The sequence below is a fragment of the Lynx canadensis genome, chromosome C2 (genome assembly GCF_007474595.2).
Source record: "Lynx canadensis isolate LIC74 chromosome C2, mLynCan4.pri.v2, whole genome shotgun sequence".
In the NCBI taxonomy this organism is placed as follows: Eukaryota; Metazoa; Chordata; class Mammalia; order Carnivora; family Felidae; genus Lynx; species Lynx canadensis.
In genome coordinates, this window is record NC_044311.2 from 154,295,361 (window position 1) to 154,436,734 (window position 141,374).

At 51.7% G+C, this 141,374-nt stretch overlaps 1 protein-coding gene and 1 long non-coding RNA gene across 3 annotated transcripts; one reads left to right on the forward strand and one right to left on the reverse strand.

The window, feature by feature from the left end:
* Window positions 1-13,526: 13,526 nt before the first annotated feature.
* On the reverse strand, window positions 13,527-16,658 carry LOC115524220. Its single transcript, XR_004344063.1, has 3 exons — window positions 16,433-16,658; window positions 14,523-14,705; window positions 13,527-14,302 (listed from the first exon to the last, which is right to left on the reverse strand). It is a non-coding gene; the product is annotated as an uncharacterized LOC115524220 (long non-coding RNA).
* A 10,098-nt stretch (window positions 16,659-26,756) lies between these two features.
* Window positions 26,757-118,584, forward strand: BACE2 (beta-secretase 2). Of its 2 annotated transcripts, XM_030329296.1 has the most exons (9): window positions 26,757-27,047; window positions 66,084-66,172; window positions 77,116-77,332; window positions 81,416-81,544; window positions 82,928-83,062; window positions 84,446-84,547; window positions 89,449-89,598; window positions 94,605-94,773; window positions 117,079-118,584. In XM_030329296.1, the coding sequence occupies exons 1-9, from the start codon at window positions 26,757-26,759 to the stop codon at window positions 117,330-117,332; spliced, it is 1,536 nt and encodes a 511-aa protein (XP_030185156.1). In that variant the 3' UTR covers window positions 117,333-118,584. The 2 variants fall into 2 exon arrangements, with proteins under 2 accessions (XP_030185156.1, XP_030185158.1); XM_030329298.1 differs by lacking the exon at window positions 94,605-94,773 and having other exon boundaries at window positions 117,079-117,229.
* Window positions 118,585-141,374: the final 22,790 nt, after the last annotated feature.

Consider the following 141,374-nt stretch of genomic DNA (forward strand, 5'->3'; position numbering starts at 1 on the left):
ACGAGGAGAGTCCCAAACAGGTCCCTGGCCCCCTGCCATGGGTTGTGGCCCGTGTTTATGGCTGCTTGCGATAGGATATCTCCTGGCCACCTCTCCCCACCCCTGCCCAAGAAGGCCGGGTCTACACAGCCACGCTTTTCTCCTGCTTTGTTTATCGCTGGATTCCCAGGGCCTCAACTCCTGTCTGGCTACTGTGGACACTCGGTAAGTACTGGAATGGGTCCATCAGTCAATCACTGGGTGGCTGACCCAGACGGGCCACGAACTGAGCTGACGAAAAACCCTGACAGTGCCTATTTACTCTCACAGAATTAATCCAAACGGGTGCTCCCTGCCGTCATTTTGAACATCCCTGCATAATATGTCTCCCACATGCACACACACACACACACACACACACACACTCTTCAGCAAAAACCCCACCCGCCCACTTCTTGAATTCTGGGCAGTGAAAAGTACAGGAAGGGTTTGGGCTTTGGGGTGAGAAACTCGTCAGTAAATACCAATTCCTTCCCATTTCTGCGTTACCACTCCCATCTTATTGGGAAGTTTAAAATTGTGTCTGCCTGTGATACCTCTCAACACTGAAAAGGTGAAACAAGGGGTGGTGGGTTTTTTTGTTTTTTTTTTTTTTTCTTCTCTGTGTGTTTTGAAATCGGCTCAGCACCGTTTGGGCAAAATCTCTGTCCGTCTGCTGCCCGGCCGGGCTTCACTCAGCTGAACACTGCTCAGTCAGGGTTACGTGAAGCTGAAGAAATAATGGAAAAGGCACAGAAAACCTCATCCCAACCCACACGGCTGATCATTTTCCAAAACAGCATTCTTGCCAAATGGGCTTTTGGCTTGATTCGCTCAAACGACTTTCTTGCTCGCTGCTTAGAAGAGGCGTTTTGGCAGGAAAAGGGATCCGCGGTGTGAGTCTGACATGACATTCTCATTCTGATCGGGAGAAGCAGGGTAGGAAAGAAAGACTGTGAAGCAGGGAAAGTTCGTCCGGCGTTCCCTTGCGGGCACCTCTCCCCAAGCGCCTGTCCCGTCGCCCAGTGGCCCCAGGCAGCCGGCCCTCTGCCCCCTGCCGCCCACAGACAGCTGCGTGCTTTGCATGTTCACCCCACAGGCATTTGTGTTTAGGACTTACAGTCAGCCTGTTCTAATTGCCGCTGTACAAACGGTGAGGTTGGTATTATTATTACACCCATTTTACAGATGAGGACACTGAGGCTCGATTCAGGAGCTTGCCTGAGACCCCACGCAGAGCCGGGCTTCCTACCAAGGCCTCTGCTCTGCTCCATCTGCTTAATCCCACCAACACTGGAGCGCTTTCAACCTTGAGCTGGGCCAGCCTGATCTCATCCCTCCAGAGCCTACAGTGGTCGAGGCGTTGGTCTGATCGCCCCTCTGCCATAGCGAGGGAGTGAAAAGATAGTCTCCAGAAGCATCTGCATCATCGGGGGCCATTTGTCCTTCATGCTGAGGGGCAGGGCTCCCAGAAGGAGATTTTTCTGACCACTTTCGACCACCACACATGCACCCCGGGGCCCCTGTGTCACGCGTAGAGTGACCACACTCGTCATTCTAGAAAATCTACAGACAAGGCTGGGGGGAGGGGGGCAGGCACTGCATGTTTGGGAGGGGGGAGGGTTACTCACGTGTACTTGAGATTCTAAAGTTTGGCAAGAGATCCTGTAGGAACCCTCAGGAAGCCACAGTTTCCAATGTCCTTGGTTTCACTGCTGTTGGTCACCATTAACGTTTGCTTTGTGGATAATTTCCGCATTTATTTGGTTATAAAGGCCTATCGGTTTCCCACATAGCTATAGCTATCCGGCCCAGAGCACTGTGACCTTAAAACCACTTGGAGCTTGATACAGAAAAGCAAGCCAGGGAAAACGGTCTTCATTTGGAGAAAAGAGGAGAGGAACAAGTAGGACAGACGCGTCCAAGGCAGAAAGGGAGGAAAGGGGCGACAACGAGAGTTCCAAATCTTGCACGTAAGAATGGACTCCTGCCTGCCAGGGCGAGGGGCTGGCCGGTACCAGCTCTGGCCCCTGGAGCACATCTCTGCGGGAACCAGCGGCCATGGGACAGGACAGAGACAGCCCTGGGGGAGGACGAAGGTGGCAGGGTGCCCAGGGCAAGTCGCAGCCCCTGGGAAGAGAGGAACGGCTTGAATCGACTGCGCGCAACTTTTCCCCACGGAACGTTTCCTTCCGGACATCTGACTCAGAAGCCAGCAGCAGGAGGGATTTTCCTGGCTGAGCTGGAAGTTTCAGGACCAGAAGCCACCCCCGGCCTCCAGCCTCTGCCATATGGGGGCTGGGGGTCTTTTCTGTCCCCACAGCTCAGGAGCCCCTGCCCCACCCTGATGCTGGGGTCAGTTGCTCAAAGGGGCAGGACCGTGTCGCACACGAGACAAGGCCAGGGTGCCCCAGCCCCAAGACAGTGGTAGTGCCTGTCCCTGGGTTGGAGACGACGGCCCAGAACCGACCCCCAGGCAGGATTCTTGTACAAAGGTCCTGGGGCTGCCTTAATAAAGCCAACCGCGAGTCGAGCGGCTTAAAACGACAGAAATTTACGGTCTCTCAGTTCAGGAGGCCAGAAGTCTGAGCTCAAGGGGTCAGCAGGGCTGGGTCCCTCTGAGGGCAGGGAGGAAGCATCTCCTCCAGCTCTCCCCCAGCCTCTGGGGCTTTGCCAGCAGTCTCGGGGGCCCCTTGACTGGAGACGCGCCACCCTGCCGTCTGCCTGAGGCGTCCCGCTGTGGAATAACCCGGGCCTCCCGCCCAGAGCCACGTAAACCTCCACGGGCCCAGGGGCCCCTGGAGGACTTCGTTTGTTGGTCAGGCTTCTCCCGTTGAAACATCTGTGGCGGATGTCACCAGCCTCTGGAGCACGGAGGCCTCGCTGGGCTCCTCCGGGGTGGGGGACGCCCCTCCCCGCTCATCCCGGGGCAGCCTTCCCCCCCAGGCCTCCACCCCCGACTCCCGCTGCAGATTCCAGCAGGCAGCAGCACCCCCCACCCCGGGGGCAGCCCCACCACAGACCTTGCCTCCCGGCCCCTGAGTAAGGGAGTCTGGTGACCTCCCTGGTACTCAGCTCAAGGGCTTTGCCTAGCTTTTGCCACGTCGGCCCCAAATCGCACACCTTCTGTGTGAGCAGTGGCTTCCATGAATAGCACAGTGTCGGGGCGTCCGGGTGGCTCAGGGGTTGAGCGTCCGGCTTCGGCTTAGGTCACGATCTCACGGTTCGTGAGTTCGAGCCCCACTTCGGGTTCTCTGCCGTCAGCGCAGAGCCCGCTTTGGGGCCTACGTCTCCCTCTCTCTTTGCCCCTCACCCGCACACTCTCTCTCTCTAAAACAGATTAAAAAACAAAAGCAGAAAATGTTAGAATAAATAGCACAGTCTGGCAGGCCGTACAAGCACACGGGTGACCGGAAGGTCCTGGCTGTGTGAGTTAGCAACGCTCGGGTGTTCGTTGACTGCCCGGGGACCCGGGGAGCCCACCGTGTGTCCTGAAATTGTTGTCAAGTCACAAAACTGGGAGTCACGCTGCGCCATCATCTGGTGAACCTGACTTCACCAGAACAGAGGGCCCCGTGTGCCCTGGGTCAGCAGAAACAGGCAGCGGCCAGTAGGCGGTGGAAAAACCTCGCCCAACGGGGCCGATTCCCCCGGGTGCCGGGACTCCAAGCCCCAGCGGCCTCCCCGCGCTGACAGCCTGGCACTTGGGAGAAGAATCCAATCAGATGTCTAAGCAAACCTCCAGACTTTTCTCCTCGCCTTTAACCATGCCCACAACCGCAGCCTCTGAGGCACCTGGGCTTTTCGTCTACAAGGGAAGGTTTTCTGAGTTTTTCTTTCTGCACACAAGCCTCACGGAGCAGACCTGCGTCCTGATTTCAGGCGTGTTCTTACGGACAATTTTGTAAATGATTCACAGAATAAATTGTGAGTTTTCCCGGCGCCCTTAGTCCCGGGGCTAACGTGGTAGGAAGAGGGCCAGGGAAGCAAGGGCACATTGGAGGAGCCCCCGTGTGCCAGGCCCCATGTGCCAGCTTTTATGGGACAGCACACCGCGTCTGCCTGTCCCGTGAAGGGGGTACGATTGTCCCAATTCACAGAGGAAGAAACCGAGGCCCAGAAAGGCTGACACCAGGATGACCTAAGTCGTGGTCGCCTTCCAAGTCCGCGCCCTTCCTAGACCCCAAACAGCCATTTATAACCTGGTGCCGAGCACATTTTCGCCTCCACACCCTTAGAGAAAGGGACACAGCAAGTCAGAGGAGCCTCCCAAAGCCAGTGTCACTACTCAAGGCCAAAGAGTCAAGAACAGGAAGCAAATGCATGTGGGGAATCGCGATGAAGGGAAGTGAATTCTCCCCTTACAAACGCGACTGTGGGGTTGTCTCATGGAAAAGGAAACGGGAGGGGTGCCTGGCCTGCTCATTGGAAAAACATGTGACTCTTGATCTCGGGGTCGTGGGTTGGAGCCCCACATTGGATGCAGAGATAATTTAAACAAATAAAACTTGAAAGAAACAAAGAAAGAAAGAAAGAAGCAAAGAAAGAAAAAGAGAAAGAAAAAAGCAAAGGAAGAAAAAGAGAAAGAAGAAAAAAGCACAGGAAGGAAGAGAAAAAGAAAGAGATAAAAGGAAAGAAAGAGAGAAAGAAAGAAAGAAAGAAAGACAGACAGAAAGAAAGAAAGAAAGAAAGAAAAGGAAACAAGAGAGGAAGGCTGAGTTAAAAGAAATCCCAGCATGTCCAGTTTGGAACAACTGGGACCATGACGAGGGGGACGCAGAGGGCCTGCGGCTTTGTGCCAGGAACTGAGGTGACAGATGTTTCCCGCAGCAAAGCATTCAGAACTCAGTTGAAAAAGTGCGACAAGAAGAAAGTAGCATATCCAGTCACAAAACTGGTTTTTCTGGCATTTTCTTACTATCTCAGAGTGTGATCGGTGGCCCTGGGGACAAAACAGGCCTCCTCACTCAGCTGGGACTGATCGTCCACAGGCTAACCCCTGGCCACCAGGCGGTCCTCTGCCAAGGCTCTTGCTAAAGCCCCGTCCTGACTGTCCATCCTTCTCCCCCTCCTTCCTGGTCCCTGGGGTGTCTCTGGTCCAGCAGCCCTGCTCCTCGCTTGCGTTCCTTTCTGCTCTAACCCTGCCGTCTCTCCGGGAGCCCACATGGGCTCCTGGGGTCCCTGGCGCCCCGTGTCTGCTGAGCACAGGGCGGGCACCCCATCCCTCCTCCAGGAGCTCCCGGGACACAGGACCGTGGCACTCAGCGTGGACCCCTGGTCACTGTCCGGTACGAGGCTCGTCATGCTGCTGACACGACCCTGCCCCCACCTCCGTGCCTCCAGTAGGGAAAAGCTGGGACAAGGATTTCCTTAAATCCCCCAATTACACAGCTGTTCTCATTTGTTCTCTATAAAGATTATCCAGAAAGCTTCCACTTCCAGCTCCTAAAGGTGAGCCCAGCCAGGCCACACTCTGCCACCTTTGGGGTCACAGCTCCGTCCTCGGGGGCCACGCCCGGGAGACTGGGGCCACCTGAGGCTGTGTGTGTATCAGCGAATTGGCTTCCGTGTGTTAGAAAGACAACCACAGGCCGAAAACGGGGGCACTTGGGCCAAGCCACCAAACCAAGGCTCCATACCTAACCTAACTGCACTTCCGGCCCCTTCCAGAAGCGTAGTCTTAACCAGCCGGTCAGGAATTTTCAGTCCCTATCGCTGAGGTAACCGGTCTCCTACGTCCTCTCCATCCCTCCCACCCAAAGGGAGCTAAGACCCCGGGGCCCTTCCCGCCGAGGCTAGTGACCTTGCCGGGAACGATCCTTTCTTTTCTTTCGCTAATAACTTCCACCCCACCCCCCCCAGAAAACCCTTCCATTTTGTAACTAATTGCTGCCGAATTCTCGAATCGCTTGATAAAGCCAATTAGCTCTTCAAATGTACTTAGTTGAATTTTGTTTTTTAACACACCGGGGGCGGTGGGGGGGGGGGTGGGTGTAGTAGGGCACGTAACTACATCCGGAATCCGTGATTTTAGACCAGAGACTGGGTCTTTGGTAGAAAGAGCCAGAAAATCTACAATCAAATTCTAGCTGTGCCATCTACTAGTTATTTGTGAGTCCAAACGGATCGCTTAGGCTTACGTAAGACTCCGTTTGCCCAGTGCGGAAACCAGAGATGATCATTTTTGCTCTCCTTCCCTCCCAAGTTTGTGAAGACAATCCAATTATTGTGAATTGAATATGGGCTCTTTTTTGACGTTGTTTAATTTAAAGCGCTGTAAGCATGCAGGGTCTCTTTTGCTCGCCCTGAGGTAAAGGGAGAATCGGAGGGATGGGTGTAACTAGAGCCACCGTCTAGTGCCAGGTTTTGTGACCGCGAAGATGTCGTGTGGATGATCGCCCAACCCCCCAGAGAGAGCTTCTCGGCTATCGATCAATGGCAACCACACATCTTTTTTCAAATACGGGATGTCTGAGAAAAGCGAAGCGTTTATTAAATAAACGCTCATAAATGTGTCTATAGACACTATCCAGAGTCTACTTATTTCTACGTGGCTCTTGTGACAAAGAATGCCATGGGGCTGGAACCTTCTGTGACCTCTGAAGACCAGTCAGGTCTGTCCTCAGGGGTGGAGGCCAGGGGGAGGCCACCGTGGCGTCCAGGAATGCCACTAGAGGCTACGGGGAGACGGGATGGGGACGGGGTAATAACCAGGAGAGGGGGTAAGGTGGACGAGCACACAGGGGACACAGCGGAGCCCCCGGGGCCCTGATGGATACCATTATCCTCCAAAGACTGGACCCCCGGACGCCCCTGAGCTGGGGACTTCCCTGGACAGAGGACAGGAGTGTCCAGAGCCCCTGGCTCGGCGAAGGTCTGGAAGCAGGACAAGTTCGAAGACACCTGTCCTACCTCAGTGAACACCTGTCACACCTTTAGGCTCAAAGTCCTAGGAGCAGCTATTTGCCTACCTTCTGCCCTGATCTGTGAGCCAGCAGCTGCCAAACCTTGTCACCCCTCACTCTTGTTTTCACGGATCCCACTCCGCTAGATGAATGCAATTATGGTGTCACCTTTGCATCCTGGAACACCTGCCAGGAGGGAATAATGAAGCAGGTGACACCTGAGAGGGTTGCAGGGCCAGACGACAGTCCCCGGGAGCTAATGACTTTTGGACACATTCCTGGGGGTGGAGGCAGGATGGGCTGCTGGGGGTCCCCTGGGGGGACGTCAGCGCACAGCGGGGAGGTCAAATCCCGCCCCAAAAGGCCGATGGATCCTTGGCCCAATTAGCATGATAAGCTGGTATTTCCATATGGCTCAGAGCCAGGCTTTATAGCCAGTGAGACCCCCCTGAGGGGTGGGGCCTGCACTGCAATGGCCCAAGTGCCCCCTTTCCCAGGGAAATTGCACCCCAGGCTGCCCAGGGCCACCAGACTCCATCCGAAGGGGGTGTCTCCAAGTTTGGCTCCTCTGGCCTCCAGCCGCTCAGGGTGGAGAACGACCCCGTGGACGCCTGCTAGTGACGAGAGCGGGAGGTCACTCTTTGGGGACGAAAGGAAATCAGCAGCTTCCTAGGAAACGTGGAACCCGGTTTCTCCAACTCAGCCCTGCTCTCCAGGATTCAAGGTCCTTGGCCACTCGCTTCTGGGAACTCACTCACTTGCCTAGAAATACCCCCTCTCTGTTGTTCCTTGAAAACAAAGCACGGAAACATTAGAAAAATCCTTTCATTACCTGGTACAGTGCTTCACATGGACACAGCCACGGGGGACAAAAACGCCCGGGCTTGTAGCCACGAACAAAGAAGGATTCATCGACCCTTCTGAAAGAGACGCACACAGACACAGACCAGTGCACGCCTCCTTTTTTTTTTTTTTTTTTTAAATATATTTTTTATCTGGAAGATAAATATATTTTATCTGGAAGAAAAAGTTTACCTCGGGGGAGGAAAAACCAGTTGGGGACTGAACTTACTCAAACCGATCTGATAGCCACATCCATATTTTAAAAAGGAACCTCATGTGGGGCGCCTGGGGGGCTCAGTCGGTTGGGCGTCCGACTTCGGCTCAGGTCAGGATGTCGCGGTCCGTGAGTTCGAGCCCCGCGTCGGGCTCTGTGCTGACGGGTCAGAGCCTGGAGCCTGTTTCGGATTCTGTGTCTCCCTCTCTCTCACCCTCCCCCGTTCATGCTCTGTCTCTAAATAAACGTTAAAAAATAAAAATAAAACGATGCTGGCAGTGGGGGCGCCTAGGGGTTCAGTCGGTTGGGTGTCTGATTTCGGCTCAGGTCATGAGTCATGATCTCGCTGCTCGTGGTTTCGGGTCCCGTGTCGGGCTCTGTGCTGACAGCTCAGAGCCGGGAGCCTGCCTCTGATTCTGTCTCCCTCTCTCTCTGCCCCTCCCCTGCTTGCTCCGTGTCTCTCTCTCTCTCTCTCAAATAAAAAACATTTTTAAAATTTTAGAAAAAAGGGGGAGCCTCATGCATAAGCACCCTGGCGGCCCCAGGAAGGACCCCTGGAGAAAGGGAACAGCCACCACTAAAGCGATTTCCGGGAATGGGCCCTCGTGTCACTGCAGCTCATTTGTGCTGTTTCTGCAGTTCCGAAGGTGGAGTGCAGACAACGCCCGGCTGGCCCCTCCAGGCGAGCAGACCCGCGGGAGAGAAAGTACCGGGGCTGGAGACCTGGCCCCCCCACGCCTGCCCATTAAGAGATCGGAAAGGGGCAGCAGCACTTGCAGACGACACGGGATCCGGCCCTGGGTAGATGCGTCTTGAGCTCACGAACGCTAAGGTTTCCTCAAATGCAGCATTTCCGGTGAGCTCAGCGCCAGGCCTGCTGATGGTGAGCTGGGGGCGTGTGGAAGGTGGGCCTGGGGGCAGCAGTGGACGGCAGGGGGGCGGCTGAGCCCTTGCACTGCGGGGCAAAGGGTGCAGCTTGTCGGGGAGGACACCACCGTGTCCCTGCGGTGTCCCCTGAGTGTTCCAGACCGTGACCCGTCCAGAGAGAGTCAGACCAACGCGCCTCTGCTGGTTCTGCTTTTGGGAGACTTGCTTTTCTGCGATCGAGAAGCATCTGCCCCGTCAGAGCCCATTGAGAGTCAGCGTCAAGGGGCCCATGGCTTACAATCACTCAGCAGATCGTCTGCTCCTGTGTCGGGTGTGTGTGTGTGTGGTGTGTATGTGACGAAGGAGGGCAGAGGTTGCTGTGGACTGGGGGGTTGAGAAGCCTTCCCGAGGGCATTGGTGTTGAGCAGAAAGAGAAAGACGAGACGTAAGAACAGTTATTTTAGGCTGTGACCACCGTGCGGTCTATCCCTGGGAGAGGCCACCGTTAGGCGACAGGCTTGAGCGCCGGAATGTGGAGAGGGCCACGGCGAATGGCCACGGCGAACACCCGGCTAAATACAACCGGGCCCATTGGGCCACCGACCCCAAAATATCCATAAGCCCTACCTGACCGATGGGCTACTTACACCCAGGCATAGTTGCCAAGAAGGGAAGATCCCTCTTGTCCCCAAAGTTCCTCATCTTCCCCCTTTAAATATGGTCCCTCCTCTGCTGTCCTGCCCCCCAATCCCCTGCCGTCCCTCCTCTGCTGTCCTGCCCCCCAATCCCTTACGGTCCCTCCTCTGCTGTCCTGCCCCCCAATCCCTTGCGGTCCCTCCTCTGCTGTCCTGCCCCCCAATCCCTTGCGGTCCCTCCTCTGCTGTCCTGCCCCCCAATCCCTTGCGGTCCCTCCTCTGCTGTCCTGCCCCCCAATCCCCTGCCGTCCCTCCTCTGCTGTCCTGCCCCCCAATCCCCTGCCGTCCCTCCTCTGCTGTCCTGCCCCCCAATCCCTTGCGGTGTGTTCAGTAAACTTCTGTCTCCTTGGTTCTACCTCAGGTGAACCTACGACCCCCTGGGCAAACCGGCTTCCACCCGACTGTCACCCCACATATGGGGACCCCCGTCCACGGAGACACACACCACATGCCTGACGGGCGCTATTTGCCCAAAGCACATTTTTGCAGAGCCTCCTGGGATATGTTGGAACTCCAGAACAGCCCCCAGCAGTTAACCATTCCCAGGGAAGAAAAGAAGGCAAGACCGAGCAGCCACCATCAGGCCAGGAGGTTGCCTTAATGGCATCAGGGACGATCCATCAGCCCCCGCGCTGGTTCCAACCTGCAGACTGGCCCCACACGTTCTTGAGTTACCAGTGCAGGATCTAAACCCCTTCGAGCGCTCAGATCCCAGACCAGCGGGAGCCAGTGGGCTGGTGGCCCCAAACCCTGGCCAGCCCGGGGCTTCCATCATGGGGACCTGGACTCTGTCACCTTACGATGGCCTTCGCCCCAATTCCCGGCTGCACGCCCTATGGCGCAAGCCCCTTCCTGCACATGCATCATCCTTGGTTGAGCACGTGCCCCCGTTTGTCGTTTGAGGAGACGCTGCTCTGGGACAGTTCCCCCGTGTTCTCCTTCGCTTGTTCCAAGAACGGCCTTCCTTGTCCTATTCTTGGGCTTGGTTGTTGTGCCTTCTGGCTTGAGGAGGCGAACCCAGCTTCGGGTAACGTCAGGACTCGGCCGTGCTTCTCAGGAGGGGAGAGAGCGAGCCGGGCTGGCGCTGCTCTCTGGGAGATGTAGACGGGGGCAGTCCTGGCCGGCAGGAGCCGAGGATGCCTCTGCAGAGGGAACCGGGGCCCAGCACGGGGTCTCCTCGCCTGTAGGGCGATGGTGCGGGGACCTTGGGCCTCTTGTGACAGTGGGGACACATAGGCAGCTCCTCTTACAGGGTAAGAGCTAGCGAAGCCCTTAACGATACTGTTCACCATGCCTCGCGATATTGTTTTTTAGATATCGTAGAATACTCATGCAGTAGAATGTTTTATTCGGGCGTTGGAGTAACTTATTCTTCCTCTCCTCTACAGACGCACAGATACCGGAGCTCCGGTGCCTTCCTTAAATGGGTGTAGGATGTTACATTGTGCAAAAGGCTCTCGGCACGAGATCACCCCGCACCAGGTGCCTCCCCAGGGGTTACCGACTTAACCCCTCTGCCCCATAATTTCCTCTTCTGGGACACCGGGTCGATGGTTTGTAAATGACGCGGTAAAGGTGAGGCCCCCCCGTAAACGCTGGCCAGCCTCCCAAGCCCGCCTCCGTCGCACGGGTTCTCGGCTTTACTTCAGATGTTTGCACGTAGGGCCGGTTGGTCTGGTTGATAGAAGATACTCGCTCGAGCCTCAGAACGTGCCAAGGAGTGGAAAGGAAAGAAGACAGCTGGGCCACGTACGGGACAGATAAACAGACTGGGAATGGGCCCATATGCAACGTAGTGCGTCTCTGTTTTCCCCTTCTGTTTCCTTCCCGGCGGGATTTCCAGGCACACGGCACTCTGGGTACACGTAGCATCTTCCTGTGTTCTCTCCCGCGGCAGGTACAGTCGAAAACCTTGTACCCGGAGAGTCCATGACCAGACCCACTCACAGAGCTTGCGTATCTTAATTCCAAAAGAACATAAGGATTTTTTATTTTTTTTAATGTTTATTTTTGAGAGCAAGAGAGAGAGAGAGAGTGCGAGCAGGGGAGGGGCAGAGAGAGAGGGAGACACAGAATCGGAAGCAGGATCCAGGCTCCGAGCCGTCAGCACAGAGCCCGACGCGGGGCTCGAACCCACGGACCTCGAAATCATGATCTGAGCTGATGTCGGACGCTCAACCAACTGAGCCACCCAGGCGTCCCAAGGACTTTTTAAAAGATATTTTAGAGTATATGAAGTATACTTAAAGTGTATAAGACAAACGTATATCATATGAGAAATCGTCAGAGTAAGAAATAAATAGACTTAAAAGAACCATGACTTAGAAAAGTGTTTCCTGGGCCACCTGGGTGGCTTGGTCAGTTAAATATATGACTTTGGTTCAGGTCATGATCTCACGGTTTGTGAGTTCGAGCCCCCCATCGGGCTCTGTGCTGACAGCCTGGAGCCTGCTTGGGATCCTCTGTCCCCCTCTATCTCTGCCCCTCCCCTGTTGGCCTGCCTCTCTCTCTCTCAAAATAAGGACACATTTAAAAAAAAAGGAAAAGTGTTTCCCATACAGAACCTGTGACTCAATCGCATTTGTAGGAACGTGTAAGAGAGGAGCTACAGAATACCCTTAATATTTAGTGAGAAAGTGGTGAGAGATTGTATCACTCTTCCACCAAAAATTAACTTTCCACGCCCACTCACTTGAAAATCACTTAAGGGCGCCTGGGTGGCTCAGTTGGCTAAGTGTCCAATTCTTGATTCCGGCTCAGGTCAGGATCTCACGGTTTGTGGGTTCGAGCCCTGAGCCTGGCTCCGTGCTGACAGTGCGGAGCCTGCTTGGGATTCTCTCTCTCCTCCTCTCTCTGCCCCTCTCCCACTCCCACTATCGCCCACTCTCTCTCAAATAAACATTTAAAATAAGCAAATAAAGAAATATTTAAAAGCAAATCACTTAAACTCCTATGGCGTTATTTGTTTATTTATTTTGAGAGAGAGAGAGAGAGACAGCACAAGAGAGTACAAGTGAGGGAGAGGGTCAGAAGGAGAGAGAGAGAATTTCAAGCCTGGTCCACGCTCAGTGCGGAGCCCCACTCGGGTGGGACTCAATCCCGTGACCCTGGGATCATGACCCCAGCCCAAATCAAGAGTCTGACGCTCAACTGGCAGAGCCCCCCAGGTGCCCTCCCCACCCCCTCCAAGACGTTATGTTTAATAAAAGTTTTATTTACCAGGATACTCTTGTTAGCATCTGCAGGAAGGAAGGGAGCAAGGCTCCGGTGTCCTCAGCTTTTGCTTCTAGCCTTTCCTTGATAGTCTTTTCTTTTGTTCTCCTTCCGGAAGATGAAGAACAGGTTCCAACCACAGGTGCTGGGCCCAAGGTTCTGCCGCGTTCTAGAGTACAGGGCCTCGCACCCCACCAGGAGGGATGCGGCCTCCCACTCCCGAGAGCAGACGGTGGTGCACCGAGCACAGCCCACAGGGGCCAAGAGGACTTCTAAGGACCACCCGGGGAACAGGATATGCTGGGACTCCAGGAAGCAGGAGAAGACCTGGGGGGATCTGGGGGCCCCCGTAATTCCTTCCTTCCTTCACTAGTTCAATAAATATGCGCTGAGCAGCTCAGCGTGCCAACCTCTGTCCTGGGCCTTTGGGATGTGTCGTACACAGAACAGGCAAAGACTGCGGCCCGCGTGGACCTTATGTGCTGCGGGAGGGAGGTGTGCCCCAGAGAGAGACAGGGGACAGTGGATTGCAAAGAGAATGAGGGACTCATCTGTATGGTTTATTATAAAGTGTAAGCGCTGTGGAGGGAAAGGAAGAGGGAAGGAAAGGAGGGAGGGACAAGGGATAATAGGAGGGGGTAGGGGAGAGTGAGGAGGGAGGGAAAGGGTTAGAGGAAGTAAAGGAAGAGGGAGGGAGAGGGAGAGTAAGTAGGAAGGGAGAGGGGTGAGGGGCAGGGGTGGGGAGGAGGAAGTAGGGGGAGTAGGGAGAGGGAGGGAGGGGGTAAATTGAGGAAGTTGGGAAGGGAGGTTGCAACACAAAATGGCAGGGGAGCCTCAGGGTCTGGGGGCTCCTGGGCAGGGTGGGGAGGGGGCTGGCTGGCTGGGACTGGAAACAGAGACAGGCACCCTCTGAGCAGGGCCTGTGGGAAGTGAGGGGGTGACGTGTGGGGGTCGTCACAGGGGCAGGTCCAGAGGGAGCGGAAGAAGTCCCCATTGTGACCGCCATGTTGAATTGGAGGTGTCCCATTGGGGGCAGAGGCCGCAGGGTCTCCGTGTTGGGAGCTGAGGCAGAGACGGCTGGGCTGAGCTGGTGACTCCTGCTCACTGATGGGATACTTCAAGGCCACCTTCTTCAAGGTTCTGGGAGAGCCCCACAGGGCGGACCAAGTACCACTTGGAGCCGGCATCTCCTGGGCTTGAGGCCCGAGGACAGAGGGAAACCGGGGCAGGGGTGGCAGACAGTCCAGAGAAAAGAGACCGGAGGCGGGATGGTCAGCCCTAGATCAAATGCTACTGAGGGCTCAGGTCAGGCGGGAGCCCCCAGACTCCATTCTGGGGCGCCGAGCCAAAAATGATTTTCATAACCTTGACTGTCCTTCCCTGGGTTGTGCAAGCCTGTCCCCAGGGTCCACACGTGGTTTCCATCAAGGGACTCCATCAGGCTCAATGTCCCATGTGGTGACAACAGGTCCTCAAGGATAGGAACTTAGTTATTTAGCCTCCACCTTCAAGTACAAAATGCCCCGGCCCAAGGTTATCACCAAGAGCTGGAAAAATAAAAACATTGCAGCCGTCACTTGCCGGAAAGGCGAGTTCACCACCCAATGGCGACATTCGGAAATAGAAAGCAGCCAGCCTCCAGCCTTCCAGAACCAGTAGGGCAAGATTGTTTCCATTTCGTGACTGGAATGCTACTGTTCCCTGCCCTTGTTAAGTACAGATGCATTAGGGGATTTTCTTTCAAAACCAGAGAAAAACTTCACTTACGTGGACATGCTCTAAAAATGTTGATGAAGGAAAAGCCCTCAAATTCTTTCTGAAGTTCCTGCAGGATCCAGGACTGGGGTGCAGCAAGCCCTTCGCTTAGTATGGGGCAAGCTCCTTGTTCTCTGAGTCTCAGTGGCCTGGGGGTGCTTGTAAACTGGGGGTGCTGATGCTCACTGCCCACAGCTGCTTAGGGAGTAGATGACAGAAAGCGTGTAAGAGCCTGGCTTATGGCCGCTGATAAATAATGGAGATTGGCCGCCTTTAAACTCGAGTCCCAAGAAGATAAACTTTTTTTTTTTAAGGAGATAAACTTCTCCCAGAGGGCTCGTCCCCCAAACCCCCAGGAAGCCCCAAAGTCCCAAAGTCCAGTCCTAATGGCAAGCAGCAGGTCTGCCTGCTGGAACCAAACCCCCACTGTCCCAAGTGACCCAAGGGAGGGATGTCCAGGTGAGAGCCCCAGGTGCCCGGGTCTCCGGGAGCGGCCACTCTGGCCCCTTTCTCCGCATCAGGCAAGAGTATGGGTGGGCCTTTGCTGGAGATTGGATGGCTGAAGGGAGCAGCTGTGTACCCCGTTGGCTTGTCATTCAAATCCTGTGACTATGGTTTAAAAACGAATACTTGCCATCCCGCTGTGTAAACAGGCCTCCGTCCTGCTCTTTGCAGGAAGCATAACTTTCCTGTGACTTTCTTGTTGGCTCTGGACTCAGCCCCCACCCACCTGAGGGGAAAGAGCCCCAACCTTCCAGAAAAACAGCAAATGAACCCCACCCACCATAACTGACCCAACCCAGCCCTGGTCAGCCAGGCTCCAACCCCACCCTCTTCTCCCAGGGCTTCCGGAAGGTGGCTCCTTCCACAGGACCAGGCCCGCACACACCCAGAAGGGTACATTGAAAGAGTTTCTGGTAACTTTTTTTTTTTTTTAAAGTAAGCTCTATGCCCAACATGGGGCCTGAACTCATGACCCCGAGGCCAAGAGTTGTATGCTCTACCGACTGAGCCAGCGGGTTCCCCAAGTTTCTGGTAATTTTTCATAATGACATCACTGAAATCCTAGGTTTTTAAATTAAAAAAATTTTTTAAAATATGGTTTGACCTATGTTTCCCTATCACCATCAATAACAATAACTGTAACGGGGCGCTTGGGTGGCTCAGTTGGGTACGCGTGTGACTTCGGCTCAGGTCGTGATCTCACTGCTTGTGAGTTCGAGCCCTGCGTCGGGCTCTGTGCTGATGGCTCAGAGCCTGGAGCCTGCTTCGGATTCTGTGTCTCCCTCTCTCTCTCTCTGCCCCTCCCCTGCTCACACTCTGTCTCTCTAAAATGAAAAAAAACGTTAAAAAATTTTTTTTAAATAAACAAAATAACAGCTAAAGCGCTTAAAATGTGCCAGCCCTGTGTGAGATGATCGGCATGTGTTGTGTCTTAATTTCCCAGTGTCCAAGGAAATAGGCTTTATCTCCCCCCTCACAGACGGGGAAGGCCGCGTCAGGAGGCAAAACAGATTCAGAATTCAGCCCCAGTGTGACCAGGGTGGTGTCCCTCCCTCTTCAGATAACCTTCCCCACCCTCCCGGCCACCAGCCCCATCCGGCCCCGCCCCACCCAGGCCAGACTTAGGCCTCTTCCTCCTCCTTCCCCCATTTTCCACCCCTGTCCCGCCCAATTAGGAGAGCTAGGTGAAACTTCCAGCAGTTTGGTTGTCCACCAGCCTCTTCTGTTTCAAGAATTCTTTCTCAACCGTCACACGACTCACGTCTTCTGGTCATATTATCCACAGCTGTCCAGATTCAACCGCAAGCTCAACGCTACCCTAGGTCACTCTCGCTTGTACACCTCCCCTCCCCGCACCTCGTGCTGTCCTCCCCTCCCTCCCGCGGGATGGACAGAATCTGGGACCGATCTCTTTTTACCTTGGGTGCGTTCTGCGCCTGTCTCCCGCCACTCAGTATTCGACAGAGGAGCCCCTGTCGTGGGGCACACAGTGCAAACAATTTCCTGTGTATCTTTGGAATTCCCAAGTGCCTTTTGAAATCACCCCACCCGGACGTTGGTGAACCCTTGTGGTCTGACGTCTCCAGCTCAAGGAACTCTCGTAGGTCTCTTCACCTCCGCCAGCTTCCTTCTCCCTGGACTTCTGCAAAGTCAAAGACAAGATCTGGTGGGTTTCCCTCGGTCGTAAATACTGTCTTTCGTGGCTCTCCCTCCCCGGCCCTTTTGCTCTGGGGTTGTAACAATTCCCCAAGTTACGAGAGTTATGTTGACCGGCTCATCTAGCACAACGGGCTTCAGCTCTCTCTGCCTGCTGCTGTCCCTGCTCAGCTTTTCATTTCTTCTCAAACATTATGCCTCTTTCTCCGAAAACTCTTCTTGGAGCTCCAAGTGCTCATTCTTTTCAAAACAGTAAAATCTCGGGGCGCCCGGGTGGCTCAGTCGGTTGAGCGTTCGACTTCGGCTCGGGTCACGATCTCGCAGTTCTTGAGCTCTTGCCCCGCGTCGGGCTCCGTGCTGACGGCTCAGGGCCTGGAGCCTGTTTCAGATTCTGTGTCTCCCTCCCTCTCTGCCCCTCCCCTGCTCAAGCTCTGGCTCTCTCTGTCTCTCAAAAATGAATAAACATTAAAAGAAATTTTTAAAAAATAACAAAAAAATAATAAACACAGTAAAATCTCTTCTTTCCTTCGTGTAATAGGTTCTGAGACTTCCCTGAGGGGGAAACAATGTTAGCTCAAAATTAGCTCAGGAAGTATTGGCTCGATGGCCCTCTTTCAGCCAGACTCTCCTCGTGAGTCTGGGAGCTTCTCATTGTCTGCGCGCATAAGCAAACGCTAAGACGGATGCAACTGGGGGGCTAGCCTGGACTCTCTCTGTAACCAGTGGGGGTCTCCAGGGGAGGGCGGAGAATGAACCTGGGGGTGGGGTGAGCTGACATGCTTCTCCTTGGAAATGGTGCAGAGGCAGCATGGAGACAGGTGGGCAACGGCTAAGAGCGGCTGCCATTTTGAGCCTAGCGGGTGGTCCTGAGCCCTTGACTCTGCAGGCAAAGGCTGCTGGCCACCCTGCGCGCAGCACTCCGATGGGACTTCTGATGTTTCTAATGAGTGCTCCCATAGCTGCTCCAGACCTGCCCACCTATCCTTCCAGCCTCCCTCTGCTGATGGGACTCCAGGCATGTCTCTAAGAGGTCACAGGGAAACAACAGAGAAGCTCTTGGCAGGGGCCAGACAAGCTTGGGCCTTTCGGGGCTGCCCCAGCCTCCCTCCCCCTCCTTTTTGTTATGGGATCCCCACGTGACCTGCAGCCCTGTCCTCTCCCCTCTGGGTCCTCGCTGTTCACTAAGGGACCTGCCAGACCAGGAGTTGTACCCCCATCCCCCAGCAGGCAGCCCACAGGGGCAAGCAGGTCAGATGTTAGGCGTGGCTACTTTAGGTACAGGGAGGGCCCTGCCTCTTTGTGGTCTAGGGGACCACCTGCCTTCTCCTCCGACCCTGCCCGGACCACCCATCGTGGGCCATCACACCCTGAGCTTGTTGGTCGGGGATGGGCTTCTGTACCCCGACCTTGAGGGGGTGGTTTCCAGGCCACGTTACTTCTCCTTCCAGCAGAGATGACCCAGATCTGACTGACGCTGGGAGCGGGGGGGAAGGGGTGCAGAGACTCACCTGCCTCTTCTCCACACCTTCTTCCTTGTTTGTCTCCTTCACTGCCTCCCTTCTGCACTCCTATTCTGTGCTCCGACAAACTCATAAATCCACACAGAGGACAGTCCCGTTCTCCAAATGGCCCCTGTCCAAACAGATGCTCGAATTTGTCTTCCTCCAGACTTTCACCGGGAAAGGGACGCAAAGAGGCTTTCAGAAGCTGACCAAAACAAATACGACACAGTAAAGAAGACGTGCTTGCAGCCGAACGAGTCGTCTGTGGCCACCAACCCGCTTCTGATTCCGCCACTCAGGGACTCCGCCTGCCTTGGTGTTAATATCAATGAATCGTGATGATGTAAAATTCCAAGTACGCAGGAGAGCTGTGAACTCCGGAAGGATGCTAACTCTGGCAAAGAGGATTCCCGCTCCCCCCCCCACTGTCCCCCCACCCAGCATCACCTGTGGGATCCCAACCAAACCCCAGTCTCCAGAATGAGGACTGGAAGCGGTTCCCAGAACAATGGGAAGGACGGAGCTGTGTGGTTACAGAGAGGGAACGAGGCCATTCTGACCAAGCCCTGGAGCTGAGGAAGGCTGACAGCTCGGGTAGGCACCCCCCAGATCCCAGAAACACACAACCCGGGGGCAAGTCTTAACATCCAAGACATGTTCAGGGAAGGTAAACGTTGGCTGATTCCTACCCAGCGAGTACGCCCACATAGGTTGTTCTGTGCCGTTGACTCTCACGATGGTCAAATACACACCTGAGCAGAAAGAACCATCATTTCGTGAACCACAAAGAGAAAGATATGTTACCATTACCCCATGACATGAGGCTTTCTTATCACTTAGGGGTTTTGTTTTGTATCTTTGAAAGAGGTTTATAGTCCTACTTGGCCATTCCTGTGTGAACATAAAACATAGGTGAAATAGACTGGAGAGTTATTCCTCCCTTTAAATTTTTAAATGTTTATTCACTTATCTTGGGAGAGAGAGAGAAAGAGCTTGAGCAGGGGAGGGGCAGAGAGAGAGAGACCAGAGAGAGACAGAGAATCCCAAGCAGGCTCCACGCTGTCAGCACAGAGCCCGATGCAGGGCTCGAACTCACGAACCGTGAGATCATCACCTGAGCTGAAACCAAGAGTCAGACACTTGACCTACCGAGCCACCCAGGCGCCCCGGGATAGTTGGTATCTAAAGGGAAGCCTGACGTGAGTCTTATTTCCTCCTGTGCTAAAATGTGCCTGATTCGTCCCTTTGAGAAGGGAACCTCGTCCAGGTAGAAGAACCCAGGCTTCGGCGGCTGGTGAAGGCTTCAGAACCAGCTCATCATTGTCTGCTGGGATCTAAGACAGATCCTCAGCGCCCCTCACTGCGGCACGGGCACAGGACGCCTGCCCTGGAGCGACAGAGGATGCAGTCAGCGCCCAGGACGCGGTGGGACCTCAGCGCCGCTGTCCTTCGCTGTCCCTCCGAAACGGGGACATGTGCCCTGCCTGCTTCTCGCTGTGCAAGAGTCACATCGCTGCGAAAACTTAGCAGCAGTGAGTGGGCACTGAGCACACGGAAGGAGCTGCTGTGCACCTGTCTGGACAGCGCTGGTGAGTCCTACCCTCTCCACGCTAAATGCTGACTGCTCCCTCTCTGTGCCCCTTGTCCCCTCCTCACGGATTCTTGCAGCAGCCTCCTAATCGGTCCCTCTGTCTCTGGGCTCACCACCACCCATCTCTCCTCCACCTGAGCTGGAGTCGTGTTTCCAAAAAGAAAATGTATTTGTGGTGTGACCTTGCTAACCTGTCATCTCTGATGGAAGGGGCTATTTGTCCCAGGTGGCTCCAGCTCTGATGTGGTCAGTGGCACAAAGGACGGCTCAGCATGTCTGTTAAACGAGCCACGGGGATGCCGTCTGCAGGACCACCTGGCCCTCCTCACCTTCTGTACGCTCCCCGGGCCAGTGTTCTGGGGTCCTCTCCAGCTAGACCATCCTGTGGTCTCTCAGAAAGGTCACATGATAAGGAGCACAGGCTGTGAGGTCTCCAGAATCTGAATCCCACTTTCACCACTCAGCAGTCAAATATCAACTCTGGGGGCGCCTGGGAGGCTCAGTTGGTTGAGCTGCTGACTCTTGATTTTGGCTCAGGTCACGATCCCAGGGGCGTGGGTGGGAGCCCTGTGTTGGGCTCTGCGCTGGGCCCGGAGCCTGCTTTAGATTCTCTCTCTCCCTCTGCCCCTCTCCCCTGCTCGCACGATCTCTCAAAGAAAAAAAAAAAAGAAAAAAAAAAAGAAAGAAAGAAAAAGAAAAAAACCCACACAAAAAACATATCAACTCTGCCTCAGTATCTCATTTGTAAAATGAGAACGATCATGGTGCCTGCTAACAGTTATTATTAGGAGTATATATTTCACTGAGAGGACTGGCATGTTTTCTACCAACCGATACTATTTTGAAATAAATCTCGTTTCATTCATAAATATTGCAGCATGTCTGATCTAAATAATATCTGTTAAACACACACACACACACTCTCAATGCCATTACTCTAAAATACTCTAAAAATATCAGTAATAGTTCCATAACATCATCCAACCGGTGTTCAAATTTCTCTAATTGTCTTACAAGTAACTTTTCCTTTTTGTTTAGTCATGAGCCAAAGAAGATCCCTGTGCTGCAAATGACTGATAAGGGTCTTGGGACTCTTTTGATCTATAACAAGACTTGGCAAACTTTCTGCAAAGGGTTAGACGGTAAACATGTGAGCCTTCGAAGCCACATGGTCTCTGTAGCAACTGCTGAAACAGACAGACATGGCTACGTTTCAATAAAGTTTTATTCACAAAAACAGGCAGCAGGGCTGAATTGGTCCCCCGGATGTCATGTGCCAACCTGTGACGTAGAGGCTTAATCAGATTCGGGTTCGATTTTCCGGCGAGAACGTTTCACTGGTAGCATTGTGGACTTCCACGAGGAAGCACGGAATGCTGGGTGGTCCCTCTGCTTTGTCTGTGAAGTTCTCAGCCAGGGATGCTCAGTGCCCAGATCCATTAACCCCTTAAGGGCTGCTCAGTGACAGTGTTCCAAGCCCATCATCTTTCTTCTTCGTGTGTCAGCTGCAAACCTTCTATGATGGGAAGTTTCCCCTCACCAATTATTTGGTTATACTGAGGTGTAGTTTGTACAGGAAAGTCAAGACAATAGATGCGTGATTCTTCTCCCTTCTCTGCCAGTTTTTTTTTTTAAGTTTATTTATTTATTTTTTGAGAGAGAGAGGAGAGAGATTGAGAGAGAGGCAGAGAGAGAGGGAGAGAAAGAATCCCAAGCAGGCTCCATGCTGTCAGCACAGAGCCCGACCCAGGGCTTGGTCCCATGAACCCTGAGGTCATGACCTGAGGTGAAATCAAGAGTCAGATGCAGGTCGCCTGGGTGGCTCAGTCAGTTAAGAGTCCAACTCTTGGCTTTGGCTCAGGTCATGACCTCGTGGTCCCTGGGTTTGAGTCCTGCATCAGGCTCCGCGTGGACAGTGCATAGCTTCCTTGGGATTATCTCTCTCTCTCTCTCTCTCTCTCTCTCTCTCTCTCTCCCTTCCCCTGCTTGTGCTTTCTCTCTCAAAATAAATAAATAAACTTAAAAAAAATCCCCCCCCCCAAAAAATAAAAGAGTTGGATGCTCAACCGACTGAGCCACCCAGGAGCCCCTCTCTGCCAGTTTTTGAAAATAACACATTGGGTTCCTTAGCATGCTTCCAAAAGAATCAATGTACTTTTTCAAAGAACATTATGATCGAATAGGTTTCAAGATAATTGAAGTGTTTTGAGCCATTGCAGTTACCACTTCGAATGCTGTTTGAATCGTCCAGGCTCTGCCTTAGCTCTGGACAGAGCCTCCAGAGCCTTTGGTTACATCCTTGCTTCCTGGTAAGACAAGACGCTCCAGGGTCACGATGCTCAGTTTCGTCCCCAGACCTGGGATCAGCCTTCTCTGGGGAGCCACCGTTTGCTTTATGGGGAAGGGGTGGGGGATGTGATATTTAGAAGCCCTAATGTAGGCACTACAGATGTTCATCGTATGTAGGTGTTTCCAGTAGACACAGCAAGCCTTCTTCTTCTTCCTTTTTTTTAAAGTTTTATCTATTTATTTTGAGAGAGAGAGAAAGTGTGAGCAAGGGAGGGGCAGAGAGAGAGAGAGAGGGAGAGAGAGAGTCCCAAGCAGGCTCCACACAGTCAGCACAGAGGCCGATGCAGGGCTCGAATTCACGAACCATGAGATCGTGACCTGAGCGGAAGTCAGATGCTTAATCACTGAGCCACCCAGGCGCCCCAAGGTTTATTTACTTTTTTAAGAACGACCTCAGGAGTACCTACTGGAATTTCCAAATCAATTCAGGACCACAAGTCTCCAGACCTCTTCAGTCGGACACCTTATTCCCTTTCTCCCACGCTCTATTCCCTGGTTCGCCTGGGGAGCTTTTAAAACCAGCCGTTCCGGAGGCCGGCCCCAAACCAACTGCCGGGTGGGATCCCGCAGGTGCCTCACGGAGCAGGCAGGCTTGGTGCGCAGGAACCAGTGCTCGGGGCCGCCGGGGGGCTGGGTAGGAATAAAGCTGGAGACCTGTCTACAAGCCCGTCCATCCAGGAGCGAAGCTCTGTTAGGGTGAGGAGTGCAAGGAGGTAGAAGTAGAGATAAGGAGGCACACAGCACCTTCCAGAAGGGTGGCTGCACGGGGAGGGAGATAAGCCAGCAGCCTTCACAAGTGGGGTCAAGATGGGTTTTACCAAAAGGGAAGTGGGGGCTGTCTGCATGTTTGTAAGTTTCTGAGAAGGAACCATGAGGCAGACAGAAAAGGAAACCACAGGATACTAAAGAGATGAGCTGATAAGATTCCCCTGGGCTGTAGGGGGTTGGCGTCTTGCTCCGTCTGGGAGGCCCTGGGAGAGACACAGGAAAGGGCCCTTTGATTCTCCGAGTATGGTCTGACCCTTTCAGAGGGCCCTTTAGCTCAACGCTATTTGCATGATGACAGTAAAGTGTTACTTGTCTTTCTCACTTTCCTTCGGTTCTGCGGGCTGGGTGGAATTTTCCAGAGGTTTCCAAATGGACGGAATGCAGAAGGGTATATGAGAATCCAGCTGCCTCCCGTTAAGCCAGATAAAGAGACTTGCAAAAATGCAAAATAATCATTCTTCTCACTTTTTGAAAAAGTTAGTTTTCGTTAAAATGGTATTTGATGGGGGCACCTTGGGTGGCTCAGTCGGTAAAAGTGTCCGACTTCGGCTCAGGTCATGATCTCAGAGTCCGTGGGTTCGAGCCCCGCGTGGGGCTCTGTGCTGACAGCTCGGAGCCTGGAGCCCGCTTTGGATTCTGTGTCTCCCTCTCTCTCTGTCCCTCCCCTGCTCACACTGTCTCTCTCTCTCTCTAAAATAAATATAAAAAAAATTAATGTTATTTTATGTTGTTGTATAATGGGTTTGTTACATTATTTTTTAAGTGCATTATTACATATTGTTAACATTTGTTTTAATTCCTAATTTGGTGACTATTGATAGGTATGATCTACATAAACAAAAGTTCCTGGGGCGCCTGCCTGGCTCAGGCCGGGGAGCATGCCACTCCTGATCTCCGGGTTGTGAGTTCGAGCCCCACAACTCGAGATGGTCCAGAGATTACTTAAAATATAAAAATAAAATCTTAAAAGATTTTATTTTTAAGCAATCTCTACACCCAGCGTGGGGCTCGAACTCACAACCCCCAGGTCAAGAGTCGTATGCTCCACTGAGCCAGCCGGGTGCCCCTAGGGTCCTTAGTTTTTAAGGGAGTAAGAGGGTCCTCAGACCCAAAAGTGTGAGAATTGTTGGTGTCGAAGGAGCTCAGAGTTAGTGCTGAGAACCAATGAACGTCAACAGACACATCGGTGACAATCTTCGTGACCAAGCAACACGTATTCCTGGAAGGAATCCTTGGTTGGCTCCTTGGGCAGGAGGGCAAGACCCTTTCTCACCCTCAGCTGGGCCAGGCATTTCTGGGTGAGGACGTTTGCTCTTTGCAAGGCGGGGTGGGCCAGTCTCACTCGTAGGCCTCGGTTTCCCCATGTGGACCCAGAAAGTGTGGCTGAAATGGTGGCTCTTACAGGGATTCTTGGGGAATGCTGGGGTGCTGCAGGGGGGTGTGAGGGGTCCACCTTCTCCCTGCCGCTCCCCAGTGCTTTGGGACACAGCTTCTTTCTCAGAGAAGGGCTTCGGGGAGTGCATAAAGAACCCCTAATTGGCTCCGGAATGACAGGCCTGCCACATAAGGTTCCAGGGAGAACACCTGGGAGGTAAAACTATTGTTTCCCGGACCCAGGCTGCACCCTCGTTGTGAGGAGGGGTCGGGCCGAGAACTGCAAGACCATTTGTAACAGAGACGGCCGTGGGGACAGTCATCAGATGCAGTCACTTCAGCCCTATTCGTTTCTGAGAAGACAGCTCCAGCGTCCATGAAAACTACATGAGGTCCCCTGTGACCAGATCTTAATGCGTCTGTTTCCCGTAAACTTAAACTGGCTTTTCAAAGCGAAAAGCTCATGAATGCTCACACTAGGCGGGGGCCGGAGTCCCACAAAGGACACACCTTCATTAGACTTGATTTTCAAAATCTTCCCTGGTGGTTTTTAATAATGAGAGCAAATGTCTCTGATGTTGAACTTCCAGTCAGGTAGCCCCTATGCCAACGTCCTTAATAAATTGCATGTGCTTTTTTTTTTTTTTTTTTTCCCCAAGGTTGTGTTCTTCCGACAACTGTCTGCACTTCTTTTTGGACCCCCTCAAGACTGGACACCAAGGAGTATAAATAATCATTCTTTAAAAATTATACTTCGTCTACAACCTTGAATTCGAAATGTGAATATATGAATATAATAGCTCTGGAATTACTATGCAGATTTATGGGGATATCAATTTGGGTTATATCACAGGCCCTACCAGGCCTTTCTTTTTTGAGGCTGGGGATTTGTTAAAGTTGGGATACAGTCTGGGGAAAATGTGATTTTTATACGCACAACCGAAGATCTCTGACATATGGGTCTCTTGCAGAGCGAGACCTGATTCTAAAATCGAGAAGACAGGAATAAAAATCAAATCTTGGATAGAAGTAGCTGGAAATTACAGCGAGGAGCGAAGCTTTGCTCCAACCTTCCCACTGTTTGAAGACGGGCTTGTTTGTTTTTTAAAACAGCCAGCATATTTCAGCTGGAGGAGGTAGAAAAGATTCGCCTGCTCCTTGTTTCAGTGGAAATCAATGGACCTTAGTTTGTGTAACTGTTCCCCCCGCCCCCCCCCCGCGTTTAGTACCTAAAATAAAATAACCCTCGTTGCTGGCACTGCTGAGCCCCTTCTTTGGTCTTGGTGTCTGCGCTAAACAAGTATTAATTAGATAATCCGCCGGGAGCTGGCGGTGGGGGAAGCGGAGGGTTGAAAGGCAACGTGCAGCCTTGGCGGCCCTGATTTTTGCATCGTGACTGCAACTCGCTTGGTGGACTGAGGGAGTCCTGGGGGAGGTGAGGGAGCAGCTCCCGCCAGCTTCCCATCTGCATTACGGACAAGCGTGGGGCGGAGAAGCCCAAGCTCAAAGCCAGAAGCGGACACCACCTCCCGGGCGGTGACGGTGGGCGCCAGGGGGAGCCGAGGCTCGGGCAGCCAGCAGAGGCATCCAAGCCCCATCCCCTCCACCCCCAAGATTTCTACGGAGAAGTCTCCAAAGCTCTCGCGTCCTCCCTGCCTCCCCCACCCCCGCCTCCACTCAGATTTCTTCCAAATCTGCCGGGGGGCCGAAGTGGGGACAAGGAAGCGGGAGTGAGCAGGCATGGGGGTGGGGATGGGGGTGGGTGTTCAGCGCACGGAAAATGCCCAGAGAGGCAGCCAGACTCCGCCGGGCTGAAGTGCGGCGGGGAGGAACTTGGCGAGGGGAGGCGCTGACTCCTGGTGACGCTCGCGGCTCTTTGACGATTCCCCACTCTCCTCTCTGACCCTCCACTCACCCCCCCACCCCTGCGGGGCCCCCTCGCGCGCGGGGTCCCGGGGCCAGTTCAGGCCCTTGCTGCCCCTTTAAGGGTTCCCGAAACTTTCCCCCTGGTATCAGATGAGCCTCGTCACATCCGTTGGCCGTAGCAGCGGGGTGCGTTCCGAGGAAATTCGGGACTCGAGTTTCCCGGGGAAGAGGCGCGGCTCGAGACGAGCGAGGGCGGGCGGGGCGCGCCCGGGGCGCTCCCGCGGACCCCGCGCTCCGCCGTGACCTTGGCCGCGGGGGAGGGGCCCGGCCCCTGCGGGGCAGCCGCCGCCCGCCAGAGGGGGCAGCGGCGACCAACTTGCTCAAGTTGGCGGCGCGGGCTGGGGCGGCTCCGGCTCCGGCGCCTCCTCCCGCTCCTGCAGTCCTCCTCCCGCGGTGCTCCTCCCAGCCTCCGCCGCCGCCGCCGCCGCCGCCGCCGCCGCCGGCCGCTGCCGCCGCCCGCCCGCCCCGTGCGCGCCCGGCCCTGCCCGCAGCCCCGCGCCGAACCTCCGAGCCGCCGCCGCCACCGCCGGACGGGACGGGCCGGGCCGCGCGCGCCCCCCGGGCCCCGCCGCGGGCATGGGCGCGCAGGCCCGGGCGCTGCTGCTGCCGCTGCTGGCCCACTGGCTCCTGCGCGCAGCCCCGGCGCCGGCCCCCGCACCCCTCACGCTGCCCCTCCGCGTGGCCGCGCCCACCCCCGGGCCCGGGACCCCCGCCGCGCCCCGCGCCGCGCCCCGAGCCGACGGCCTGGCGCTCGCCCTGGAGCCCGCCGGCGGCGCGGCCAACTTCTTGGCCATGGTGGACAACCTGCAGGGGGACTCCGGCCGCGGCTACTACCTGGAGATGCTGATCGGGACCCCCCCGCAGAAGGTAGGTTGGTGGGCGCTCGCCCGCTCCCCACCGCCCCTGCGGTCCCCCAGGCTGCAGCCGCGGGTTTCCCGGGGGGCCCGTGGGGGGGGTGGGGCGGGGGGCGCCCGGCGGTGCCCGCGCGCGGTTTAGCGTCGCCCCCGACCACACGCCGGCAGGGCAGAGCTGGGGGGCGGGGCGGGACGCCGAGGGGCCCCCGCCGGGCCGGGAGCGGGGCGCGCGCCCCGGGGACGCGGGGCGGCCGGGCGTCCTGCCCCGGGGCGCTGCCGAGGGCGTGCGCGAGTGTTTCAGAACTTGTGCGTCCTCCGCTCCGAGCCGCCGGGCGGCGAGCGCCTCTAAGGGGCAGCCCTCCTGGCGAGCGGGGAGCCGGCGCCGTGGGCCTCGGGCGCGATGCCGAGGCCGCCAAGGGGCTCACTTCGGGTTCCTCTTCTGCTCCCCACGATCCCCCCACCCCCATGCTGTCTCATGGCCACGGGAGCCCGTGGCCGGCCCCGGCGGCGCAGCGCCCGGGGAGAAGGATGTGTGCGTGCGCCCGGCGGAGGGGGCCGCGTGGCCGCGTCCCTCTCCCGGAGTTGGCTCGTCGGCGTGCTCTCGCCGGTCCGGCCGCCCAGCCTCTCTGCACCGAGCCCGGCGTCCGCACACGTGGCTGCCGAATGTATGAAAACGCAGTCGGGCGCCTGCGGAGCAAACAGGGGCTGAGCCAGGCTGCCGGGGACCGAGTGGCCTCCCGAGGACAAAATAAAAATAAAACCAAGCGGCATTCTTTTTCTCTTAATCTGATTTTCATTTATTAGCACTTTTTTTTTTTTTTTGTAACGAGAACCCAGTGAGTGGCCCCAGGCTCGGTAATCTGAAGAACAGGAAAATTTCAGGAGTCGAGTTGGCTCTCCTCCTCCTAACACATTACCTAATCCAAGTGTGATGTGAAGTCAGGTTTTTCTTATCAATTGAGTACAGTCTCAAGATACTTTATTTTTATTTTTAACGTTGTCATTTGGGTTTTAATTCAGCTATGATTCCCCCATAAATAGAACATACTCATGACTTGGGTGTAATTCTAATTAAATTATTCAAGACTTTTCTGAAGAGGAAAGATGCGCCATGCTAATTCTTTTAAAAAAAGAAACTGCAGAATAACTTCTATACTTGCTTAATTAGTTTAAAAAAAAAAAAAAACCCTTCAGAAATGTGTTCAGCTCAAAACTTTGACTCTGCTTTTTGCCTTTCATCTAAGTGGTGGCTCCCGGGGTGGATGGTGGGGAGGGAGGAGGGGGAAGGAGTCAGCTGAGGAAGCTTAACTTGACCGCGGAGGCTGGTGCTGGTCAAAGCCACCACGTGAATACTCCAGCTGGTAGTGGGAACTTTGTACTTTTCTGCCTTCCCAAGATTTCACAAGATATTGACGATCAACCTCTTTTGTGGCCTAAGGATGAGGTTTTGGGACCGGAAATGACTCTCCTCTTGGGAATGTGTGCCTTGAGGGCAAGAGCTCCTGTTAATTTTTTGAGTGGAAAGGAATTCTTTGTACTGAAGTAAAGATGAGGGCCGTTTGGGTGCTGTGATAAAAGGGGGTTTGAAGTCTGCCTCCGGCCAGAGAGAAGGGGGATGGGGGAAAAAAAAAGTCTCAAGAAAAGCTTAAAAAAAAAAAAAAAAAGCTTTCTCTGGGGCTCTCACAACAAAAACTTTCATAAATGATAGCTTTTCTTTATCAATTAATGCAGTGACCTTTCCTTTATTTTATTATTTTTTTAAGTGAGCTCTGGGTCCAACGTGAGGCTTGCGCTCACGACCCCGAGATCAAGAGTCGCGTGCTCTACAGGCTGAGCCAGCCAGGCGCCCCGGTGACCTTTACTTTAAAATGATGAAGTTTAAATAACAGGAATGTATTGAATGCCTCGTGTTTGTATCCTTACCTTGGCCAAGGGAGTAGTTCATTCAAGGTTATGTCTCAGTTAAAGATTAGCATGTTTCCAGGGAAGGCTGTTTTTAACAATCCAGATTTAATTTTTACATTTGACGGGGAATGAAATATTCTGTTCCTCCTTCTTGGCCTGATTTAGTAATAAGCTGTTTTATAGCAACATCCGTGTGTACGATCTTTCCAAATGCCTACTATAGGTGTTAGTGACAAGTGCACTGGGATTCATTTCTTCCCTGTCTCCTCCCGAAATGTCTCTGGCCACCGGCAGGGTGTTTGCAGCAGGCCCTGGGGTGACTTCTGAACTCGGAGTGAGGTTTCCTGCTCTATTAATGGCCAAGAGTTATGCATTTATTCTCTGCTGATTCTCCTAAGCCTAAAATAAAACTTGCTTAGGTGGAGAGAAAAATGAAATTGTAAATTCAAGCATTAAATAACCAAGAATTTTTGGAGAAGTAACAGTCGCACATCGTTCGGAGGGCTCCCCTCGTGGCAAGCAGCCTGCTGCGTGTCTCACGGGTGCTCTCCTTGGGGGTTCTCACAACCACCTCCCAGTTCTGATACCCATTTAGGGGATGGGACAACAAACCTGAGGAGGTTGAATGGCTGGCCCAGGGGACGGGACAAGAAAGAGAGCCAGAAATCGGGCCCAGGTGGCTGGAGTCCAGAAGCCGAGTTCCGGACCACTGGGCCCCTGCCTTCCTGCTCCCTTTCCTTCCCGCCTCCTTTATTTTACTTTTCCCTTTTTAAAGTTTGTTTATTTTTGAGAGAGAGCAGGGGAGGGGCAAAGAGGGAGGGAGAGAGAGAGAGAGAATCTGGGCTGACAGCACAGGGCCCAATTCGGGGCTCAAAACTCACAAACCGTGAGATCCTGACCTGAGCCGAAAAAGCAAGAGCCAGACGCTCAACAGACAGAGGCACCCAGGCACCCCTCCGTTTCCCTTTAAAAAGAAAAATTTGGCCTCCAAGTACCCTCCCTGTCCAGCCAGAGCTCCCTGGACCTTAAACCCCAAGGTGTCAGGGACTTAATAACGTGACCAAAGAGGGACTCCAACCCCCGCGGCCCCTTCGTCCTTTCCCTTCCTTCAGGGCGACATGATGAAGAGTTGGACCCAGGTGTGCCCGGGGGAGAGCCACAGGTCAACAGGAGCCAGAGCCACGCAGGTCCCTGCTCTCCCAAGGGAGAGCCAACTGTTGGACACGCGCACACGTGCTCGGTCCCCGCATGCCTTAATCAAGAACTGGGGGGGTCTGTCGTTCTGCCTGATACTCTCCAAGACATCACGGGCATCTGCCCCGAAGCCTGTGGGAGAGCAGGACCACGTGGGCATGGGGATGCGGGCCAGGTGTTGGATACCATCATGTGACCTCGTTCGAACAGTAGAGAACCCGCCTCTGCTTGAACCATACGGTTTGGTCGTATTAGTAATAATAATGGCGTGCTAAAATGATGATAATTATAGCAATTTCCATTATTTAAACAAACCAAAAAAAGGCTTCCATGCTGACACGATAAACCCACTGGAAATGCTAGGGGGTCTGCAGCTCTGTACCTGGTAATGGCCTCAAAAGGCCTCGGGGTTTCTGTTGAAGGATTGTTCTGTCCTCTCTCCACCAATAGGGATGAAACAGACAGAAATACGATCTTCATACTTAACCATTCGAATGTAAAGAGCTACAAAATTATTTTGGGGACTCCCATTTTAATCACCGCATGTTGGCTTATCACTTCTTAGTACACAATTGTTTGGAAGACTTTGGATTGAAAATATGTGCCAAGGATATGCAATTTAGGAGTTTGTCTTTTTTAGAACAAGCAATCCAGTGTCCCTGAATTACATTAAGCCTCACTGCAGGCAAGGCTGGAAAAAGGGATGGGCACCGAGAATAAGTGTTGTTGTTTTTTTTAATGTTTATCTATTTTTTAGAGAGACAGAGAGAGAGAGCATGTGTTCGTGCGTGCAGAGAATAGGGCAAAGAGAGAGAGAGAGACAGAAATCCAAGCAGGCTCTGAGCTGTCAGCGTAGAGCCTGACGCGGGGCTCAAACCCACAAACCGGGAGATCATGACCTGAGCCGAAATGAAGAGTCGGACGCTTAACCCACTGAGCCGCCCCGGCGTCCCCCGAGAATACATTTGCTGGAACACAGTGAGATGGTAAATATTACGGACAATGACGTGTCTGGGGTTAAAAGAACAAGAAAGTCAAGGCTAGGTTCCCACCAGCTTCTGTGAGTGGAAGGTGCCAGCTCCTGAGCTCTAGAGAAAGAATTAAGATCCAGGTCCTCCTGCGGAAGATAGAAAGGCCAGGCCGAGACATCTGCACAAAGCACCTTAGAGGGACCGTCTGAGAAGTCGCTAGCGACCGTTAATATTAATAGCTAACCTTTATTTCAGGCTCACTGGATGTTGGGCCCCACGCTAAGCATTTTGCACAGGTCACCTCCTCTAATCCTGCAAACAGCCCTGCGAAGGGCGGGTAAGTGACTTGACTTAGTAGTTTTCAGATGGAGAGAGCGAGATCCCGAGAGGCCCAGCAATCTGTCCGTGGTCCCACTGGTGAGAGGCCCAGCTGGGGTATCGATCCGTGGGGTCTGCCCAGCTCCCCGGGCCACTACCCCTCTTTTGCATCTGGACTTTCAAAAAAATACCCATTTTAATTTACCCGTGGATGACCTAGGTTTTGTGGGGAGCCTCCAGGACGCCGTGGCATCACACACTCGTGACCGAGGACAGGCGATCGGCCGCCCTGTGCTGCCCTGCTCTTATCGGTTGGCGATCTTTTGAGTTCTTAGTTTTCTGCAGCTGCTGTGACAAATGGCCGCAAACTAGGTGACTTTAAACAGCAGAAATACGTTCGCTCACTGCTCTGGAGGGCGGCCATCCGGAATCAAGGTGTCGCCAGGATCCCCTTCCCTCTCCTGCCTCCCCCAGCAGCCAGCCTCTGCCTCCGTCTTCACAGGAAATCCCCCGCCGTGTATGTCTCTGTGTCCAAATTTGCTGCTTCTTAGAATGACACCGGTCATTGCATTAGGGTTCACCCTGATCCGGTCTGACCTCATCTTAGTTTCTCCACATCTGTAAAGACAGGCGCCAGGGGTTAGGATTTCTACATAATTTTTGTGGGGGAAACCGACTGAGCCACCCAGGTGCCCCAGTGGGACGCGAGTTTTAATCCAGAAGTTCATTCTGAGTTTGTCATTCTGTGTATTTTCTTTCATTCTATCCCATGTTTCAGTTGCCAAGAATTTTTTTTTAATGTATTTATTTATTTTTAAGTGTTCATTTATTTTTGAGAGAGAGACAGAGTGTAAGCGGGGCAGGGGCAGAGAGAGAGAGGGAGACACAGAATCCGAAGCAGGCTCCAGGCTCCAGGCTCCGAGCTGTCAGCACAGAGCCCGACGCGGGGCTCGAACTCTGGAACTATGAGATCATGACCTGAGCCGAAGTCTGAGGCCCAACTGACTGAGCCACCCAGGTGCCCCGGGACTCAACATATTTTTTAAACATTTCTTGTCACGTTGCACAAATTCTCGAGTTGCCAGAATCATTGCCTAACTTGAGCAAAGTCCATTTGTGTAAGCTCGGATCACTGGTATTTTAAATACCTATGACTAAGAAATACTCATGTTGGGAACAACAAAGATGTAAAAGGCTTAAAAGCTTGTATTTCATGTTTTAAAGACTATAAGGCATCTGTCACCCGTCTTTATTGAACATATTTGATACAGAATACACACCTTTCACTTGTAGTACTCCTACCTGTCATATCTAGCCCTTTCTCAACTTCTGACTTCCTTTGTTGCAGATAGGTGGGCTTAACCTCCTTTGGGCTTCCTGCTTCTTCCTGGAATGATTGCTGGCGTCTCCTAACTAAAACTTGAAAAGGGGAGGTTTAAGGTTAGCTCGCGAGATGAGTGATTTCTCCACGGTGGTAGTCCATGCTGTGTGGAACCCGAGGACAGGAGTTTCAAGGCGGTGGCTTTTTCCCTTCCCTGTGGCGCCTGGCAGCCCTTGGGTTTATTTTATATCACAGACACGGTATGAGCAGGTCAAGCCTTTGGCCCTGGGTTTCGGGGTCCACCTAGGCTGAGGGTGGGGGTTGGTGGGCGCTGACTTTTGCCCCAGCCCCAGGCAGAGTGCAGCAGGAGTAGCTGGTGCGTCCATTGCGATGATGTTAGAAATAAGCCCACCGACCCAATCAAAGGAGGGATGCGGAGACTCAAGCACAGTGAAGCGAGGCTTTAATCAACATTCTTGCGAGAGCAGGTGTCTGACGGACAGGCACACCCAGGGCAGTTACAGCAGACAATTTATCTCCTCGCGTGCAAGTCCCTCCCCTGGTTCCTCATTGGCTGAGCACTATAGAAGTGAGTCCCTCCCCTGGTTCCTCATTGGCTGAGCACTAGGGGGGTTACAGCCTTACCGGGAACTCGCCTATGCCCACGGAAAGCCAAAAGTGGTCTGGTTGGAACAAACGTACATTCCCTGAGGTGACACAGAGACTTTCAGTCCCTCCTCCCTTTGTTCTTTGGTGCATGCTCATTGCAAAGCCCCCGAAAATAAGCCCGTGAGACAGAGAAGGGAAGAAGAACCAGGAAGTGAAATGTCTAAGGGTTTGGGACTCCATTGTGGGGGGGGGGGGGTTGTACATATTTCCAATAGGTTATAAACCTACTATTTAACTAGACAGCACGGCGTTTATTTGGTATGTCTTTAAAAAATTTTTTTAAGTTTATTTATTTAGAGAGAGAGATAAGAGAGAGACTGGGCAAGGGGCAGAGAGTGAGAGAGAGAATCCCAAGCAGGTTCTACACTGTCAGTGCTAAACCCAACGCGGGGCTTCAACTCACAAACCGTGAGATCATGACCCGAGCAGAAATCAAGAGTCAGAAGATGCTTAACCGACTGAGCCACCCAGGTGTCCCTTGGTATTTCTAACAGTGAATCCTCTCCCTTCTCACAACGATGGGCACTTCTGTCTCCAACCCAAGAGCCTCCTTGTATGACCAGCAGTGAGGCCTCTACTCAAACACTTGGCTCCATTGCCATATGCCGTGGATTCCTCCGCTCACTCTGTTCTGCCTGCCCAGCCTGGGTTCGATGTTGACAGCGGGGCTCATCGTATGCTAGTGACCGTGGATACTACCCGGAAGCAGGATGGCTGTGAGGCAGGTGGATGGCCCCGCTTAGCTTCTGTGACGTCGTGTGTGCGTAGTTGCGGGTAGAGTGCAAGGGTGTGTGCCCGTGTTCCGAGCTCCCTTCCTGAGCCGTGGAGAACTGGTGTGTGATGCGTGGCTGGGTTGGCCACCCCTTGGGGGCCCTTTGTCCTCTTCCGGCCCAAACGGAAGATTTGATTATTCATTCATTTATTTATTTATTTACCCATTGCTATTCGGTAGCTTTTTTCGCCCCTGGGATCCCCGAGGAGGACAAAATGCTCCTGGCTTGCTGGTGTAACCACATTCAAGACACTCAGCTAGGAGGTTTGTTTATGAGTTCGTGCACACCAGCCAGCACCGGTCACAGGTTGGACGTTTTGGGATCTTTATTATATGGCACGTCATATACCTGTACCTGGTAATACACAACCTCAGCACTGCCGTTTTAGGAAGATAGAGAGCACTGTCTGAAGAGTAAAGCAGTGCTGCCCTGGGCCAGCTTCATCATTCCAGGGAGCCATAAAGGGCGGTGGGAAACTTCTCTCCTTCCAGCACCACGATTTATACCTGGCCTCACTAAGGCCAGGCTCGTGCTCCCCAGTGCCAGGAGCGCCTCCAAAGCGCACGCGCACTGAATAAGTGGCCTTATTGGCGGTATGTGGGGGGACTGCTTCAGTTTGCCAGCCCTGCAACCCACCCCAGAAACAAACAAAAAGTCAGCCCACAAGCCAGGCCCTCAGAAAGTGGTGCCGTGGAGGAAAACGGGGGAAGGTACCGAATCAAAAAGTTTTCCCGGGAGCAGAGAGGTTAGGACAGCCAGGACCCTGGTAAGAAGACAAGCTCCTCGGGGAAGGTAGGTGTGGATTCCAGAAGCCTCCGTGGGCATCCAGAGCCCTTTCCGCTACATCAGGCCGCGCCCGGAAACCATAAGCTTTTTCCAGCCAGACAGGCCCCTGGGGAGCCGGCAGAGCTGTGCAGTCATTGGGAAGCAGGTGTTTGGGTGCTGACCGTAGAGGTGCTGCTTGCCAAGTGCTGGTGTGGGAGAACCTCTCAGAGCCTCAGTTTCTTCATCTGTAAATTCGACCCGGTGACTTGAGATCCCTTCAGAGGCTCTAACACGCAGCGTTTACAATCTGTTTTAGTTCTGAGCGCTCGCGAAAGCTCTAACATTCAGCTGTGTGCAGTCACCCGGGCATCTGTTAAAATGCAGAGTCTGGCTCCGCACCCTGGGGGGAGGGGAGGGCATGGGTCACAGGTCACAGCTGGCTGGGAGGGACTAAGAGTGCCTGGTAGGGCTGGGTCGAAGTAGTTTCCCAGGACCCAGCCCCCGTGTACTGGGTGAGTCCTCTGCATTTTGCCCTGGTCCCCCTTAAGCAGGCACTCGGCCCCAGCCCGGGGACGCTGTTTGCGAGCAGGACACAGGCCAGATTCTCCTCTGCGTGGTGGTTGTCTGCGTGGAACCTGGCATGAGTAGCTTTTTTCATCTTCCTAAATGTTATTTGGTCAGTGTCTCCTCTGCGGGTTCAGCAACCTCAAGCAGACTGCCTTCCCGAAGCTTCTTTGTGTTTGGCAGGTTGGAAACGAGGAGAACGTTTTCTCCAGGGACCGTGCTCTCACGGCACGTGTGCTGACGGTGTCCTTTTTAACTTTTCAGTCTGTCACGGGGCAATAATTTGTAAAGCGATAAAAATGAGTTAGTAGAAAAACAAAATGGAAATTAAAAAGTGTGTAAATACAAGCGCTCCTTTTTCAGTTCCTGGGTGCAGCAGACATCCGGTTTCCTGGTTGGGCTGATGTCTGTTTCAAGGCTTCCTCTCCCATCCTGTGGCTACCTCGTTGCCGATCAGCCCTAACTGTTGGGCTTGTGGATCGGGCAGTCTGGGGAGGCCAGACTTCTCACTGATACACGTGTCCTAGAAAGCTTGCTCTGTAAGACGCGGGGCAAGTCAGAAGTTATTAGAAATGGTTCCAGCCACTGATTTTGTTTTGCTGTCCCTCCCTTTAGTGGGACGGTGGTTATTTTTGCTAAAGTGGAAAGGGAATATGGTGGTGCTGGTTTCTGTGCTTGCCAGCCCCTCTCCAGTGGGGGTGGGAAGAGAGCTTTTACACCCGGCAGCAAATAGGTCTAACCCAGAGGTTTTCTCTCCCAGGATGTTGTGCCTTCCCCGGGACGTTGGGCACTGTCTTGAGATGTTTTTTGGTTGTTACAACTTGGGTGGTGCCGCTGGCATCCGGTGGAAGCCAGGGACGCTGTTGAACGTCCTGCAAGGAAGGCACGGCACGGCTCCCCATGGCAGATGATGGTCTGGTCTGAACCGTCACCGATGCCAAGGGTGAGAAATCCTGGTAACTCGGCCTGCCACCCGCGCCGGCCTGGGAGCAGTGAGGGGAGAATGCCCACGAGAAGCATCTGCTGTGGGCACGAGCCAGCAGACCTCCCCTGATCTTCAAAGCCCTGTCTGGTTCCAGCACTGCGGGTCTCCTCCTTGGGCACATTTATTGAGTGACTACTGTGTGCCAGGCCCTGTTCTTCGGGGGAGTACAGTTTGGCTGCGGCCAGCAGCGTGGGAAGACGTGGAGGGAACCAGGTGAGGCCAGGCAGGCGAAGGCAAGGGCTGTGCACTGGGCAGTGTCCCTCACCGCGAATGCACGTGGGCCCTGGGTGCTGCCGACGGGTGCGTCGGCCTTGGGCGTAGCTCATCTTTCCTCTATTTTCTTTTTTTAATTTTTTTAACGTTGGTTTATTTTTGAGAGAGAGACCCGGCAGAGCATGAGTGGGGGTGGGGCAGAGAGAGAGGGAGACACAGAACCCGAAGCAGACTCCGGGCTCCGAGCTGTCAGAGCCTGACGCGGGGCTCGAACCCACGAACTGTGAGATCGTGACCTGAGCCGAAGTCCGGCACTTAATCGACTGAGCCACCCAGGCACCCCCGTCTTTCCTCTATTTTAAAATTGCGCTTTGGGGTTAGATTTTATTAGAGCAGAGTCCTTACAGAGGCAGTGTGTGTGTGTGTATGCGTGCCTGTGCGTGTGTGTGCGCGTAGGGAGTGAAGAGTGGGTGGGGCGAGCTAACCATGGTTAGCCAGGAATTTCTGAATTAAAAAAGAAAATTACGGGGGCGCCTCGGTGGCTTGGTCAGTTACGCGTCCGACTCTTGATTTCAGCGCAGGTCATGATCTCACGGTTCGCGGGGAGCCCCGCGTCCGGCTCTGCGCTGACAGCACGGAGCCTGCTTGGGATCCCCCCCTCTCCTCCCTCTCTCTCTCTCTCCCTCTGCCCCTCCCCTGCTTGTATGCTCTCCCTCAAAATAAATAAATAAAACTTAGAAAAAAAATTAAAAAAAGAAAGGAAAATGACGCTCAGTGCCCAAGGGAGGTGGGACGCCAGACGACCGATGCTTGTTTTCTAACAGTGCCTTCGGTCAGGTTCCCCAGGGACAGAAGGAGCCAAGCGTGTGGATGGGTGCTGTATTTGGCAGGTGATCCCAGGATTCATGTGTAGAGGGTGGGGGAGGGGAGAAGGGAAGGGGAGCGTGCGGGGAGAGGTTGCAGGTGTGGGCAGCGGTACACGAGCCCCCTGAGGGTCTCTGAGAGGATGCCCAACGGACTAGGGGTCCCAGGTGAAGGGCAAGGGCCCTGGGCTCCCCCTCCCCCCACCCCCACCCCCGCTCCTGCAGGTGTGTGCCCGAGGCTGCTCCAGAGTGGGCGAACTAATGGCTAACCTTTGGCATTTGTGGTCCTACAGCTGGTTAGGGCAGGCCACCAGGCGGTCACAGGGGCCGCGCGCTTGGGGCTTTGAGGGTCAGATACACGGAACGGTTGGCTCAGCACGGGGTTTGCTGCGGCCGCTGCAGCCCTCCCGCTGGAGCTGTGGCTGGCACCGGTTAGGCTAATATCTGGGCAAGGAAAGAAGGAATACGTTCCGTCACTGAATGTACTTGAGGGCATCATTTCGGCCTTTCACAAAGCAGTTTGGAAATGCTGCTTTAAAATCCTAACTTCCTAAAGCGCTCTAGAATCTAACTCACGGAAGCCTCTGTGAGTCAGTCCAGAGTGTGCTTCTCATTGAGACGCGTACTTTGAACTTTTTTCCAGAAGAGGAGGATGTGATGTGTGGGCACTGAGCAAGGGAGAATGCTTGGTGGGGGGGGGGGGGGGGGCAAAGGGGGGGGATGTTTTGAGGTTAAAAACAACCACAAAACCTCCTTTGAAGGTCGAGTGCTCTGAACCCGAGACTTCCAACACTTTTGCGTGCCAGGTGCCTTGCGATGTCTGAAGGCAGTGAAGCAAGGGGTACAGGACAGGGTCAGGTCCCAGACACCCTGACACTCTCGTGAAATCCACAAGCTTACGGAAGCCTAAGGATTTATCATCCAGCTGTGTGCTTATAGTGTATATAACACCAATTAAAAACATTTTTTTAACGTTTATTCATTTTTGAAAGACAGAGACAGAGCTCGAGCAGAGAAGGGGCAGAGAGAGAGGGAGACACAGATTCCAAAGCAGGCTCCAGGCTCTGAGCTTTTCAGTACAGGGCCTGACGCGGGGCTTGAACTCACGGACTGTGAGATCATGACCTGAGCTGAAGTCAGACTCTTACCCAACTGAGCCACCCAGGTGCCCCACCACCAATTCTTTTTTTCTTTTTTTTTAAAGTTTATTTATTTATTTTGAGGGGTGGGGGAGGCGGGCAAGCAGGGGAGGGGCAGAGAGAGAATCCCAAGCAGGCTCCGCGCTGCCCGTGCAGAGCCCGACGCGGGGCTCGAACCCACAAACTGTGAGCTCAACACCCGAGCTGAAATCAAGAGTCGGGCTCCACTGAGCCACCCAGGCACCCTGTCTGACACCAGTCCTCGAATGTACGCTCATTTCAGAAATACCTAAGATATGTTCTGTCGCCCTAAAGTCTGTAGACATATGTGCATTTTGGCTCCTTACCCCTGCGCGGGACCTGGTAGTTTCTGTGACCCCATCTGCCCCACCCAGATGGGAGAGACTGGTGGTCTTTGGGTGGGTGGGGTCGCAGGCCTCCTGCTGGGCTCTTTATAGAGGGCGGAGACCATCCCCACCTTGCCCTCCACCTCTGAGCTGGTGCCTCGCTGGCTCACTCACTAGGGGACCTGTTCATCCCAGTCCTGGGTTTTCTGTGAACACCAGCCTCGCTGTCCTGGGTTTGTGAGCCATGCCGCCGGCCGGACAAGTGAAACATCCTAGTGTTCGTGTTCAGGCCTCCGGGGAGGCGGGGGCCTGCCCAGCCTCAAATCTCAGCCTCACGCTCCACCCCAGCTCTGCCAGTGCCGTGCGTGGGGCTCCCAGTCAGCGGCACACATTTCCTGTGGCTGCTGGGGGGCCGGCCCCACCTCAGGTCCCCTCTGCCCCCCCCCCGCCCCAGGAGTGAATACAGACCCAGCAGTTCTGGCCCCTCCAGCCGGACAGACAGCATCCCTCCACAACGCGCAGTGTCACCTTGCCTTCCACACGGACGCTGTTGCAGCTGTGGTTTGTGATTCTTTGTTTTTCTTTCTTTGAATGTTTGTTTATTTTTGACAGAGAGAGAGAGAGGGACAGAGCACGAGCAGGGGAGGGGCAGAGAGAGAGGGAGACACAGACTCGGAGGCAGGGCTCCAAGCTCCGAGCTGTCAGCACAGAGCCCGACGCGGAGCTCGAACCCACGGACCGTGAGATCATGACCTGAGCCGAAGTTGGACCCTCAACCGACTGAGCCCCCCCCCCAGGCACTCTGGTCTCTGATTCGTTGTAAGCGAACCATGTGTGAGATAGTGAGCTAAGGGAGATACCGGAAAAGCGGCGTTCTGCGGCCTGGTGGTCTGAAATTTCATGGCAGTGTGCCTTCGAATGGCTGTTTTTTTTGGTTGGTTGGTTCTTTAATGTTGGGCACGTGGTCTTTTCGGTCTAGAAGCTCAGGATGTTCAGTTCTGAGGGATGTTCTAGTAAAACGTCCGCTCTCTTTTCTGGGGGACCAAGAAGAGTTACCCAGGTGTTGAACTTCTGGTTCCGTCTCCTGTCCCCATCCCTCGGTCTTTGCTTCTATGGCACATTCACGGCTGCCACCTTCACTTTCACTTTCGAGAGCGCTTTCTTGTTCCTCTGAATGTTCCATTTCCTGCTTGTACTTTATTCTTGCTCCAAAACTGCATATCTGCTATTTCTCTGAGGAAATTACTGCGATATTTTTTTTTTTTTTTTTTTTTTTTTGAAATTTTCTTCCCGCTTCCTGCCTTTTCTCTGCTGCCCCTGAAACCTGCCCTTAGGGGCCTGGTCTGGTCTGTGTCACAGGCCACAGACTTTCTTTCCTCAGATGTCCGGGGATGAGTGGCTGACTGTTCATATTTAAAAGGCAAGTGTTAGGAGCGCCTGGCTCAGTCGGTAGAGCATGTGACTCACGGTCTCAGGGTTGGGAGTTCAAGCCCCACGGTGGGCGTGGAGCCTACTTTAAAAAAGTAAATCATGTAGGGGCGCCTGGGGGGCTCAGTCGGTTGAGCGTCCGAATCGGGCTCAGGTCATGATCTCCTGGTTCGTGGGTTTGAGCCCCGTGTCAGGCTCTGTGCCGACAGCTCAGGGCCTGGAGCCTGCTTCGGATTCTGTGTCTCCCTGTCTCTCTCTGCCCCTCCCCTGCTCACACTCTGTTTCCGTCTCTCTCTCTCTCTCTCTCTCTCTCTCTCTCAAAAGTAAATAAAGATTAAAAAAAATTTTTTTTAAAGTAAATCAGTTAAAGGGAAGCATTAAAAGACCAAAAGGAAGGCTGTGTGTGTGGACCGTGTATAGAGTGAGTTTTTGTTATTTGCATGCGTGCCTGGGTTTTGAAACATGGCGGTGACAGTGACCCTGTTACCTGACCAGTGAGCGATACTTTCACTTGGGTGGTCAAATCAGAACACCTTCCCAATCCTCTCCTCTCTGGCCTGCGGTGGCCTGTGTGACTCAGCCCATAGCGGTGGACAGTGGGACGTAAATTGGGGTCTCCTGGAGGATTTCTGGGAAGCTTCTCCTGATTAAAACAATGGATGTGGCTGGGATTATAATTCCTGCTCCTTCCTGCCATTGATGAAGGTGAAAGCCTGTCAACAGGTAGCCAGCGTCTGACCTTGAGAGACAGGTTTGGGGGGAGCAGCAGAGATTTTCTGTGTGTGGTTTTCTGTGAGGTGTTGATCTAATACCAATTCTCTCTAGACACTTCTGGACGTGGAGAATAATCCCCACTTGTTTGAGCCGCTTGAAATCTAGTTTTTACTTGCAGCCAAAAACGTTCCAAATGATGTGCCATCAGAAGTTTTTGGGAAAAAAATAGCTTACTAATTAAAAAAAAAAAAAAAAATACTTGACGGGCCCCTGGGTGGCTCAGCGGGTTGTGTCCCGACTCTTGGTTTCAGCTCAGGTCATGATCCCAGGGTTGTGGGATCAAGCCGTGCTTTGGGCTCCACGCCAAGCATGGAGCCTGCTTAAGATATTCTCTCTCTCTCCCTCCCTCCCTCCCTCCCTCCCTCCCTCCCTCTGCCCCTCTCGCTTGCTTGTGTGCTCTCTAAGATAAAAATTAAAAAATTACTTAATGCAATTTGTCATTCTTCTTAACCTCTCCCGAGAAGAGGAGGACAAGTCTAAAAAAGTCTTCTCCTTAATGTCTTTATTGCTGTTATTGGCAAGACGCTTAGGACCACCAGGAGGAGTGAGAGGGCCAGCAGACTAAGGCCCATGGGCCAAATCTGCCTGTTTCTGTAAAGTTTTATTGGAATGCAGCCATATGGATGGCGGATTATGTGTTGTAAGTGGTCTCACTCTAAGTGGCAGAGCTGAGATGAGGGGGCCTAGGTGGCCAGCTGGCTGGCGGCGGTTTTGCTCACACCGGCAGGTGGGAGCTCTCTCTGGTGGGCATGGGGGCGGGGGAGCTCCCGGCTCTCTGAGGATCCCACTGAATACCCCGCAGGATGAGAGTTGAAGGTGTAGACATCGGCCACCTCCAGGATGTACCAGTCGTGAAGTCAGATGAACACGGTCTTCCCTCAACCCCCCTTTCCTTTGGCTCCAGTCCTGGGGAAATCACAGGCATTATTGTGAACCAGGTGGGGAAACAGAAGTACATCCAGTCATGCCTCCCCTTCCCCAGGGTGGATTTCTGAGCCTAAGGCGGGTCTACCATACTGGACGAGCTTGAGTTTTGTCCTTAGACAGGGCTCGGCCGGTCATGCCCGAAAATGAATGAATTCCCACAAAGCTTTTGGAAGAATGCAGCCTTTGCCCAAGACTTCATTCAAGGATGGGGAAGAACAAGTTTCAGAGCGTGTTTGAAGGCAGTCGTGTGACGACAACGTTCTACCAAAATATGACGCCATCATACAAAGGCTCTGGAGGGGGGCTGGGAAATGTCTCAGAATTATGTACGCATTTGCCCTTTGACTCACAAATTTGCTTTTGCGGGTTTACACAGGTTATGGGGGGAGGGCATGAAAAGCATCCCCCAAGGCTATGGTGATGTCACCTGCAGCCGCAAACCATTGGAGACAACCCGGATGTTTGTGGAAAGGCGACTCCCGGAGGGAAGTGTTGGTCTACACTGTGGGACGCGATGCAGCTGTGAGTGAGGACTGTCGTTCAAAACTTCAAGTGAGGAGGGGCTCCTGGGTGGCTCAGTCCGTTAAGACCCTTGATTTCGGCCCAGGTCGTGATCTCCCCGGTTCGTGAGTTCGAGCCCCACATCAGGCTCCGTGCTGGCAGTGCAGAGGCCGCTTGGGATTCTCCCTCTCCCTCTGTCTCTGCTCCTCCCCTGCTTGTGCTCACTCTCTCTCTCTCTCTCTCAACATAAATAAATAAGCTAAAAAACAACAACGACAAAACACCTTCAAGTCAGGAAAGCCAGATGGAGAAAAGAGGGTAACATGCGTCTAGGAAAGCAGGTAGGCGTGTGTAGGCGCCTGTCTCCCCTCCCCCCACCCCCCCTCGATGGTGCGGGACAGAGGCCCCCAGAGCTGGGTGACTGTGCGGCTCCGTGAGCGCTGCCTTTGTTCCGTCACCTGTTCTCTGCTGACAGCCCGAAGAACATTCTCCAGGCTCCAGCACATTATCCGTCTGGTATGTTGGAAAGATCAAGACCTCTAAAGATAAGTTACGTGCTTTCACTTCCCAGAAAGCCACCGTTGCAGACTGGCTGGCTTTTATTGTGATTACAGGGTGACTGGCAATGGTTTGCTACTTAGCAGATACTGAAAAAAAAATAATAAGCAATTAAAACAGGTCCCTTTAAGGTGGTATTTTCACACCGCATTAGAAACGGCTTTTTCATAAGAAACTCCTAAGGAGAGATTGAATTTAATTGTTTAGAGAGAGTGGGAACATGAACGGGGGAGAAGGGGAGAGAAAGAGAGAAACCCAAGCAGACTCCGTGCTGTGTGTGGAGCCCGACGTGGGGCTCAGTCCCACGACCCTGGGATCATGACCTGAGCCACAAGCAAGAGTCAGACGCTTCACTGACTGAGCCACTCAGGCACACCCCCAAAGATGATATCTTTAAATGTTTCCATCATTATTTAACTTCTGCCACCAGAAAGGTATGTTTGCTATGTACATAAACACTTTTGAACCCTTGGAGACCATTTATTACCTGTGTAGAAATCTTCCAAAGAATTTTAATTACTTAAAAAAAAAAAAACCAACCACCTAGAGAAAAGTAGCACCTTCTGGTTCGTTTGCTAGAACTACTGATTGACATTAGGGAAGGTGAAAGTTTAGGATTCATCATCCCCATTTCACAGCTGAGGAACCTGAGGCATAGCTGGTGGGCGAGCAGAGCCAGGATTTCAAAACAGCTGGTCTGGGCCCCTATCTTGTGCCCTGAACCACTGCTAAACTCGCTCTTAGCATGTAAGTCCTAGATATATACATGCATGGGGCTGAGTACTCAAAACTTTTTCTTTTTTAAAAAACTGTTTTTAATGTTTATTTTTGAGAGAGACAGAGAGGGACCGAGTGCAAGCGGGGGGGGGGGGGCGGGCAGGGGGAGAGGGAGACACAGAATCCGAAGCAGGCGCCGGGATCCGAGCTGTCAGCACAGGGCCTGACGCAGGGCTCGAACTCACGAGCTGTGAGATCATGAGCTGAGCTGAAGTCGGAGGCTCAACCCACTGAGCCACCCAGGTGCCCGAAGAATATTTTTCTTGGCGGACTAGTTTCTCCACCAATTTTCAGAGTCACTAGTCCGTGAGAATTCGGGTGCCCTGTAAGGGGGGGTGGGGCTGGTTCGATTCAAGAGAAACTGCTCATCGATGAGCTGAGTTCGTGGGTGTCTTGGAATAGCATAGACAGACGCCTAGGAAAGAGACATTCATTGGTTCATCCGCCAGTCTGTTCGGACGCCCGGCCTTCTGGAAGATGTGCGGGCTGCCTTGTTTAATAAGCGCTTCTCCCGGAGCAGCCCCAGGATAGCACCGGGCGGTCGGAAGCTTTGTCTAAACCGTAAATATCAACTCCCAGCAGCGATGGCCGGGCAGAGCCTGCGTGTGGTGTCTCCCCTTTCCCATCGGCGGGTGTCACTTACGCCCCCCTGAGTTGTGGCGCTGTCCGCTTTTTTACGGGCAACCGCAGAAGTCAGGGTGCGGCTTGGATTTGCTTGACTTTTCTCACCTGCGTAGGTGGGGAGGCGTGTGGGGCCCCCCCCCCCCCAGCCTGCTGGCTCCCCTCCGTCCTCCCTCTGGTTCTCACTCCTGCCCGCCTCCCTGCCTCCTTCTGGTGGATGCTGCTGGAAAGGGGAGGAGGGGGAAGAGGCCGGCTAGGAGCAAGGTGCTAGGGACGCCTGTGCGGGTGGCATCTGATCTGGGTGACCGAGTGCACATGGCACCACACGGGGGGCCCCAAGGGGGAGCTGGTTTTCCTGGGACGCGGTCTGGGGGCCAGCTTCTATGAACTGCACTGCTCAGGCTCCCTTTTCCCTTGGCTTGGGATGAGGGGTGAGAGAAGCTGGTGTGGAAATCCCACCCCCTCTCCCCTCCGGGTTCAGGGTGGCTGGGCTTCCCTCCAGCACGGCAGCTGCTGAGCCCTGACCTCTTCCAGGACCCGGCCCACCCTGTCCCTCCTCCCTGGGCCGCGGGCCCCTGGACACCTGGCTCTGTGATCCTACCCCTTCCCACACCCCTGCCGACAGCCCCTCCTCCCCGTCCACACCCCAGCAGACAGCCTCTCCCCACCACCCCTGCAGACAGCCCCCACCCCCCTGCGCACACCCCCCCCCCACATCCCTGCAGACAGCCCCTCCCATCTCCATACCCTGTGGGCGGCCCCTCCCCCCTCCACACCCCTGCAGACAGCCCCTCCCCCCACTCCTGCAGACAGCCCCCCCCCCCTGCGCACACCCCCCCCCACATCCCTGCAGACAGCCCCTCCCATCTCCATACCCTGTGGACGGCCCCTCCCCCCTCCATACCCCTGCAGACAGCCCCTCCCCCCACTCCTGCAGACAGCCCCCACCCCCTGCGCACACCCCCCCCCCACATCCCTGCAGACGGCCCCTCCCATCTCCATACCTGTGGACGGCCCTCCCCCCTCCATACCCCTGCAGACAGCCCCTCCCCCCACTCCTGCAGACAGACCCCACCCCCTGCGCACCCCCCCCCCCCCACATCCCTGCAGACGGCCCCTCCCATCTCCATACCCTGTGGGCGGCCCCTCCCCCCTCCACCCCCCTGCGGACAGCCCCTCCCATCTCCATACCTGTGGGCGGCCCCTCCCCCCTCCACACCCCTGCGGACAGCCCCTCCCTACCCCCCCACCCCTGCAGACAGCGTCCTCTTGTGAACCCTGAGTAGAGTCCCCTCTCCTGTTACGTGTGCTCAGCTTCCTGCAGCTGGTGAGGGGGACACGTGAAGGACTTTGCTTACTGCACGAGTCTGTCCAAATCTTTGGAACTCGAGGGGCGCCTGGCTGGCTCAGTCGGTAGAGCGTGCAACCCTCGATCTCAGGGTTGTGAGTTCAAACCCCACTTTGGTCGTGGAGCCTACTTAAAAAAAAAAAAAAAAGGAAAAACAAAAGGCAAATCTTTGGAACTTTAAATGCAGGCACCGCGTGCCTCAGTTGGTCTCTGGCAAGCGTCCTGAGCTGCAGAAGCTCCGGGAAGCAGAGAAGACAAGGGTCATCCCATCTGTCCTTCCCGTCTTACTCTGGGTTTGGATGTCTGTGCATGCTTGCGCGTGGGGACTTGGACTGAAACCGTGTGATCTTCGGGCCGTGTCCCAGCGCTGCGTGGGCCCGGCCTCTGTTAGGGCTGCATTGTGTGTCTCCCCTGCGTGCCCCCCCTAAACCCAGTACCTCCGAATGTGACTGTATTTGGAGGTAGGGCCTTTGAAAGGTGCCTGCGTAAAAGAGGCTGTCAGGCCCTAGTTCTCTTTGCCCCGTGACCTTCTGAGAGGTGAGGGCGCCGGTGGCAGGGTGCACGGGCACAGAGGACCAGCCACCTGGAGAGGCAGCAGGAAGGTGGCCATCCACGCACCCAGGAGAGAGGCCGCAGAGGAAACTGGCCCCGCTGACTCCTTGACCTTGGACTTCCAGCCTCCAGAGCTATGAGGAGGTGAATTTCTGTTAAGACACTAGTCTGAGCCAACTGACGCGCCCTGCCTCCGTCCCAGCGCAGGATGGGGTCCCAGTGCACGATGGGGTCCTAGCGCACGTGGCCGTCCGGAGGTCTCCCCGCTTTTCCCACACTGCCCTTGGTCACCGGGCAAGGAAGGAGGACGGGGGGCGGGCCTTCCCTGATAGAAATGTTCTTTTGCTGTGATATCCCATCAGGCTTTATTTTCTGGACCATAAAAAACAGGTCTGGGGCACCTGGGTGGCTCCATCGGTTAAACATCGACTCTCATTCTTGGCTCAGGTCATGAGCTTGTGGTTCGAGAGTTCGAGCCCCGCATGGGGCTCTGTGCTGATGGTGCGGAGCCAGCTTGGGATTCTTTCTCTCCTTTTCTCTGCTCCTCCCCTGCTGGTGTTCTCTCTTTCTCCCTCAAAATAACAAATAAAAAACCCCAGCTCCTATTAAGTCTTTTATTCTTCAATCAGCGAATGCTAAGATAGCACGCTGCAGGTCAAATGACTGTTCTTACCGCACTAATGGCAGATTTAAGAGAAATATGTTTTTTTTAGAGAGAGGGTGCAGGTGAGCGAGGGTCAGAGAGAGAGAGAGAGAGAGAGAGAGGAAGAATCCCCCGATGGGCAGAGAGAGAGGAAAGGAACAATTTGGTCTCACCCAGGGCACGAGCTCACCGCTCGTGGGGCAAGGGCTCACCCATGCGGGCTCGAACTCACAAACTGTGAGATTACGACCCGAGCCAAAGTCAGATGCTAATGCGTGAGCCGCCCCTGGCGCCCAGGAGAAGCACATTTAATAGAGTTAAGCTTATTTATTTTTCGCAAATCAAGACACATCCACTTGGGAGAAATTGTGACATTCAGGTGCCTCAGAAAATTACGGCTTCTTTTATGGCCAGCGATCCGGGGGCCGGGGCCAGCCAGCCACCTGCCTTTCTGAGCAGTTGAAACCAGAAGGACTGGAATGTTTTGTACGAGGCCTGGCACTTAAGCGTATGAGGCTTTCAGCTTGGACTCTTAACCGTCTCGCCTGTCTCGCAGTTCATTGATCTCAAACCTGGCAGAGGCAGCCTCCGGGGAGAGGAGATTTAAGACAGAACGGCCGGTGCGAACGTCCGCTTTGTGCGGGAGCTGCGAGGTGTGCCTGGGCGCCGGGTGGGAGCTGTGGGCCACGGCCGCGGGCTCTCGTGTAAATCGGAGCAGGAGATCGGGAGGTGGAATGCTTTTCCCAAGTGTGTGTTCACACTCCTCTCTGAGGCCTAGCTATTCTGACAGCGGAGGAGAAAAAGTGTGTCAGTTTCTGCAATCGCAAGCAGTAATCCGTATTCTCGCGGCATCCTTTAGGCCTGTTGTTAGTGACTAGCACCAAAAGTTGATTGTTTTTCTTTTTTTTTTTAAGTTTATTTCTTCATTTTTGAGAGACAGGGCGTGAGCAGGGAAAAAGGGCAGAGAGAGAGGGAGAGAGTCCCAAGCAGGCCCCACACTGTCAGCACGGAGCCCGACGCGGGACTCGAACCCACGAAACAGTGACCTCACGCCCTGAGCTGAAACCAAGAGTCCGACACTTAACCGGCTGAGCCACCCAGGCGCCCCTAAAAGGTGATTGTTTTAAAACCTGCGGTGGATGCTAACAGTTCCACGCTCCGGACAGGACAGCGTGCTTGCGGGTCTTTCTCAGGCACAAATCCGGTCTTGGGCTGATGTTGGCTTTCATGCAGTTTTTAATGTTGTAAGGAATAGTGAAATCACGTAAGACGGCTTTGTGAATTGTTTGCACAGGTGTTTGTGGTAAGTGGGCGGGGGGACTGTCATCCAGCGTTGTGTGTATCGTGGCACGGATGTGCGGTGGACGCGTATCGTAGTCGAGAGTCAGGTGCTCTTTACTGAAGTATAGTTAACACAGTGTTACGTTAGGTTCCGGTGTGCTGTAGAGTGATGCAGCCATTCGGTACGTCACTCAGGGCCCATGATGATGAGTGTCCTCTGCATCCTTCCTGTATTAAAGAGAAGGAACGCTTTAGGGGCACCTGGGGGGGGGCCCAGTCGGTTAAGCGTCCGACTTCGGCTCAGGTCGTGATCTCGCGGTCCGTGAGTTCGAGCCCCGCGTCGGGCTCTGTGCTGACAGCTCGGAGCCTGGAGCCTGTTTCGGATTCCGTGTCTCCCTCTCTCTGCCCCTCCCCTGCTCATGCTCTGCCACTCTCTCTCTCTGAAAAATAAAATAAACATTTAGGGGCGCCTGGGTGGCTCAGTCGGTTAAGCGTCCGACTTCGGCTCAGGTCGTGATCTCGCGGTCCGTGAGTTCGAGCCGCGCGTCGGGCTCCGGGCTGACGGCTCGGAGCCCGCTTCGGATCCTGTGTCTCCCTCTCTCTCTGCCCCCCACCCCACTCATGCGCTGTCTCCTAAAAATAAATAAACATTCAAAGAATGGTATGGATTCCAGGTTCTGTTCTCTGGGTTGGAGATTATATCTAGTGGTTCCTGGGGTGATTCCAGTGGACAAAACAATGACCCCCTTAGATTCAGTTCTTCTGTTTTTATGTTTCTCAATAAAATGCAGCCTGGTGTCCGAGTTTGGTTAACTGGTAAGGCAGTTACTCTAACTCACTTGCGACAAAACACACTCAGCAGATACTTGATGCGCACTGACACATGTCAATGGTCATATGACCCCGCCCAGGCACGGAGGGTACAGCAGTGAGCCACAGCCACAGCACATCTGGTGTTACATTTAGGGAGAAGAGACCGATCCGGTAAATACGCTGCTACTTGGAATGTGGATTGAAACGCAGACAAAGGCATGCTGGGCGTGGGGGCGTGTTCTTGGGTGCTGCGGGGTGGTCAGGGGAGGGGTCTTCAATGAGGCAGCCCTGGAGCAGAGGCCTGAAGACAGAGGGAGTGAGGTATGTGGGGAAGGGTGTTCCAGGCGGAGGGAACAGCCAGGGCAAAGGCCCTGAGGAGGATGTGTGCTTGCGTGTTGGAGGTGCCCCCAGGAGGCCCCATGTGGAGCACGCCGGTGTGTCAGTAAGAGGAAAGGTGGCTGGCAGCTACGTGGTCAAGAAGGTAAAATTAGGAGATTAGTCTTGGAAATGCTAAATTGAGATCCCTTCGGGGCAGCTGAATATGCATGTGGGGTTCCACAAGGGGTCCCAGGCAGAGCGTCACCGTGAGAGCAGCCTTGTGAAGCCATGAGATGAGACGTGGTCTCCCGCGGCGTGAGCCAGGACACAGAGGTGAGGTCCAAGGACGGGCCCTGAGACACCCCAGAACTTGGAGGCTGGGGAGGTGAGGAGGAATGGGCTGGGGGCCCGAGGAGAAGCAGTAGGGGGATGGGAGGGGAACAGGAAAGTGGTCGTGTCCGGGGGGGCGGGTGGGGGGGGGGAAGGTGGGGACTCAGGAAAGGTCCAAATGCCCTGATGGCCAAGGGGCGGGAGGTCTAGCGGTTGGTCTTGGTGTGTGATGTGGGTAAGAGCTGTCCCCAGCGGTTCGAGAGAGAAGGAAGCAGAGGACTTTGAAGCCGTGAATAAGTACAGTCACCTCATTCTTTGAAATGTTTTAAGTTTATTTATTTATTTTTGAGAGAGACAGGAGGGGAGGGGCAGAGAGAGAGAATCCCAAGCAGGCTCCGCGCCGTCAGCACAGAGCCCCACGTGGGGCTTGAACCCACGAACCCTGAGATCGTGACCTGAGCCAAAACCAAGAGTCCTACGCTTACCCCAGGCGCCCCAAGCGCAGTCACCTCTCGCAAGGTGCGCGGGGGCCGCGGTTGTAGGAGGCTCTCAGGCGAAGACAGTTGTGGGTTGTTGTGTTTGTCCAGATGGGAAATGGAACAGCCTGTTCGTAAGCAGGTGGGAGCGCTCCTGGGGGGATGTGCTGACGATGCGGAAGAGAGTCGGGGGCGTCGGTGGTGTGCCATCCTGAGTGGGTGGTGGTGGGAGTTGGGAGGGGTGGGTGGGATCTGTCTCTACCTTTGCTGCATCAAGGGCATTTAGATGTCATACAGAAGGGTTCTCTCACACGTATGTCGGAGATCTTGCCAAGGTTAGTATGTTGCATTCTTTTTTAGCCAAGTCTTAGTTTTTCCTGCCTCTAGAATGTTCTGGAAGATTTGTGTGCGGCTGTTCTGTACCCTAATTAGGGAAATATCTGTATTTCACTGGCGTGGAGACAAAAGAGGGAGGCATCTGTCACTTCTCTTTTGGGTTCGCATTCTTTCAAAATATCTGGACACCGTAAAAATGTGGAGATCAATGGAGATTTAATGTCTTTCCTGAGAGGAATTTACTTGGAAGGGGTTTAAAAAATCTTTTTAGCGGAGAATGATCTCTTTGATCGCCATATGCCTATTAAAACACTTTTTTCCCCTCGTGGGTTTCACAAGAAAAGACCATCAAAGCCTTTTACAAATCACATAGAAGTAGCCTGTTTCTTAAATGGCTGGCCTGAAATTAGCAAAGGCCAGCAAACCCAAAACAATGGCCTTTCTGGGTGACACCTTCCCGGTTTGGGCCCATCAGACAGCAGTGCAAAGACATGATGCAAAACCGACTTAATGCTTTCGGTTTTGAGAAGGTGTCGTTGCAAAGGCTCGGTCCCGTTCCACGGTAAGCTGAGTACAAGGATTCTTACCCTTACCCTTACCCCTTACGTAGAAGCATCAGTGTTACTAGATGGCTTTCGTGCCTTTGCGACGCTTAGGGTTTAAGTCACACTGTCTGCTTCCAAAGCACTTCCATGATCGTGTTGAACGTGTATTTTCATAAAACCGTGTGAGGCTAACCTGGCAAGTCCGTTTGGCCGGTGAAGGTTTTTTGTTTTTGTTTTTTTGTGTTTTTTTTTGGATCTTTATATTTATTGCTTTTTGTTTCGATTTTATTTTTTTTATTTTTTAAAAATTTACATCCAAGTTAGTTAGCATCTAGTGCAACAATGATTTCAGGAGTAGATTCCTTAGCGCCCCTCCCCCATTTAGCCTATCCCCCCTCCCACAACCCCTCCGGTAACCCTCCTTTTGTTCTCCATATTTAGGAGTCTCTTCTGTTTTGTCCCTCTCCCTGTTTTCGTATTATTTTTGTTTACCTTCCCTTATGTTCATCTGTTTTGTCTCTTAAAGTCCTCATATGAGTGAAGTCATGTGATTTTTGTCTTTCTCTAATTTCTCTTAGCATAATACCCTCCAGTTCCATCCACGTAGTTGCCGATGGCAAGATTTTATTCTTTTTGATTGCCAAGTAATACTCCATTGAATATATATACCACACCTTCTTTATCTATTCACCCATCGATAGACATTTGGGCTCTTTCCAGACTTTGGCTATTGTTGATAGTGCTGCTATAAACGCATAAACATTGGGGTGCATGTGTCCCTTCGAAACAGCACACCGGTATCCCGTGGATAAATGCCTAGTAGTGCAATTGCTGGGTCGTAGGGTAGATCTATTTTTAGTTTTTTGAGGAACCTCCGTACTGTTTCCCAGAGTGGCTGCACCAGCTTGCATTCCCATGGCCGGTGAGTTTTAACTCGAGTTCAGTGCTGTTTATTCACAGTACAGTAACAGGTTGTGTAAGTCGGCATTTCACGTCCCTAGTCTCATTCTTTTGTGTTTCACACACTTAACATTGACTACGGTACCTTTGACAAACAGCATCGTAAAACAGAGGGAGTTATTTTTCTTAAGTGTGTTGTGTAGCAGGGAAGGGACTTAGACATTAAACTTTTAATTCAGTGGATAAACCTCAAGTAATTAATCTCTGATTGTGTGTGCTTCATTCATTTCCCGTCCTACAGTTGATTCAGCAGAGACTGAAGGCCATCATAAAAGAGAAAGCTGTTTTTAAAAGACAATTTTTTTAATGTTTATTTATTTTTGAGAGTGAGGGAGACAGAGCGTGAGTGGGGGAGGGGCAGAGAGAGAGAGGGAGACACAGAATCGGAAGCAGGCTCCAGGCTCCGAGCTGTCAGCACAGAGCCCGATGCGGGGCTCAGACTCATGAACGGCGAGGACATAACCTGAGCTGAAGTCGGACGCTTAACCGACTGAGCCACCCAGGCGTCCAGAGAAAGCTGTTTGGTTTTTTGTTGTTGTTGTTGTTGTTTTGTTTTGTTTGTTGTCTCAACGTTAGGTGGTGAAATCTGGAATGCACACCCAATCTTCTTTGGGCACATGGTAGCTGCTCACTAAATATTTATCGGAAAAAATAATCTTCCCCAAAGACTTGAAACAGAATTTCGAAGAGATATTTGCACACCCGTGTTCTCAGCAGCCTTAGTCGCCATAGCCAACAGGTGCAAGCAGAGTGGGTGTCTGTTGGCGGACGAGTGATAACCACGATGTGATATATCCATACGGTGGATTATTATTCGGCCCTAAAAAGGAAGGACATTCTGGACATTCTGACACCGGGTACAGCGTGGATGAACCTTGGGGACATGATGCTGAGCGAAATCCGACAGACACAGAGGAAAAACTGTGGGATCCCACTAGAGGGTCAGAGTCCCAGCGTCGGCAGGTAGGGTGGTGGGGGCTGGAGGAGGGAACGAGGCGTTAGTGTTTCCAGCCGACAGAGTTTCAATTTGGGGAAATGAGTAAGTTCTGGAGGTGGACGGCGGGGGGCGGCTGTTACCACAGTGTGAATGGACTTAACAGCGCTGACCTACAGACTCCAGAACGGTTAAGGTGGCAAACGTTATGTGTATTTCACCGCGATTAAGAACATGACTCTTGCTGTCTAGAATAATGGCCAAAAGCAGCCGTTTTGTAATAACAGTAACTTGACGGTCTTGCCCGTTGCTGCAGTAAAAGCGTAAACGCTTTGTCTTTCTTCCTAACGTTGACTAAAAACTGGCAGTACTTGGACGTGGGAACCTGGGCGAAGTTAATCCCGTGTCTCTTTTCGGAAAGTTTAGATCTGAAATGGCTTCTCAATTGCGGTTACCAACTCTTGAGCACAAGGGAGCATTTAGTGAAACTCCGGAAATATGTTGAGAGTTAAGACGTCATACCTTTGATGAGAGTCTGCTTAAACTCCTTCGGAAAATGTGCAGAAAGGGCTGATTTTAAGCTAAAACGATGTCTCCTAAGATCCCTGGAAACCTATAATGGATTTTGGGGACTGAGCGGTTAGTTGTCCCTTTGGGAAGGAAGAGGCTACCTTGCCTTCTGGAAATAAAAGTTTCCCTCCCTCCACAGTCACCCGAATATGGGACATACCTGCTTCTGAGCTTTTTATTTATTTTATTTTGTTTAATGATTTTCTTTAAAAAATTTTTTTTAATGTGTATTTTTGAGAGAGACAGATAGAGAGTGAGTGGGGAAGGGAGCAGAGAGACAGGGAGACACAGAATCTGAAGCAGGCTCCAGCTCTGAGCTGTCAGCACAGAGCTTGATGCGCGGCTTGAACCCACGAACCGTGAGGTCATAACCTGAGCCAAAGTCACTGAGCCAGCCACTGCTTTTGAACTTTTTAATAGTGCTTTCTTTAAAAAGTGCCATTTAGCGTGAATTTTCTTCTCCACGGCAAAGAGAATCATGATTATCATTGGCCTCAGTAAACGAGGTCTAGCCTTGTAACTCTGACACATGACTGCTTAAATACCCGCCTTCCTCTGTCAGTGTAATTGCATCCTGACAACAGGTAGCTTACATAAGCCCAGAGGCCAAGGGAGACTCCAGCCTGGGAGGTGTCCGGGGCTGTGACATCTCCATAGAAGAGAGGCCTCCACCTCCCCAGCCCCCTCCCCAGTTTACCTACACAGAGGGAGGGGCCGGGCAAGCAAATGGAATCATCCAGGCCACCTGTCACGGAATATCCCTTTGCAAACAAGCAAGCGTTGTGGCTTCCACCTTTCTTCCAGAAGCTTGGTCGATGTGAGGCTGCTTGTGGCAGTGCCCCCAGGAGTCTGTGCTTGACTTCTGTGTCCAAGGGGCAGAGAACCAGACCCCCGGACTGTTTTGATTCCCGAAGATGTAGCCAACAGCCCACCCTTCTTCGGGCGTTGGAGCTGGGTTTAGAGGGTTCTGTTGCCTCTTTCCAAGTGTGCTCTGAGGCCGTTGCTACTCACAATGAAAACCGTCCTTGGACCCGGGAGGCCGATGCCCTTTCCGGGCTGCCGGGGGCTGAGCCTTAGGCCAACTCTGCCCGGAGGAAGCCCAGCCTTGTGGGGTGCCCCTGCACACTGGGGGAGACCCAGGCTGCAAATGTCCTTCCTTGTCTGAATTCTGTGGGCAACAGCTAGACTTAGGCGCACGGATTTCGAAGGCTGAAACTATTCCCTCCCGTTTCACAGATGAGCAAACTCCGGGCCAAAGAGGACTGTTCCCGGGGCGCCTGGCTGGTTCAGCTAGAATTGCTTCCGACTCTTGATCCCAGGCTCGTGAATTGGAGCCCCACGTCGGGTGTAGAGATTACTTAACTACACAGAACTTAAAAGTGACTGTACGGCCAGCTAGTGGCCAAGTGGAGACCAGATCTCACCGCTTCACTGGGGGGGGGGGCCTCTGTCCCTGGCCTTTGACGCTTGGGGAGGCATCTGGCTGTGTCTGCTTTGGGAGACAGGCCCAGGCCTCTGCTTTGGAGACTCCCCACTTACGAACCAGGCTTAGGCACCTACTGAGGTTCTGTTCAGAGGGAAGCCCTTGGAGAAGTGCTCCTGGAGCACGTGTCCAGCCGAGAGGGCCGGTGTGGGCTGGGCTCCGGGGAGCAGGCTCTGAGCAGAGTGTAGCTGCGGGGCGTTCATGGTAGTGCTCTTAGGGTCCGCGAGGGGCCGAGGAAGCAGGAGTGGGCAGAGGGGGCCGGTGAAGCCCAAAGGTGGCCTCGACTGTCCCCCCCCCCCGGGCACTCGGGCGCTAGGAGGGCCCTGCAGAGCCCTCCCGAGTTGGGCGGATGTGGCCAGGCCTTTGTTATCCAGTGTCACTCGTCATTATCTGTGGCTGTCCCCAGGAAGGGCGTGGCCTTGGGGGAAGAGGCCAGGTGACCTCTCGCAGCCGGGCAGTGGGGAATCCGGGCTGCGCCCGCACGCTCTACCGCCATTGCGTCTTCCACGGGGGACAAAAGGGTATTTGAGACCCTAGGTGCTTAGATGGTTCTTTTGCCTTGTGGGGGCCGGCCAGGGCACGTGGACTTCCCATCAGCGGGAAAGCCCATCTCTCTGCCGCCCTCCTGCGCTCCCAGGGGCTGGCTGGGAGAAGCGTGTGCAAGAACTCAGAGCTTCAGAGTTGTACAGGCTGTTCACCAGGATCTTGTTCACCAACATCACCTTTGCTGGTTAGCCTTGAGGTGCGAAGGGCGGTCAGGCTGCTGAGGGTGGGGCGCGGGCCCCGCGGGTCCTGCCACAGCCCCTCTCCCCCGTCACCCATCACCCAAGTGTGACTTCCACTCCGCGGTGGCCCCAGAGGGTAAGGACGGCCACTAGAGGCGCCGTGGGAGAGAAACCGGGAGCCCAGTGGAACCCCCGAAGCCCTGAGGGCATCAGACCCTAGGAAAACCCATCCGGAGGGCGGCAATTAACTGGCTCCAGCTCTGAGTACAGACGGCACCACTCATTCATTGACTCAGCAAACCTCTATTGAGCTCTGTGCTCAGGGCTAGTGCATCGAAGCCGCTGGGGTGACCCAAGGAGGCAGAGGAAGCGGAACAGCTTGAGGAAAGGTCCGGCGCGTGGAACATACGGGACACAGAGACTCGTGGAAATGGAGGCAGAGGGAAGAGGAAAGGAGGTGGAGGGTCCCAGTCCCCCGGGGGACCGAGTGTGGAAGAAGGACTGGTGGAGTGCAGCGGCCTCGCTGGCCCTGGGGTTTAGAGTCTGAGCCGAGTGTGGGTGCTCCTGGCGCCCGGGCCACCACCCCGGTGTTTTGGCACATGGCCGCGTTCACGTGGGCACCGCCTGCTGCAGGGGAGTGGCCGCAGTGCCCTCCCCGGGGAGGGCTGCTGGGGACCCCGTACCAGTTCTGGCGCTGATACACCGCGATGCAAGTCAGCCCGCAGACGAGGGCGGACAGAGTCGCTGCAACCCCTTTGAGAAGTTAAAACATCCCGGTGAGCAGGGCACAATTCTGGGCGCACCACACATGAATGATCTCAGGTGCCCCTCAGAACAGCACCCTTTAGCCTTCCGCTTCACGGGTGGATGGGGACGCCAACGCCCGGAGAAGGTGTGTCATTTACCTGAGCCCCCACAGCCAGCCAGTAGGAGGCTAAGCTGGCGCCCAAATCCAGGCGTCACAGACCCTGAAGCCACTATATGGTCATGCTGCTCTGCTTTAGAGAAAGTGCAGAGCGTATCCTGGGACCGTTGGCGGAAAATGAACCTGAAGCCAGCAGCCTATGAATGGACACCATTAAGGGCCCGGGCTCTGGATGTGTGATGAAATCTCCCCCACCCTTCGCCTCTCCAGTCTTGCTACCGGGGGGGGGGGGGGGGGGGTTGTGTCTGGAAAGTTTCAAAACTCAGGGACCACTCCCTCCCTGGGGTGAAACCACCCGGGGATGGGTTTTCACTGCAGAGGGAGCCGTAACTCCTGTGTCCGGAAGGAGATCAGCCGTGTCTGATCTGGGGTTGACTTTGGTTCTTAAAACAGGGACCCCCGCATCAACCCTCCCGCACCCCAGATCCCGCGCTCCTAACCTCCACCTGAACGGCCAGAATTAACCTGCCAAGCCCTGAGCACCCTGTGGAAAACCTTCACTGCTGGTTTTGTTTTGTTTTTTTCCTCCAAAAGGAGCTGAGGAATCCATGTGGCCCTTGACGTGTGTTTTTCTAGTAGGAGCCTCGTTGCAGTAGTGAAAGCCCAAGCGTGCGTGAGCGCAGAGCCTGAATAAATCGTATAATCAAGCTCCTCTTAGCTGAGTTCGGTAACATCTGTTTGTGTTAAGTGGGGCCCTTTGAAAGTGATTCCCCCCCCCATCCCGTTCTTTATAAAACAACCTTAATTTTAGATTGTGGAGAAATGGTGCGTGGCAATTATTTTTGCTTTCTTCAACAAGATGTGTTTAAGTAAATGAGATTCATCTCCAGAACCGAAGCGGAGAAAGAACCTGGTTAACAAGATCAGCGCCTATAATCACGCGTAATAACTGCGGGCAAACAGCCCGCGTAGCTGGGCCGGAAAATGCCGCTGCTTGCGGGTTCTGCTTGCCGGCCGACTTCAGCAGATGGGCGGCTAATGTAATTAGGAATCGTTGTGTTCAATGAGCCATTATTTAAACGATCTGCTCATTTTCCTATCTGTTAACCTGCTGAAAAAGAGACAGTGATATCTTAGAGATCTCCAGCTGCTAATCGCTAACTGGATGCGTCACCCAGTTCTTTCCTTTAACGCGATGTTTTGCCCTCCTGCAGCGACGAGCAAATGACTTTCTGCAAGGTGATTGCCCCACGCATCAGCAGAAGATTAAGGAGGGACAGACAGTGGGAGACACACACAGTCTGGATGTAGGTTTCGGCTGGTGGTAGAACGGTCAGGTGGGTCGTCGTCTTGGAGGGCTCTTCGCTTTCCTGACCACGCTTGGCTTTCGTTCCGTTCAGGGTCTCTGAGTTTAAGCATATTTGGTCTCTGGGGCACATAAGGCAAGGTTTGCTGGAGTCACCCTTCTCGAGTTTCTCCCTGCCCTGAGACACTGGTGGGGGCAAGGCAGTGAGGCAGGGAGGAGCCCGTGACTGCAGGGAACAGCTGGGTCTGGGGCTGCTCGGACTTCTGGGAGGCGGCAGAGCGCGCTGTCCAGCTGTCCAGGTGGGGAGCCGGCAGGTGGAGGTCTCAGGCCATCCGATGCTGTGTTCACATCCTGGCACTTCGTGCCGCCCTGGATGCTTGAAGGGTCTTTGCTGCTGCAGCTAGAGAATGTACCGGAAGCTCCAGTAAATACCAGGGCACACGGGTGGGCACCAAAACCTCTGCTGTTGTCTTAATTCCTTTAAAAATGTTTTAATGTTTATTTATTTTTGAGAGAGACAGAGTGCGAGCAGGGGAGGGGCAGAGAGAGAGGGGGACACAGAATCCGAAGCAGGCTCCAGGCTCCGAGCTGTCAGCCCAGAGCCCGTCGCGCGGCTCGAACCCATGAACCGTGATATCTATGACCTGAGCCGAAGTCAGATGCTTAACCGACTGAGCCACCCAGGTGCCCCCATCATCTTGTTCTAACATTGGTTATCCTTGGATATTTAAGAGGTAAACATGTGGTTATTTTGTAGAGCACCTGGGACATGAAGTGAGCCCCCCCCTAGCCATTTCTAGAAAACCTAAATACTTACACACACATATCAGGAGTTTGATCTCGATCTCCCTCCAGCTTCTTGGCAGGTGCACCTTCTCCCAGGTGTGTTCTTACCCCTACAGGTCAGCTGATTAGCAGATGCCTGAGGTAGTCATTGTGGGGAATGACAAAAGGAGACAGGAAAATCTGTTTTGCCCTCAAGCAATTTTCAAGCTCTTTGAGAGGAAAGCTACTTGGAGAAAAGGAAGGCCAGTAAAGACCCAGACAGCCTGGACCCCGTCAGCGTCGCACCAACACACGATGAGGAAAATAAAACCCCACAGCAGGTGCCATTTTAAAAATGAGTGAGCTTTGTCTAGGCAGGCCAGGGCGTGAGGATAAAGTCCTGACTGTCCCCAAGGACACTCCTAAAGGGAACGTCCTGAAGAACCCGTTAGATTCAAACTGCTCTGGAACCAGCCCTTGGCCAGAGGTCCCTTGGGATGTCCTGGAGTTTGTGGTGGTGGCCACTGAGGACTGACCTCAGTCTTCCCACCTCCTGCAGAGAGTTGCATGTGTGATTGGCACAAGCAGGTATTGCTGGCTCACTGAGAGTCTGCACTAGGGAGCAGCGAGGCACAGGCAGCGAGGTGGAGTCCTGCCCAGACGCAGGCTTGTGAGAGGTGGGCCCCTGGATCCGGGGCTGTGTCACTGCTCGTGAGAGGTGGGGCCCCCTGGATCCGGGGCTCTGTCACCGCTCAGCAAAGCGGCTCAGAAGCACATTGTCGTGAAGACACTGGCCGTTCACATTTCGAAACCTGTCCAGTCCTCACCCGCCAGTGTGCCGAATGGTGTCCTTGCTTCAGGATTATTTTGTAGAATGGCATCGCGCGGGTTTAGCCGGGGCTGCTGGGCTTGGAGAGTATCGTTGAAGAAGTACACGCCACAGGGAAAAGTGTTTGCTTAGGGGTAGTAGGAGTCTCCTACGTCTTCTCTCTCGTCTTCTAGAATAGACGGTCTCAGATCTTTTGCCTTCTTGATATTTTGTGTATTATTGGTGGGTGTGCAATACAGACTTGTCTTATAAATGAATAAACAAGTTTCTTTTGCCCAGAATATGCAGCGACTTGTTCACGGCTTTCACAACTTTTATCGAGCGGCCAAGATGCCCTGGGCGCTGTCCAAGGTACTGGGGCCGAAGCGGCGAATCCCACCCAGGCCCTGCTCCGCTGCAGGGTGCCCCGTGCTGGGATGTCCCCTGGAGAAGACCGTGGGGCGCCGTCCAGTGTGGAAACGGTGCACCAGGGGCTGGGGACACAGAATTCCCAGGAGCAACGTGTACGGCGTTTCCAAGAGCACAGAGGAGGGAAGTATCTGCAGGGGGGATGAGAAAGGAGGGCTGTGGTGGGAAAACCAGGAAGGTGATGTTCCTGGAGCTTCCAGGGGGCACTGGTCAGTAGTTGCCTGTGCTGCTTACAGGCCTGTAATCGAGACGGAAGTTTAGCTCAGTGATGCCTGGCTGTGCTGGGAGGCACAGGGCAGTGGCTCCAGGGAGTGTTTGGAGTTTTTATTGTTTTTACGGAGCGACAAAAAATTTGTCCTGTCAATTCCTGCAGTTCTGGACCTTTTTTTTTTTTTTTTAAATGTTAATCTATCTGCATCTTCAACGTCCCTTGATGGGGCTGAGCGTCCTGGAGTTTAGACCATCATGGGTGTGTGGACTTGAACCCAAGGAGGCAGGAAATGCTTTTGGAAGTTCAGGATGAAGGATGCTGCAGAAGGCGGTGTGAATGCGTGGAGTGAGGCTAAGAAACCGGTACCCTGAGCCTCGGAGGTTCAGCTTGTTGCACAGCAGAGGTACGGGGTGAGTGGCACTACCTTTTTTCCCTTGTGGCTTGGATTCCTCCCAAAAGGGGAGCTATGGTGGGACGTCAGCACACACGACGTCTGTCTCCAGCATCGTCGCACAGAAAAAAGTGTCGGCTTGTTGCTGTGCAGAGACGTTACTTGAAACACAGCCCACGGTGGTTTCCCTGGACATCCGTCCCTTGCCTGACTTTGGACTGCCTCATTTATTGGGGTGATTTCTCTCCTCAGATCCTTTGCTCCAGGAACGACTGAGGTGGCCGGCTTCGCCGAGCCATGACTCGAATTGAATTTTCTTGCAAGCTGAGCCCTGCTGAACTCGCTGGGAAAGAGAGGGTCGTACCAGATGCCTGGACGGTTAGGAGTCGGCTGTGTAAAAGAATGGAGTCTGTATCCTGGTGCAGCTTTCTCTGCTTTCGTGTCCCCCTGCCTCTGCAAAGCGGGGCTTTGTTTGTTGCGGTAGACGTAAGCGCAGGGGTGTGTGAAAGTTCTGGTAAGATGCGGAGGCTGTTGGGGGGTGGATGTCTACCCAGAAATTCTCCTAGGCGATTGTGCCTCTGACCACGCTTGTTGTGAAAAAGCACTCGGTGTGGAGGTGGGATGCCCCCAGGCAGCCGGCCTTTCCTGCTGGGTGGCTGGGTGCTTGGAGACCCAGAAGCGCTCGTAAAGATGGCACGCTTTTCCTGACCGACCATGAGTGTGGGCAGGAAGGATGCTCATGTTCAGGATTCTAGAGTTTTCTCACCTGTGATTTGATGACAGATGAAGTATTCCTCACTGTTGTGAAATTGTTTTTTGTTGTTTTGTTTTATTTTATTTTTCGGGTGATTGATATGTCTTGCCACACTTTCTTCTTTTATTTATTTGAGAGGGCGCGGGAGCATGAGCACGGGAGGGGCAGAGAGAGAGGCCGAGAGAGAATCCAAGCAGGGTCCGCGCTGTCAGTGCACAGCTCCACGTGGGGCTCGAACCCGTGAGCCACGAGATCATGATCTGAGCTGAAATCAGGAGTCGGATGCTTCACTGACCGAGCCACCCAGGCGCCCCTCACTCCCTGGTTTTAAAGGTGTCGAATTCCCCGATTGGCCTCATGAAGGAGTCCTGGGGTTTTACCCTTCTCCTTTGTTTCTCTGCTGCTTTCCTCCAAGCAACTTGAGAAGCTCTTCTTGTCCTCAGGAACCATTTAAATCTGGAAGCGGGATCCCGTGTGTTGCACGGCTGAGCGTGTGTCAGCTTGGACCCAGTGTCTGCTGCTGGGACAAAAGCCTTGGTGCTTGACAGGTTGCATTTTGGCAGTTCGTTCCCAGGATGGGTAAAGGTGCCATCCTTGCTGTTGTCACATTGGCCATATGTGATACTGCGACTTACTAGAAGAAATCTGTATTTGATCTTGGTCCAGTTCCTGGCAGAGCTCCTGAAACCCAAGGAGCTCCCCCAGGGATAGGACTGCTATTCAGAGCAAGCCCCCGTCCGCCCACACCTGAGTGACGTTAATGAGCTTGCTCTCGGGATGGGGAACCAACCTGGGAGGAGAGTTGGGAGTTCAGGCTCGCCTCGGGAGGGCAGACGGGCTGGAGGTTGACTCAGTCACCAGCGGCCGACGATTTCGTCAGCCATCCTAAGTGTGAGGCCTCCATGAAAACGTAAACTACAGGATCAAAATGGAAATGGGACATGGGAAGCCATAGGATTAGGAAAAATGTATTGAGTCGGACGTATGTGGGATGGGCTCCTGTCTTAAAAGAACTGATTTTGAGGGGATTGCTTTTACGTTTATTTATTTATTATTTTTATTTTATTTTTTAAATTTTTTTTACGTTTATTTTTGAGAGAGAGAGAGAGAGAGCACGAGCACGAGTGGGGGAGGGGCAGAGAGAGAGGGAGACAGAATCGGAAGCACATGAGCCTGGAGATCATGACCTGGGCCGGAGTCGGACGCTTAACTGACTGAGCCACCCAGGTGCCCCAATGTGAAGGGACTTTTTAAAAACCTGCACAGAGATTCTGATAAGCCTGCTTTGAGGATCATGTTGTGTCGAGTCACTGACACGGAGAGTGGGAGCGGAGAGCTCTGCCCTGTAGGAATATCCGGCCCTCCCGGCTGACCTGCGCACGAACTCCTCCCCCGGGCGCACCTGCCCTGACTGCTGGAGGCACGCCAGGTCTCTGCAGCTCCTTTCCGGTCCAGCCCAAGTACACGCAGACTTGGCGACAGCCGCGGGGCTGTTGGGCATCACATGCTTGAACGGGGAACCAGATGATTTTTATTCAAACTGCAGGCTGTCTGACATCTCCTCTCTGTAGGGGAGTGAGATTTTGCACCTTTTCCAGTGACTCCGTGTTAGTAGATGCAGACGAAGGGCAGAACTCGCTTCCTAAAGTTAAGGCGTATCGAGTGATTTTTATCATCTCTTTATTCAGTACGTGTTAGAGTCACGTCAGGCCTCAGGCCCCAGATCTGTCCGCCATTCCGCCAAGTGTCATGGATGGGATCTTCAGTGCTGGGAAGGGCACCCTCTGAGGTCACAGAATTGGCTCTTGTTTGGGAAAACGTGGGCAGTGCATTCGCTGTGCCCACAGCTCCAGGGCAGGTGCTCCCAGGACGGGTCGTTACTGCCGGCCATTTCTGCAGCCTCCTGCAGGGGAAGGCCAGGGCACTTCGATCGGGGAAGCGGGAGCCAGCATTGCTGTCTGCCTGGCAGCCTAAAACAGGGCCTCCGCGGAGCCTGCCCACAGCACGTTCAGGCGCCCCAACCGTACCTTGTTTATTTTTTCCCGAATCTGTATTGTCTTTCAAAGGAAAAGTTGGTGTCTTTGATTTTTTTTTAACCTTTGAGAATCATTTAGCTGTTTGCTCAACACATATTTGAGCGTCTCCTCTGTGCCTGGCCCCGTTCCGGGCACGGGGACAGAGCAGTGAACAAAATAGCACATATCCCTGCCTCAGAGCTCACACGCTAGTGGGGTGAAGGGGAAATGGGTAGCTCCTAGAGCCAGGAAGTGGGTAGCTGGGTTAAAATAATGTGTTTGGAGTAGCACGGTGTGGGTTCAGGCCCAGCCCTGCCACGCACACACCTGTGCGTGACCAGGTTGGTCAGCCCCCCTGCACCTGCTTGCCCTATCTGTGAATAAGGGTGTCGACGCTGCCCTCAGAAGGCCCTCGTGAGGGTTCAGCACGTTAGTGTCTATGCAGCACTGTAAGGAGTTCCTGGCACATAGTAGGTGCTGAGTCCTTGGCACATAGTAGGTGCTGCTAGAGGCCTGCCATTGCTGTTGTTACCCCAGGAGGGCATGAGCGTCATGGGAGCAGAGGGAGGAAGGGAAGGGGGTGCCCAGCAGAGGCAGGGAGTTGCCATTCAGAAGGGTACATTGAGAGGTGCCCGTTGAGTAAAGCCTTGGAGGACATGGGGGGATGTGCACTGCGGGTTCCCTGGGAGGGCACGCCGCGTTCCGGGTCCCCCCGGGAGGGCAGTCCACTTCGGCACAGGCAGTGGGTCGGGGGGCAGGGACGGCCCCGGTCTGGAATGTCCGCGGAACAGCATGGTGGGGGTGGAGTGAAGTCGGGGCGCCGGAGACTTGGCAGCCGGTGTGAGGACTGAGGCTGTCGAGCTGAGGGAGGGCAGGGGGTGGTGCACTCTGACTTACACTTTTGTAGCGTCACGGTGGCCACTGGGTGGAGCGGACTGAGGCAGGAAACGGGGACCCTGGTTGGGAAAGGCGGGAGACGGTCATGCCACTGGCCACATTGGTCCCAGCAGAGGTGATGAGAGACGGGCAGGCGCGGAATACAGCCCGGAGGAGGGGGTCTGGATGTGGGGCATGGGGGAGAGAAGCGGTGAAGGTGTCGCCACGCTGTGTGGCCTGAGCTGACGCGACGGAGCCACCGTTAACAAAATGGAAACAGAGTCTATGGACGCGGCAGGCCTGGGGGTGCCGGGGGCTCGGTTCTGGACACGTCAGACGTGAGACAGTGTGTTTGTTTCCTGGGACAGCCATCGTGAAGCACAGACCGGGTGGTCTGAAACAGAAATGCCTCCTCTCACAGTCTGGAGTCCAGAAGTCTGAGGTCAGGGTGGCGGCCGGCCTGCCCTCCCTCTGGGACTCTGGGTCGAGTCCTTCCTTGCGTCTGCTGGCTGCCGGTGGTGGCCGTTAGTCTCTGGTGCCCCTTGGCTGCACCTGCCTCTGTCTAGTCTCTGCCCCTGTCCCCTGGCCTTCTTCCTGTGCGTCTGTATCTTCACATGGTGTTTTCCTCTTGTAAGGACCGCAGTCCTGTCGGATGACGGCCACCCTAATGACCTCATCTTAATGGCATCCGCAAAGACCCTATTTCCAAGTCAGGTCACAGTCACAGGTTCTGGGGGGTTAGGACCGCGGTGTGACTTTCTGGGGGACACATTTCAACCCCTAACGGATGGCTGTTGGGCATCCAAGTGGAGGTGTTGAGCGGGGAAGGCCTGGGGGTGCCCGTGTGGGAGATGTAGGGGAGTCACGGGCGTGTGGAGGGCAAAGCCGTGAGACTGATGAGGTCGCTGCCACGGGGCGAGTGTGGCTGGTGCCTGGCGGTTGCAGGGCCAACCTGTGGGGGACTCCCGCACACGGGGCAGAGGAGAGGCACCCGGCAGTGAGACTGAAGTGGGCAGGCAGGAAGTCGGAGGAAAACTGGGAGCGTAGAGTCCCGGAATCCAGAACGAAGACCGTATTTCCAGGACAGGGTGGCTGACTGGGCAAGACTGCTGAGGGAGGGGGTCAAGTGAGAGAAGCGTGGAAAACACTGGATTTGGCAAAACTGAGGGTTTTTCCCAGAGCAGCTGTGTAAGTGTTGAGAGAATTCTAGGGAAATACTTACCCACCTGGGTTATCTCATCAATAGCTTATGTTTTTTAGCAGTTTTTTTTTTTAAGGTTTGTGTATTAAAAAAAAATTTTTTAATGTTTATTTTCGAGACAGAGAGAGAGAGACAGAGCGTGAGCAGGGGAGGGTCAGAGAGAGAGGGAAACACAGAATCCAAAGCAGGCTCCGGGCTCTGAGACGTCAGCACAGAGCCCGACACGGGGCTTGAACCCGCAAACTGTGAGATCATGACCTGAGCCGAAGTCGGACGCTTAACCGACTGAGCCCCCCAGGTGCCCCTCCCTGCGGTTAGCTTCTTAATGGACTGTTCAGATTTCAATTTCATAACGACTTTTAACACAAATTTCTCATTGATACAAGTTTTTTTCCAAGCAATACCTTGTTCTTGGTGCTTAGTTTTAGAAAGAATTCTTCGAGAGCATTGCCTTCTTCCAGTAACCTGATAGTTTCTATTTTTTCCCCTTCAAAATAAAAGCTGCAGATTCTCGTGGACACTGGAAGCAGCAACTTCGCCGTGGCAGGTGCCCCGCATTCTTACATAGACTCGTACTTTGACACGGAGAGGTGAGTGACGGGCGCGTGGCTGGGCGCGGCAGGGTTTCGGGGCACCGCGTGAATACTGAGCAGACACTGGCATAAGAGAAGCCGAAAGGCTGTGTTGTTTAAAGGGGGATCTGTGTATGTATGTATTCGTGTGTCTGTGTAGACATCTGCGTGTATATTTGTATGCCTAGGTATCTGTGTATATGTAGACCTGTGTGCACGCGTCTATTTGTGTAGACATTTGTGTATATGGCTGTGTGTATATTTGTGTGTGTGTGTACATATTTCTGTGTATGTGTAGACATTTGTATGATTATGTGTATTTGTGTATATATGTATATGGTTGTATATATATCTATGTGTATGTAAATGTATATGTGTATGTGTAGATGGGTGTGTATATTTGTATGTATGTGTATATGGTTGTGTGTATATATTTGTGTAGGTGTAGATATCTGTATATGGTTCTGTATGTACTCGTCTGTGTGTGTGGTTGTGTGTATTTGTATTTGTAGACATCTGTATATGTAGATATTTGTATATAATTGTGTGCGTATTTGTGTGTATGTGTAGATATTGCATACGTGTGTATGGTTGTGTATCTATTTGTGTGTATATGTATATGGTTGCATGTCCATTTGTGTGTGTATTTGTAGATATCTGTGTATGCATATATGGTTGTGTCTATGTGTAGACATGTGTGTATATGTAGATATCGTGTGTGTATGATTGTGTGTATATTTATATGTATCTAAATATTTGTGTGTGTAGATATCTGCGTATGTGTGTATGGTTCTATATATGTGTATATGTGTATATAGTTGTGTGTATATCTGTGGGTATGTGTATGTGGTTGTGTGTATATCTGTGTGTGTATAGATGCACAGATATCTGTGTATGTGTATATGGTTGTTTGTGTGTAGATATCTGTGCATATGTGTATATTTGAGCATATAGTGTGTGTATATCTGTGTATGTATATATTTGTGTGTATAGATATCTGTGTATGTATGTGTGTATATTTATGTGTCTGTAAATATTTGTATATGTAGATAGCTGCATACGTGTGTATAGTTGTGCATATGATTGTATATTCGTGTATATGTGTATATGGTTGTGTATATATCTGTGGGTATGTAGATGTGTAGATATCTGTGTATGTGTATATGATTGTCTTTGTGTATATGTGCAGATATCTGTGCAGATGTGTAAATAGTTGTGTGTATATTCATATGTGTGTATGGTTGTATGTATTTGTATATATTTGTATACGTATAGACATCTGTGCATATGTATATATGGTTGTGTGTATATTTATGTGTCTATATGATGTGTATCATTGTGTATTTGTAGACATCTGTGTATATGTACATATCTGTATGTGTCTGTGATTATTGTATATTTATGTGTATGCATATGTTTTTGTGTTATGTGTAGATACCTGCATACGTTTGTATGGTTGTGTATGTATTTGTGTATATGGTTGTGTGTGTGTATATAGACATCTGTGTGTATGTGGATATTTGCATACGTGTATATGGTTGTGGGTCATTTGTGTGCATGTGTAGACATCTGTGTATGTAGATATTTGCATACGTGCATATGGTTGTGGGTCCTTCGTGTGCATGTGTAGACACCTGTGTGTATGTAGATATATGCATATATGTATACGGTTGTGTATGTGTCGATCTCGCTGTGAGTATATGGTTGTGTGTTTTCCTGTGAGTCGTGTACTTGTCTGGGTATGCGTGTACACACAGGTATGAACTCCTGCCAGGGGAAGCCACACGAGAATTCTCCTATCAGCTGTGGTGCCTTCTCCTAGCATCGACTTGATAAAAATCTGAGTCAGCTGGCCTTTTTGTAGTCACACCCGGTTTGCAGACAGCACACCGTCCTCTGACGGTCCTCGAGCCCCTCTAGTCCTGATGTGGGGGGGGCTCGAGCCGGGAGGGGAGCGTCAGGCGTCAGCGTGAGGCTGTTCCGGACCGCGGCCTGGGCTTGCTCGGAGAGCCACCTTTGCTGTCCCGAAGTTCAATGGTGGTCAAGGTGTGGTTCACTGGGACCACTTCTGTGACTCGCTTAGAAAGGAGCACAGAACATTCAGTCTGAGGACAGGGCTCCAAGCCTGCCGTTGCGGGGCAGGCACCTGAGAACAGTGTGGAGCCTGGATGGCATCGGGCAGCCTCCGCTGGGCTCCCGGGACGGCCCCCAGGGCCTCGTGGCAGCGTAGGGCCCCAGAGGAGCCCACGGGGTCAGAGTCGCCGTCTTCTGGGTGCCGTTGCTGCCCAAATGCCATGCACATTTCGATTTCACATCTCTTTTTGTGACCCTAAAGTTTAACCTTAAACAGAGAAAACAAATAAGGGGAATGCGGTTGGCTCCTCAGGCTGGTGAGCCGTTGCCAGACCCTGAGCTTCCACATTCAGTGCCCTGCTGCCCGTCGTCTACTTGCCTCCCTGCTCACTTTCCTCGTCCACAGTCTCTGTTCCCCCAACTTTGGTTGAGGGAAAATAACAATTGGGAAGCTTCAGAAAACTGTGGGCATCGATAGTAAGGCAGGAGACGTCGCCCCGTGTGGGAGAAGTGCCCGCCTGTCTTCTCCCGATGCCACAACTCGGTCTCCATTTTGGTGGCACAACAGATGTGGTCCTCTGTAGGCACAGCTGGAGAGCAGTGGTGGCAGGTGCTAGGCAGGCCTCGTGGGGCCACCAGATACCCCGTGGGCCCGTCCTTCGAAGAGCCTGTGGCTTAGTGTATGACCCCGTGCACCGAGAACCTGTCGTTACTGAAATTCCGGGGCGGACTTCCCAGCCAGTGACTGTTTATGACAGAAGAAGACTTGTGGGTGCCCCAGAGCTTTTGCTGTAGCCACAGATGTGCAGCAGGGGGGCGTATGTGTGTGCACGCGTGCGTGTGCACGGGGCTGGGGGCTACCCTCTGCCCTTTCCCCTTCTGATGGGCCGTCCATCCACATCCTCTGCCCCCAGCTGCTCAGTCTGGACTGCTTCGTCCTAGAGCAGGACTTGGACTTGGTCCAGACTTTGATTTTATTCACGTAGCACAGGAGGCCCAGGAGGCCAAGAGACTTGTCCAAGATCAAGCTTCTAGGTCAACAGTTCCTGAACCTTCAGCCCTGGCACACCCCCTTTTTCTAGCAAGTATTTGGGAATGCCCTGAATGAATTGGAAAGGCAGTATCGCTTACCTGTATGTATTAAGTCTAGACACCCCGGGACCTTACGGGGAGGATGGAAAGCGGTCATGTGGACAGAGGTGGTCTGTACCTTGGTCTGTGCACACTCTGGGTCGGCTGCAGTGGGAGGGCTGGGAGGTGGGGGCACACGAGGCTGTGAGCAGCCCCGGGGGCCTTGCAGCAGCCGGTGCAGACGGGGAGAAGGAGGGTTGAAGTGGACTCAGACCCCCAGAGCGGCTTGGGTTGGTGACATGATTTAACAAACAGGCGAAGTGGGGCGCCTGGGTGGCGCAGTCGGTTGAGCGTCTGACTTCAGCCAGGTCACGATCTCGCGGTCTGTGAGTTCGAGCCCCGCGTCGGGCTCTGGGCTGATGGCTCAGAGCCTGGAGCCTGTTTCCGATCCTGTGTCTCCCTCTCTCTCTGCCCCTCCCCCGTTCATGCTCTGTCTCTCTCTGTCCCAAAAATAAATAAACGTTGAAAAAAAAAAAATTAAAAAAAAAAAAAAAAACAAACAAACAAACAGGCGAAGAATCTTGGTAAAGTTGTCCCTCCCCCAAAAGTGTCACCTTCCCCGGGTCGACTCGCGTTTCTGGAAAGTGCAAATGGGTATTAAAAATACGTAAAAAAATGTATCTGGGTGGCATAGCAACCTTAGCCCTCCGTCTTCTTCACACTGCAGGCTGTAGTCGCGACACGTACCTGGTGTCCCCACACCTGCCCTGTGCTCAGAACACGCGTGTGCAGCACACTCCCTATGCTCTGAACCTCGTAGTCGAGGCTCAGCTGTGTCTTTAGTGGCTTTCCTCCCCTGGGGTAGTTCTGGTTTTCATCACGGATCTGCAGACACGAGAGACAGTAGGAGAAAGTTCAGCAGCGTAAAGCCAACATTTGAGAGATGTGTGTACTCGCATTAGATTCCAGGATGCAATTTTTAAAAAAAAAGTTTTTTTTAATGTTTATTTATTTTTGAAAGAGAGAGAGAGAGAGCACGAGCAGGGGAGGGGCAGAGAGGGAGACACAGAATCCGAAGCAGGCTCCAGGCTCCGAGCTGTCAGCACAGAGCCCGACGCGGGGCTCGAACCCACGAACCGTGAGATCATGACCCGAGCTGAAATCAAGAGTCCGACGCTCAACCCACTGAGCCACCCAGGCGCCCCTCAAGTGTGCAGATTTAACCCTGTGGATGAGTGTTCCCTTCCCAGTGGGTAGACGGTAGGGCTTGGGCAAGCGCCCACAGCCAGGGGTCAATAAAGGCCAAAAGAGCACTTTGCAAGCCAGTCCCTTCTGCCGCGCAGATGCGGTTATTGAAACCGGGGTAGGTCGCAGGCAACGTTGCAAATACGGTGTACGGTATTTACCCGACCGTAGCCTGCGGGGGTCTTTTCTCGTTTACCTTTCGCTTTGTTCACGGTTTGGCCGGACGGTGCTCCCGTCTCAGGCTTCGGGAGGACACGTCTTTGTAACCTCGCCGCTGACCTTGCCGGCCGGGCTTGTGGTCAGGCGGCAGATGTTTCTGTTTCTCATATTTAGGTGTTGAGCCTCGTGTAAGGTGAAACTCGTGAGAACGTCTGTAGCTCCCCCGATGGCTAAGCCTTCCCTCCCGCTAACTAGCCCAGGAGGGCTGAGGGCTCTCTACCAGCTTTTGGGGCCCTCAAGGGTCTCCTGGGCTGTCCACACGTGGACAAGCAGAGATAACAGAACCTACCAGCGGGCGGGGGACGCCCCTGGCTCTGTCGCCCAGACCTGAGCCCACCTTCTTGGTTCACAGGTGATGCTGAAAAGTTCTCAGTACCCAGGAGACATCACCCACAGTTCGGGCCTCTGGCCGGCCTTTTAAGAGGGCTGTTCCGTGAAGCATCACATTTCTGAGTTAGGGGCCGGTTCTGCTCAGTCAGTGGTGTCCCTACTAACAGCGGGCGTCTGCAGGTTAAGCACTCGCTCAGATTTACGCCAACGTTCTTTTCTCTCCCTTCCTCTGTGCCCCCCACCCCCCGCCCCGCCATGTTTCTCCCAGGCTTCTATTTGACGCAGATTTAATATTGCAAAGATAGGAGCATTTTCTGTGTAAATTATGTATTACTAATTTGCCTGTTGCTTTGAGCTGACTTTACAGTTGGCCTACGGTATGCTTTCCCCCATTGTATTTGATGGATGCCAAGAGAACGTTCTCCCTTCCCTTCTTAGTTTCTGACAAAGGGTTCTTTTCTGAGATGTAGCTGCCCGCTCTATGATGTTTCTGTGTTTGCCTGTCCCTCTGATCTCCCTCAGTTATAATAAGGTTCCTGGTTGGGTTTGTCAGCCTCTGATTCAAGTCCCCCAGTCTTTGGATATTCAGGTTTAATGCTTCCTGAAACATTTCCCAGCAATTGGAGCTTTGGCTTGGGGTTCTTTGACAAGAGTTCTTTGATTTATGGAATGAGCCGTCAGACTACCATTAATCATTTGTGTAGCTTTTTCCCATCAGAAGCCCTCCTTTCATGGTGGCAAACGTTCCGATGAATTTCTACATGGCAAAAAGAAGATTGTGTATTTCTTTAGATGTACTTCTTTTTTAGCCAATAAAATAGCCTCCGGCCAATTGGCTTGATTAAAGAGCCAACATACTCTTTCCCCTGACCTTCTACTAATCTCTTCTGGAAATTAAACATCTTTCCATTAAAATGTCTCCTCCTCCCATACTCCATGCGGGGTGAAGCCCCCAGGGAAGTCGTGGCAAAGGAGCAGTCGATGCCTGTCGGTAGAATTAGGATGTTAGGGGACTACCGGTGACCAACTGAAGGAGGCTGAGCTGGACCCCTGATGCCCCCAAGAAATGCCTCATGTCTCCGTGTGCGACGATGCGGACATTTGATGATTTAGATCATTTCTCAAGCCCACCCATTGTTTGCCTGTCCCAGACGGGACTGTTGGAGCCCATAAGGTTTGGCCACTGTTGAGGGTGTTGACGAGTCTCCAGGATAGACAGGCTAGCTGAGCAGCCCCAAGGGCCATCAATGGCCCCACCCACTCTGGTCTGGTCACTCCCAGAGCGAGCAGAGAAGGGAAGGGAGTATCTGGTCACTTGGGCCAGCCCAGCAACCCCAAAGGTAGGTTCCAAACCCCCAAACAGGCAGAAGAGCCCCTGGCTGCATTCTTCCGGAGGTTCCACGTTCCCGGGGTGCGGTGGTTTAAGAGAACCAGATCAGACCTCAGGACCCCACTCTTCAATTCTGCCCTTACACCTTCTCTTTTTATGTCCTCTGAAAGCAACAGGGGGTTTCTTTCAAAACACTACAATGTTCTGTGGCTCTTTTCTCCTCTGCTCGTTGATTTCACTTTCCACTCCTGTGTTCGGGCAACACTCAGAGGCAGAATGCCTCCTGAACTGGGTTCCAAGTGGGTTTTTTTTTTAATGTTTATTTTTGACAGAGAGAGGGGGGCAGAGCGTGAGTGGGGGAGGAGCAGAGAGAGAGGGAGACCCAGAATCCGAAGCAGGCTCCGGGCTCTGAGCTGTCAGCGCAGAGCCTGATGCGGGGCTCGAACTCAGGAGTTGTGAGATCACGACCTGAGCTGAAGTCGGTCGCCCAACCAGCTGAGCCACCCAGGCGCCCCCGGTTCCAAGTGGGTTTTATTGCCGTGAGCAGACGTTTTCCTGGCTGCCTGCTGCATCCTTGATCGATTGGGGTTTCTGAGCGCCCAGAATGGACGCCACGGGAGGAGCCAATGTGGGGTTCTCTCTCAGTGTCGCTAGTTAGTGAGCGGAGCCCTTGAGAGCCACAGCATTTTAGTGCCAACGAGTAGGATGTTAGAGCATGAAGGCAGAGGAAGACTTTTCTTTTTTAATTCAGTCCGGAAACTATGTGTCCATAACCCTCAGAGTTGCTTACCATTCATCCCTGAGGTGTTTGCCCTTTGAGGTTCGTTTCGGGGAGCTCAGACAGCATGCATTTACTTTTTTCTCGCGTTGTCCACAGCTGTGCTTTCTACAGGGGTGACTGCTAGCCGCATGTGGCTGTTGAAAATACGTAACGTTAGGTGAAATCAGTTTACCTCTTCAGTCACCCTGCAACCGTATTTTACCGCTCAGTGGCCCCTACGGCTACCGTGTTGGACAGCACCGATTTGTATTATTTCCATCACTGCGGCCAGTTCTGTTGGACTGCACCTCTCTAGGACACAGGAGAACTCTGCCTTTAGACACCAAGCCCCCTCCGCCGCTCCTGACCACCTTAACCAAGCCGTCCGACAGACTAACCCCCTTTCCGAGGGATGGCTGGACTTCCAAATGAGACCGTTTGGGAATTCAGTAAGAGTAACTCTGTAGGAGCGTTTTCAGGGAACAAAAATTCTTACCTCTTCTAATAGTAGTTCCTAGATTGAATAAAGATAGCAAGTGATTAGATAATTATTATAATGGCAGCTATTTTCGTTGCGTACCTGCTGTGTCCCAGGGACTTTGTTCTAAACGCTTTCCAGTATTAACTCTTGTTCCTCAAACTTAAACCACCGCACGAGGTGCGGTGCTGTGTTGTCGCCTTTCAGCCAGAGGCACAGAGAGGTTAAGCAACCTGGCCCGTATCACACAGCTAATAAGCGGTTGAACGCAGTCAGCGTGACATCGCCTGCCTCTCAGCTCTGCACGAGGGGAGTAGCGAGCTGGTCAGGATAGTGTAGAAAACACGCCAAATACATGTAAGAGGCTGGCCCAGACTCCGACGATATTAGCAAATTCTAATGAGTGTTCTATACTCTGGGCACAGTAGAAATAAAACAACTTCTCAAAAGACAGTTGTGGTACTTCAGGTGGTTTTGGGGAGATAACTGATCATTTAACATTTATTAAGGCAGACTTTTTATTTTATTTCTAAATTTTTATTTATTTATTTATTTATTTATTTATTTTAATTTTTTTTTTCAACGTTTATTTATTTTTGGGACAGAGAGAGACAGAGCATGAACGGGGGAGGGGCAGAGAGAGAGGGAGACACAGAATTGGAAACAGGCTCCAGGCTCTGAGCCATCAGCCCAGAGCCCGACGCGGGGCTCGAACTCACGGACCGTGAGATCGTGACCTGACTGAAGTCGGACGCTTAACCGACTGCGCCACCCAGGCGCCTCTTTTTATTTATTTTGAGAGAGAGAGAGCGTGAGCAGCAGAAGAGCAGAGAGAGAAGAGAGGGAGGAAGAGAATCCCAAGCAGGTTCTGCCCTGACAGTGCGGAGAGCCCGACTCGGGGCTCGATCTCATGAACCCGCGAGATCTTGACCTGAGCCGAAGTCAGACGCTTCACTGAGCCACCCAGGCGCCCGAGATAATTAATCTTTTAGATCGGAAGTTGGCAAACCAGGACCCGCAGGCTACGACCCAACCTGCTGTGTGTTTCTGTTCATAAAACGTTATTAGAATACAACAGCGTGCCTTGTTTATGTACTGTCTGTGGCCTCCGTCCTCATTAGATTTGCATAGCTGGGGAGTTGGAACAGATCACATGACCCACCAAAGGTAAAGCACTTGCTTTCTAGCCCTTTCCAGAAACGGTGTGCTGACCCTGGACTGGATCCTAGGGTAGCCGCTCTCGTTACCAGTGGTGGATTTGCGGACTCGAGGAATGACCTGAGATTGTCAGCAGGGCCCGAATAATTCAGTGGTTTTGTTGCGGGTCACCGTCACTGCGTGCAGCCCCTGCTACACATCAGGCACACCTGAATCAGCGCTGGCGGTAAACTGGGCGTTACAGCAACCCTCGGGTGCCCGCGTCTCAGCGACCTGACTGCCTTACACGTGCGACTTCTGATGGGTCCCCTAGTTCTCCGCGTGCGTGGACCCCTCCACCCTCACTCTTCCGTGTTCTCCCTTGTCAGGAGACAGGTGCACACGAGGTGGTCACGTAATGCTGCCGCCCCTTAGAGATCATGGCAGAGCGATCTAAGAGGGCAAATATCAAAAGCAGCCATTCTGTACAGTTTGTATCCCATTACGAAGTTAACGGAGATCAAATTTCCCCAAAAATCTTCTGCCCGTTTGTAAAGTTTATTATTTGAGAGAGAGAGGGCACTCCCACGCATGCCAGCAGGGGAGGGGCAGAGAGAGAGGGAGAGGGAATCCCAAGCAGGCTCCACCCTGTCAGCACGGAGCCCGACGCGGGGCTCAAACCCGCGAAGTGCGAGATCGTGACCTGAGCAGAAATCCAGAGTCAGATGCCTAACTGACTGAGCCACCCAGGTGCCCCGTGTCTGCCAGACATTTTAAAAATAACTCTTTTTTGTTTCTGATTGTGGAAGTTAAGTATGCAGAAATTGTAGATGGGCCTAAAAAACGAGGGGAGTCTCCCCTACAAACCCCACCACCCAAGGGAGCCACCGACATTTTTCTTGTCCCTTATTCCTGTGTCGTTGAAAATGACTTAGTCTGTTTCGGTTTTATGTAATGTTCCATCATAGAGATATAGTATGGTTTGCTAAACTGTTTCCTTTTTACTGGGCGCTTAGGTTGTTTCCAACCGTTTGCTATTACAGATAAAACATAATGGCTGTCTTTGTACCTGAATCTCCACCTGCATCATGGGTGTTTCCTTAGGATCAAATTCTCAGAAGCGCGATTACCGAATTAAAAACTGTCGAATATATTTAAAGCTTAAGAGATGTGCGCACCACCCCCCACCCCACCCCCCCACCCCCCCACCCAAAAGAGGTCATATCATCTCCGATTTAACTTCCTTCCTGACCTCAGGCAAGACTGCATTAGTCCATGTAATCCTACAACAAGGACTGAGTGTTCAGTGATAAATCAGCGAAATAAAAACCACAGGCAAATGGGGGCACTTTCCACTGATCTGTTTGGTGATTTGACACTTCTCTGAGGAAGTGGACAGTTTTCCTGGGGTGAGTGTGGTGTGAATGCTCAGATACTTGCCTGGAGACATTCTTTGGGTCCTTTGCTGTACATCAGCAGAGTTTTTAAACTCAGCTGGGTAAGAGAATTACCTTACAGGTTGGGACACCACAGGGCCTTGACACCTGCTGTCCTCCCTCCCGAATGTCCTTCCTATGTGGCTCATTGTCTTTGTGCATGTCTCACACACATGTGGTTGCTTTGCAGACGCCTGGGTCACCTCCAGGTCACCTCTGGAGAGTCCTTAACACTCTTTGTCACCACTTGGAATTTTGTGTATTCGTTTGTTTACTGTCGGTCTCCCCAAGGGCAGGATTCTCCTCTGCCCTGACCATCGTCTGAATCCCTTCATGTTTTGGTATCGCCCATATTTTGGTAGGAGTATAATGAGCTTTGGAGCCTTGGGGACAACCTGGAGAAGGAGTCTGTGACATCAGGAGGAAGGCCGCGGAGGTGGAGGGCATCACTGGGTATTTTCACACTGATTGTACATGTGAACCTGAACCCCGGGCCACTGCCCGCAGCCCCTCCCTGTGTCACAGAGAAGCCACTGCAGGGCCCCTGTGAAGCCAGAGGGCCAGGCGGGTGCCCAGGTTTGATTTCTGCCTTCAAAGGCTCATCCAGTTAAGTAAAGCCCCTGACCTACTGGCTTCACAGGGGCAGATGTCGACCCCGGTACCTCCCTCACACGTGGCACGGAACCACTGCCACCCAAACGTTAGCGATCGTGTCTTGTGGGAAATGCCACTTCGTCGGCAGGGCCACCGTTAGTCCTGAAGAGTTGACCGTCAGAGCCCCCCCCCGGCGCTTAGCACAGCGGTCTCCGCCACGGGGACCGGCCGCCGTGTCAGCACGCGGGTTCACAGACGAACACGATGCCTTCCCTCGTGTTCCGCCAGGTCCAGCACGTACCGCTCCAAGGGCTTTGACGTCACTGTGAAGTACACGCAAGGGAGCTGGACGGGCTTCGTGGGGGAGGACGTGGTCACCATCCCGAAAGGCTTCAATGGCTCATTTCTTGTCAACATTGCCACCATCTTCGAATCCGAGAACTTCTTTCTGCCCGGCGTCAAATGGAACGGGATTCTGGGACTCGCGTATGCTGCCCTGGCCAAGGTAAGGCCGGCGTGGACCTGGGTGAGTCAGAGGTGGGACGCGTCTGGGGCCAGTGCTCGGACGGGTGGCGGTTGGGTCCGGGCCGCGGGGCACAGGCGGTCCGTGAGACTCCCGTGGCGGAAGCAGACCGTGGTCACACAGCGCATCGTGTTTCTGGGCATCTGTGAAGCTTAAGGTAAACGGTGCAGTCCTTCGAACTTTCCTGCCAAGATACACCCAAAGCGTTACTTTCCCTCATTTGTCTTAGTTCTGCCTGTTTTACTTCTGCCGTGTAAAAATGTTAACAGAACCTGAATCACTTGAATTATGGTGGTGAGGGGTTTTTCTTCGGGTAGGGTCAAAAGAAGACACATTATTTTTTTTTTTTTTTTTTCAACGTTTATTTATTTTTGGGACAGAGAGAGACAGCATGAACGGGGGAGGGGCAGAGAGAGAGGGAGACACAGAATCAGAAACAGGCTCCAGGCTCTGAGTCATCAGCCCAGAGCCTGACGCGGGGCTCGAACTCACGGACCGCGAGATCGTGACCTGGCTGAAGTCGGACGTTTAACCGACTGCGCCACCCAGGCGCCCCTGACACATTTTTTTTTTAACGTTTATTTACTTTTGAGACAGAGAGAGACAGAGCATGAACGGGGGAGGGTCAGAGAGAAGGAGACACAGAATCTGAAACAGGCTCCAGGCTCTGAGCTGTCAGCACAGAGCCCGATGCAGGGCCTGAACTCACGGACCGCGAGATCATGACCTGAGCCGAAGTCGGATGCCCAACCGACTGAGCCACCCCGGCGCCCCGAAAAGACATTTATTAAACTCCCACCTTCGCGTGGAGACACGGAGCCTGCAGGAGGTCCTGAACCTCAGCCGGGAGGCTCCCCACCACGGAGGAGAGCGTCGTGCTTTCTTGCTGTGGCTGCAGACACCCCTGCGGAGCCCCCCCCCCCCCCGGAGCCCGAGTGGGGCCTGAACGCACGTCCTAGGGACCGCCAGCCAGTGGCCCAGGAGGCGCGGGGGGAAAGCGCGGAACCCTCGCTCTCTTCAGCATCAGAACCTGCACAAAATGGGAAGGACAGAATTGAATGTTCTCCAAACATTTGGACTCAGGCTGGCCCAAAGGAAGGGACGTTGGTGTGCAGGAGTGTGGGGGGGCGGGCTTGCTCACAGGCCCGGGGATTTCCACCAGGAAGGGAGCCAGAGGCCAGCAGATTAGGAGCCAGGGTGTGCCCGGGGCTCGGTCTGTGCACACCGGAGCAAAGCGGGAGGTCACCCCACCTAGTCTGCAGTGGGTGAGTGGGCACCGCACCTTGCTCTGCTCATTGTTCGGTGCCAGGCTTGGAGCCAGAGCAGAGTGTGAAACCACAAGGCGCACGCATGTGGGACCTACTCGCCCAGTAACGGCAGAGCCCCCCGCGGTCCGTGAGGGCCCAGGAGGGGAGGCCTGTTTTCTCTCCCCGCAAGGACGTTTATTCCAGCCCAAGCCCACTAGTAAACGGTGCAGGGGGGGCCAGGCGGGGAGGGGGCAGCAGGGAGGGGTCGGGGGAGGTTCCCAACCCTGTGGTTCTCAAGGAGAGACCGCCCGTGAGGCCCATCACAGGATGTTGGTTCCCTTGAATCTCGAGACCTCCCCATGAGGCCAACTTTGGAAGGCCGTGTTCTCCCATTTTATGGCTGTGCAGACTGAGGGTCAGAGAAGCTTACCTTCCTTGCCCAGAGCCCGTCTGCAGACCCTGGGGGGTTCTGGAGCCCCCTTTTTCTCTCAGTACTGTGTGGCGAGCTTAATGGGAAATCTGCAGACTCTTGACCTACATTCCTTTTTGTTAAGTTTATTTTTATTTATTTTGAGAGGTAGAGAGGAGGGGGAGGAGCAGCGAGAGAGAGAGAGAGGATCCCAAGCAGGCTCCCAGCTGTCAGCAGAGAGCCCCACGCGGGGCCCGATCCTATGAACCACGACGAGATCAAGAGTCCTACACACAACCGACTGAGCCACCCAGGCGCCCCAATCACCTACCTTCCTAAATACGATTTCCCTGACAGCGTGACCAAGGACAAACCATTCCCTGTTTACCTGACATTGACCGTGAAAGGTGTGTGCCCGGTTGGTGTCATGGCGGGTCATTTGGAGGTTGATAGAATGGAGCTGAATTTCCCGGAATTGATAATGTTGATAATAAACTTCCTGGGAAGTAATGACTCCGGGGTCCCTTTGGGTGTCCGGACTTCCCACGTGACCTTTTTGTGCGTGAAATTCCGAGATTACCAGCGATGGGGTCCCGTCCCAGCCTGGGGGAGACAGTCGCGGGATGGGTGGGACGAGGCGCGTGGCGGGAGACCCGTGCCAGGCGGCGCAGTCTGGATTGGGGTCTGGAAGAGACTGGCCGAGCCACTCAGCGGCCACCACAGCGTGTGGTGTCTCGGTCCCCCTACACGCCTCCTGAATCCGGTTCTCTTGGTTGATCCTGGCACCTGTGTGTTTTTAAACCTCAAGAGGGATCCTGAGGCGCCGTCCTTCTGAAAAGTGACTCGACAGAGTAACAGTGGATCCCTTGCCGGGCACCAGGCACTATTCCAAGCCCTTTGTGCGTATGGACCCATTTGAGTCCCACGACAGCTCTAGGAGGCTATTATTTTCCCATTTTCCAGATAAAGAAACAAAGGAACAAGTCACACGGCTGGCAAGGGACGGAGCCAGAATTTAGTTCCAGGCAGCGTTTATTTACTTCGCTGCCTCCCGTGCGGGTGACCGGAGGCACAGCGGCCTGGGTCAGCACCACACCCGGCCTCCTGCAGGAGGGGGCTTTGTCTCTCCGACATCGACCCAGATGCCAAGTCCTCTGCCCACCTCGCGTACAGAGATTGTGCCGACTCCTGGCAGAGAGTTGCGGAAGCAGGACTAGGAGGCCAGAGACAACAGAGTTAAATACGTGGGAAGACTTCTCTTTGCCAGCGGGCTCTTCTCCTACTCCCTCCAGAATTTCAGTTTTAATTCTTACAGGCAGCAAATAGTTCTGACGGTGACCGTCGGGGGTCAGAATGTGCCAATGGCACCTGTGCCACCACAGGCGAGTTTCCGTCAAGAACCAACAACTCCGAGGGGCGCCTGGGTGACTCGGTCAGTTGAGCGCCTGCCTCTTGGTTTCGGCTCAGGTCATGATCTCACGGTTTGTGGGTTCGAGCCCCGCGTCGGGCTCTGTGCTGACCCCCGCGGAGCCTGCTTGAGATTCTCCCTCTCTCTCTGCCCTTCCCCAGCTTGCTCTCTCTCTCTCTCTCTCTCTCTCTCTCTCAAAAGAAATAAACTTAAAAAACTAACAACTCCAAGTGATTGGTATCTCCCAGTTGTCAAAAATCTGCCCGGAGGTCCCTGACCTGCCCTGAGACCACCAGGGGGAGGCCCACCCCCAGCTCAGAGCTGCTCGCACACCGTGCCTCTTCCTCCGAGTCCTGGAGACTTGGGGGTGCCCAAGTGACTGCCAGCGCCACGGGAAGGGAGGCACGGGCCGCTTGGGCCCAGCAGGGAATAGGGGCTTTTCAACCTGAGGATCCCAGGACTGTCCCTTCCCTGCTGCTTTCCTGCTCCCCGGCGTTCAGTGGGTGCTGTGATCAGAGATGTCTCGCGGTGCGCCAGACGACCGTGACTGAAAGGAGTGAGTGACGTTTTCTGAAGCCACAAAGGCCGCACCTGGAGACCGCTCTCTTGTTACTCTGAGATGGCCATGATTAGAGTTCACCACCCATCTCGGCCACCTACTTCCACGTCTCACCCCTGCCTCCCGGAAAGTCGTGGTGACAAGTGAGACGGCGTCGTGGTTGCTCTACAAATACCCTCTTCTTTTTGCGTGCCATCCCCGCGCAGGGGCCTCGCTAATCTACCGTATCGCTCCAATTTTAGAAATACTGTCTTATTTTTACAACAGAGCCGCTCCAGCGGGGAAAATGCCGCCTGGTGGGAAGTCTGTTGTAGGTTTTTCTGAATTACTGCAGCTTGTTTGTTGTTTAGCCATGAGACAAATTAGGAAAACAGTTGGTACGTCACGCGTGGTGTCTGCTTTGGGTCACTCATCTGTGCCGTCGCCGTTTTCCCTCCTACAGCCGTCAAGTTCCCTGGAGACATTCTTTGATTCTCTGGTGGCACAAGCAAGAATCCCCAACGTCTTCTCCATGCAGATGTGTGGGGCAGGTCTGCCCGTCGCTGGATCCGGTACCAACGGAGGTAGTCTTGTGGGTATCTTTTAGTCTTAAAGGGGGGGAAAAAAATCACAAATCAATCGGGCAGTTTTTTCTGTTTCATTGACACCGTGATAGGAATAGTAGACGTGGGCGCATGCAGAAGTCCTGTGGAATTTTGATAACTTTGTTCTAGAACCTTTAGAAAATGGATACAATTGGGAATTATTTTTATCTTTCCTAATTACCTTGCCATCCAAAAGCTGATGATTGTCATTACTTCCCCCAAATCCATTAAAGCTTCTTAAAAAATTTTTTTTCTTTGAAGGGTAACAGTTTTTGGCGGGTTGGGGAGGGGCAGGTGAGGAGCCGTAGGGGGTGCGGTGAGCGGGCTTTTCTCTGCCTTGGGGAAGCAGAGGGAAATGCTGGTGATGTCATCAGTGCGGTGGGGAGACAGGCACACCTGTATATCCTTTGTCTCTCTGTGCGCACACGTTCGCACACAGCGGAAAGCTTTCTATTAGATCAAAGCCATCAGTGCTGTGGATATGCTGTGGCCTGGGCGTCCCCTCAATGAGCCCTGCACCCTGATGTCTAAAGCAGGAGGTGACAGGGACGAAGTACAAGAAGGGCACCTCGGGGCACGTGCCCACAACCCCTCTAATTGAAGCAAGCCCAGTTGCTTTCGTTTGCTAACAGTACACACAATCTTTTTTTTTTTTTAACGTTTATTCATTTTTTGATAGAGACAGAGCGTGAGTGGAGGAAGGGCAGAGAGAGAGGGAGACACAGAATCCGAAGCAGGCTCCAGGCTCCGAGCTGTCAGCACAGAGCCTGACGTGGGGCTCGAACTCATGGGCCGTGAGATCATGACCTGAGCTGAAGTCGGACACCCAACCGACTGAGTCACCCAGGCGCCCCGAGTACACACGATCTTAATACCTTATGTACCCCCTTTTCTGGACAGAGGGCAGCCTAGGATTCACGGGGCGATGTTTTATAGTTTGACAGCATGCAGTTTTGGATAGGGAAGCTCTTTTGTTCTGCTTTCCACGCACAATTGCAAGACAGTAAGTCTAAGTCCTCTGAGGAACTAAATTCTCGTCAATCAACGCAGTTAACTATTTCGCTTCATGTGTTTGGAGGAAGCGAAGTCTCGAGACCATAAGGCTAAATTGTATGTACTTCCTTTACATAATGGAAACCCCCAGAGCATCTCGATTAGACTAGGGTATGATATTGTTGGACCTTTGGATACATGGCCCCCAAACGTTCCCTGTTTAATTTTCAAGCATATCTATCTGTTTTGTAACATCACAATAACGTGAAGGTACTGATCCCAGTGAGGATTCACCTTCTGATCGCATGCTTTCTCTGTGTAACGTGTTGCTATGCCTACGTATTTTTTCTTACCCCCGTAAATATTTTTCTTCTCAGGTCCTGGGTGGAATTGAACCAAGTTTGTACAAAGGAGACATCTGGTATACCCCTATTAAGGAGGAGTGGTATTACCAGATAGAAATTCTGAAATTGGAAATTGGAGGCCAGAGCCTTAATCTGGACTGCAGAGAGGTATTTGCACCGTGATCTCTTTGTGTCTACCCTTGTGTGGCTGGGTCGCTTAAATACTACCGCTGGGACCCGAATAGAAAAATAGAAAGTCTGTTACATTACAAGATAAATCATAGATTCATTACATTAAAAGTTACAGGGCCTTTTTGTATGATCATGAACTCCTCCTTCCAGAAAATTTGTTTCCTTCCAGTCACTTGGCTTCGCAGGGGAAAATTAGCATAAAATGGTGTGTGCGGAGGACTGTCCCAAGGGCCACGTCTTTCACTGTTCGTCTGGGCCTGATGGTGACTGGACTGTGTTGAAGAGAATGGAATGAGCAGGTTTCGTCAGTGCGACGGGGAAAGGCGGCGGGGGGGCGGGGGGGGGGGGCTAGAAATAAGCAAAATGAAACTCAGATCATCAGCTTAATCCTCCATTCGCCACCCCCCCACCCTCCCCAGCGCTCAGCTGTCACTCGAGGGGGCGCACCTCGCCTGTCCTCGCGGGAGGCACACGTGTAGAGCTGGGGCACCAAGTCACGTGTGAGCCGTATTCACACCCTGTCTGCGTTTGGCTCCTTTGTGGCCACGATGGCATTATGAGGAGGACAACGTGACGAGGTCGGCCTGGTTTGTAGAATGTTCAGGATGAAAAATACAAAACCAAACAAGCTTTCAGGATGGTTTATAAAAACCACAGCATTTCATTAAATCCCCACCTGCCATCGCTTCCTTACGGTCCGTGCCTTCTGCCACCAGTTCCCAAACGCACACCCGTCAGAGCTCGATAAAGCGGTGCTCCCTTGCACTTCGATAGGCCCCAAAGCCGGGTTTGTCGTCAGAGACCCTTATCTGCCGTTAAAGAATCCGGCGGTAGAACCAAATGGGAGGGCCTACAATAAAAAACAGATTCCACGTGTGGGTGTGAGATCCTTTTCCTGAACGTGGCTGTGCTTCCGTCAAATGCAGGTAGCGGGTGTCTGTTAAATAAAGACTCTCTGTCCTTCTCTTTCTCCATTTGTGGGATAACACTTGACTTTGTATGATTTGTATACGTGGTAATTAACATGTCACGCCCGTCTGGAAAGACAAGTGGGTCTTTGCCCTCGGGGGCTCCTCCAAGGACATTTGAGCGCCCCCAAATGGGGGAATTTCTGCATGGAGAGAGCCGTGGACGGCGGTCACGTCACTTCCTTTTCCTGGCCTCAGTTTCTTATCCGGGAAGTGAGCATTTGGGCTGGTGTCCAAGTTCCAAGAATAGGAAAGGAATTTAGCCACCAGTGAGGGACCATGGCTGCCTGAATGCGTATGTAGCAATGACAGCAATAGCAGGCTGCAGCCACACATCGATTATGGAGTTTCATGTCTGTGCCTTTTCCCCGCCAACTCTCCTCTGTTCTAGTACAATGCAGACAAAGCCATCGTGGATAGCGGCACCACACTTCTGCGCCTGCCCCAGAAGGTGTTTGATGCGGTTGTTGAAGCCGTGGCCCGCACGTCTCTGGTGAGTCCTCGGGGCGCTGATAAATCTCGGGGACCGCCAGGTCATGACCACGTGCTGAGGGGTACTGCTTTATACTCCAGTAGTCGTCATCCGAGGATTTTGAGGGGTTGGGTTTTTTTTTTTTTAAACTATGACTTATTAAGTTCACAGTCTTACTCTTAACCAGCAAAGAATTTCTTCACTTTAACCTCAGAGGACTTGGATTTGAAGGTGCAGTGCTGTTTAGTGTTTCAAATAATAGTGTAGTGGGTGTAGGACTTTTTTTTTTAATCTAAGAAAAAAAAATCCACTTGGTAATACTCTATATTAAAGTACATGGTAGACCAAGGATATATTTGCAGCTTGTAAAACAAAACAAATAAACCAAAAATTGTACTCTTTTTTTTTGGCCTTCATCCAAGCTGTGCTGGAATTTTAATTCCTTACCTCTGTAAAAGAATGTGATTCACAGAAGACGAAGGTCAATCAAAATCAAGCCCGCGTAATCATGATTAAAACCACGGCCAAGGGCGGCATGCATTTTGGAGAACTGGCTGACGGGTGTTCCAGCATGGCTCCAACTTTCCAGTTGGTTCGGGGCAACGGGATGGACCAAAGGCATTGGCTGGGGAAGGGCACAGCTTCAGGGGTCTGAAGCGCTTGAACGTAGCTAGGTTCCCCGGGGTGGGATTCGGGCCCTCGGAGTCTCCATGCCCTCGTCGCCGGGCTGTCGTGAGGGCCGAGGTAGAAAGCCCCCACACGGTGATGCTCGGGGAGGGGAAGCCTCTGTTTCATGTTCAAACCACGGTGCCACTGCTGCTCCTTGTTCGGACGCGTGCCAAACGTTTTCCTCAGCTTCTTGGGTGTTTTCGTAAGCCTCTGTCTGCACAGGGCCACGCTTGCAAGGTCACCAAAAGCGCGCGTCTCCCACCCAGAGTCTTTCTCCTGGTACGAGTGCCGGCCCGACCGTCCCACTGCTCCACTGGCCAGATTCGAAGAACCAGTGACCGGAACATGCGTAGCAGCCGCTTTGTTAATTTTTTTTTTTTTTTATTTATTTTGGGACAGAGAGAGACAGAGCATGAACGGGGGAGGGGCAGAGAGAGAGGGAGACGTAGCAGCTGCTTTGTGACAGCTTCTCGCAGAAGCATGGGGAGGAGCACGGGGCTTTTGGTTGTCCTGAACCAGACTTCAAGAGTCTGAGACTATCATGGGAAGAGCGGCAGGTGATCCGAGAGGACGAAGAGGGGCCGTGAAACAGACGTAGGGCCGAGGCCCTTTTTGAGCTTGAGAGGATTTCCAGGCAGCAGCGGTCAAAAGCCAGAGTAAAGCTCCTCTCTTGTCTCGTATCTGCTGAATCAGAAAAAAAGTGGCAAGTAAAGTTTTTAGTGCCCTAAATTCAGAACGCTGGCTGAAAATCAGACCATGCTTAAAATAAGGAGCCATATGCTGATTTTCTTCAGTAGTGAAAATGTCCTCAGCAGACCTGACATGAGCCTCTTCAGACGGAGTATTCTGGGCCGTAAATGTGTTCGGGCTTATCCTGCAGAAATGCTCGATGCGTGTGTACGTGTGACCCCAGCCAGCCTGTGGCCAGCCCCGGCCTGTGCGGGGCCCACGACCCCAGCCCCTGTGTGAGCCCCGCGGGGAGAGAGCGGGCCACGCCTGCCAGGCGCTGGGACCCCAGACGGCGTCACAGCCCCCGTTCAGCGGCGACGGACTTTGTGAGAAAAGCAGGAGGTAGAAGGAATGAGATTACAGAACGTGTTTGCCTTGTCTAAAATTACCCTGTGACCTCAGAGCCTGTGTCAGGGAGGGGAGGACCCGGGCAGGCTCTCTGTCTTGGGCTGAGAAAGTCCAGGGAGGGCAGACGGGGTCCCTGGGTCAGTGCACGTGGACCACAGATGGCCAGTGTTCTCGCCTGTCGTGGCGTAGGGTTTCTTTCCAGTTAAGGGGATGGCTGACTTTTTTTTTTTTTTTAAGTTTATTCATTTTTGAGAGAGAGGGAGTGCACAACAAATGGGGGAGGGGCAGAGAGAGAGAAGCCCAAGCAGGCTCCACACCATCGGCGCGGAGCCCGACATGGGGCCTGAACCCACAAACTGCGAGATCATGACCTCAGCTGAAGTCGGACGCTTACCCGACTGAGTCACCCAAGCGCCCCGGGAAATGGCCGGCTTTGGGGAGTTAGACGCAGTGCAGATGTTGGGCTCGTGGCCTGGATTGTTGAGCTGGGATTTTAGGAATGCGTGGTTTACAGGTCTGTAATTTGAGAGGAGCCTCATGGGGAGTTCTGTGTATGGCAGAGACCTGGGCTCCCCGTCCCCCTAGGTGAAGTGCCCCTGTGTTCTGCCCAGCGCTTCCCCATCTGTAAAATCCAGAAGCGGGACGATACCTGCTTGTGGATGACTTCTGACCCCAAACTCTGTGATCTGAGGGTCAAAACTGTCCCCCGAGGACACGTAGCTTAGCCTTCCGGGAGGCCCTTGGACTCACAGACACCTCTTTGGAGGTAGATGGTCCCCCATCCGATTCAGAGCTATACCCCTTAGGTGAGTTACTGGGCACCCCCCTGGGCCTGATCCCTCCGTCTGCACATCGGTGTCGCTCCCAGCACTGATGTGGGGCCCCCTTCCCCGGGTGCAGGCCCGGCCGCCCTTGTCTTAGCGCGTCCCTGGGTCCAGCAGATGACAGCCCCACCCTTCTCAGCTCCTGTGGCAGGGGATTCTGCCCTCTGATACACAGTTCACCTCGACTTAACTTTTATAAAAGGTGAAAATATATTAACGCCAACATTAGAAATTTTACAGATCAGTCACTAAGTTTCATGCTGGATGTTCCGTGGGGGGACGAAAAACTTGGGGGCATTTTCTCCCCACTGTGTGGCCCAGGACGGGGTGGAGGGGGGCTTGCACCTGCCGGGTGTGGTCCTGTAGTACACGGCACTCAGGGTTTGTGCGGCAACACCCAGTTTTCTCAGTTCTTGCCCCGATTGGCCTGCACACCATCCCTGCTTACCTGTCTTACCTCCTCTCTGCTTCCATAACACCCTCCTCCTGGACTTCTGGTCCCTGCACCCTCTTCGTGGGGTCTCCTTTGCCAGCCTGATCCAGAGTGGGTCCTAGGCCCTTCCCTTCTCCCTGTGTTCTCTCCGAGGGATTCCATCTACGCCACATCACCACCCATCGGTGACTCTAGCCAGGCCCGCCCCCTGGAGTTGAGACTCAAGAACCAGCGGCCTGTGCAGATCCCACTTGGACACCTTACTGGCTTGCCACAAAGCTCAGATCTCTCTTAATGGTCTCTGGTGAAGATGCCAGGGCACTATCATTTCCTCTGTCTCCCCTCTGTTCCTTCCGATCCGCCCCACCAGCCTCCACTGCTGACCTCGGTTTTACCCATTGAGGCAGCTTCTCTGCCCGTCCTCCCTCAGACACATCTCGTGCTGGCCCCCCACCCCCGCCCTTAGCTCAGCTCAGCTTCTTGGAGATGCTCTCTCCCCCCTGCCTCCCCAGTGACAGTCACCTGTTACTCCAAGTGGGTGCTCTCCTAGCTGAGCCCCCTCCCATACCCTCGTGGCCCCGCCCCCTCCCGTGTCCTGGCCCCGCCCCTCCCATGCCCTCGTGGCCCCGCCCCCTCCCTTGCCCTCCTGGCCCCGCCCCCTCCCATGCCCTCCTGGCTCCGCCCCCTCCCTTGCCCTCCTGGCCCCGCCCCCTCCCATGCCCTCCTGGCTCCGCCCCCTCCCTTGCCCTCCTGGCCCCGCCCCCTCCCATGCCCTCCTGCCTTTGCTCCATCACACTCAGTCCCAGCTGTGCCCCTGTCCCAGGCTCTCCTAGATCTGTTCCTGTCACATACACTCCTAGAGCTCTTCCTGTCGCACACTTCTCTCGTTCTGACCTGAGCTGGGCCCTCGCCCTGCCGGCCGTTTTCGAAGAGGCACACCCGGCACGGTTCTTCCCTCTTTGAGCTGGCAGGTGCGGGTAGATGTCCTCCGGAACCTACACTCGCCCTGGTGAGCTGATGGGAGTTAGTTGCGTTTGACTTGCGGACTCGGCAACTGGTGGGCATGTGCCGGTGGCGTTGTCCATCCAGACCAGGGCGGGAGGCCCAGGTGGACGCTGTGTGGCCTTGGCTGTTCGCTTTTCCCGCAAATACTTCCTGAGTCTCTCCTGGGGGCCCGGTGTTAGAACTGCCAGGTGGGACAGACAGCAGGCCTCTGTCCTTAAAGGACTCAGACTGTGGTGCAGGAAACAGAAATTCGGCAGTTCCACCAACGAATGTCAAATTCTAACCACCGCAGGAAGAAAGAGCGAGGGGGAGAGCTGCATGACGGGGTAGCAGCACGGTGGGGAGGGTTTCCTGGACAGGAGGGCGTCTGAGCTGATGTCTGGAGGAGCAGAACGATATCGCCGGAGAGCAGAGAGCCCCCCACAGGGCTGCGCACCGGGATGAGTTCCGCGCTTGGAGTTCAAAGGAGAGGCGATGCCCGAAAGGCTCGGAAGGTTCTCTCTCCTAAAGGGTCGTTGGCCACTGCTGTGACCCTGGGCGCGTTACTTCACCTGTGCTCCGGTTTCCTTGCCCATAAAGTGCTGGGGGGTGGGGTGGGATGGGGTGGGGTGATACTGTGCTGGTGGGGTTTTTTGAGAATTCAAGGAATTACTGCTGCAGAGGGCTCGGAACAGCGCCTGATACTTAGGACTCCGTGTGGACTGTAAGGACTCCGTGTGCCTGGGGGATCTTAATAGCTGGGGATTCGTCATCACCGCTCGCCTTCCAGAAGACTGCTGTCTCGGCCAGGCCGTCCCGAGGAAACGTTGTTTACCGCCACGGGCATCTGGCGAGGGGATGAGGAGAGCTGGGAGCGGTTTCCTCTTGACACGCCAGACGAGTCATGGTTTCTCACGTGCTCTCTTTCTGTCCAGATTCCAGAATTCTCTGATGGTTTCTGGACCGGGTCCCAGCTGGCTTGCTGGACGAATTCTGAGACGCCTTGGTCTTACTTCCCTAAAATCTCCATCTACCTGAGAGACGAGAACTCCAGCCGATCGTTCCGCCTAACCATCCTGCCTCAGGTACGAACCGGCCCGTGTGCTTTTCTCCCGGAGCGCGTCCCGTGCGGAAGTCAGGCCCTTGGTGCGGGACGTGCCGGTACAGATAGCACGTCTGTGTGGGGTGTCGATCGCCACGGTGATGCCGTGTGACAGGTGACCGCAAAAGCCAGCAGCCCTGTCCACGAGCGTGAGTCTGGGCGGGTTGCCTGGTCTCCGCAGGCTCGCTGGTGTGCTTGGCCGGGCCTCGCTTGGGTGGTCTAGGGTGGCCTCACTCACGAGTCTAGTGGCTCCCACCGTCCAGTGGCTGACGCACGGGGGTGGCGGGCTCAGAGAGAGAGGGGAGACACGCAGGAGCCCCCGGAGCAGGTGCACAGCTGGCCATCACCTCCCCGGCACTGCTGCCCCTGGGGGCCCGGGGGTGGGGGGGAAGTGCTCCCACCTCCCAACGGGAGGGCTGCACAGTGCCATCGCAAGGGCCTGGCAACAAGGGAAGGTCGGGAATTGAGGACATTTTTGCAGTATCCACCAAAGCACCAGTACGTGTTTTGGTTTTTGGTGTTGTTGTTTTTTTTTTTTACTTTATTTTTAATTTTTGTAATGTTTATTATTGAGAGACAGAGAGAGACCGAGCATGAGCTTGGGAGGGGCAGAGAGAGAGGGAGACACAGAATCCGAAGCAGGCTCCGGGCTCCGAGCTGTCAGCACAGAGCCCGTCGCGGGGCTCAAACCCACGAACCGTGAGATCATGACCGGAGCCGAAGTCGGACGCTCAACCGACTGAGCCCCCCAGGCGCCCCCTCCTCTTCCTAAGCTTCTAATCGAACAGCATTTTGTGCCCTGCTCCATCTCGCTCTGGCTCTCGCTCTGGTCCCCCTTCGGGAACCTCCCAAGTGCCCTCCATGTACCCCAGCCCCCTTCTTTCTCTCCTAAAAACGTTGCCACGTAATCTTCTATGTGGCCGCTCTGAGCCTGCTCTGCCTGCCGTGAGCCATCAGTGGGTCCCCGCTCCGTGCGTACTGACGTCCTCATTCCCGGTGGCTTTCTGGGCCTCGCTGGGCCCTTCCTCGCCCTCCAGCCTGCGCCCTGCTACGCCCTTGACCCACCACTCACCGGTCACCGTCCTCTAGGGCTCTGTGCGCGCTCCGATCGCTTAACCTTTGCCCCTGCCTGAAATGCCCTCTCCTCCCCACTCCCTCTGCATATCCAGATTCTTCCCATCCTTCAAGATCCAACTCAGACAAACCCTCTTTTGTTGACCCTCCGCTGAGCAGAATAACCCGTTGTGAGGCTGCCCTTCAGACTCATAATGCATGTTGTTTAGTCGTCTCATCTGGCATGCAGTCGTGTCTGTAGGGTGTGTTTTACGCTGCCGCCTTTTTCATTCGACTTCTGTTTTCTTTAAAAGCACACGCACGCACCCTTACAGTTCTCCCTCAGCTACATTAATTCCTCGAAGATAAGAACCAGGAGACTGAAGACCTTGTTCCTTCCCAGGAATGACTGGGCCGGGGAGGCTAGTGGGTAGTAACTGTTTTTTGAACAGACCGGATGAGTGTGCCTTTGTTGTGACTTGGTGAATTGGGGATAAAGGATGGGATGGGGGGTGGGGGGTAAGGCAGGAGGAGTCATTTCAGAGGAAAGAAGGAAGTGATAATATTGCCTTTTTCCTTCTCGACTGTATATGGGGGGAGGGGGGACGTGCCTTCCAGGAATGGAGGGTTGCTGGGGAAGAGCCCAGAAGCCTCGGGAGAAGGCTTCCCAGAGGATGCACGCGGCCGGAGCCCGAGGCTTCGGTTACGTTCTCAGCTCTGCCCCTGACTCACACTGTACCTTTGAGCAGATCGCCTCGCCCTTTCTCCGTCTGTCCCTTTAACTATAAAAGAAGATTCACGATACTTGCCAGAGACATTCTCACTGCATACGGTGCTGTGTTTTCTGTGTCTTTAAAATAATTGCGCGCTGTGATTGCATTTTGGGCACACCTCGAGAGGTAGGCATCATTTCCCCGGCGTGGTTCGTAACTAAAGTCGAATCCTAGCTTCAGGACAAAGGTGAGCACGTAATGGTAAATTAATGGCATGGGGTTGGCTGCCAGCATCAGGGACTCCGAAGAAACCAAGAAAACAGGCATTCGGCGGAAAATCTGTTACGTCCACGGCAGGCAGTTGGATGGGCAGTTGTGAACTGTCGCCTGCTGAGAATCTCACAAGCTCCGGGCGCCACTGACACACCCCTCAGGGTCAGCGCTGGGGGTGGGGGGGGGAGCATCTCCTAATACTCCTGCCCCCCACTTCCTAACATTTAGGGCAGCCATCAGGGCTCCTTGTCCCCAAAGTTTTAGAATGGGGGGCCCCTGCCTAGGACCTCCGGTGACAGCAGTACTGGAGGGCATATGCTGGCTAGTACAGAAAAGCGTTGTGTCAGAGGCATCTCTGAAATTTTGTCCGTCTCCGGCGCTCTTTTCCAAAAGCACATGGGCTGAATCTGTTTTGGCCAGTTTTCAAAAGCGGCCCCCAACCCCAGCCCACAGGCGAATTCTGGTTTTCTTTTCCCCAGAACCCTCAAAATGTAAATAATGCCAGTCTACCCCTGATTGGTCTATGGGTGCTATTTTCGCGTGAGGCAGACAGTTTATTCTGAGATCTAGCGATACTGCAGCTCTCCCAGCGTGTTCCAGCATCTACAGTCTGGAACCTTTACTGGAAGTCGTCCGGGAGACACGCAGGAAGAGTAAAAGATCCCAGATTCAGTCTGCGTGTTTTTGTATCGGTAGCGTCTGTTACAGGACAACGTGATGATTGATTGGGTTTTATTATAGAATCATTGGGGGAGTGTGTGTGCTCGTGTTCGTGTACTTTCCTAGGGCTTGCTTACAGAACCTTAGGTGAAGGTGCTTTGACGGCAGGTAAGTGTATCTGTCCCCTGCCTTTGCCTAATTTGAGTTGATCCGGGGAAGTCGTGCTTTTCATTTGGTGCCGATGAGGCTTAGCCCCTCTCACTCAACGTAGCGCACACCTCCTGAGGTCCTCCTGTGTGCCTGTCGTACCCTAGAAGCCTAGGCACCAGGATACAGTGAGGAACAGAATGAATGGGTCCTTGTCTTGAAGGAGGGCTTGGAGACAGACAGACCAGTCGGGCAGGGTTCTAAGGGCAAGGCTGTTCCGTGGACGCAGCAGCTGCTGCAGGCGATGTCCTTGCTCGCCTCCCTGCCTTGCAGCCGCCCTCCCTCTCGCCTTCTCTGCACTGACCGCGGGGCAGTGACGTTCCTCTTCCTCAGGGGTCCGTTTGATCAGATACTCTCTCTGCAGCCTGACTTCTGGTTTCCTTTCCTGCTCTCGTGTCGTCACTCCTTGTGGCTGGTGCTCTGTCCTGCCTCCTGCTGTCGGGGTGCAGCCGGGAGGCAAACCATTCCTTCCTTGGGACAGCCCCTCCCTGCTGCACCCTCTGAAAATACCCCCCCCCCACACTCCTTCTGGCAACAAAGCCCAGGGCTCGAGACCTTTCCCTCCAAATCTTTCCTCTGCTTTTGCCCTTTAGGGCCGGTCAGTACTCACAAGAAGGTCCTTCTTCCTACTCGTGTTGTAATCTTACGCTTTATTTTCCAAATGTTTGGTATTTTGTGTTACTAAGCCACTGTATTCTCTCGGTTGCCTGCATTTGAATACTTTGCTGTTAAGAGAACAAAGGGAGCCTTCTTACTGATGCAAGGATGATTTGCTCTCTGATTGTTTTAAGTTTTGACTCATTTCCTCTGGAACTCGTGCCCCACCCCTCCGTGCCCTGCCCCCCCCCCCCAAGGACCTCAAGGGCCATGTTTGTGTTTATTGAACTTCACAGCCCCTGCAAGAAATGGCCCTCAGCTAGGACAGACCCTTCTTCCACGAGGTGTGCTATATCTTCTCTCTGACTCTGACGGCTTCTCTCTCTTTGAGGGAATAGATCCTCCTGCTTCTGCCTTGCTGCCTCCTTGGAAGCTCTCTTTGGCAGAGGATGACAAGGACAGTGTCCTAGGCCAGTGAGGAGCCTTTGCTGTTGCTCGGGAGAGAAGATGATGTCAATGGTCCAGACTGGGCGGTAGCCATGGGGATGGGAGCGATGATTGCATTCGGATTCCATTTCAGAGGAAGGCCTGCTGTGTAGGGAAAGAGATCCTGGCCCGGTGTTGTAGGGCCTGAGTAACGGGGTGAATCATGGATTTACTGAGACAGAAGACCTTAAACAAAAGGCACATTTGGGGGAAATGTTCCCAGTTCAGTTTTTTTAATATTAGATTTGAGATGCCGGTTGAGTGGCGAATGGGCAGGAAGACGTAAGAGTGTGGCTGTGGCAGCAGAGATCTGCCTGGAGGTCAAGATTCGGGGGTCAGCATAGAGCCCAGGGGTGTGCTTAGGGTCACGGGGCCACATGGGTCACCCAGGGGGACAGCCAGAAGGAGAGGCCAGAGCCCTGGAGTTCTCCGATGCTTGCAGTGAAGAAATTAGCGGCCAGTGAGTTGGGAGGAAGAGGAGAGAACCCTTTCTCAGAAGCCAAGCGAAGGAAGAGGTCTGAGGGGGAGACTTCGCTGGGCGACATTGCCGTGGAGGGGCCTGTCGGAGCGGTTCCCCCCGACTCCGCATTTACCTCCTGCCTCCTCCGTAGATGGGGAGCTTCAAGGGGGCAGGCACGGGGTGTCCTTCAGCCCTGTGGTGCTGGCCCTGAGGCAGTATCTAAGCCATGCCAAGTGCTCTGTCAATAACAGCTGGCTGGTTGGCCGGACGGACGGACATCACTGTGGCGCCCCCGTGAAGTTACAGGTGGAGCACGTGCCTTCGTCACTTTCAACGATGCTTATCACCACGCTTGTGCTCTCAGCTTCTGGATGGCAGGGTGATGTCCCCGCACCCCTCCCCACCCCACCCCACAGTGTATCTCCCCACAGCACCTGGGAGGCGGGGGCGGGCGTTCCGAACGCGGCGTGACCTCGACAGCTCCGCGACACTGCCCGATTCATGCCCCTCCTTGTCTGTTTGCTCTGTCCTCTTATGTAGCTTTACATCCAGCCCATGATGGGGGCTGGCCTGAACTACGAATGTTACCGATTCGGCATTTCACCTTCCACCAACGCGCTGGTGATCGGTGCTACCGTGATGGAGGGCTTCTACGTGGTCTTTGACAGAGCTCGGAAGAGGGTGGGCTTTGCGGCAAGCCCCTGTGCAGGTAAGCGACGCGTGCGTTGGACAGAGGACCCTAACCGGAGCGCTTTATTGGAAGCGATTCTTGGTAGCGTGTCAGTTGCTACTGAATTGTTCGGTGCGGGCCTGTCGTCACTGATCGGTCTTACCAGTAAGACGTACCGTAAGATTGTGGAGAGGAGTAAGCGAGACAATCCACGTAAGACGTTTAGTCCTGTGCTTGACACATGGGAAGTGCTTGTAAATGTTAGCGTGATAGTTGTCTCTCGGGTTAAATTTAAAATGGTATCTCAAAGGGGCGCCTGGCTGGCTCAGTCAGTTGAGATTCCAACTTCGGCTCCGGTCATGATCTCACGGTTCGTGGGTTCGAGCCCCGCGTCGGGCCCTGTGCTGACAGCTCGGAGCCTGGAGCCTGTTTCACATTCTGTGTCTCCCCCGCTCTCTGCCCCACCCCCACTCTCGCTCTGTCTTTCTCTCTCAAAAATAAATAAACATTAAAAAAAAAGGGTATCTCACACCATAGAATAAACATACGCGGCCTTGGGGATGAATTACAGGGTTTTTGACAGTGAGATCAAAATAAATAAAGCAGATTCACGGGTAAGCTGTGTGTTTTTCTTTCCCTCCAAGAAATCTTCATTGTGAAATAAGTCAATGCCTATCATTGCTATTTCTTGAAATCCTAAAATAATGAGATCAAGGAGCGTGTTTTTCTCCTAGAATTCTTTTGGAGAGCTGGTTTGAGGGTGAGTCAGCAGCGTGGCTCTGCAGAGCTGAGCTTGAGAGAGTGGGGCAGGTGTTCAGAGAAACCAGGAGAGGACAGGGAAGATGACGGGCGGGTAATCCCCCCAAACTCGAGAACGTCTGTAGATGAGCAACTTGCTAGAATGGGGTGTCCGCACAGCGCATGGTTTAGCGGGGTGGGGGCGGGGGGTCGAGTACGTCTAGCAGTAGCCCAAGCTGGTGTGGAAAAGGCCAGGGCTAGACGTGGCATGGGATGGAATCACCCGGACGCGTGGAGAACGCATGAGCGGGCAGTGGCCGGGTGCCACGGTGCTTCTGGGTAGGATTGCAGGGAACTCACAAATCCTGGCACTTTGGATTCAGAGTTGGTGGGTAACATGCCAAGGGAGAGGAAAAAAACTAAGCAGACGTGAGGCAGCCAAAGAGTGGGCAACAGGGAGGTGGAACCGAAGAAGATTAGAGGCTGGGGTGAAATACAAGACCACCATGCAGTGCAGGGGTGGAGGCGTGCGGGTTAGATGAAAGCATCCTTAGACACTAGACGTAGCGACAGGATGGGCGGGAAGGCTGACTAACTGTGCTGGTCGCTTCGACCCTGACCAGACCTTCCCTGGGATCTAAAAGCAACGGGAGAATTTGGGGGAGAGTGTCAAACGATCTCCGCTGATTTATTCCGGAGAGGGAGGTTTCAGTTATTATTTGCTACCCAAATCGTGGTCGTAACATTGGGATCCTGGTTAAGAAAGCAGGTCAGTGATGCGTCGCGGTGCCTCACAGCCTCGTTTGGACACATTGGCGTTCTCGAAGGGTAACAACAATTTGGAGAGTGGGTGAAGAGAAATAGTGAAAGGAGAACTTACATCCGGAATATTGGCCCTACTCATGTGCTGTCTAAAAAAAACCACCCTGGGGCACCTGGGTGGCTCAGTCGGTTAAGCGTCCGACCTCGACTCGGGTCATGATCTCATGCTTTGTGAGTTCGGGCCCCGAAGTGGGCTCTCTGCTCTCAGCATGGAGCCCGCTTTGGATTTTCTGTCTGCCCCCCCGCCCTCGTCTCTCCTCCCCGCTTGCTCTCTCTCTCTCTCAAAAATAAAACATAAGAAAAAAAAAGAAAATACCCAACACCACGTACATACTTGTTGCAAATACCTTCTTAAACGTTAACGCAGATTCCTCTGACTTTATTGGTGAGCAGGCTCAGAGTCCTTGAGATAATGTTTATCTTTGAGAGTGCATTAACTGTTTTTAGCCTGTGAGGTATCCCTGGGGGAGACCTTTCTCTGGGCACTACCTGGGAGTGTATAATCTGAGATGCTACTCTGTCTCCTGGATGTGAATATTTTACTTTTTTTTTTTTTTTTTACATTTATTTATTTTTGAGAGACAGAGAGATAGAGCACAAGTGGGGGGGGGGGGCGAGACAGAAAGAGACACAGAGTCCGAAGCAGGCTCCAGGCTCCGAGCCGTCAGCACAGAGCCCGACACAGGGCTCGAACTCACGAACCATGAGATCGTGACCTGAGCCGAAGTCGCACGCTTAACTGACGGAGCCACCCAGGCGCCCCTGAATGTTTTACTTCTTATAACCCAGAGAACTAAGAACGAAAGCAATTTTCCTCACAATTTCTGTTCTCTTGTTAAATACCATTAAAGTAGAGGCTGCTATGGCAACAGCCATATATCGTCCACTTAATTCCGCAGGGAGCGGAATCACCGTGTCTCCTAAGTGAATTGCTGTTGGAAATAGTTTAGTACGAAGCGTCTCCAGGCAAAGCAGCATTCGTTCCTGCATTTCAGCATGAATCCTTTGGTTAGGTGTGCTTATAGAAGTTTTTCTGTTACTATTTAAAAAATATATATTTAGGGTTTTGGTACTTAAACATTTGATTTCACCAGCCATGGGAATACACGCAGATATGTCTCCTCTCCCGTGCAAACTGTTTAGCCATTAAAGTAATTGCTTCCCTCCAAGCTGCAATTAGGAGTCAGACAGTGGTCTATGGGGCTGTAATAAATGGAAGAGAGACACCGCTTTTTTTTTCTCTTTCTAGAAGTGTTTATTTTTAATTCATAACCTGCTTTAAATAACAAAGAAAATGATTTAAGTCACAGGAAATCACGTGCTTTGTACACACTTTTGGAACACCCAGATTTAACAAATGCTAACGTTTTTGTCTTATTTTCTTCAAAAATGTGTCATAGAAACAAAGTAAGTGGAGTTAGAGCCCCACCCCACTGCCTTCCCCAGAATTACCCTTTAGCTTGAAACCCGTGTACGTTCTTATAATTACTACGCACGTAACATTTCACTACATAGGTATGAGTACCTTGCATTCATCATCTCTTGCTTGGTAACAACTTAGCCCCCAGTTTAGCAGTACTTGACCTTGTGCAGGTGCTGAAGGTCAGCAGCCGAGGAGTGGCTTAGCTGGTGGTTCTGGTCTAGGGTCTCTCGTGGTCTAGGGTCTCTCGTGAGGCTGGAGGGGACTCTTGGAAGCTCACTCCTGTGGTTGGACCTTGCCAACCGGACCTTACTTGCCGTTTGGACCTCACACCAGGCTTCCCCGAGCACACTTAGGACAGTCGTCTGGTCACCCGGGAGCAAGCGATTGCAGGGAGTAGAAGGGCAATAGAGCAACCAAGACAGAAGCCACAGTCTTTTTTCCAACCAATTTTGAAAGGGCATACTGTTGCTTCCGCCCTATTCTGTTGGTCGCACAGAACCACCCTGGTGCACTGTGGGAGGGGGATTACACAAGCGTAAACACCAGGGAGCGGGGATCGTCGGCGTCACCTTAGAAGCTGTCTCCCATATACCTGTAAATAAGTACCATATAACAACCAACATAGGTTGGTTGGTTGTGGGTTTTTGGTGTTTTAAAATGTACACGGGGGCGCCTGGGTGGCTCAGTCGGTTAAGCGTCCGACTTCGGCTCAGGTCATGATCTTGCGGTCTGTGGGTTCAAGCCCCACGTGGGGCTCTGCACTGACAGCTCGGAGCCTGGAGCCTGCTTCGGATTCTGTCTCCCTCTCAATCTGCCCCTCTCCTACTCACTCTCTCTCTCTCTCTCAAAAATAAATAAACATTAAAAAAATTTAAGGAAACAATTATTGAAAAATAATAAAATGAAATGTATGTGAATGCTACACAGTACTATAGATAATAATATATATCCTTTGTCCACCTGCTTTATCGGTCAGCATTACATTTACTAGATTTTCCGTGTTGATGGGAGATCACCCATTTTGACTGCTGTATAGTATCCTCTTGGATGAATATACCCAGATTATTTACCCAGTCCTGCCTTGATTAACATCTGGATCGTTTCTAATATTTGCAGTTATAAACACTACTGCAGCGAACATCTTTCTGCCTGTGAATGAGATCTTCTGAAAATGGAATTTCTAGATGGTTTGGTATGCCAGTCTTTGGAATTCCTGGCTGCTGTTGGATTTGTCCTCAAGGTAGCTGGACCATCAGGATTCTACAAGAGTTTTCATTTCCTCAAACTATTCTATTCTATTTGTTTTGTTTTTGTTTTTGCTTTTTGCCAATCTATATGTGTGAAATAGTGTCACAGTTTGATTACTTCTGAGATGATGCAACTTTGGATGTTTTCGGGGTGTCTGAGCTTTCTCTCTTATGGTGAATTTTTCTACTAATAGCTTATGGACATTTTTCTACCATATTTTTTATTGATGGCTACACAGTCTTAATATTTGATCCGTTAATTCTGGGGGGCTAATGTGGTGTAAATATCTGCTAGTCTCTGGATTTCTCTTACTTGTTTTTATTAGCTTTCACTTACATTTATTGACATTTAGGGAAATAAAATGTACCAATCTCTTCTTTACGGCTTTTACTCTGTACCTTATTTAAGAAATTTTTCTTTAAGAAAATAGAGATTTTTTTTTCTAGAGATACTATATACTTCTCCTCCCCCCCCCCCATTTTCTCATAATGTGAAGTAGGAATCTAATTTTTATAAGGGCATTCAATTTTCTCAGTACCATTTGTGGAATATATTTTCTCCTCTGATATTTTCAATATTTTATTATAAAAAATTTTAATATACAGAAAAGACTAAAAATAATGACATTCTAAATACACACTATCTAGATTTAATAATTTTTATATTTTGATATATATTAGTATATGTGTGTATGTAGTTTTTGTTTGAGCCATTTGCAAATAGGTTGCAGATATCATGACATTTTACTCCTAAATATTTTACTCCATAATACCTCATCCACAAATATCTCTTAAAAGTAAGGACAGACTCGTATATAACCATAATACCATTATGACTCCTAAAAAACCAACAATATTTACATTGTAATATTGTGTAGTATCTAGGCCATATTCAGATTTCCTCAGTTACCCCCCAAATGGTATTCTTAGCTGTTCTTTTTTTTTTCCCAAAAGCCCATTGTTTTGTAGGATATATTTAGATTTGTCTGGATTTTTCCTAATGGTATCATTTAACATGTTCATTTAACCTCACATTTCTATAAACTTGGCTTGGTTTAGATTCAAGTTAAATAATTAAATAATTTTAATAACATCTTTGTTGTATACCAAGACTCAGTATAAATCTGGATCTATTATTTTTTTTTTTATTTTAAGTTTATTTATTTATTTTGAGAGAGAGAGAGAGCGCAAGTGGGAGAGGGGCAGAGAGAGAGAGATTCTGTGCAGGCTCTGTGCTGTCAGTGTGGAGCTGAACTCAGGGCTCGAACCCACGAACTGTGAGATCATGACCTGAGCCGAAACCAAGAATCTTACGCTCCACCAACTGAGCTCCCCAGGTGCCCCTGGATCTCTTATTTCTGAACATTCTCTTTTATCCCACTGGTGTAGCTGCCTGCCCCTGTGATATAACATATAGTTTAATATCTATAGTTATAATAAGACCTAATATCCAGCAGGGGCTCACCTCTTCTCCTTATTCTTCTTTAGATGGTCCTGGCTACTTTTGGCCTTTTGTTCAGCTTGTCAAGATCTCTGAAGAACCTTATTGGGATTTTGAGCAAGTGCACTGGATGTACAGATTAACTTGAGAAGAAATCAAATCTTTATTTATTTACTTTTTAATGTGTATTTATTTTTGAGAGAGAGAGAGAGAGAGAGAGAGACAAGAGTGCGAGCAGGGGAGGGGCAGAATCTGAAGCAGGCTCCGGGCTCTGAGCTGTGAGCCTCGACGCGGGTCTCGAACTGAGCCACCCAGGCGCCCCCAAATCAAATCTTTATTATACAAGTCTTCTCCTCCTGAATGTGCTAAGTCTTACTTGTTTAGGTCTTCTATTATATCCTACAGAGTTTTTGCAGTTTTCTTCAAGAAGTTCTTATGCATATACCTCTTGCTTAGGTACCTATTTTGATTGGTGTACAGGCAACACAGGGTTTGTTTGTATATTAATCTTCTATCCAGTCACGTTGCTAAATTCTCCTTTTAAAATAGTTGTTAGTCACTTGGATTTTTTGTGAGAGCAGTCCTATAGTCTGGTGCATGGAGTAGGCTCTTGGAGTTCCCTTCTAATCCTCCGTTAAGGGATTCTCACTTTGCTGAAATTGTTTAGTATGAATGGAAAAACGGTTTGACATTTTCTGCTAATGTTAAACATATTCCTACTCTATGACTCAGCAACGGCACTCTTAGGTAGATGCAGTGAGGAAATGAATGTGTGTTTCCACCCAAAGACCTGACCAGAAGCAGCTTTATTCATAAAACAAACTAAAGCACATCATTCAGTAATTACATTATTACATAAAACCGCCATTTTCATCAAACTAAAAACTGTTCAAAGCCCGACAAAGGAAAATGGATAAACATTATGACACAGCAGTTTTCCTTATGCTGAAGAATGTAATTTAGGATTTCTTTTAAATTTCATGTTTCCCCCAAGTTAAAAAAAATTTCTAGGGGGCGCCTGGGTGGCTCAGTCGGTTGAGCGTCCGACTTTGGCTCAGGTCATGATCTTACAGTTTGTGGGTTCGAGCCCCATGTCGGGCTCTGTGCTGACAGCTCAGAGCCTAGAATCTGCTTCTGATTCTGTGTCTCCCTCTCTCTCTGCTCCTCCCCCGCTCATGCTCTGTTTCTCTCTCTCTCCTCCAAAAATAAATAAAAATTCAAAATTAAAAAAATTTTTTTAATATTTACTTTTGAGAGAGAGACACACAGAGAGCATGAGCAGGGCAGGTGCAGAGAGAGAGGGAGACACGGAACCCGAAGCAGGCTCCAGGCTCTGAGCTGTCAGCACAGAGCCCTATGCGGGGCTCGAACTCAAAAACCGTGAGATCACGACCTGAGCCGATGTTGGATGCTCAACCAATTGAGCCACCCAGGTGGCCCTCATTTTTCCCCAATTCTTGAATCATAATGTAACTATGGGTGGAATTCTGGGGTGACCGTTTTTCCCTTAGTGTTTTGAAGATGATGTTTCAACGTCTTCTGGCCAACGTTACTGCTGATGAAAAGTCACTTTCAGTTGTACCAAAAAGGGTCCTCCGTTTCCTCTGTTTGCTGTTCAGACTTAGGTTCAATTTTGAGTCTTCTGGAGTTTCACCATGATGTATGTAGATATAGATTGTTTTTCATCTTGCTCAAGACTCATTGTGCTCTCTGAATCTAAGGATTCGTGTTTTTTATCATCAATCCTAGAGAATTCTCGGCTGGTTTCTCCTTCACTATTACCTCATAGCCATTTTTACTTCTTTTGGATCTCCTGAGATAAATTGTGAGATTTCTCCTTATTTCCTCCATGTCCCTTGACCTTTCACTCATACTTTCTTCTCTTTACCTTTGCTGTATTCTGTGTAGTTTTCCGCAGATACATCCCATAGTGCCCTAGTTCTCTCTTCAACTGTGTTCAGTCGACCACTTAAACTATTCAGTGAGCTTTTAATTACATCGACTGTATTTTTCATTTCTGGCAATTCCACCGTGTACTTTTGCAAATAGACAAGTTTACTTTTCTGTAAGTTTTGTTCTGTAAATATTGTTGTGACTTGTATTCCCTTTATCTCCATTATTTTATTTAATTTTTGAAAACGGCCAGATCGTGTTCAAATTACAATGCATTATATAGTGCCCCGCTCTGTTAGAGGCAGTTATAAAGACTTCAAGTGTTCCCTCATTATTTTCTTAAGTTTGTTTATTTTGAGAGAGAGAGAACCAGCAGGGGAGGGGCAGTGAGAGAGGGGGACAGGGGATCCAAAGTGGGTTTTGCACTGACAGCAGAGAGCTCAGTGCAGGGCTCGAACTCTTGAACCGCGAGATCATGACCTGAGCCGAAGTCGGACACTTAACCGAGTGGGCCGTCCAGGCGCCCCCTCTCCCCATTATTTTTTGAGCCTCGTAATCTTCTGTTGCTCTTCTCTGATTCATTTAACAATTCCTTACGGATACATTGAAGTTGTTTCCAGTCTCCTGTTGTTATAGACAGTGTTGGCAGTGGATCCCATTTGTCTGTGTTTATTCTCACATACGAAAGTCGAATAGAATTGCTGGGTTAGAGGGTATAAACATATAAGAATCTTTTTTTTTAATGTTTATTTATTTTTGAGAGAGTGTGCAGGCAGGGGAGGGGGAGAGAGGGCGGGGGGGACAGAGGATCTGAAGCAGCCTTTGCCCCGTCAGCAGCAAGCCCGATACAGGTGGGGCTCGAGCTCACGAACTGTGAGATCGTGACCTGAGCCGAAGTCAGTCGCTCAGCCAACTGAGCCCCCAGGTGCCCTAACATTTTGTCATCTTGATGGGTATCGTCACAGCGCCTTCTAAGGAGGTTGTGCTCTTTTCTGCGTTGGCTGTACCATTTGCCTAGCAATGTACACTGTGGCCTGACTCTCCAGTCAGCGTCACCAGCAAGGTGTTGTCACCCCTTTGGGAATTTTGCCAACCTGATGGGTGAAGGTTATCTCAGTGTAGTTTTTAATTTGTATTACTTTGTATGCGTGAGGTGGAGTTTATTTTTATAAGTAAATGTCTAGGGCATTTGTTTCTCATTTTCTGTGAACTAGGCACTCATATCCTTTCCCCATTTTTTTTTTTTTCCTGTCGGGTTTTTAGTTGTTTTCTATTGATTTGTAGAATCTCTGTGGTGTAATGGAGTAATTAGCTATTTGGAGGGAAAAAAGCTATAATCCATATTTCAATTCTACATTATTTAGAAACTTTGCTGATAATGGATTTTGTTTAATTTTTTTTTTAACGTTTATTTATTTTTGAGACAGAGAGAGACAGAGCATGAACGGGGGAGGGGCAGAGAGAGAGGGAGACACAGAATCCGAAGCAGGCTCCAGGCTCCGAGCTGTCAGCACAGAGCCCGACGCGGGGCTCAAACTCACGGACCGCGAGATCATGACCTGAGCCGAAGTTGGCCGCTTAACCGACTGAGCCACCCAGGCGCCCCTGATAATGGATTTTATTGAAGAAATGCTTTCATGTATTTAAATATGTCAGTCTTTTCCTTTAAGGCCCTTAGGTTTAAAGCCACATTTTAAATGACCTTGTTTATTGAAATCATTTCGTGATTTGTACAAGTACTTCTATGTTTGATTTACCTTGACATAGTTTGTATGGATTAAACCTCCCCCCCATATGATTATCCCATGTTCCTATAACATTTTTCCAAATAATCCACATTTTCTTCACTGATTTGAATATTATCACATACCAAACTCCAGTAAGTATTTGGGGAGATAGGTCTGTATGTCTGGATTTTCTATTCTGTTCAATCGATATATCTTACAGTATTTTTTTTTAAATTTATTGCTCTTGAGAGAGCAGGAGAGAGTGTGTGCGCATGTGCTCACACATGCATGAGTGGGGAAGGGGCAGAGAGGGTGACCGAGAATCCCAAACAAGTTCCACGCCGATAGCTGGATGAGGGGCTTGATCTCATGAACGGTGAGATCATGACCTGAATCGAAATCAAGCATCAGACGCTTAACCGACAGAGCCACGCAGGTGCCCCTGATAATGGATTTTATTGAAGAAATGCTTTCATGTATTTAAATATATCAGTCTTTTACTTTAAGGCCCTTAGGTTTAAAGCCACATTTAAAAAAATTTTTTTTAATGTTTATTTATTTTTGAGACTGAGAGAGACAGAGCACGAATGGGGGAGGGGCAGAGAGAGAGAGGGAGACACAGAATCGGAAGCAGGCTCCAGGCTCCGAGCCATCAGCCCAGAGCCCGACGCGGGGACGCGGGGCTCGAACTCACGGACCGCGAGATCGTGACCTGAGCTGAAGTCGGACGCTTAACCGACTGAGCCACCCAGGCGCCCCCCCTGCTGTTCTTTCTCAATTTTATTTTCCTTTATGAACTTTTCAATCAGCCTGATTAAAAAGCCTTGGTAGTATTTTAGTGAGTTTTTAAACACCGCTATTGTGTAATCTCCAGCATATTCTGTTTTCCTATCGTTTACGGAGAGCTGATCTCTTTGGTTTTGTGTCTGCTGTTCTCTGGTGGCAGATTTTCTTCTCACTTGGTTTGCAACTACTTGTTGTGAGCTTATCTTTAGTGGGAAAGCTTTTTTTTTTTTTCCCTTTGGAGAGAGTTCAGTGCACCTTGGGTTGTAAAAATGTTGCCATAAACCAATTTTGCATTTGTTTCTGCTGAGTGTGAGGCGATGAGCACTTCAGGATTTCTACACCAAGCTGTGTAAATTTCGATGCCAGCCCTGCTCCAGGCGGTGGCAGGGAAGCTCTGCTTCTCACAGGAGGTTCTTCCTTGCCCTTCTGGCCCCCAGACCTCTGGCAGAGTGAGTCCGGCTTCCTGGTTGGCAGAAATTTCCCGGCTCCCTCCCCCAGCGAGCCAGCCTCTACCAGCCATCTCCGTGGTGCTGGGGTCAAGTCTTTTGCCCATCCCCCTCCACACCCCTGTCCCTGGGCTTTGGATCCCCGGTTCTAGCACCTATTTCCGGGCTCATCTACATATTTAAAAATATGAGTTTATCATCTTTTCTATGTGTGGGAGGAGGAGGACGTTCTCTCTCGGTGCCAGCTAGCACTTGGTGGAGCCCAGACCTTTGGGAGCCTCCCTTTTCTCTTGATGTCTTTTATTGGGTTTCCGTAATAATTGGTGTTTGTCACACCACACTCCGCTATGGGATTCGGCTTGTCTCTAAGGGTTGGGACAGGGTGGGAAGGAGAGCAGCGAGTGGGAGCTCCTTGAGGACTTTGCCGGGGAGCTTTTTAAAATACATGATGGCCCACACCCTCCCCTCCTTTTTCAGCCAGGGTGTATCAGAATGGTGGTGGGTGGGAGGGTGATGGTTATTTTGGAAAAAGATCCACAGATGCTTCTCTTGTGCTGCCCTGCCTCTCCTCGCCTCACCCCCCCCCCCCCCCCCCCGCAACCCCTACAAAGAATCACTATTCTGGTCTCAGATCAGAGCCGGATAAATACGGCGGCGGTCACCGCGTGTCATAGTGCTGGCCGGCCTGGGGCTTCAGCGTACAGATAGTCTCACAAGTCAGCAGCAGACAGACAGACGTTCAAGGCCGGTGCACTTTCAGATGCCTCTGTGTTGGCTGGGCCAAGTGTCCTAGAGCTAGAAGGATAACAGAGCGTTAAGATTGACAGATCTCTCTTAATGTATCCAAAGCTTCTGAAATACCACTCATGTCTTTTTATAGATTGAGACATTTAACACCCAAGAGCTGTATAGAGTTGAGCTTTTACAACTTGAGACGTACCATGGATTGTGGCAGTCGTTTCGCTGTGAATTTCCTTGTGCAGGTTGAAAGTGGATCATCTGGTACATATTCATGTTTAAAAATAGGAAAGTTAGCTGTTAAGAACAGAGTTTCAGAGCGAGGCCTCTGCCATCTACTTAGAATATAATCAAAGGATTGCAAAGCCAAGGGGCCCCAAAGACATGAATCATGCAGTCTCCGTTCCTTGTTTTATAAAAAAGAACACTGAGGCCTGGGGTAGTTAGTAAGAGGTTTTCGTGTAGTTGCAGCACAAAATGGCCCTGGGTCTAGAATGCCTGTCCTGGAACTCCAGCATGTTCTTCCAAGTGAACCACGGCTGCTCGAAAGGCATCTCGGTACCATCACTTTATTTGATGTGCCATGGCAGAAAAGACCCCAACCGTGATAATTTTTATAGTTGGTAAGTTGATGGATCTTCCTCAGGTGCTCATTATCAACTGGGTCTTCTGGAAGATAGAACCGAGAAAACACATAGTTACAATTTTAACCCAAGACATTGAAGAAAGATTTAAAATAACAAGATATTAACAAGTGACGCTTAGGAAGCACTGCCCTTACCCCAGGCACTGTACTAAGTGCCTTCTATTAGCTTGGTCCCCATTCACGAAGACCGTGATTTGTGGGTACCATTGCCATCTCCCATTTTACAGATAAGGAAACTGAGGGGCGAAGAAATTAAGGAAGTTGGCTAAGGTGACACAGCTCATACGTGGGAAGTAGGATTTGAACCCCAGAAGTCTGACCCCAGGGTCCATGCTCTTAACCAGTATGTAGGATGGCCTCATAATTTCAGTACAAAAAATTAAAATCTATTCCATGGTCATAGAATAATTAATATATATAAGAAATGTGCAGATCATCCAGTGAATGGAAAATACCCTCCAGAAGTAATTTTAAATCAACTTTCCCTTAATTTTTGTGAACTACTTTAAAGTTCATTTATTTATTTTGAATGAGAGAGCACAAGTGGGGGAGGAAGGGGGGGGGGAGAGAGAGAGAGAGAGAGAGAGAGAGAGAGAGAGAGAGAGAGAGAGTCCCAAGCAGGTTCCGAGCTGTCAGCACGGAGCCTGATGTGTGCCTTGAACTCATGAATCATGAGATCGTGACCTGAGCGGAAATCCAGAATCAGACCCTTAACCGACCGCGTCACCCAGGTGCCCCGTCCCTTCATTTAAAAAAAAAAAAATTGATTTACTTAAGTAATCTCCATACCTAGCGTGGGGCTCAACTCACAACCTCGAGATCAAGAGTTGCACTCTCTTCTAGCTGAGCCAGGCTGAGCCAAAGGGGCGCCCGACTTTTAACGTGAAGCAGCTGCTTGCAATACGTGAGGATGCATCTGTTTCCCGATGATACATTTTGACTGGCCGCCTTAAATTGGTGCTGTTTTTTCAAAAACTTAAAAAAATGTTTTTTGATTAAAAAAAGGAATACGTGTACATGGAAGAAAATATGAGTTGGTTGAGGGTTTTTATGTATTTTTATTGTATCTGTGTATATATGAAAAATGTATATGATCTTGAAGAGCAAAGAGCAAATGCTAGAATCAATTAATCACCCCCCCCCCCTCCCCATACCTAGGAGATCTGGGCTTGGTTTTGGTTTTGTTGTTTGGTTTTTCTCTTTTAACCTAAGTGAAATCATATCATGTGTGCTGTTCGTTGACATACTTTTTTGACTGCCCCGTTCTTTTGATTTTTCTTTCGTTAATTTTTTAGGCTTATTTTCAGAGAGAGAGAGAGAGTGCGTGTGCGCAAGCGGGGCAGGGGCAGAGAGAGAGAGAGAATCCCAAGCAGAGTCCCGTGTGGGGCTTGAACTCACGAACTGTGAGATCATGACTTGAGTGAGCCAAAGTCAGGAGTTGGACACTTAACTGCCGGAGCCACCCAGGCGCCCCTCTGTTTCTGACTTCTTACTTAATTCCACTGTGGTCAGAGAGCACAGTATGAACTGAATGCTTTTCTTTTTTCTTTTTTTTTTTATTAAAAAAACTTTCTTAAGTGTTTTTATTTATTTTTGAGACAGAGCATGAGTGGGGGAGGGGCAGAGAGAGAGGGAGACACAGAATCGGAAGCAGGCTCCAGACGCGGGGCTCGAACTCACCAACCGTGAGATCATGACCTGAGCTGAAGTCAGACGCTTAACCCACTGAGCCACCCAAGCGCCCCTGAACTGAATTCTTTTCAATGTCTTGAAACTTGTTTCGTGGCCCAGAATGTAGCCTGTGTTGGTTAAATGTGCTCTTGAAAGCAAGGTATTTTCGGGGCGCCTGGGTGGCTCCGTCGGTTGAGCGTCCGACCTCAGCTCGGGTCATGATCTCGCGGTTCGTGGGTTCGGGCCCGCATCGGGCTCTGTGCTGATGGCTCAGAACCTGGAGCCTGCTTCAGATTCTGTGTCTCCCTCTCTCTCTCTGTCCTTCCCCTGCTTGCTCTCTGTCTCTCTCTCAAAAATAGACGTTAAAAAAATATTAAAAAAATATTCGCCGCGTGGGCGGAGTAATTGCCAGTGACGTCAAGCTGACGGGTCGTGCTGCTGGGGTGGCCTCTACCCGCACTCACTTCCTGCCCCGCGTGCGCTCTTGCTGAGAATAAGGGCAGGTCTCCCTAAACTTCTGCAGGTTCCTTATTCTTGTTTCCTACATTTCAAAATTCTTAGGAGGCGTGTAAACCCTTAGTATGGCTGTGCCCTGTTCGTGCGTTGAACCTGAACCCTTCGGAAATGAGTGCCTTCGTCCCTGGCAGTCCTCTTTGCTCTGAGTCTGCGGCGTCTGATAACTGACACGGCCACTGCATTTCTCTTGATTACCGTTAGCCTGACCCGTCTTGCAACGTATTTGAGTATTTGTATTTAAAGTGGGCTTCTTACGGGTCGCGAGTAGTCGGGTCTTGCTTGGTATCTAATTCCACGGTGTCTGCGTTGTCGCTGGGGCGTTGAGACCCGAGGTTGGCAGATGGCAGCCTGCGGGCCGGATCTGGCGGGTGGAGGTTTTTTCTACGACCTCTGAAGATGGTTTTACGTTTTTTTATTCTCTTTTTTATTTTTTTAATGTTTTATTTATTTTTGAGACCGAGAGAGACGGAGCATGAACGGGGGAGGGTCAGAGAGAGAGACAGGGAGACACAGAATCCGAAGCAGGTTCCAGGCTCCGAGCTGTCAGCACAGAGCCCGACGCGGGGCTTGAACCCACGGACCGTGAGATCGTGACCTGAGCCGAAGTCGGACGCTTAACCGACTGAGCCACCCCGGCGCCCGGTTTTACATTTTTAAAGGGGTGTGAAAATAATCAGGACAGAAGGGGACACGGCCCCAAAATCCCTAACACATATGCTATCCGATCCTTCCCAGAAATGTTTGCCGACCCCCGGCTTAGATTATATTTAATGTGATGATTCATGTGGGAACGAATGCTGTTCCCACGTCGCTACCTGCTTTCTGTTGGCCTCTTCTCTCCCTTCCCCGCCTTTTTCTGCTGCCTTTGGATTAAATACTTTTGTTTCTCTTGATCTCGGCGAGTTTATGAGCTGTGGCTGTTGTGTGGTGGTGGTGGTACAGGGTTCGTAGCCTGTGGCTTTGATTGACACAGGGGACCGCTTCGGGTAGGAAAGGGACCTACAGTGTTCTTGCATGGTGTCTCGCCATCCTGTCCCCCGATGTTGCTGTCACACGTTTTACTTAGGCATGTGTTAGAAACCGCCCCCTACACTGGTGTTATTTTTGCTTTCAGCCAGTTATCTTCTTCAGTGTTTAAAATGAAAAGGAGAGTCGTTATAATTGCCCGTGTGGTCACCGAGTCTGGGCTCGTCTTCCCTTTGTGTGGATCCCAGTTTCCATCCGACATCACCGATTTCTGCTCGAAGGGCTGGCTTTGCCGTGGTTTTGGTGCAGTTGGCTGTGATGGTTTCCTCCTTTTGTGGTCAGCTTTATTGAGATATAATTGACAGATGAAAGCTATATGCATTTAAGGTATACAACTTGATGCTTTGATAGATGTGTATGTTGTGGAATGATCCCTGGAAGCTAACATATCCATCACCTACCTCACAAAGGTCCTGTCTCCTTCCTTTCCTTCCCTTCCCTTCCCTTTCCTTTTTCCTCCCTCCCTCCTTCTTCCTTCCCTTCCCTTCCCTTCCCTTCCCTTCCCTTCCCTTCCCTTCCCTTCCCTTCCCTTCCCTTCCCTTCCCTTCCCTTCCCTTCCCTTCCTTCTCTTCCTCCCTCCTTCCTTCTTTTCTTCTTCTCTTTTCTCTTCTCTTTTCTTCCTTTCTTTCTTTCCTTCCTTCCTTCACTTCAGATCTACCCCCACAATTCTACTCTCTGCTGCTGAGTTGAACTATTTTAGATTCCACGTGTAGGTGAGATCCAGCCAGATTCTCTGTCTGGCTTATGTCACTTAACATAATGTCCTCCAGGTTTATCCGTGTGTGTGTGTGTGTGTGTGTGTGTGTGTGTGTGTGTGTGTTAAGTTTATTTTGAGAGAGAGAGCCAGGGACCGGCAGAGAGAGAGGGAGAGGAAGAGAGAGAATCCCAAGCAGGCTCCTTTCTGCTAGTGCAGAGCCTGATGCGGGGGCTCAGTTCTCGTGACCCTGAGATCATGACCTGAGCTGAAATCAAGAGTTAGGATGCTTAACTGACTGAGCCACCCAGGTGTCCCAGAATTTCCTTCTTTCTTAAGGCTGTGCGTGTCTCTTCTTGTGATAAATTCTTGCAGCTGGTGTATGTCGGAAAACATCTTTATCTTCACTTTGAAAGACCCTGTTGCTTGGTACGGAATTCTAGATTGACAAGGTTTTCCCTTCTGGCACTTGAATGCTGTCACCGCACAGTCTTGTCGCTTGTGTTACTCCTGACATGAAAGTCGCTCTAATTCTGTTTGTTCCTTTGTACAGAATGTTTCGTTTTGCTCTCTATGCTTTTAAGATTTTCCCTTTGTCACCGGTTTTCAGCAGTTCACTGGTGTAATCTGCTTCGTGCTTCTTATGCTTGGGGATCTCTGAGCCTCTTGGATCTGTGACCTTGCTGGTTCCTTGAAGTTTGGAAAGGTTTGGGGTATCATTGTTTCAGATATGTTTTCTGCTTCCCATCCCTCCCCTCATCCGGGTCCTCCAAGTGTGGCCCTACAGTTTACCGACGTTCTCTGTTTATGTTTTCAGGATTTTGCCCTCTCTGTGTTTCATGGTTAGTTTCAAGTTGTCAAGTTGACTGGTCTTTTTCTCCTGCGGATACATATTCTATTAATATCATGCAGTGCATTTCCCCTCTTGCACATTGCAGTTTTTATCTCTAGAAATTTGACTTAGGTCTTATAGCTTCTGTCTGTCTGTTTAACACGTCTGACTTGATTATAGCTATTGTGTCTCTATTCACGCCCGATATTCCCTCCAGCGTCCTGAGTGGAATGTAGTTATAGTAGCTGTTTTAATATCTTGTCTACGAATTCCACCATGGGTGTCATTCCTTGCCAAGTTTCATAGGATTGATTCTTTCCCCCCTTGTTATGAACTGTGTTTTTCTACTTCTGTGTGAATTAACGAATTGTGTTTTCCTGCTCCTTTGCACACTTGGTGATTTTTTCTTTTTTTTTTTTATTGGAGGCCAGACATTGTGAATTTCACCTTGTTGGATGCTTGTGATGTTACAGTTTACAAGAAATATGTGTTTGGTATTTGCCTGCATTTCTGGCACAGAGCTCCTTAAAACCCTGGGAATTTCCAACAAGGAGTGTTGTCTTTTGTTATGTTAGTGAGGTGACTTTGGAAAGCATCTAAGGGTGGGGCTGGCCTGTGATTAGTGTTGGAACTTCCCGTCCCTCCCCCTGGCCTCCAGGGAGGGAGGGGCTGGTCACGGAAGCCGTCTCCACTGGCCAGTGACTTCATCCATCAGGTCTGTGCGGCGAACCCACTATGAAAATCCAAAAGGAGAGGGTTCGGGGCAGGTGGATGTGTGGAAATACGGTGAGAGCGGCACCTGCAGGCACGGAGGCTCCTCCCCCTCCCCCCAGACCGCGCCCTGGCCACATCTTCCATCTGGCTGCCCCTGAGTTTTGTCCTTTTATAGTAAACCAGTAATTCAGTAAGTAACCCAGTCTCTCGGAGTTCCGTGAGCCTCTCTAGCAAATGAATGAAGCTCAAGGTGGGGGTGGTTGGTACCTCCAGTCTGTAGTTCATCAGTCAGAAGCATAGGTAACAACCTGGGCTTTTAACTGATGTCTGAAGGTCGGGGGTTGGGGGACAGCTTTGTAGGACTTGAGCCCTTCACCGGTGGGATCTGATGCTGCTTCCGGGTAGACAGTGTCAGAATTGAGTTGAATTCGTGGACACCCAGCTGGGGTGTGAGAATTGCCTGTTGGTGACTCAAGCCCCAGCTTGTTAAAATTGGGTCCAGGTATCCAAAACGGTGCTGAATACTCCTGTATTCTTGCAAATATGCTTCAGATGGGTTCCTGGGTCACATTTAAGTTAGAGTCCTGCCTTGTCTTGCTTTTTTTTTTTCCTTAATGCTTATTTTTTTTATTTTAGAAGATAGAGCGGGAGCAGGGGAGGGGCAGAGAGAGAGGGAGAGAGAATCCCAAGCAGGCTCTGTGTTGATAGCGTGGGGCTTGATCTCAGGAACCCCGAGATTGATGAGGGAAACAAAGGCAAGAGAAATGTAGCTGAAGTTAAATCTCCTTACAGCTCGCAGCCCACTGACACTGACACGTGCCGAGTGTGACCTTGCTCAGGGACCTCCTGGCTGCCTTACTGCCTTGGTGGTTTTGTTTTATTAAAGACCAAAGGTAACCTCATCTTGGCAGCAGCGAGCCCCTCAAGGTCCTGAAAGCCTAGCTTCCAAGTTCCTTAGAGACTTACGCCGCCCCTCACCCCCACTAACTTACAAGTATATCGCCAGTCACTCCTCACAAGCCCGGTGCAGCTCTTTCTGCCCTCGGGTCCTGTCCCCGAGCTGGAAGAAAATCACCTTTTGCACCAGAGACGTCACAAGAATTCTTTCTTAGCCGTTTGCTGACGAACCCCACTCCGTAATTTCATCGTTTCGGCGCCCTTACGTGGGGCTGTGAGTCTTTCCATCCTCTGGGCTCTGCGCCTCGGTGCGAACTAGGTGAGTCCTCTCTCTTCTTCCTTTACTCTCATTTCAGGGGCTTTTCGAGAAGTTTGGTCCTAATGGAACACTTTGATGTCAGTCGCTCGGGCTGTAATCCTCTAGTCCAGGGCTGCTTCTCGGGGAGGACAAAGCCCGCCCTTTGGCTGGAAGTTAGGACCCCGGTCGATTTGGTAGTAAGACCCAGGAACTGGATGCCCTCTCTTTATCCCTGTCCTTGTACGACGTTGTCTGTCTTGGGCACGGGACAGCCACCTAAGTCACCAGGACGGCTGCCAACCTTCACGACCGCCTATGAGATTTCCTCCTCATTGGTCTGATGTGATCCCCTCCACATCCCTGGTCTGGCTGCTTCTGGCCCTGGGACCTCCACTGGGAGCCGGCCGAAACTAGGACCCGACCGACTTAAAACCCAGCCAAGGACTGTTTCCTAGGAAGTGGTCTGTAACGACTATATATGTGTCGGAATGTGGCTTGGACCATGATGGAATTCTGCCTTTACTGTTTTTCATCAGACTCCCCTACTGACTACTGAAGTCCTCTCTTCTGCAGGCAACAGAACAGGTAGACTGAGGTACCCTGCGTCCAGCTGTGAATGGCCCTAAAGCAGGCTCCCGATCTCAGGGCCTCTTGCAGAATGTGTTTGGCTACTAATCAGGCTGATAAACTGCCTCCGGATATATTGGATGTTTGTCTAAACGGGCCTCCTGCGGAGGAGCCCCTCCCGGGTAGCCAGACTCCTTTGGTGTCATTCTCGACCTCATCAACCGACCTCATCAACCGGGTGCCGGGACTGCCGTCAGCCTTGATCGTGGGTTCCACCCGCCAGAACGCGATCCCCGCGTTTTAGAAAAGCGGTTACAAGATCAGGACCCGGGCTGAAACCAAGAGTGGGACGCTCAACCCACTGAGCCACCCAGGCGCCCGTGGCCCGTGTTGCTTTGAAGCCTCTAAGATCAGACCAGAGCGCTGTGGTTCCTTTCCCCGTGATGGAGGAGAGACCCTTAGTACTCTGACTCATGCCCTGCGAGTTGGGTTTGGGTTTTTTTCCACTGGGACACGGCGTAGACAGAGAGCGGTTGGCGGTAGATACAGTAGTCAGCTCTGCACAGGAGCTCCAAGCCCTGTTCCTTCTAGGCCTTTCAAGTGGATCTTGGGCCCTCCGCTCAATTTTGTCGGCTCTCTGCTGAAGGCTCGGCGGGGGCCCTCTGGAAGTGTGTGGAATTTCTGTCTACAGCTGCCTCCTGCCCCTCACTGCCCTTGTGAACCCCAGCCGTCCCCAGCCCTGCCTTGCCCCCCACCCCCAGCCCTGCTCTGTGCCGCCCCCAGCCCCGCCCCTCTGCCCTGCTTCCCAGCCCTGCCCTGCCCCGCCCCCGCAGCCCCGCCCCTCTGCCCTGCCCGGACCTCCCAGCCCTGCCCCGCCCCCGCCCAGAAGGCTGCCCACCTCTGCCCGTGTCCCCCTCCCTGCACCACAACCCAGAAACGTTCTCAAGGCCACTTTCCTCTATCCCTCGGGACTCAGGCTCCTTGCGCAGTTTGCAATATCTTCAGATAATCTCTGTTTCATCATATATTTTGTCCGGTATTTTAGTTGCTTCAGGTGTGTAGGGGGGTAAATGTGGCCCCTCTTACTCCATCTTGAAGCAAAAGTGGTTTTAGGTGATTTTCATCGCCTCACGTTCTGCACTGGTGCTGGTTTTGGTACCTGCACTAAGCATGCTTCCCAATTTATAAAGTAAACACGCTTTTTAAAAGACAGAGGACCTGCTCTGGAAAGGCACTTGCCACTTGTTTCTACTACGTGAAGGATTCTTACAGCTCAGGAGAAAAAGGCAGAAATTATAATAGAAATATAAATGGCCCAAGAGTTTGTTGTTTAAATGGTGACCACAGCCGCGGCACCTGCCGTCTGGACGGACAGGAGGCCAGCGCCCCTGTGTTCCTGGGTACACACAGGCTCTGGTCCCTTGCTGCGCTCTTCCAGCTGACTCAGAGGACGCTGTGAGTCCACACACACACACACACACACACACACACACACAATCCCCATGAGCAGGAAAATGTTCCAATCACGTCTGTTTCTTCCCCCATTTTAAACCCTTCTTCTAAGGCCATCATTCCATTGTTTGTTCGACTTTTTCTTTCCTCACCAAAAAAAGATGTTATGTGGCAGACCTTAGGGTCTTGAGGCTTCCAGTTACAGAAAAATCAAATGCTTAGTGACAATGTTTTTTGGGGGCTCAATATTCATTTCTGCGATTAAACATGGGTGAAGTGGGTGGCAAGACCGTTTTCTTTTTCCAAGTAAAACGTAAAATGCCACATAAATTCTGTGCTTCTGAAAGGGGCAGATAAATCTGATGGTAGAGAAATGCAGTACTGATAACCCCCAGACTTGCTTTGAGAAATCCTCTCCGGGGTGCCCGAGTGGCTAGGTCCCTTAAGCATCCGACTCTTGATCTCAGCTCAGGCCTTGATCTCAGGGTCATGGGTTTAAGCCCCGTGTTGGGTTCTGCTCTGGGCATGGAGCCTACAATTTTTTTTCGTTAAAAAAAAATTTTTTTTTTTAATGTTTATTCTTGAGACAGAGACAGAGCATGAATAGGGGAGGGGCAGAGATAGAGAGGGAGACACAGAATCCGAAGCAGGCTCCAGGCTCTGAGCTGTCAGCACAGGGTCCGACGCGGGGCTCGAACTCATGAGCCATGAGATCATGACCTGAGCCGAAGTTGGTCGCTTAATTGACTGAGCCCACCTGGGTGGGCTCCCTGGGCATGGAGCCTACTTAAAAAAAAAGAAAAGAGAAAGGAAGGGAGGAGGGAGGGAGGGAGGAGGAAGAAGGAAGGAAGGAAGTAGGAGGTCTGAAGGGAAGGAATAAGGAAGGATACGAGGAAGAGGAAGAGGAAAGAAGGCAGGAAGAAAGCATGACGATCTTAGCATTTAGTCCGTCCAGAAGGAGCTCCTGCCTTCCTTCTTTCCTCTCCCTCTTCCTTTTCCTTCCGTCCTTCCTTCTTTCGTTCCTTCCTTCCTTCCATTCCTTCCTTCCTCCGCTGTCCTTCCGTCCTCCTTCAGTAAGGAAGGCTAACCCCCTCCGCCTCGTCGCGGTAGAGCTCTAGCCGGTGTCTGGAGTCGTGTTTCCTGCGAATTCAGTGTTGCACTCACATACCGTTCCTGTTCTGGGCCTCACACACTGCAGGGGGAGCGGGGGCAGATGACGGGGCAGGGGACTCTCTTGGGCAGGCCGGTCTGGCCGGCTGGTCTTGGAGCCCGGAGGGAGTGTGGGGCAGGCCGACGTGAAGGCGGCATGAAGTCAGGCGGACTGCTCCGGGGCCATCCCCGAGCTTCGGGCAGGCTCTGCCGAGCTCCTCGCCGTAGATACCACTGTCCTCCCTGCTTCCTTCCCCTCCTTCCCTCCCAGCCGCCCCGTCTCGGTCGTCCTCCCCAGGCGCTGGGCGATGCGCCCTCGCCCGCCGGGCCCCGCGGCCCTGCCAGGCCTCGCCGGGGCCCCCGAGGCTTCTGGATGTGCCCTTCTGCACATCGCTCTCCCCCACGTGGGTGCAGCACCTGCAGACCGCGGGACGTGCCGTGCTCGGGTGCGGGCGCTGAACGCCGTGACAACGTGCTGACGCAGAGGTCCCCTGCCTGAGCCACTGGCTCCTGACCCGTGAGGCCGTGGTCTCACAGAGCAGGCGTTCTCTCTCGTTACACGGCGGAGATGGGCCGCGCCCCTCACAGCTGTGGATTTTCCCCCTTTTTCTGTCTCCCCAGAAATTGCCGGTGCTCCAGTGTCTGAAATTTCTGGGCCTTTCTCAACAGACGACATAGCCAGCAACTGCGTCCCCGCCCTGCCTTTGAATGAGCCCATTTTGTGGATTGTCTCCTACACTCTCATGAGCGTGTGTGGAATCATCCTTCTTACCCTGATCGTCCTGCTGCTACTTCCTTTCCGGTGTCGGCGCCTGCCCCCGGACCCCGAGGTTGTCAACGATGAGTCCTCGCTCGTCCGGCATCGCTGGAAATGAAGAGCAGGGTCCGAGCTCGTGCGCGACCTTGAACTCTCTGTTAGGAGAATTCCGTTTCAGGTGCAGCAGCTGGGGTCATAAGGCAGGGTTCCTTCCTGTAACCGCTAGTCTTAAATCTGTTCTGCTCCCAGATGCCTTCCAGATTCACTGTATTTTGATTCTTGATTTTAAAGCTTCCTTCTTCTCCCTCACTTCCAAGAAAAATTATAATAAAAAACACCTCATTCTAAACCAAAACAGAGTGAATTGGGCTTCAGGCTTTATGTGACTGGTTATGCCAGACTGGCTAAGTGTGCGGCCAAGACCAGCTTTGGCTCATTCTCCCCTTCCTCCCGTCTCTGGAGAAGGGAGTACGTATGGTTCGTAACTCCTCCTAGCTGATGGGAAGCTTTTCATAGTAATTGCATGGAAGGGTATTTGGCACCAGGCCTCAACCTGGATCAGAGTGTACGGGAGCCTTGCAATATGGCGGCAGGAGGAGCAACCTGGGGCCTGATGATATGACCATCCTGCCCGCTTCGGAGTTGGAAACAGAACCCTTTTCTGGGTCTCTCTGTGGTCTGAATGGGAGCTCGAATCCTCCGGGAGAAGAACATCCCTCCACGGTCTTCACCAGCCTCTTCTGAAGACGGGAAGCCTGTTGTCCATCATGGTAGAGTGCAAGGGAAGCCTCCTCTTTTGTGCTCGTGCTTGTGTAGTACCGTGGGTCTGAAAATAAGAAGCTACCTCTGCTGAGACTTTGCCCGGGGCCCCGCGCCCGGGTGGGGGCCGCAGGCAGCTTGCTTGCTGCCCTTGTTGCCCTCGGCTGGAAGAATCATCATTCCGCTGGGCCCAGCTGGCCATCATCCCACAGGCGTCCTCGTACTTAAAATTAACAAGTGGGGTTTGGGTGAGAAAAACAGATCCTATTTCGCCGGCTTGGTTGTTTGTTTTTTCCAGATCTCTGAAGGTAGGTTGGGTTATTACCTTTTAGGAAGGTAGGGAAATGGCCGAATGCCCGTCCTTGTGACCAACACTCAGGGGGAAGGAAGACGCAAGATGTGCGGAGGACTTGAAGGAACTTCGGCTTTTCCCGTGCTTCCAGACCATGTGTCCGCGTCTGCAGAACCCCTAGACTCCAGTGTAGCCATCTGAACCCGCGAGAACAAATCCGTGACCTGCGCGCTGCTCTCCTTTGGCGTGTTCGGTCTCCGGCGACGAGGTGGGTGTGCAGTGCGATCTTTATTTGGGGAACCTCCCTCTTGCTATCATTTATTTGATAAACTAATTTCTTCGCAAAAAAAAAAAAAAAAAAATCCTTCACTCTGTAGTCAGCCTTCTGTGATCAGATGTAATTAGAAGCGTTCACAGTTGAAAGCCAATATCCCCTCTCTTGTTTGGGTGCCCAAGTCCATGTTCACTTTGCATCGCTATTGGGGTGAGTTGGGTGGATGCAGGAATCCTACTGGGAGGGCTAACTGGAGTTTCTGCTCTGGCTGGACCGTCACGTATATTCAGAATAGGCTACATCGCAGTGGGGGAGGGGGGGTCAGCCATTTGCTATGCTCACTGGACCAGGGCACGTCCGTCCTGAGGAATAGACAACCACAGAGATATGGGGCCACTTATACATGTCGTGGTGTCCTTGTGGACACTACAGCAACAGAAGGTTTGAGTTGATCTTCGAGTGTGAATCTTCTGTGCTCTGTTCAGGAAACAGCTGGAACATGGCGGGTTACGAGGCCCTCTAGAGATGGGATGGCAGGAGGGGGGTTCCCTTATCGGATACTCATCAGGTCCGGTCTCGGCTAGGTGACAGGTAGTAATTGCAGAGCACATTTCAGAGTTCGAAATCTCTGGAAGCCTAACTCTCCTGTCCTGTTGGCTTTTTCATGGGTTCCCGCTTTGTGGTCCACTTTGCACGGAAGTGATGGCGGTCCTCCCAGACCGGGTCTTCCCTTGGCGGTGAAAATCCAAGCTCGTGCACTAAAACGAGGGAACTGCAGAGGTGACCCGGGCGGTTTTGCCGCCTCGTCCTTCACATGGATGTCTTCTGTTCCAGTCTCTCGTGTTGGGTTTCCGGGCTCGTGTTAGACCAGCAGGCACTGTCCCCAGAATGCATGATGACAGCAAGTCAGTTTCAAGCTCTAGGGTAGCTGATGAAGTTTGCTGTAATGCTGTGGGTTTCCTATCAGATTTCGCCACCTTTTCATCCCAGATGTCATGGGATGTGACATTTTAATGGAAATGCTTAGATTACAAAAGTGTAAGTTAGCAACCAGAATGAAATAGACAGTGGAATGTGGGACATTTTTCTGTCATGCTTTGCTGTCGAAAATTGGACGTTGAGTCAAAACCCTGGTTCGTGACACCCACCTCCTCGAGTTATGTAAATTGATACGGAGCTTGGGAAACCTTCTAGCAGGCCTGCTTTGAACAGGAAGGGAAGTAGCAATGGTCTGACCGTGTCATTTTTACCTTATACCACGCTATGGAAAATGCTGGAAGACAGTCCTTTCTTGAAAGCTGCAACTTAGCATTATGCTTTTATCAAACCTTGTCAACCCTCCCATGAGAAGTGGGATGCTTCTTTGTGAACCATAGGTTTGTTGTTGTTTTTTTTTTTTTTTTACTAGGGTGATATTTTATATTCTCGGTAAGTTATTTGGAAGCCCCAAATGCAGTCCTGTCTTCAGTCTCTAGACCTCTTTGAAAACTAGCAAGAAACAAGATGAGGACTGAGTCCTCCCCCCGCCCACCCCCGGGAGTTTTTTTTTTTTTTTCAACGTTTTTTTTTTTTTTTTTTTAATTTATTTTTGGGACAGAGAGAGACAGAGCATGAACGGGGGAGGGGCAGAGAGAGAGGGAGACACAGAATCTGAGGCAGGCTCCAGGCTCTGAGCCATCAGCCCAGAGCCTGACGCGGGGCTCGAACTCACAGACCGCGAGATCGTGACCTGGCTGAAGTCAGACGCTTAACCGACTGCGCCACCCAGGCGCCCCCCCCCCCCCCCGGGAGTTTTAAAAAGCGCCACAGTGATTGGTACCACACTATTCTGTATTTTTTCTAAACCAAAAACCAGTATCTGGCATTAAAGAAACGGGTCCCTCGCATGAGACTTCTGGGAATGCTGTCCTTCGTGAATGCAGCCCACTCCTGAAAACTTGGAACCAGACTCCCTGTGAAATGCAGAGTGTTGTGGTTGGAGATCAAGGTGGGGTCAGTTACGGCTCAGAATCACGAAAGTAATCCCCAGCAGTGCCCCCACCGCTGATATCTCTGCAGAGCCGTGGGTGATAGATCTTGCAAAAGGTTCTGACTTAGCGTTGTCTTATTTAAGAAGTGAGGAAGGACTGTTTGATCGTTTAATAGGTCCCCGTGGAAATGAAAATTTGTCACGTTCTTCTCTCCAGGTCCCCCGTGTGGTGGGTTACCGTCACAGTTCAGTTCTGAGTTCTGGCCCAGGGCCTCTTGATGACACGGGAGATAAATCCCTGCCCTCCCCCCCGCCCAAAAACCTGTTCCATAAGCATCAATAGTAGAGTTTCCCCAACTTATTCTTCTTAGTGGAAACCAGATACTTGGGTGGACTCCCCAGATGTTCTTGTCTTGAACAGACTCATTAGAATTGATATCACAACCGTTCAGAGCCAATACTTTGCCACCAAGAGGGTTTTTTTTTTCTGTTTTAGGAAAAACAACTAAACATCATAAAATGTAGAATTTGGGTTTTGCCAAGAGAGGGACGAGGTTTTTAGCGCCAAGAAGACTCCATACAGCAGAAGCTCTCGCATACATTTGTAGTGGGTTTTAAGAATTTCCGATCAGAACTTCTGTCGGTTGACCAATTACGTGGCAAAGCTGGAAAAATACATTTTAAGAGTGGGGAAGGGAAATAAACACGTAATCCAAAGTATGGCGACTACATAAGCGGAATTCGCAGTTTGGGAAAAGCTGCTCGAATTAATTCCCGGAATCCTCATGTTTCTTACCCTTAGAGTTGCTGAATCAGTGGCAGGTGGGATTTACTCTCTACAGCAGCAAGCCCGAAACTTCAAGAACATTCAAGCCGGAGTCACGGGTCAGGTGTCAGCATGGGCAACATGATAACGCGGCCCCTTACACTTCGCATTGCCCAAGCCAGGTGAAGATTGGTTCATTCGAGGACCAGGGAAGGGGGTGATTGGGACTTCGAAGGTTCTAGAATCTGAGAAGGGAGGTGGGGTAGGAAGCCGGATCCTTTGTCGGCAGATGGCTGTGAAGGATCTGCTGGGCAAACTGAGGACGTCCCAGGATGTCATAGGCAACTCATTTCCACCCCCTGGAAATGATTTTTTTGCACCCATACTTTCCAAGAATTTTCCAAAGGAACCTCTAAAGGGAAACTTGCTTTACAGCCATATTAGAACACCTGTATTCTAACACAACTAGAGACACATGAACTCCCAAGCAAGACCTAGTCCTTAGGCCGTAGACTCAAGGTTGTACACTGGGATGTTCCTAGGGCAGGGTCGAGGGGCCGCAGCCAGAGCGGGTGGTCGGCAGTTACCTTAGGGGTGTGGGCATCAGACGGTTGCCTTGAAAGCCAGAGCGACTCAGACACAGTCACGTCTGCCCAACCCTGCCGGGCAGCCCCCTGACTCAGGAAGAATCCCGACAGGTCCCTGACCGCACTCCTCCTCGGGGGACGCCTGCTGTCAGAGACACTTGCAGAAAGAAGCGTCAGCCCCTGTGCCCCTGTGCACAAGCGTGGCCTTGTGGCATCTCACAGGCCACACATCTCGCAGCTCACCCTGGTTCTGTTCAGAATCAGCGCAGTTCCGTAGGCTCCCCACGTGTCTAGTGAACTCCAGCCGCCCCGTGAGCCCACGCCCTGCCTCGGGGAGAATGTCATCCTGGGGGCGGGTCGGCCGGATTGTAGTGACGCCAGCCTGTCTGCGGAACCTCTAGTCTCGTGAGTTCCCCGGGGTGAATTTCGAGTGTCATAAAGACACGTGACTTCAGCCAATCAGGACAGCGTTTCTCCCTAGTCCTGAGCTTTCTCTGGGTTTCTTAGCGTCAGTGTTACGTACACGTGTCTGGCGTTTCTAAACTACATCGTGCTGGGTGATGTGGCCGCACGTTTTTCTCTTGAAGATCTGCCCGTAGCCAAAGGCTGGGCCGGGAGGGTCCATCCGCCTTCCTAAATAACCGTGTGTGCTTTGTGGCTGGGAGTTACAATCGGGATCGTTTTTTCACTTTCCTAATTGGAGGCCATGCACCATCTAATGTGTCACGTGTAACATTCTTGTATCCGTGAGCTTGGCAGCCCTATTTAGCCCGGGAGGTACCTGGAACCCGGGAGGAGGCGGCCTGAGCGAGTGCCCGTAGGTCATCTGTACTTCGGTAATAAGCGTGTTTCAACCCCAGAGCGATGGCTGGGATCTGCTACGCGTGAATGAAAGGTGAATTTTTGCCATCCGCGATGAGGTATTTCTTACTGCTCCTTTTCATTTGCACAGTCAGGGAGACTTCAGGCTTAAAATCTCCACATCCGGTCCCTGGAGGTGGTGACTCTTCCCCCCCCCCCCCCCCCCCCCCCCGTAAGAAAGGTGACTTTGCTGCCGCCTTAGGGTGTGCCTGCTCGGGCCGGGAAGCTGCAAACCTCGGATTCCCAAGTGGTGCCGACCGTAGCACTTCGCAGACCGTATTGGCGTGCGTGCCTCAGATGAACATCTTCCGTGCACAGCTCCGTGCAACTTGCATTTCTGACAAGGCTGAAGATTGTTTTTGGTGTCCCTCTTGGGATGTCCCTCCGTTGGGGGCGTGCCACGGTGATTGAAACCGAGGGCGCGCTAGGCCAGCAGTTGGCGGGAGGAGGTACGCGCCCCGCCTCGGAAGTGGCTTCGCAGCCACGGCCACGGTCCACGTGGTTGGGCACCTCACAGTCGGGTTTTCTAAAGCCCTTGTCTTTTTACACTTATAGGCTCCTCCACTTTAAGATGTATCCCGTTGGGAAGGAAACAGAGGAGCTTGGTTTGTTTGAATAAACACCGCTTTCGACTTAACTGGGCTTGGAGTCGTTTTCATGCTTTTGTTCGAGTCACACTTCCGACGTGGCTGGCCGTGGCGCGTGTCATGTTCCGCTCGCCTCCACTGCTGCCAGATGGGTTCCTGGGAAGCGTGAAAGATAAAATTGAGGGTAGGGGGATGATGTACCTGGCAGAGAATAGAGTACTTCGGGACGTGAGGCCACGTCTAACCATCTAAACCATGTATATAGATCAGTATGTTTAAGGGGTCACAAGGACTGGACAGGATCCCCGAGCCGCCCCGCCCTGTTCACCCTGCAAGAAGATGGTGTCTGAATCCGACAGACCAACCAGCCCCAGGTCACACGCTCAGGAACACACGGCCAGAAAAGTATTTGCCTGGGAAGGGACCCTGGTCTGTCCACCTGCCGAGCAAATCTGCACCACACTGTCTCACCAGGTGCGGTGCCGAGCCATAGCTTCCAGAAGCATCGGGGGCCAGCCGAGTGGGTTCAGCTTCCAGACAGGATGTTGCCAACTTGGGGGAAGCAGAAGTAATGAACGAAGACAGACGTCACCCGCGAGCTGTGATCTAGCCGCTACGCCAAACCTTGAAAGACCCCCTTTCAATGATTAGATAGATGCGTTTGGTGATACCTAGGCAAGAGGCGGGGGGGAAAAAGGGAATTTCAAGCCATTAGTAAGTGAAGCAATAGTCACTGGAGAAAGAGAACAGGACGTTTGCTTCCTTATAATGAAAGAGATAATTTGATTTCAGTGTGGTTTTTTTTTGCTATGCTGGTTTATCATATTTTGCCCTTCCTTAAGCGGTGGGTGGTGTTGAAGATGTGGTTTTGTGTGCTCATCACTAGGTGGTGCTGTTGCAAAACTTTGTGAAATAACATTTCTGCTTTTAGTTATTTTTCATTCTGTGTACTTTTGTTGGCAAATTTCATCAAGTGTGCACATGAAATGAAACTATACCCCACAACTATCCAAGGATGTTTACTCTTCTATTCTACTCTGAAGTAGGATCTTCAAAAGATGCTAGAAAATGTAGTAAATCTTGGGGGGTGATCCCCACATGTGCATTTTCACCTCCTAGCCTATTTGGCTGCCGCACAGGGAAGGAAACTGAGTCACACGTGCCGTAAGCTCTCCGGGTTCTCGCTGTCAGTGGCAGCGTCCAGATTTGAAAAACCACCTTGTCTGATTACCAGACCTGTGATCACAACCATATTCTGCTACTGTTTTCATGAGGTTAAACATGGAGAATCAAAAAGAAAACTATTTTTAAAAATGGGAACTGATGTATGCTAAAATAAAAACGCTACCTGCGTAGATATTGGGAGAAATATTTGTGTATTTACACATTGGCATATATGTATGTATTTATAAATAGAAGGATGAAGCAAACATTTATTGGACGATGAATTCTGGCCTGGCTGATCAGAGAGATGACATTTCCTTCCTCAGATCAGGCCCTAGCAGGTACGCATCGTTACTAAAAATATCTTGTGAACTGTACGTGGAAGGCAAGGGTACGGAGAGGACAGATGACAGAAATTGAGAGGTCTGGGGAAAGGAAGCTCTCGCCCACAGGAGAAGAGTCCGTAGGCCAAGGTCTTTTTTGGGGGGGGGTGTGCAAAGGGGTGATTTTATTAAAGCACGGGGACAGGACCCGTGGGCAGAAAGAGCTGCCCATAGGCCAAGGTCTTACGCGTGTCATCATGGTAAGAAAAAAAAAATAGTAATAACAGCAAAAGACCTGCTGCCCTTCGCATACAAAATTTCATACCAGTAAGCCAAAGGTACTAACCATGTCTTTATTTTCTGTGTTCCGACGCTCGGACATGTGGTACCTTATTGGCGGTGGAGAGACTGGGCTCCCAGAGTTCGCCAGTTCCTAGAGAGAGCAAGCAGCTCACTCCAGAGTAAATGACACTGGCTCCAAATGTGACCCAAGCAAGCCAGAGCCCATACCCCACAATGGCCTCCTTTATCTGGTTCCCACACTCTGGGCCACTCTCTCCCCACCCCCTCTGCTGCCCGGATCACCCCAGGGTCAGGTACCAGACAATTAAGGACAACCTCTGTGACCCAGAGCCTGCTGAGATCAGTCAGTCTGGCCAGACAGCCCCTTTTAACCCTGCCTTGCCCATTCCTTCCTCTGGAAACCAGAGTGAAGGCTCTTGTTTCCCCCTCCTCCTCCCTCTGCCTCCCCCTGTGGCCCTGTATGACATGCCACGCCTCCTGTCTCCAGGGATCTTCCTTCATGACAGCCCCTTCTGCTTCTGCTGTCTTACCATACCTCATTAAAACAAACCTCAGCTACCCGTTAAACACCAAAGAAGAACATGAGAGCCGAGAAGAAAAACACACAAAAGCTGGCAAATGGGGGGGGGGGGGATGGTCACGAAACGTGAAATTGCTTGATCGATCTTACAATGTGTGCAGAAGTTTACATACTTAGGAATCAAGTGAACCCAGTTTTTAAAAAATTTTTTTAACCATTTATTTATTTTTGAGAGACAGAGACCGAACATGTGTGGGGAAGGGGCACAGAGAGGGAGACACAGAATCCAAAGCAGGCTTCAGGCTCTGAGCTGTCAGTGTAGAGCCCGACGCGGGCCTTGAACCCACAGACCGCGAGACCATGACCTGAGCTGAAGTTGGACGCTCAACCAACCGAGCCACTGGGGCGCCCCTAGTGAACCCAGGTTTTAATGACCAGTCGCTGCCTACAAGGTGAGCCATCTACGGTGCTGGGGCAGTGTGTAAGCTGGGGCAGGCGTTCCAGTGAGCCTGAAGAATACCCACGTCCCCTCTGAATGGATACTTCTGGAATCTATCCTCAAGAAATAGCAATGTGGACAAACCAGGAAATGATGCAGAGAGAGAGGCGGTTTGCTGAATGATACGCCAGTATCGCATCCATTTTTCAAGAGAAATAAACGAATAGGAACGCGAGTGTGTAAAATGTAAGAATCTAGTGAGTATATGACATTCACCCGAACCTGTTACCTCAAAAATTGGGAATCCTGGGTGAAAGGAATAGTTTAGGGATTTTTAATTCGTTTTTATTCAAGTCCTACATTGGCATCATTATTAAAAATTCAAATAATCTCAGGAGGCTTTTCACAAAAAGCAGTGGTCCCCGACTCACCCCTACACTTATTAATATGGTTTTAACATATAGGATGGTTAATGGAATTAATATAGAATTAATATATAATATCCCCCCCCCCCTTAGTCATCCTGCTCAACGTTGTATACTGATTCTCCTAGATATCCTTTAGAAGTATCGGGTGATGTTTCTAAAACTATGCTGTTGAGATTTGTTTTGGAACCGTGCTAAATGTATAGATAAATTTGGGGAGAGTTTACATCGTTACGAAATGAAGACTTTGAACCCAAGGGAACGGGTCGTTTTGTCTCGACTTGTCCTCTGTCCCGTCCCGAGCAGACTTTATTTCATGTAGATCCACACCTATTTCTTGATAACTTAATTCCCCAGGGTTTTGAACTTTCTGTCATCATTATGAATGGGATTTTTCTATGTTCATCCTGTAATTGACCACATCAGTAAACTTATTGTTTCTAACACGTTTTGTTCTGCTTTGACTTGTCTGGGGGGGTTTCCAGGAAGACGATGAGATCATCTGCAAATGATGGTAATCTTATCTCCTTTCTGAGATCTGTGCCTTCTGTGTTCTTTTGTGTGTGTGTGTTATGGCATAAAATACAATGTTTGAGCTGTCGTTTTCCCTACTTTTTGCATAGGTTGTATGTTCGCAGAATTCAAAAACCAAAACACAGCGTGATGAGAAGTCTCCTTCCCACTCCCGACTCCTCATCCGCCTGGGTTTTCTCTTCCGTATTGCTCTCCACCTCTCCCAAGGTAACCTGTTAGAGGAGTTTGCCGTGTAGCCTTCCAGTTTCTCTTTAGGCATTGATCAGCACACGCTTTTATTTTCTCTCTCCTTTTGATATAAAAAGGTAAGTATATACACCATTCTGCTTCTCTTTTTTTTGCCCCCCACATAGCTCACCTTGGGAGATTGCTTCCCGTGTATTTCCCAGATGCTCCATGTCTGCAGTACGCATGTACATTCTTGATGCAACTGGTCCCTCGGTGACATCATCTGGGTTGTTTGCTCTCTTTTGCTTCTACAAACGTGGCTGCAATGAATAACCTTGTACAAACATCGTTATGTGGGCAGGTCCACGTGTACGGTGAGTTTCCAGGAGGGGAAGTTGCTGGGTCAGAAGACAGCTACATGTGTAACCCTCACAAGCGCTGTCGAATTGCCCTTTTTAAGGGTTATTCCAGATTACGCTCCCACAAGTAATGCATGAGTGTGCCTATTCTCTCATCAGGAAGCTGGTAGCTTAACTTGCAGAATGTTTGCCAAGCTGATGGGTGGAGGGTGACATTTCAGTGTAGTTCTCGTTTGCATGTCTTTAATTATGAGCAACTTTGGATATCTTTTTATGCATTTAAAAGCCAACTGAGTTCTTTTGGGGCGCCTGGGTGGCTCAGTTGGTTGAGGGTCGACTTCGGCTGAGGTCATGATCTCATGGTTCATGGGTTTGAGCCCTGCATCGGGCTCTGTGCTGATGGCTCAGAGCCTGGAGGCTGCTTCGGATTCTGTGTCTCCCTCTCTTTCTGTCCCTCCTCCGCTCGTGCTCTGTCTCTCTAAAATAAACATTAAAAAAAATTTTTTTAAGCCAACTGAGTTCTTTTCCTATGAGCTGTTCACATCTTTTGGCCATTTTTCCATAGAACTCTTTGTTGGTCAATTTCTGGGGAACCATCACGTGTATATCGGTGTGCATATTACAGGATTTACATACCGAAGTCTCCTTACATGTTAACTTCATGCTGTGTGATTTTGGCAAACTAACCCTTCCTGCTTGAATTTCCCAGCTGTGAAATGGTGTTAATACTAATGCTCCCTCCCAGGGTTGGTATACAAAGTAACTGAGCTAATCTTGGTAGCATAAGAAGTCCCGCCTCCCCCGGGATGATGGTTTTTTAAAATGATGGCTTTTAACATTTTTAAGATGTTAGGGGAGGGGCTGGTGGTGTGCACCTGGTGGCTCAGTTGGTTAAGCATCCGACTCTTGATCTCAGATCAGGTCTCAGCCTCGTGAGTTCAAGCCCCACATTGGGCTCTGTGCTGGGTGTTAAGCCTACTTAAAAATAAATAAGATAAAATAAGATAAAATAATAAAGTAGACAGGTTGGCGGGGGGGTTCTTATCAGTCGCAATTTTGTTTTCCCATTCATCGCGTCTTTTGACTGAATATCATGGGTTTGGGTTGTTGTGTTTTGTTTTGTTTTTGCCTTTGAGAAAGGTGTGCACACTCACACATACTCAACTTTACACAATGTTTTCTGATAAGCCTTCTGGATTTAAGTCTGTTAGAAAAGCCTTCCCACCTGGGTGTTTATAAAGAGCCTTATACACATGTTTTCTTCTGATTATATTTGTGGATTGCTTTTTTGGTAAACATTTCACCTTCAATCCATTTGGAAGAAACTCATGCAAGGTGTGAGGTGTGGCGTTTCCATTGGAAGGTGCACCCAGTTCTCACTCTATTCAATAGCTCACCCTTTCCGTTGACTTACGATGCCTTTTTATCGCACGCATGATTGTGTGTGGTTGTGCCTCCAATGATGCGTGGGGTTGTGCCTCCTTCCGGACTCTCTGTTCCCTGTGCTGTGCGTTTTCTTTCTTTCCCCTGTGTTTCTTTTCCATCAGTCTGTTCTGTGACTTGCCAGCACCTGGTTGTTTCAGTGTTACAATTTCTTTTTCAGTCTTAGAATTAAAAAAAAAATGTTTATATATTTTGAGAGAGAGAGAGAGAGAGAGGGAGGGAGGATCTCAACCTCTGACAATGCAGAGCCCAGTGAGGAGCTCAGTCTCACGAACTGTGAGATCACGACCTGAGCCAAAACCAAGAGTTGGATGCTTAACTGACTGAGCCACCCAGGCGCCCCCTCTGTATTATAATTTTACACAAGTTTTCATAGTCCTGGCTACTGTGTTCATACTGCCCTTCTTTTTAAAAAAAAATTTTTTTTTAAGTTTATTTATTTTTGAGAGAGCCAAAGAGACAGACCGTGAGTGAGAGGGAGGGGTAGAGAGAGAGGGAGACACAGAGTCCGAAGCGGGCTCCAGGCTCTGGGCTGTCAGCACAGAGCCTGACGCGGGGCTCGAACTCAAGAACCGTGAGATCGTGACCTGAGCTGAAGTCGGATGGTTAACTGACTGAGCCACCCAGGAGCCCCTCATACTGCCCTTCTTTTTCAAATGTTTCCTATTATTTTTTCATATGAACAATTGAATCAGTTTGTATAGATGCCTCCCCCAAACATATATTGGAATTTTTATTGGGATCTCATAAACTTGCAGTGGAACTTAGGGAGACTCAACACCCTTCTGCTGTTGAGGTATCCTATCCAAGAAGAGGAAATGTGTTCCTAGTCATTAATTTCTCCCTTTTTGTTCCTTCGGGACGTTTTAAAGTTTCCTTGGTAAAAGTCTTGGCCAATTTCTTATTAAATTTATTTCTGGGTGTTTAATCTTTTGTCGTTGTTACTGCAAATGAGATCTTTCTCCAGTTACATCTCCTAACCGGTTGTCGTTTTTGAATATGAAATCTGCTCGTTTCTTTTTTCTTTTTTTTTTTTAAATTTTTTTTAACGTTCATTTATTTTTGAGACAGACAGAGACAGAGCATGAATGGGGGAGGGTCAGAGAGAGAGGGAGACAGAATCTGAAACAGGCTCCAGGCATTGAGCTGTCAGCACAGAGCCCGATGTGGGGCTTGAACCCGCAAACTGTGAGATCATGACCTGAGCCAAAGTCGGACGCCCAACCGACTGAGCCACCCAGGTGCCCCCAAATCTGCTCGTTTCTATATACCGATTTTGTATCATGCTTTCGTAGTGAATTCCTTAGTTTGGTCAACGCGGGCTCCACCCTGACAGCAGAAAGCCTGATGTGGGGTTCGAACTCAGGAGCTGTGAGATCATGGCCTGGGCTGAGGTCAGACACCTAACGCACTGAGCCACCCAGGCACCCCTCTTTCATGACTTTAAACCTGATACTACTTAAGAAAGAGATGATTTATTATGTTGAGGAAGTATCCATTTCTCATAGTTTGTGTCAGTGTGGCTATGGAGGTATTTTTTAGATGAGATTAACGTTTAGATGAGTGGACGTTGAGTAAAGCACATTACCCTCTATACTGCGGGTGGGCCTCGCCCACTCAGTTGAAGGTCTTAAGAGAGAAAAGATGGAATTCTGCCTCCAGACAGCTTTCAGCCTCAAACTGCCAATGGACCCTTTCCTGGGTCTTCAGGCTGCCTGGTCGTCCTCCAGATTTTGGACTTGGCCAAGCTCCACGATTATGTGAGCCAATTCCTTAAAATAAATCTATGTATCTATCCATCCTCTTGGTTCTGTTTTTCTGGAGAACCCCAACTGGTATACCACCAATTTTTTTTTTTTTTAAGAGAGAGAGAGGACGTACGCATGTGTGCACAAGTTGGGGAGGGGCAGAGGTAGAGAGAATCTCAATCAGTCTCCGCGTTCAGCGCAGAGCCGACACGGGGCTCCATCCTATGGCCCTGAGACCATGACCCGAGCCAAAATCAAGAGTTGGATGCTAAACTGACTGAGCCACCCACGGTGCCTCCATCTGTTTCTATCTTATTGAGAATTTTATCATAAATTTTACAATTATGTTAGGTCCTTTTTTTTTTATCATCTATGGAGGACGCCGTGATTTATCTCCTTAGATTTAATAATATTGTGAGTTATATTTCCGGATTTCCTAATAGTGAACCATTTGCCCTTCTGGAATAACCTGTATTTGGTTGTGATGTGTTTTTCTTTTTGATTCTTTTGATTCTGTTTGCTCGTGTTTTGCTTAACACCTTCTGAACCATATTCACAACTGTGTTTTGTCTATCGTTTCCTTTTTCTGCAGCCTGCCAGGTGTTATCAAAATGCTGCGCTCACTTCATAAAGATAATTTGGATGTTTACCCTTTTCCTGCGCTCTGGGAGAGCTTATATGTGGTAATGGGATTACTGGCTCTTGAAACGTTTGGTAGATTTTCCTTAGAATTCTCTGTGTCTGATGTTTTGCCAACTAGCACCTTGACTCCTTTCTCTGTGTCTTCCGTGGAAACAGTCTGTTTAGATTTTCTCTCTTGACTTAAAATCGGTTTTGATAAATTATATCTTCTTATAAAATTATGCATTTTAATTCAGGGTGCCAAATTATCCTTACAAGTTAAGCATAACAGTCTTATGGTTCCTTTCTCCATTTTGCCTGTTTTTGTAACTTGTTTTTCCTTTATTCTTCGTTTTGTGTATCTGTGCTCTTTTTTTAAAATTACTTTTGTTTCTTTATTTTTGAAAGAGAGAGAGAGAAAGAGAGAACAATTGGGGGAGGAGCAGAGAGAGAGGGAGACACAGAATCCGAAGCAGGCTCCAGGCTGCTGAGCGGTCAGCACAGAGCCCGACGCGGAGCTCGCACCCACAGACCGTGAGATCATGACCTGAGCCGAAGTGGGATGCTTAACCCACTGAGCCACCCAGGCACCCCTCCCTGTGCTCTTTTTTTTTATTATGTCAGGTTAGCTCATGACTTACCCATTTTATTTTTTGAAGGGTTTATTGTTCTAAAGGTTTTACCGATTAATTCGACTGTTTACTGTTCTTGTTCATTTCTGTTTTATGAATCTCTTTTCTCTTTGTTTTGCTTACATATCTTCTTGATTGATGATTAATGCATTTATTTTCATTCTGTTTCCTTGATAGAAGCTTTGTGGCAATACGTTTTCCTCTGAGTGCGGGTGGAATCGTATCTTAACCAGGCTTCATGCCCAGTGCGCGCCTGACCTCCCACTGGGAGACCATGACCTGAGGCGGAAGCAAGAGGCCTGACACCGGGGTGCCTGGGTGGCTCAGTGGGTTGAGTGACCGACTTCGACTCTGGTCATGATCTTGAGGTTCTGAGTCCGGCTCTGTGCTGCCAGCTCAGAGCCTGGAGCTGCTTCAGATTCTGTGTCTCCCTCTCTCTGTCCCTCCGCCTCTCTCTCTCTCTCTCTCTCTCTCTCAAAACTAAATGTTGGGGGGGAAGAAAAGAGTCCTAACACTTAACTGACGGAACCACCCAGGCGCCCCTCTTCCTTTCTTGAGCACCTTACGGCACAGCGTGGCTGCCTTCTGGCTTTGAACACGGCTTTAGGGGAAACTGATACCAGCTTTTTATCCCTCCTATTTTATATGACTTGACTTTTTTCTCCCCTAGCTACCCTAAAGACTCTTAACTCAAAAGCTCTCTAATGTGTATATAATGACCTGTCTCACGCTGACCATTTGGGGTCCAGGAAAGTTAAATGTTTCTTCCGATCCGATGCTTTGGCCCCTCCCCACTTGTGTGTGAACTTCAGGTATACATATGGGATCTCTGTCTTGCTTGTCTTTGATAACCATCACTTTATAATACTTGAAAAATATTGCTTTATTTCCCCAATTTTTTTTTACCGGCCTCATTTCTCTCCAACCATGTTGCCCACTCTGTTTTCCTAAGCACCTGTTTTCCTAAGCATCGTTTCCCCCACGTGTGTGTCTTCTGATGACTTTGTCTTTTTCTTCTGCGTCTTTCTTGAGTTTGGTCAGCTTGGATTTCATTTCTTCCTATTATTTTGCTCTCCTCAAATGTTTGCTTTGCTTTCCTTCATTACGGGTCTCCTTCACTGAAGGAATTGCTTCCGTGAGGTGTTTTTGGTTTTGTTTGTTTTAATTGGTGATGAAAGGCACGCTCACATTTGTTATCCGCTCTCTGAAGACCCTTTTCTGGAAAGCGTTCTTTGTTAGATGGGAAGATTTCCCACATGTTATTTCTCGTAACATCGGCTCATCGGTTCTGCTCTATTTCTTTTTTCTCTTTTTTTTTTTATATTTTAATTTACTTTTTGAGAGAGAGAGAGAAAGAGTATGAGTGGGGGAAGGGCGCACAGAGGATCTGAAGCAGGCTCTGTGCTGACAGCAGGGAGCCCGACCTGGGGCTCGAACTCAGGAACAGAGAGATCACGACCTGAGCAGAAGTCGGACGCTCAACCGGCTGAGCCACCCAGGCGCACCTCGATTTCCTTTTCAAACCACTCCCTCACGGGGGAGCAGGGGACCAGCTGTCCACAGGAGGTCCCACTGGGACAGAGCATGTGAGTTCACACAGCCTCCTGGCTTTCCTGGCTCTAACCTTGGCAGCTTATCTCTCCTTGGGCTTATCTCTGCTCCTGGTTTCCGGAGAAATACAGAGTTCAAAGCTCTGTGGCTCCCATTCTTTCGTGTTTCTCATGTTGCTTCTGTGATTCCCAGGACAAGAAGGACAAGTTGCTGACTTACGTGCCGGGGAGTCTGGCCTTTGCCATTTATTGTATATATTTTTATATCATTTCAATGGGGTTTTTTTTTGCCGGGGGGGAGGCGTTGTTTTTGTTTTTGTTTTTTACTACTGGAACGATTTTGTTTGGTTATTTAAATATTTTTAAACCTTTTTATTGAAACGTGAATAAAGATTTTATTACAAACATATTGTTGTGTTTTTCTTTTTCTTTTTTTTATTTTGAGAGAGAGAGAGAGAGAGAGAGAGAGAGAGAATTTAGAGCAGGCTCCACACCAGTGCAGAGCCTGACGTGGGTCTCGATCTCACGACCCCGGGATCATGACCTGAGCCGAAATCAAGAGTTGGACGCTTAACTGACTGAGCCTCCAGGCGCCCCCATTGTGTTTTTCAAGGTGGAAAAAAAAGGCAGTGATCCAAGTGTCCAGCACTAACAGAATAGAGTAATTGTTATACACCCATAGGGTGCGATGCAAGGCAACTTTTAAAAATCTATTTTAATAATTTTAAGGTCAGGAAATGATTATACAAGAGAAAAATGATATAAACTGTCTATGCAGTGAGATCACCATCTTAAATGTACACACACACACACACACACACACACACACACACGTACAGAGACAGACCAAATACTGGAGAGAAAAACACCAAAACGTTGACGAAGGAATTACAGGTGATTTAAACCATTCTTTTACAAGTTGTGTACTTCCTAAATATATATTTATAATCAGCAAGTACCATGAAAAAATACATTTGAAAATCTTGCCCATTGATTTCTTGCTGTCCCTCTCCCTCGATCCTTCCTTCGATTCCTTCTCCCTCGATCCTTCCTTCTGTCTTGGTCAATGGCAGCCCCACCACAGCCTGGGCAGGAAACCTGAGTCATTCTCCTGTCCTCTTGGTCCTTCATTCCCCACCGTGGGTGGGTCATTAGTCACTTGGTTCTACCTTCTAGAGGCCTCATATCGATCCCCCTCTCACTCAGGTGCTCCAGTGATCTGTCTTCTAGGGTTTTCTTTTTTCAATGTTTGTTTGAGACGGAGAGAGCGAATGCAAGTGTGGGAGGAGCAGAGGGGGGTGGGGACAGAGGATCCGAAGGGGGCTCTGGGCTGACAGCAGAGAGTCGAACGAGGGGCTCGAATTCACAAACCCCGAGCTCATGATCTCAGCCAAAGTCAGATGCCTAACCGACCGAGCCACCCAGGCGCCCCTGTCTTCTGGGCTTTTGAGTTGGTCTCCTTGTTTGTACCCTGGCCGTCTGCCTGTCCCACCTTGACACCGCCTTCTCTCTGGGTTGAATCACCTCCAGCCTAAACACCGCCCCTGGCTTACTGCAGCAGCAGGAAGAAAAAAGGCAAATTCAAGCACTCAAGGCCAGCCTCAGCCTGACCCGAATCTCTATCCCATGACACACCTGCTGCACTCCCATCTCTGTATACCCTGCCCTGTGGCACCCTCCTGGGTCCACGTGACCGTCCCAGCAACCAGAACCAATGCTGGCTGACTCTGCCCCGCCGAGAACGTAACAGGTGCTCAGTGGAAGGACCTGTTACCGAGGTCGTGACAGTGCAGGAAGCACGGAGCACTCGGGTCCAGACAGAACCAGTTCTAAGCCATGCTAGAAAATGGTCACTCGTCGTGGGGCGCCTGGGTGGCTCAGTCGGTTAAGCGTCCGGCTTTGGCTCAGGTCGTGACCTCACAGTCCGTGGGTTCGAGCCCCCCGTCGGGCTCTGTGCTGACAGCTCAGAGCCTGGAGCCTGCTTTGGATTCGGATTCTGTGTCTCCCTCTCTCTCTGCACCCCCCTCCAATAAATAAACATAAAAAAAAAAAAAAAGAAAAGAAAAAGAAAATGGTAACTTGTCCTAACTTAGAAGCATGGGAGAATAGGAACGCCAGGTTCCTGCGTGGCAACCATTATAGCACCCAATTCGTGTTTTGATCGTTTGAATGTGTTAGCGGGAAACGCTCGTGTTCGGTCGTCTCTGGGCTTGTTTTCTCTGGACCCCACGTTCTCCTTGGATCCCTCTCGCAGTGCCGTAAGATAGTTAGTGCAGACAGCAGCCCTGGGTCCTGGGAAACAGAGGGTCTGTCCGCTCTGTCGGTATTTAGATACTCTTCCGGGAAGATACCCAAATTCATACCCCTCTCAGCAGTGGGATGAGACTGGTCGCCTGACATATATTAATATTATCTGTCAAGCCCCGCCTAGTTCTAGAGGCATCCGCTTGTTTGCAACATTACATTTTTTGTTCTGTGTATCACGTATTTTGCAAACGGTTGCTTCATTTCATTGGTCCATTTTTTAAAAATAGTATTTCTTTCTTTCTAACTTTTTTTATTTTTTGAGACAGAACGCACAAGCCAGGGAGGGGCAGAGGGGGGCAGGGACAGAGGACCAGAAGCACGGGGCTCGAACGCGCGAACGATGAGATCCTGACCTGAGCCAAAGTCAGATGCTCAAGTGACTGAGCCCCCCAGGCGCCCCTTCTTGGTCCATTTTCTACTCGGGGTCTCAGGTTTGCTCTGCTGGATGAGTACGAAGGCTGAGCCCTGCACGCGTGAGGAAGGAACGTTCAAGGAGAAGTGCACGTCCCAGTCCAGCAGGCCGGGGAAGGAGCAGATCTCTCTGCTCGGAGCCGCTAAGTCACATCTTGTTTATTTATTTTTTTTTCAACGTTTATTTATTTTTGGGACAGAGAGAGACAGAGCGTGAACGGGGGAGGGGCAGAGAGAGAGGGAGACACAGAATCTGAAACAGGCTCCAGGCTCTGAGCCGTCAGCCCAGAGCCTGACGCGGGGCTCGAACTCCCGGACCGCGAGATCGTGACCTGAGCCGAAGTCGGACGCTTAACCGACTGCGCCACCCAGGCGCCCCACATCTTGTTTATTGACTGCACTCCATGCACTGGGAACAAGCACCCGTGCCAAGGAGGAGAAGGATCTGGGAGCTGGCTGAGAGCAGGGACGCTCCAGTCCCCGGCTTGCTGGCCCCTCAGGAGGACAGATGGAGGAAACAGTGGTTTTCAAACCTCTCCTGGCTGCCACTCACCTGCCCCGTGCTCGTTCCCATAATGGCCCCAGACTCTCTCTCACCCCCAAGACCGCAGATACTCTTTGCACAGAATTCTCTGGGTCAGAGCTTCTCGGGGTTTAATATGACGTGAATCGTGGCAGGATCTTGTTAAAATTCGCCTTTGGAGGGCGCCTGGGTGGCGCAGTCGGTTAAGCGTCCGACTTCAGCCAGGTCACGATCTCGCGGTCCGTGAGTTCGAGCCCCGCGTCGGGCTCTGGGCTGATGGCTCGGAGCCTGGAGCCTGCTTCCGATTCTGTGTCTCCCTCTCTCTCTGCCCCTCCCCCGTTCACACTCTGTCTCTCTCTGTCCCAAAAATAAATAAACGTTGAAAAAAAAAATTTAAAAAAAAAAATTCGCCTTTGGATTCTGTGTCTGGGGTGGGGCCTTTCTTTTTTTTTTTTCTTTTAATGTTTTTTGACATTTTCATTCATTTTTTTGAGGGACAGAGAGAGAGGGAGACACAGGATCCGAAGCAGGCTCCAGGCTCCGAGCTGTCAGTGCAGAGCTGGATGTAGGGCTCCAACCCACGGACCGTGAGATCACCACCTGAGCTGAAGTCAGCCACTTGCCCAACTGAGCCACCCAGGAGGGGCGGGGCCTTTGTGACAAGCTCCCTTGATAGGGTCCCCCTTAAGTAACAAGGCCTAGGTTACACCCTCACCCCCAACCCTGCCTTCAGGAAACACGCTGCTGCCCCTCATTCTCAGACCCCGGCCAGGTCTCACCTCCCGCTGGAAGGAAGGCCGTCTCAGCAGGACCTGAGATGGGACAGAAACCAAGCCCTCCCCCCGAAGGATGTTGATTAGCTGGGCCTGTGTCCAGCCTGGTGGGAAGCAGGCTGAGGCATCGGGCGCCATGCCTGGCTGGGGGCAGATGATGCCTCTTTTCTAGATCAGCGAGTGCATGGTAGCTTATCTGGGCTTCTCTATGCTTTTTATAACCTCATTAAAACGTTTTGAGTCTCCAGACGGTAAAAACCCTCAGTGGACTAGGGGCGTGTGTTGAGATCCATTTCTGTGCCACGCACTTGGCAAAAACTTGTCGGTTCCACTCTTGAAAGCGCTGTGGGGGCGCCTGGGTGGCTCAGTCGGTTGAGCGTCCGACTTCGGCTCAGGTCACGATCTCGCGGTCCGGGAGTTCGAGCCCCGCGTCGGGCTCTGGGCTGACGGCTCAGAGCCTGGAGCCTGTTTCCGATTCTGTGTCTCCCTGTCTCTCTGCCCCTCCCCCGTCCATGCTCTGTCTCTCTCTGTCCCAAAAATAAATAAATGTAAAAAAAAAAATTAAAAAAAAAAAAAAGAAAGAAAGAAAGCGCTGTGGCCCTCCCCACGAATCCGCTTACCCCCCAGCCCCTTCCCATGCCCACCCACGCACCCAGCCGCTATCTAGCAGGGATCGGCGCTTTGAACGTAACCCTCTGGAAGGAAGGAGGCCGTGAGCCCAGGTCTATGCCTTTCACGGCCCCGGTGGCCTGTGTCGTGATCCCTGCCTCGGCTGTCAATAAGGCCTTTCTTTCCCTCATCCTTTAAAACTGGCCCCCATTCCAAGCCTCAGGCCTGGGCCTCCCAGGCTCCCGGGGAGCAGCTGTGTGAGTGGAAGGGGGACGGGGCCCGTCTGATAACCCCTCCCTGAAGGATGGAGATACAACACCCGCCTCCCCATGGCGGCTCAGGCGTAGGTGACCCGGGGCATGCTTTTCCTCACCTTTGTCCCTATTCTGTCACTGAATATACGGATGGATGGATGGAAGCATTTGCTAAGCTGAACTCTTAGAAGAAATAGGAAGTGTTGACATAAGGAGTTCTTATTTTTTTAAGAGGATTTGTTTATTTTGAGAGAGGGAGAAAGAGACTGCGTGCTTGCACGTGAGCAGGGGTGGGGCAGAGAGAGAGAGAGAGAGAGGAAGAGAGATTATCAAGCAGGCTCTGAGCTGTCAGGGCAGAGCCCGATGTAGGGCCGGATCCCACAAACTATGAGACCATGACCTGAGCTGCAATCAAGAGTCGGATGCCTAAGTGACTGAGCCACCCAGGCGCCCCAATACAAGCAGTTTTTTTTTTTTAGTTATTTATTTTGAGTGCGCGAGAGAGAAAGAGAGCAGAGGAGGGGCAGAGAGAGGGAGAGACAGAATCCCAAGCAGGTTCCACGACGTCAGCACAGAGCCTGACTCGGGGCTCGAACCCATGAACCATGAGATCATGAACTAGCTGAGATTAAGAGTCGGACTCAACTGACTGAGCCCACCCAGGCGCACCTACAAGCAGTTTTTAACGTCTCTGAAAGAGAAGAGAATGAATGCAAGCAAACCCCTGGCCCCTGGCCCCTGGCCCCTGGCCCCTGACAACAGAAAGATGGAGACACCCCTCTGGGTCCTTTGCTAGGGAAACCCCAAGTAACCTTTTATTTTATTAAAAAAAGTTTAATTTATTTAAAAAATTTATTTAAAAATTTTTATTTTATTAAAAAAAAATTTGTAGTTGTTTATTTTTGAGAAAGGGTGGAGAGGGGCAGAGGAGAGAATGGGACCGAAGATCCGAGTGGGCTCTGTGGGAGCCCACCCTGGGGCTCAAACCCACAAACTGTGAGATCATGGCCTGAGCCAAAGTCAGATGCTTAACCTACTGAGCCACCCAGGTGCCTCCTCCCAAGTAACTTTTTTTTTTAAATTTTTTTTTAATGTTTATTTAGTTTTGAGATAGAGACAGAGCATGTGTGGGAGGGGCAGAGACAGAGGGAGACACAGAATCCGAAGCAGGCTCCAGGCTCCGAGCTGTCAGCACAGAGCCCGACGCGGGGCTCGAAATCACGGACCGTGAGATCATGAGCTGAGCTGAAGTCGGACGCTCAACCTACTGAGCCACCCAGGCGCCCCTCAAGTAACTTTTTAAAAAGCAGGTAAGTGGGGTGCCTGGTTCACTCAGTCAGGTAAGCATCAGACTCGATTTCGGCTCAGGTCATGGTCTCACGGTTCATGAATTCAAGCCCCGCGTCGGGTTCTGTGCTGACAGCTCAGAGCCTGGAGCCTGCTTCAGATTCTGTGTCTCCCTCTCCCCCTCCTCCCTTCTTGCTCTCTTTCTGTCTCTCTCCCCCTCAAAATAAATAAAAAAACACTTACAACTAACTTCACAAAAGCAGGGAAATATAAAGAAAAGCAAGTCATCGGAGGAAGAGGAAGGAGGAAGAGGCGGCCTCCCCAGTTATGAAAATCAGCATGATGCCTGTCTACCTTATTTGCCGTTCCTGTCTCCAGCCACTGGACAAACATTTAGGGAGTGGGGACTGTGGCCCAGGTCCCACCCAAGGCCCCGGTGAGGCAGCTCTGAGTGAGTCAAAGACCCTCTCCTCATGGAGCTCGCAGCCCAGGGCAGAAGGGTTAGGTAACCAGCCAAGTTCACAGTGAAATGCCTGAGATAATTGCCGTCAGTGCTCAGTGCTGGGGGGTGGGGGAGGGGAGAGGAGAAGTCAGGATAATTATCATGGGGCCGCCATCCCATTTCCATAAATCCCCAAGGCTGCCCTTGTGTGGCTCCCCTGCCCTTCCAAGCTGCCCTTGACACCCGTGTCCCGCCCAGCTCTCGCCCATACAGGTGTCTGGGGGAGGCCGGAGGGCAACCCAGGCCTGGTTGTCAGGGGACAGAGTGCAAAGCCAGCTGGCAGGCCTGCCCTCTGCTCCCCGGCGGCTGTGGCCCTGGCTGTGCCCGCCACGCTGTGCCCTGACGGCCCTGGCCAGGCCAGCTCAGTCCCTCCCACGCTTCCCTCACCCTCACCGCACCAGGGGCCAGGCCCCTTCACTCGGCAGGGAGCACCGGCCTCACATGACTGTCATTTGCGCGGTGTCGAGGAGGGAGACGTAGGAGGCTCGGGTTGCCTGTGACAACGGCAGACTTGCTCACCCAGTTCCCTGGTGATGACGGTCATTAGGGCTCCTCTCATTGGGCTGTTCCCACCCACGGCCCTCCCATCAAGCGCCATCAAGCAAAGCTCATCTTAGGTACACCCCAGGGACAACCTCTCCCCTGCCTCCCTGCCACTCGCCCAGCGGAGCTCTGATGCAGGGAAGCAAACCACCACATCTGGGAGGTTCCGGTGGCTCCCCGCCCCTTGCACGCTGACCTTCCAAGGCTCTGATGTCCTACTCTCTGCATGCTGACGGTGAATTACTATTGCAATAAGCCAGCTACTTCCCAGCGATCGCAACATTGGAGCCCTGGCCGCGTTCCCAGACACTCACGGGCACGTGAGTCACCAGGGATCTTGAGAATGTGAGGATCCCCCTTCAGGTGGAGTGGGGGTGGGGTCTGCAGTTCTAACAAGCTCCCAGGTGATATAGGACCTGGGGTGGCCCACTGAGAATCAAATACCACGGTAGTCTCTCTCCTCCCATCCTTCTTTCTATTTTTAGTGTTTATTTATCCTTGAGAGAGAGAGAGTACGAACAGGAGAGGGGCTGAGAGAGAGGGGGACACAGAATCTGAAGCTGGCTCCAGGCTCTGAGCTGTCAGCACAGAGCCCGATGCGGGCTCGAACTCACGAACCGGGAGATC

Coding starts and splice junctions, on each gene's coding strand:
- BACE2 (XM_030329296.1), top strand. CDS start 26,757: ATGGGCGCGCAGGCCCGGGCGCTGCTGCTGCCGCTGCTGGCCCACTGG. Junction 89,599..94,604: donor GCCTAACCATCCTGCCTCAG/GTACGAACCGGC, acceptor CCTCTTATGTAG/CTTTACATCCAGCCCATGAT. Junction 94,774..117,078: donor TGCGGCAAGCCCCTGTGCAG/GTAAGCGACGCG, acceptor CTGTCTCCCCAG/AAATTGCCGGTGCTCCAGTG.